Here is a 144,179-nt window from a genome sequence, read left to right on the forward strand (position 1 = left end):
TGGTCTGTACTAGACCAGACATTTCACATGCAGTGCGAATATTGATCCGGTTTATGTCAAAACCAGGGAAGGAGTACTAGACAATAATGAAGCGTGTTTTCAGGTATTTGCGTGGCACTAGTGATTATGGTTTGTGCTACCAAGGAAGACCAGGATTCGACAGAGTGTTGGATATTCATGGCTTTGTTGATGCAGACTGGGCTAGAGATCTAGATCAAATAAGATCTACAAGTGGGTATGTGTTTAACCTATTTGGAGGTGCAGTTAGTTGGATGAGTAAGAAACAATCTGTAGTAGTACTATCAACTACAGAGGTAGAATACATGGCGACCACTCATGTAAGCAAGGAAGCAGTTTGGTTGCAGAGATTGTGTTCAAGTATGGGGTTAGTACAGGGAGCTATAAGGATAGACCGTGACAACCAAAGTGTAATTTTCTTGGTAAAGAGCCCTGCATATCATTCAAAGACAAAGCACATTGATGTTCAGTATCACTTTGTGAGGGATATGATAGAAGAAAAAAATGTGTTGCTGGTAAAGGTGTACACTTTGAAGAATACTGCAAATGCATTGACAAAATATGTGAGCTCTGAGAAGTTCTCTTGGTGTAGAGAAACAATGGCCGTTGCAAGGCTAGATAAATGACTAAGCTCTCTTTTGGCCCCCTGTGGAAAGAAAACAATAAGTGGGAGAATGTTGGGTTGTGTTATATTCTTTACACGACTAGCCCACGTAGTAAATCGGGGGGTTATAAGGGGGGTGGAGCCCCCCCTTCGTTGCGCCGATTGCGTCGGTGAGGGTTTCACAGGGGGTTTGAGGGGTGCAGTTAACCCCACTCTATGGGGTCTGGGGCAACGCCCTGGACAATTTTGTTTTTGGACCCTATATTAGGTTGGTCAGACCCACCTATGGTTTTGTGCATGATTTCACACATGGTTTTGGACGCGATGGTTTTCAGTCCATGGTTTTGGAAGCGATGGTTTTTGGTCCACAGTATTGGATGCTTCGGGATGTATAAATTTTTATTGTAACATTGAAAGTATCATATGAAAAATCAAGTTGGTAGTCCTAGTTTTGGGATCCAGGGGAAAATCTCTGTGTATATGTGTTTTATGTGTTATGCTCTCGCATTGTTTATCTTCTATGTTTTAGAATTCGTATGCAGGTAATTTATGTACGGGGTTAAAACCTACAAAAAAGGAAATTCTCCACTGCAAGGACTCCTTAGCAAAATGGTGTGGTAGAAAGAATGAACATAACAATTCAACAAATGGCTCGAGCTATGCTATATGAATCTGGAACTCCTACAACCTTCTAGGGTGAAGATGCATTCGCTGTCGTGACTATTCTCAACAAAGAAAATGTTCGAGTAAATAGCACTCAAAATCCACATGAACTTTGGTATGGTAAGACTCCTACTATAAAATACTTTAAAGTCTTTGGAAGCAAATATTTTATCAAAAGGATTGATGAAAAACTTGGTAAGTTTGAACCTAAAGCATATGAAGGTATTCTTCTTGGTTATTCTTCCAGAAGTAAAGTATATAAATGTTATAATAAAAGACTTGGGAAAATTGTTGAAAGCATTAATGTTGTAGTTGATGAAGCATGCACAAATCCAAAACAGATAAAAACAGAAGATTATGACAATGAAGAAGATGGGGGTTATTTTCCCACGTGAAATCAAAATGATATTGAAGAAGAAACCAATGAAGCACCAAAAGAAGAGCTAATGGTAGAAGAAAAGACTCCGTCTAGGTATGTTCAGAAAAATCATCCAGAAACTCAAATTTTAGGGGAAAAAGAGGCAGATGTACAGACAAGAAGAACCATTACAGGGACCTCAAGCTATCTAGCATTACTATCCTCCACTAAACCTCAAAATGTAAATGATGCATGCAAAGATGAGTGTTGGGTCATGGCCATGGATGAGGAACTTGAGAAAATTGAAAAGAATGATACTTGGGAATTAGTTCCTAGACCTCGTGATAAAAATATGATAGGAACTAAATGGATATTAAAAAACAAGCTGAATGAAAATGGAGAAGTCATTAGAAACAAGGCCAAACTTGTTTGTAAAGGGTATGCTCAACAAGAAGGTATAGATTTTGAAGAAACTTTTGCACCTGTTGTCAGACTTGAAGCCATAAGGATGTTTCTTGCTCTTTCTAGCTTTCAGAAATTCAAAGTATACCAAATGGATGTAAAATCAGCTTTCCTTAATGGAGATTTAGAAGAAGAAGTTTATATTGAATAGCTAGAAGGATTCATTCTTGGAAATGATGCAAAACTTGTATGCAAACTCAAAAAGGCTCTCTATGGTTTGAAACAAGCTCCAAGGGCCTGGTATTACTGCCTTGACTAATATCTACACCAACAAGGTTTTACAAAAGGTTCAGCAGATAACAATCTATATACAAAGATTGAAGCTGATAAATTTCTAATTATTATTGTTTATGTTGATGATATCATTTTTGTAGCAATGAAGAATCCATGAGTCATAATTTTTCTTTAGTAATGCAGCAAGAATTTGAAATGTCCTTGCTTGGTGAACTTACCTATTTTCTTGGTCTACAAGTTCAACAAAATAAAGATGGTATTTTTATTTCACAAACCAAATATCTCAAACAGATCTTGAAAAGGTACAAAATGGAAGATTCTAAACCTGTATGTACCCCAATGGTAACAGGATGCAGTCTCAGCTCAAATGATGAATTAACAACAATACATCAACCAACTTACAGATCCATGATTAGCAGTTTGCTTTATCTAATAGGTACCCGACCTGACATCATGCATGCAGTAGGAATAGTTGGAAGATTCCAAGCAAATCCAAAGGAATGACACCTTCAGGCAGTCAAAATAATTTTCAAATATCTTCAAGGAACTCAAGACTTTGGTTTATGGTATCCTATAGATGCAGATCTTACTCTTCATGCATATACAAATGTAGATTGGGCAGGAAGTGTTGATGATAGAAAAAGCACTAGTTTTGGTGCATTCTATATGGGTTCCAGGTTAGTGTCTTTGTTCAATAAGAAACAAAGTTCAATTGCTTTATCAACAACTGAAGCAAAATATGTGGATGTTGCATCTTGCTACACACAACTACTTTGGATGATGCAAACTTTGCAAGACATTCAGATCACATGTACTCCACCCATATCCATTCTATGTGATAATACAAGTGTCGTCAGTATTTCAACGAATCCAGTCATGCATTCGAAGACCAAGCACATACCCATCAAGTACCATTTTCTATGAGAATAAGTGCTTGAACAAAAGGTCAAATTGGAGTATGTTCCCTCCAAATAATAGGTTGTTGATATATTCACTAAACCACTTCCCAGAGAAACATTTGAATATCTCAGACAAAAACTGGGAGTAGTTGCTTCATCATCCTGCTGTTAAAATCCAGTTTTTCAGAAAAAGGTTATTATACGCAGGTTTCATGAAGTATAGTCGCATATACACGCGGGTTTCTGTGGGTGAAGGAGCGTATATGTTTTTCAGTCAAGAAAAACAGTGGGGCAGACTTTGATATGGGTGATCTGTCTGTTGTTGATGATTACAGTCTATCGATATGCTTTGTTCATTAATTTTTATCTGACTGAAAAAGATGCCTTGATCATTGAATTTTTAACAATGCACAGGTAGCACAGGTTCAGGGGGAGTATTAGCCTTCACACACATTCTGCATTGTTTGCATTATGGTTGTTGAGTCAAGCTATGGCTTTAGATATTTATACCATTTGTTTCTTAAATCATGTAAAAGTCTAGGGTGTGATATGTCTTCTCATACATTTGAATGAGTCCTATGGAACAAATGATGTAATTTGTATCCCCACTTTGCATCGGATGGATGATGTAATATTTATTGTATTTCTGTCATGTATAAACATTTGGTATATCCCAACTTGGTTGGGAGATGGACGTATGTATGAGTCTTTGGTGATAGTTTGAGTTATAGAGTCATGTTATTCTTTTGGAATTTTTTTTTGCAAACTCAGCATGTGCTCAGGGGGAGCATGGATGGTTTTAGTACATCTCAACATGTACAAAGGGGAGCTCAAACAGAGAATTCAACATGTACTTAGGGGGATCATGGACAACATAATGTATGTCAAAGGGGGATAATATCTTGGTCCTCCCTTTACCCTTGATGTCAAAGGGGGAGAGTGTCTTGGTGTTGTTGTTGCCATCAAGTCCAAAGGGGGAGATTGTTGGCATTATGATACAGGTGTTTTCCTTGATGACAACTCTCTCAGATGACAGTTCAAAGTGTAGCAGGTTAACAACAAAAGATTACAGATCAGACTCCAAAGAATGAAGAAAGAGACGTATACGCTAGTTCACTTTGTCCAAGGAGCGTATACACGCGGGTTAACAAAACAAAAAAAATGTATAATGTATACACACACTTTCACAGGAGGAAAAGCGCCTACATGTTGGAAAACCAAGTATTTGATCCAAGGTATTGGCCCTAAGTGGTTTTGGTCCAAGTTATTGAGAAAGGCCTAAGAGTATATAAGGAGGAGAATATCATTAGGCTAGTTGTGCAAGTAATAAGATTCTAAGGAATACTTCTATCTGAAGTATATTTTATGTTGCAAGGTTATGTTTGGGACTAGATCTGAAATATTCATGTGCACCTTGAGTTTAATATTGGATCAGGAATCATGAGACTTGAAATGACTTATTCTTGAATGTTCTGATATTGGGTGAGACTAAATATGATGTTTTGCACCTATTCTATTCGTTATCTATAATGATATGGGTTTGTCTGAAGTCTGGAATTGCAACAAAGTTCTGAGTCAATATTTGCAGATCTGTACAGAAGTTCGTCTCAACCAAAGAGCGTATACACGTAGGTTCGGTTCTTTCAAGTAGTGTATACAAAAGAAAAGCTTCTTTTCAGATCTGATTGATCTATCTGATAAAATTCTATTATTTTACTACTGTATGTCAATGAAGTCTTCTTAGATCTGAATGTAAAACTGAATGCATAAGGAGGCTGGCATTTGATTGATTGATTGTATAAGTGAGAAGAAGTGATCTCTGTCCCCGCCTGTGTAAAGCTCTGAAAGTTGATAGTAGATATTCAGAATATTGATAGTTGGTACAGATTTGATTCAAAAGTTTATGTTTGCAGTAGTTTTGAAGGTATACGTAGGTTCAATTAACGGAAATAATGTATACATGCAGTTTGGGTACAACCAAGTAGCATATACACTCTAATGCATGATGTTTGAGGTTACAGCTGGTTCTGAATGATGATGCAGGGTTTTGGGTTTATCACAGTGTTCTAGTGTCAGTGAATTGATTGTTCAGATTATCTGAATATTGGTTGATGCAGTTTAAGTTTAAAAGTTACGATGGGTCCAGTGTGAAAATTTGATGAAATGTGGCCTTTAGCTTGTGGTGTTGTGATCTAGGAGTATCAAGTCTGAAAATTCATGAAACGTGGTCCCTGGTGGAAGAGTGGAGTTTTTCTATAGGCTGGACCTACGTACTAGTAAACATATTGGCTAGTACAAGAGCTAGGGGTTTGTAGCTCCCTTCTAGTAGAAGCTGGAGAATGAGAGAAAGTTGTAACCTTCTACAGGTAGAAGCCTACGTACTGGAATGAGTCTACACCAGTACAAGATTGTAAACATATTTTCTTATTATTAAAAGAAGACAGAGATGACAGTAGTAGTTGGTTTTTACCCACATTGGGTTTCCACCTTACATCTTGGTGTTCATGTGTGTTGCTTATATGTGATGCTTTATTCTGCTTTTACTGCACTATCTAATAAATCTTTGATATACTACTTTAAGATCAACACATGATAAATTGTCTAAATCACAAGTTCTCTGGATATGTGCTGGTTTCCTTAATCACAACTGTGTGTACATGCTAGTTCACTTCACTGAAGTAGCGTATATAAATATGTTTTGGAAATAAAATTATTGATCTGATAATACTGATTCACCCTCGTCTTAGTGTTATTTCCAACATTGCAGATGATTTTTCGGCAAGCATCTGTGCATTGTTCACCTTCTACTTGCTAATAATGTTCAAGGTGCGCTATTCACGAGCTGTATTTCTGTGATCACACCATCTAGCAAGGTGTGAAGGGCTTCACTTGGAAGCGCGGGCAAGTTTAACCTAACTTGTTTGATGGCGTTGACAATGGCCCTTTAAACCTCTGCTTCTGAGGTCAATGCTCCATCCAATAGTGCGATAACCCAGGGATCCATTGTAAGGATCATCTTTGTTGCATCTGAGATTCCCGACGCCAAACTGCTTGATGCCGTGTTGCCCTGCCCTATAGTGAAAGATGCTGTTGGGCGGCGTAGGCCTCGACCTGGGAAACCTTGGCGATTTGGGTACCTCTGCACTTGCTACCTCTGGGGAAGATCCTTCAGCTGCCATGGCTTCCCCAACACTTGCAGTCTCAACGGGTGCCAACATAATGCCAGTTAAAAGCTCCTGAGTTTCCTTCGACAATTTCTCAAACACTGAGCTCGCTACCAAAGCCTTAAAATAATCAAGGTTTATGCGTGCCTAATAGCTAAACACCTGAATTCTCAAAATGCGAAGTGTTTTTCGTTGGTCAACCATCTGTAATTTATAGGAAATTTTGAATTTGAATCTGACCGTTCCCCCCAAAATTGGTTCATAAATGACAGACTTTCAAAGATCTTGCTCTTAAATTCTGACTTAATTTCCACCCCCCGCTCCATTTAGTCGTTCTCCCACTGTCAAGTCATGAACAATGACCATACCGATCACTTTCCGAATGCCTTGCAAATATATTTTAACTTGTAAATAATTTATTTTATTAACTAGAATAACATATTAATATATAATTTGTATAAAAAATTTAAATAATAATACAACTTAAACCGAAAATTTAAAAATTATCAATAAAATAGATTGGTTCCCGGTAATGTTTTTGTTATCCATAAATAAATAAAAAAATATCTATACATTTTAAAAAATTTCATAATGTTTAATAAATTTCAAATTTAAATTTAAAATAAGGTGGTTTAAAGGGCAAACTCTCAGACCCATCCAATCAGGCATCCCAACTTCATCAGGCGTTATTAGTGGACTTTCTCGAAGGCTTTTGAAAGTGATGCAACATATATAAGGAATGATTATGAAACTTGGCCCAGTTACCTGAAGCTCACGTGCAAGCAGTAGTTACGAATCATAGTCAAGCCCCTCTCCTTGCCCGGTGCAGGACAAGTAATAAATTCCTCTCCTTCAATATCGCAGCTCCCCTCGCACTTCTGCTGACACTGCGACAATCCTCCATTCTACGCAGTACCCCAATCACGCAGCTCTACAACCTAGGCAATGTAGTTTATAGTCTCGCGCCTCCTTTTAGTTGCCTGGAGCGCTAAGACTGTGCTTCCACCATATAGTCATCTGGCTGGATCCCTGGTGTATGGCTTCAATCGGCTACCATTCACCCTTCTTGGGAATGGATCTCCATTCAACTTTACCAACTAAACTGCTCCACCATCGGTAATCTCCTTGATGACATAGGGCCCCAGCCAATGCATCCGAAATTTTCTTGGAAATTTATCAAACTTGCTATCATATAATAACACTAAATAATTTACCTTGAAGGTGCGTAGCTTGATGTGCCGATTGTGCCATGCCTTTTCGTGTTCCTTTTGAACTTACTGATGGAATCCAGCCAGAAACCTATCCTCTTCCAGTTTTTCCAGCTGCACGAGCCTTTCTTCCATGGCTTCATGATCCACCATTCTTATGAATGCCACTATGCACAGACTGGGAGAATGATCCCCGAGCTTCCACTGTCCACTTTACCTCCCTATCCTTCCTCAAAATCTTTATGATTTCTTTGACTATTTCAATATAACTTGGTATAAGCCTTCTTAAAAAGTTAGTTCTTCCCAAGAAGACCTGTATTTATTTCTTATTTCTTAGTAATGGAATGTTATTGATGGCCTCCACCCTTCTGGGATCAATATTTACTCCCTCCTTTTCCACAATGTGGCCCAATAGTTTTCTTTCACTTAGAGAAAACTGAGATTTTTTGGGGTTTAAAGACAGACCATAACTTCTGTATTTTTCAAAAGTGAGCTACAAGTGTTTAATGTGATCTTCATCTGCTTTTGAGAAAACAATGATGTCATCCAAGTAAATTACTACAAATTTGTCTTATTCTCCATCAAATTCTATATCCATATCTCTTTGAAAAGTGTCTCCTACATTTATGAGGCCAAAGGGAATTCTAGCATACATAAATGTTCCCCAGGGTGTAGTGAAAGCGATTTTCTTCTAATCTTATGGGTGCAAAATGACTTGGTTGTATTGAGAGAAGCCATCCATCATGGACATCCAAGAAAACCCTACCACCTTTTGTAGAATGTAGTCCATATTAGGAAAAGGGTAATTATCTTTTAGTGAGGCTTTGTTTAGATTCCTGAAGTTAACACATAACCTTGTTTCTCCATTCTTCTTCCTGTCAGGGACTAAATTTGCTACCCAATCTGAATACCTCAAAGGTACAATACTTTTTGCATGGAGCAACTTCCTCACCTCTTTCTTAATTGATGGAAGTGACATAGGGTTAATTTGCTTGAGATTTTTCTTATATGGTTTCAACCCACTCTTCAAAGGAATTTTTTGTTGAATGATAATAGTGTCATACATTTTCAAGTCATCATATGAACAAGAAAAAAAATCCATATACTGCTTAAACATATCTAGATACCTTTGATTTTATTATTTAGGAACTCCTTTATCCAACTTTATTACCTTGGGGTCTTGTTCTATACCAATGTTACAATTGTCCACCTGTTCTTCAAGCTTTTGCCCAGTTGGCTTGGCATCCACATAATTTGAGTTAAACATCCTTTCCAATGGGACTAAACCCTTGGGGATGGTGTTACCCTTCAATTGTAAAATATTGTGTCCAACAATAGTTTCTCCCTAGCTGACTTGTTGTTCATCTATTACTTCCTCATCCTCTTGGTCAATCACTGAGTTCGAAAAGTCTCCAATAACCTCCATGAAGCGTTTGAGCATTTGATTTCTTCCTCATCTTCAAACACTTTCCAATACTTAACAGCATTTGGTATTGAAGGTTTTTACCTGACTTCAACTTCATATATGAGCAAGGGGTTTTGAGGAGGCTTGAAGTTACTAACAACTACAACCAAGGAGTCAGCCATCCGATTTCTATCTCTGAGAAAAAAATGGGTATTAAATGCTAAGAAAAAATTCTCAATTAGATCCCATACCTCATTTTGGTAAACCTTTAGTCTTGGATGTTTAGTTCGACATTGATTTATGATTTTATTTACCACCAACTCTAAATCTGCAAACATTGGCAAGCACCCAATGTCGAGATTTCTGGAAGCTTTCAACCCTAACAAGAAAGCTTCATATTCAACAACATTATTAGTGGCTTCAAACTCTAGCTTGAAAGAAAGAGGAATCAGACTACCTTCTGGAGACACCAACAACACACCTGCCCCATTTCCTTCTTTGGAATAAGCACCATCAAATTATAAATTCCATACTTTATTAAACTCTAGTGATTGTTTATTAAGTTGGACATAACATTCCACCTATGTTTCATCCATGATTTGATCATTTTCCCTTAATAACAAATAAGAGAAATATTTCTCTTTACCGTACACCGAAGCATTATTTGAATATTCATCCCTTGTTATTGCCTTTACAAATCTCGATTCTCTATACAGTTGGTGTTCCTCTCCACCAAACACAAGAATGGTGGCATATGTCAAATCCGGTTTAATGGATCCCCCAATTTTCAATCCCCATGACCTAGACAAAAGCATGCCAAACCTTGCAGGGATGTCAACAACCACAATACCTATTACAACGCTTTTTACATGAATGTGGGCCAAATTAACCACCAGGTCTTTAATCATCCCAAATATTTTACTCTCTTAGAATCAAAGGAGTACATGCCTTTATATGATTTTGTTATTTAAAGTCCCAATTGCTCCATTATAGTCAAGGGCATCAGATTATGAGAATATCTTTAGTCAAGCATACAGTTATGTAGTAGAATCTCATGGATTACCAAGGTAACATAGAAAGGGGCAATGGAAGTGTCTTGTTCCTCAATATGAGGTCCAAATACAACCATGGGTATTTCTTCTTGGAGGTTCAGTCTATCTTGCATAGGAGCTATGGTAGGTGGACATATGAACTAAGATACTTGAGCATTATAATTAGGTAGTTTCAACAATTCAGTTAAGGGAACAAATATCTTGACCTTCTATAACTCTTTTTGAAGATTAAAGGTAGAGGGATTCTTATCATCTGTTGCAACTTCAATGGGTTCCTTCACCTTATTGCAAATTGACTTGGTTTGGGGAGACAATTTCTCTACTTTTGGGACTTCAGGCTCATGAGAAACATGATCTAACGACTCCTTCTTTCTTGGTGGGATTGGGTCAAGAGATTTATTTCCTTTCTCTATTTACTTGGGGAGATTTGAGTGGGGAGTTTCTTAATTTTTATCTTGCATTCTAGACATTTTCCTAGAACATTTAAGGTCATATTTTCTGTGTAGCTAAGCTTGCGTGAAGTCAGAAAATTGTCTACAATAGTTTTCAATCTCACCATAATCCAGTGGGGCATCTAATTTATCCCCTTCTTCCTAGTGAGCTTCTATCTCATGTTCTTCATCTGATTCAAGGGATCAGTAAAGTGCTTGAAATCGGTGCCAAAATGTAGAGCTCACCAACCTAAATCCAACACAAATTGAATCACTCAAATTATGCTCCCTATATCATGTTATGATCATTTTCCCAAATAGGTAAATTTTTTGTCGGTTGGATGCAAGACTGGTGACTAGGCAGTCTGTACGCTGAATAGGAAGGGTGATTGGGAAAGTTGACTATACTTCGCAGGCCAATGGCAGGCTACCAGGTGGCCTCACCTAATTGGTTTGAATTGGAAACTTGTGATTGGTTGTGGTTGATTTTTTGTGGCCCAATGATTGGGTGCCACGTGGCCCATTCACAGGCTGCCACATGGTACCTTGGGGTTGATTAAAATTTTGTTATGGCTGAACTGGCCTCCATGGGGTTCGACCTCGGGACCTCAGAGTCGATAGTGCAACACTTTACCGTTGTGCTATGGGTGATTCTTAACACCATATGAAGGCAATTTTTATTTAAGGTTTCGACGTATGATCGTTGGGGACAGGGTTGAGGCTATGCCTTGGCCCCTGGTTACCCCACGCCCATGAGATTGTAGGCAGAAGGGAGTCAAGGGCTCGGGCTTAGCCCCAACCCAAGGTTCTGCAACCCATCATATAACAAACGTGTGAGAGGTATTGGAGATGAAAGGTGAGGTGGTTGGATCAGAGCCCTAGCCCCCAGTTCCATGATAAATCACAAGACTAAGTCTGATGGGATTAGGTGATAAGGGTTTGGTGTGGAGGATAAGGGGGGAAACCCCAGTCCTATGGATACAGGAAGAACCATGGGCACGAACAGATAGAGCTATGCAATAGGTTCAGAGATAAGGGTACCAACCACATGTTTTATGGGGGTAGACAGAACCGTGACAAAGTGGATAAGGTGCTAGCCTGATGGGGACGAGCAGTTAGTCTAGCACCGACCTCATGGATCAATGTGATTGAACCTGCCAGGGGGAGGTGTAGAGTGGCAGAGTGCATTTAAGGTCAGTCCCCGACCACATGCACTCATAGAACTAGGCGTGAAGGTGGAAATTTGGCGGGGAGGGGTTAGTGGAAGAATTAAACGTCTGACAAATTGCACCCAATCCGGTGCGAATCTCACTAGTGCTGGGCGAAAATGGCGCTCGACAGTCTCCTGAACTGCGGAATTCATAGGAAGGTTAGACAAAGGAGCCAGTTTGTAGAGAAATTAGCAATGAAAATTCTCTAAAGCATAACTTCTTCAGTTTTTGGCCAAATTGAGCCCAACAAGAGCGCAACTTGGGGTGTTTGACTATTCTAGAGCGGCAGGAGACATTACTTTTGCATTACGAGAATTTCAAATCCATGTAAACATGAATTTGAGCACTTAAATAAAGAGGCCAAACATTGGAAGTTGGACCAGGAGATGTAGCCCAGAAAGGGTGAACTCCTTTATCATTTTGCTATCTTTTGTTACTGTGTATGGTATATTTGTCTCTATTTTTATGCTGTAAACTAAGTTTTAAAATCATTATTTTATGTGATTTTAAAAAGTGATCCATTTCCTAAAAGACATAAAATTTTACTTGTAAATTTTCCTATCACCTTCAAGTTTATAATTTCAGATCAGTTTGGTATTAGAGCTCAAGATAGTTTTCAAGGTTTGATTTTTTTTGCAAGTGTTTTTTGATGCTTACAAGGTTGAAGCTCAAAAGAGGCGAAGGAGAGCTTGTGGAGACAATATCTAAAATTTATTCAAGGATAATACACATACCTCAAACTTCACTAGTCATGGCACATGAATAAGTTCATGAAGGGATGTCTGAAGATGAGAGAACTTTCAGAAAATCTTTCTTTGAAATGTATGAAATGGTGAAATTTCTTTATGAGGAGAGGAACTCAAGGTTGCAAGGAGAGATCTTAAAACCTCCAAAAGGAAATGGAGGAAATGAAGACAAACCTCCAAAAGGTTATGAAGGGGATGGTGACAAGACACCTTCACCTCCATCGTCACCCTCATCTTCTTCTACCTCAACCCTTGCACAAACACCTCCACATTATCCAAAGTGACATGGAAAAAATCCTTTGTTAAAGCTTGACATAAAATTTGAATGGTCTATGTATGATAGAGAGGTGAATCCTGAGAAATTAGATAATTAGGCCCCGTTAGATTGAAGTGTATTGCATGATACAAATAATCAATAATGATGCAACCAAAATTCAACTTTCTTCTCTTAGGTTGGAATGTGAAACACTCATTTGGTAGGAGGACAAAACTCAAGAGGACATTAATAAAAGTGGTAAGGTTCTTTCCTCTTGGAATGATTTTGTTGTTGTACTAAGAAGACAATTTTATCCATTAACATACATGCAAAAGCTATAATTGATTGGAAAAACTTTAGGCAAGCTAATTGTCAAAGTGTGCAAAGTTATACTAAGGAATTTAGAAAAAAGCTTTGATTTTGGGTATAGATTTATCCTCTCAAGACACTCTACTAAAATACACTGGAGGTTTACATAGTTATTTGAGGCACACAATTTTCATGTTTAACCCTACAAAACTAGATGAAGTTTGTGTACATGCAACTCAATTAGAAGTAAGAGGGAAGAATTTTTATGAAGAGACTAGTGAGAAGTCATTTAAGTCTGGAGACAAACGAAAGGGGATGTTCAAAGGCAAGGATACAAATAATGGTTCAATCAAGGAGGAGGGAGAAAAACTAACATGTAAACACGGTTCAAAAGAAGGCCATGATGAAGACCAATGTTGGAAACTTCATCCTGAGATGAGACCCAAAAATTTGAACAACAAAAGGAAAGAAAATACTGCTACAACTACCAACATGATTTAGGATCCGATTCCAGGGATGAAACAAAGATTGCAACCATGGGATTTAAATGTAAGGGCCCCATTGCAAGTACTAGTTCTTCTAGTAACCTCAATGAAACTCAACATGAAAAAGAAAGAATAGAGATTTCCAACATTAGAGTCATCTCAAAACTTACCAAGATAGATACTTTGTTTGATAATGGATCACAAGCAAACCTTATTTCATAAGACATTGTCAAGAAACTAAATTTAGAAACCATTCCTCATCCTAAACCTTATCCTTTGGGTTGGGTATGTGACAATGCCAAATTGCAAGTGAAAAGAAAATGCATACTTAAGTTTGCTATCACTGCAAATTTTATTGATGAGGTAGAAGTTGATGTAGTACCACTTGACATATGTGGGATTGTTTTGGGAAGCCCATATTTATATGATAGGAAATCCATCTTTCATTGCCATGAGAACATGTATCATTTGTTTAAAAATAAGATTGAGTATATTGTTAGAGAACACCACAAGAAGTTGAATTTTTCTCTTGTGAATGCTGGACAAATGAAGAGGCTTGTAAATGCTAGTCAGAATTTTGCATTGTTAATGATTAAACACAAAGATGTCAAGGAATCCAAAGCTTTCCAAGGATGTGATGTAAAATTAAAACATTATTTAGTTGAGGTTGTTAACACATGTGATAAGATGTTTCAGGAGTCTAACGTGTTGCCTCCTAAAAGAGGAAAACAACATGAAGTTCAATTGTAGTAGGATGCATCACTTTTGAACATTGGTATGAACAAGATGCCAGTGTTAGAGAATGCAGGGATCAAGAAGCAGATGCAATAGCTACTTGAAAATGGGGTCATTATTTCTTGTACAGCTCCTAATGTTTTGGCTTTGAAGAAGGGTGGTGCATGGTGATGGCGATCACATTTGGTGAAGAGTCAAGCCAAGTACAAGGCTAGACATGATAAGCATCATGTTGACCATAGTTTTTAGGTTGGAGATGAATTAAGGCTTTACATCAACAAAGAAAAGCTTAAAAGTGAAGAGAACTTGAATTGGATGAGCCTCCTTTGATTGAAGATCATGGAGAGAATGTTCAAATTCCTTCAATAACAAATTCCTTTCCTGAATTTATTGAAGAATTGTAGCAAGATACTATCCTTGACACAAAAACAAGAACTTCAATAAGAGGGAACATGGAATATTTTTGTGTGGGGCTCAAAGGTACAAATCCAAGCAAATATAAATGCATTGAGATTGGAAGGGTGAGCGAATTGTACCCTCATATGTTTGTTGAATAAAAATAGTCTTTTGCAGGTCCAAAATCTTGTAGTGGGGAGGAGTGATCCAAGGGATCAATAGAGTGATAAAACATTAAAGTGTTCAAAAGTTCTCGAAACTAATGCCAAAATGTAGATCTCGCTAACTTGAATCCAATGCAACTTGAATCGCTTCAAACCGATATCGTATGATCCTGATATCGCATTATGATCGTTTTCCCAAACAGGTAAAATTTTTGTAGGTTGGATGCAGAACTGTTGACTAGGTAGGGTGACTGGGCAAGCTGACTATACTTTGAAGGCCAATGGTAGACTTCCAAGTGGCCTCACTTGATTGGTTTGAATTTACAACTTGTGATTGGTTGTGGTTGATTTTTTGTGGCCCAATGATTGGGTGCCACATGGCCCAATCATAGGCTGCCATGTGGCACCCTAGGTTTGATTAAAATTTTGTTATGACTAAACTGACCTCCATGGATTTTGACCTCATGACCTCAGAGCAGACAATGCAATGCTCTACTATTGCATTGTAGGTGGTTCTTAACACCATATGTAGCTAAATGTTACTTAAGGTTTCAACATATGATCATTGGGGATGATGCTGAGGCTAAGACCTAGCCCTCAGTCATCCCACGCCCACGAGGCCGTAGGCAAAAGAAAGTGAAGGGCTTGGGCTTAGTCCCAACCCAAGGTTCCACAACCCATTATATAACCAACGTGCGAGAGGTATTGACACTGAAAGGTGAGGGGGCTGGATCGAAGCTCTAGCCCCTAGTCCCATGATAAATCACAGGACCGAGACCAGTGGGATCAAGTGATAAGGGTTTGGCACGAAGGATAAGGGGGCCAACCCCAGTCCTATGGATACAAGCGAAACCATGGGTGCGAACAGAGAGAGCTATGAAACAAGTGCGGAGATAAGGGGACCAATCCCAGGTTTTATGGAGGTAGACAAAACCATGGCGAAGTGGATAAGGTGCTAACCTAGTGGGAGCAGGCGATTAGACTAGCCCCTAGACTCATGGATCAATGAGACAAAACCTGCCAGTGGGAGGTGTGGAATGCATTTAAGCCCGACCCCCGACCACATGCACTCATAGAACCATGAACGAAGGTGAAAATTCAACGCGGAGGGGTTAGTGGATGAATGAAATGTCCAACAAATTTCACTCAATATGGTGTGAATATTGTTGACACTGGGAAAAGGTGGCACTCAGTGGCCTCTTGAACTATGGAATTCGTAGGAAGGTTAGAAAAAGGAGCCAGTTTGTAAAGAAGTTAGCAGCAAAACTTCTCTAGAGCACAACTTCTTCAATTTTTGGCCAAATTGAGCCCAACAAGAGCCCAACTTGGGGTTTTTGACTATTCTGGAGCCATTGGAGACATTATTTTTACATTATGAGCATTTTAAAGCCACGTAAACACAAATTTTAGCACTTAATGAAAGAGGCCCAACATTGAGGGTCAATTTGTTGAGGGGCGGGAGCAAGCAGCGAGGGTTCAGAGAGTAGCTGAGATTGTTTCTAATGGAGGGAAGCAGAGGAGGGAGCTCGACTCCCTCCTACAAGGACGTGGTATCCAACAAAGGAAAAACACCGGTGATAAACAACAAAGGCATGGCTGGGGAAAAAAACAAAGATAATGATAAGGGGACAGAGGGGACTAAGACTAAGGTAAATAGTAGCATAAAGGACAAGGAGGAAGAAGACAAAAATCATGGTTCACGGGACCAAAAGAAAAAGGGACCTTGCAAGCCTAAAGCAGAAATCACTCCCAGAGTAATATTAAATGATCTTGCTCTGCAAGCGCATAGAAAACACATGGGGAACTATGCCATTATCTGTAAATTCATGGGACTATGGCCCACTGAAAAAGATTTACAAACGTGGATCAAGTATCACTGGAAAACCAAAGGAAGCATTGACCTACATCTTGGGTCAAATGGATTCTTCACAGTAGTATTCTCAAACATCGAAGACAAAGACATAATATTCAAAGGAGGACCCTACTTTTATGTAGCAGCTGGTCTCTATATGAGGCCTTGGATGATGAACTTTGTCCCAGAGCGGGAGACCTTCACCTCGGTTCCAGTATGGGTAAGGCTATATTCTCTACCTCTTGATTATTGGAAAACTGAATCGCTAGTAGTTATTTTCAATAAACTAGGGCGTTTTGTCAAAGTTTCTGAAGCCACAAGAAGAGGGAAATATACCTCCTTTGCAAGAATATGTGTGGAAATGGATCTATCAGAAGCTCTTCCAGATGAAGTTATTTTGGAAGTTTTTAATGAGAAGTGGGTGCAGATAGTGGATTACAAGCATATCCCATTTAGATGCCGTAGATTCCATGAACATGGACATCTATTCAGAGAGTGCCCTCTCAGCAAAGCAGACAATAAAGGGAACCTCAATACTTTGAAGGATACAGAGAGCTTTCAGAAAGTGGCAAGCAGAGGAAAAGGGGGAAAAAAGGGAATAAAGCAACAATAGAACGAGAGGCAGAAGGTCAGTTAGAACAAGTTTCAAGTGTTGGATGAGAATGAAGAAAACACGAAGGAAAATCAATCTCAGGAGGAATATCCTAAGGAAAAAGAAAAGGAAGAAAACAATAATTAATCTCAAGATATGGGTTATCAAAATGAGACTGTTATGAGTGAAACAGAAATGGAGATGGACGAAGAAATGACCCAAAGCGAAATAGATCTGGAAGATCATGAATTACAGGAAATTCTAGACAAGGAAAACCTAGACCTGGAAGGATTCTTGAGGCAGGGATCCAAGGGAGGAATATAATCAATACCTCCATAAGAATGCTCCAGAATACAATAGTTATTTTATGGAAAACCCAGGAAAGAGGGTTAGATAAAGGTAAAAGTATTCACAAGTAGGAGAACAGAGGTGTGAAAACTATGAAATCAACTCCAGGATTAGCAACTAGAAATCCAAGAAAGAAAAGGGGAAGGAAAAAGAAAAATGAGCTCTTGATGGAGTGTGGAAAGCTAATGATAGATTTGGGTAAGATGAAAGACCTAACCAATTACTCTTTCACAAATATTTAATTATGAAGTTCATATCTTGGAATATCAGAGGTCTAGGTAGTAAAAGAAAACAAAGAATGTTAAGTAACAGAATGAAACTAGCAACACCAGATATAATCTTTATTCAGGAAACAAAATGCTCCATTCAAAAATTAAAGCAAATCCATAGCAAATGGATGGATAGATTTGAGTTTCTCGAAGTGAAAGTAGAGAACATAGCGGGAGGCATCCTCACTCTATGGAACCCCCAAAAAGTCAACATATTAGATGCAGAGGCATCAAGAAATTATTTATCTGTTATTATTCAACCAGTGGGAGTCGTGGATACTTTCCTGGTCACAAATGTTTATGGTCCACAAAGAATAGATGAGAAACTCAGACTCTTAAACTCCTTGGTAGAGCTCAGAAGCAGAAATGAAGAAATACCTTGGGTCTTGGGAGGAGATTTTAACATGATTAAATCACTTTCTGAAAAAAAAAGGAGGCACCAGATTGCTTAATAAAGACTCTGAATTGTTCCAAACCTTCACAGATGATATGAATCTGGTTGACTCGGCAACGCATAATGGCCTTTTTACTTGGAACAAAAAAAGAGGAGGTGAGGCTCAGGTAGCCTCCAAGTTAGATAGATTTTTGATCTTAGAGGAGCTTATGCTAGCAAATAGAGAAATAACAGCTAAATTTCTCCCCTTTGGAGGTTCTGATCACTGGCTGATTCAATTAGAACTCAAGGGGTTTGATTCTCCCAGGAATAGACCCTTCAGGTTTGAGAATATCTAGCTCTCCCACCCAGACTTCATCAGCAACATTGAAAAATGGTGGGTAGAAGATCTGTAGATCCAGGGCACTAATATGTTCATCCTACACAAAAGACTTCAGCATATTAAATTCAGACTCAAAGAATGGAACAAGAAGGTTTTTGGTAACATTTTTGTGGATAAAAAGGCAGTGGAAACCAAACTACATGAACTCAATCAAGCATTGATCACAGAGGGTTTTGATAAAGTCAAAAGTCAGCAAGCTGATAAACACCATCAAGAATGGGAGAAATTATGCAGACAAGAGGAAATCTTTTGGAGACAAAAGTCTTGAATTCAATGGCTCAAATAAGGTGAATGTAATACAAATTTTTCATAGATCCACCATAGCCAATAGAGCTCACAACAAAATCTCTTCAATATTGAATGCCAATGAGGAGCTCCAGACCTCTCATAAGAATATCGAAGATGTGTTGGTTCAACATTTCAGAAGTATCACTAAGGAAAATAATCTAGACAGAGAGCAATGCATCAAAGAAATTACAAAAAATATCCCTAAGCTGGTGTCAAGAGAGGACAATTTTAACCTGAACAAACCAGTCATCGAATAGGAAGTCAATGAGGTTATTAAAGACATGTAGAATGGAAAATCTCCAGGTCCAGATGGTTTCAATGTGGATTTTTTTAAGGCCTACTTGAACATTCTCAAGTAGGACATTCTGAATGTTGTGGAGGATTCCAGAAGAAGCAGGAATATTATGAAAGCCCTCAACACCTCCTTAATCTCTCTGATCCCTAAACATGATTCAGCCCTGACTGCTAATATGTATAGACCCATTGCTTTATGCAATGTGGTATACAAGATTATATCCAAGGTTTTGGCTAGCAGACTCAAACCTCTTCTTCCTTATTTAATCTCAGATGAACAATCTGGTTATGTGGAAGGCAGACAAATCCTTAATAATATTATTCTAGCCCACAAGATAGTTCACTCGCTAACTAGCAAAAGACAGGCTGGTATGATCATGCAATTAGATATAGCCAAAGCCTATTACAAGGTAAACTGGATCTATATCAAGAGGATCCTTTATGCTTTTGGGTTTGATCACAACTGGGTCAGATGGGTTATGGCTCTGGTTACCTCTTCTAGCTTTTCTATTCTGGTGAATGGATCTCCCTCAGATATCTTCACTCCTTCTAGAGGCCTCAGGCAGGGTGACCCACTCTCTCCCTTTCTCTTTATCCTCATGATGGAAGGATTGGCCAGAGCCATTAAGCAGGCTAAAGCCTTGGGAAAAATTAAGGGCCTACAATTAACGAAGAATGGTTAGACAATGACTCACCAACAATTTGTGGATGATACAATGTTGCATTGAATTCCTTCAGTCAAAGAAGCTTCAGCGTACAAACAAATCCTGAATAACTTTGCCTTGGCTATAGGTATGGAAGTCAATCTCTCCAAATCAATTTTTTTTTTCTTAAATACTAACATTGCAATTCAGAGAAATATCTCCAGAATTCTGGGCTTTCAAAGGGATTCCCTCCCTTCAAAGTATTTGGGAATTCCCCTTACAGCCAGGCCCCTGCACAAAATTATTTGGGAATCAGTGCTTAACAAGATGCAAGAAAAAGTTAAAAAATGGACTATCAGATCATTGAACCTGGCTAGTAGGTTGATACTGACAAAAGCCATTCTACAGTCATTCCGGTTTTCTTTTTATCAGCCCTCCCAGCTCCCAAAGGTGTCTTACAACAATTCAGGAATATCTAGAGAGACTTCCTCTGGGGCAAGGAAGAAACAAGGAAGAAATGGGCCCTTGTTTCTTGGGATAAAATCTGCAAACCTAAGAGTCACAGGGGTCTAGGCTTAGATGATCAGGAAATTCTAAGTAATGTACTAGGAGCCAAACTCTGGTGGAGATGGGTTAAAGAACCAGAAGCTCAATGGGCTAAAACTTGGAAAGAAAAATATGCAAGTTCGTGGCAAACAAATGATCTTATTAGAATGTCTGGAAATATAAAGGGCTCTTACATCTCGAATAAAGCATGGGAAAACAAAAGCTTAGTACAAGACTACAGTTTCTGGGAAATCAGAGCAGGAGATCTTGCTCTCTTTTGGGAGGACAAATGGCAACAAGAACCAATGCTGTTAAAAGAGGACTATATGATCCTCAAGCAGGAAACAGATTCCCAGGGATTAACCAAAGTTAAAGATTTCTGGAATCTTCCTCACAACTCCAGAAAATGGAGAAATTGGAGAAGCATAGACTGTAGAGATGACAACCCCCTAAAAATAAAAGCTGAGGCAATTATGAGCATGCTAAGACAAAGGAAAATCTTGGTAACACAGAGGCAGGATCAGTTAATATGGGGCCTTAATAAAGAAGGCTCCTTTAATATTAAGGAAGCTAAGAGAATTATCCTGAATCTAGATTCCAGCAATTCAACGAATTCTTGGCAACAACTTTGGAGCCACCAAGGGTGGATGAAGATCAAGCTATTCATGTGGTTAGTTCACCACAAAAAAATCTTAACTTGGGACAACATTAGGAAAAGAGGGGTTATTGGGCCTTCTAGATGTCAGCTATGTGAAGCTCAAGAGGAAACAATGGAGCATATTCTTAACAGTTGCACCTTTACCACCTGGTTGTGGGATTCTTTTGCCACCATTTTTCAACAGACAGACAAAGATAAAGGAAGCATCACTAATACCCTAAACAAGTGGAGAAGGAACTTTTCGGAGAATGAGATTCGAAATTTGGCCTAGGCCTTTATGCCAAGCTTCATTATTTGGAATGTTTGGAAAGAAGGGAATAAAAGAATTTTCAAGGATGAAAAAACTAGTCCTCTTCGCCTGTTGGATCTGATCTTGAAGCAGATTAAGGAGACAGTTAGTACCACTATTCGCAATTATCCGAAAAACCCTCCCATAGAAAATGGGATGAGAACTCTTAGGCAACTGAGAATGCAAGAGATCATTACCAATGGACTCAGCAGAAGAGAAGGGAATTTGGGAAAGGAAAAGGATTTCTGGCAGCCTCCACCGAAAGGATACTTGAAATGCAATATTGATGGTGCTTCAAAAGGCAACCCTGGAATAGCCAGTTACGGAGGGGTATTAAGAGATGAAGAAGGAATTATAATCTTCATTTTCCACTGTCACTTAGGTAAAGCCACAAACAATATGGCTGAATTAATGGCCTTAGAACAATGCCTAGAACTGCTGAATCTAAATCATAGCTGAAATCTCATCATAGAGGCAGACTCAAAGATCTCCATAAAATCTGTTAAAAGAATTAGTTTTGGTGCAGCGCCGGAGAAGGTCTCAAAACATTGGAGACTAATTCCAGTGTATCAAAGAATTCAAAAACATCTCCTGAGTCTACGAACTGTTAGTTTCAGACATGTTAGATGAGAAGCCAACAAACTAGCGGACACTCTAGCCAACCAAGGGGTGATTAATTCAGAGTGCAGATTTGAAATGAAGTGGCAGGAGATGACTTAGGGCAGAGTAAAATCTCTATGCGAAGAAAAAGCGGCAGAAGATAGAGAAATTTTTAAATATTGGGCCAGAAGGAAAGGTACTTAATGAAGATGTCTAAACAGGTTTGTTCTCAGTTCTCGGGTTGGTACCTGGAAGACAGACATGCTCAAAGCAGTCATATAACCTCCTGGCACAAAGTGTCCAGATCCCTTTCCCTTCAGATTGTACTTTAGGGTTCCATCCGTAGCCAACAGTGGTCTCTGTTGGATGTACTGAGGCGAGCTTGTGCGAAAAAGGGCGGTTCTCATTTTCCGGTGAAGGCGGTTCCCCTACATTCCTCTCACTGCTCGGAAAACCAGGCTTAAGCAGTTTACGGGTGATCGCTCGACATTGGTACGGTAAGTGGTTTTGTTTTTTTGGGAGTGATTCCATTAGGCTTCCGCCACGTGGCTAGGGAGGGGTAATGAAACCACCGTCCATCGCGTGTTAAGTTTCGCACATCTTAAGCAGTGCGATATTTTGCAGTGCCATCCGATTTCGTAGGTTGATTTAACGGTCAAATTTGTAAGTGCTTTTTTGTGGGGCCACGAGTCTTATCAGACTTGTTGCGATAAAGATGTGGGGGGTTAGTGGAGCCTTTGATTAGGCTTTTGATTTTTATTGTTCAACCTAGGTTTGATTTGTGAGATTAATTTGTATGCTGTAAAGGGGTGGGGCTTTACTATGGCAACATGCCCTTGGCTTTCCTGTGTCCATGCGGTGGTCATGGTTTTTGTATATTCTGTAAATTTATTTTTGGTTTAATGAAATAGAAGGAACAACTCTTGCTTAAGAAAAAAAAAAGAAAGAGGCCCAACATTGGAAGCTGGAGCAGGAGATGTAGCCCAGGAGGGGTGAACTCCTTTATCATTTTTCTATCTTATGTTACTGTGTATGGTATATTTTTATCTATTTTTATGCTATAAAATGAGTTTTAAAACCATTATTTTATGTTATTTTTCAAAGTGATCCATTGTCTAAAAGACCTAAAATTTTACTTGCAAATTTTCCTATCACCTTTAAGTTTGTAATTCAGATCATCATCAGAGAGAAAAGAGAAATGGTTTTCTTGAACCTCTATGGTTTCTTCAACATGTTCCTTTGGATCATATCCAAATATAAATGTGGCTAAATATGATCTAGTTATTCCTTTCTCTCCCTTTGCAAGATCTACAGGGTGGTCTTCTATATTGAGGGTTGAAATTTCGGTTTTGAGATGGTTGACTCTATCGAGGAGGGTTTTTGTTTTCCAAAACTAGTTTTACAAGCTTGTTATACAAATTTCTTACCAGCTTATTCATCTCATCAAGCTCCCATTCTTGGGTTTCCTTCACTTTTCTGGAAGAGTTGGCTTCCTCTTTTCCCCTTCTCCTATCCCATACTCAATTTTCCCTTTCCATTTACCGGTGGAGGTGAAATTTGATTTAACTTCTAAAGCATCTATTTGAATCTGGTCCAAGGTACAAGACTTTATTTATCTAAGAGTAAATCCAAATTAAGGTTCAAAATCCCCAGAAAAAACCACTTTGGTAGCAACCTGTGGAGGTTTAATTTTAGTTTGAATACTATTGTATAATTTTTAAAACCTTTTTATGAATTCTAAAACGTCTTCATTATGTTTTTTTCTTCATTGCATTGAATTTAGTGAGGATGTACCCATGGTCCATTTTCTCTCCCTATTTATGCATAAAATAATTCTCCATCTCCTCCCAGGTAGTGATTGAAGAATTCGGGAAGGCTTTGAACCATTTCCTAGCCTCCCCATCTAGGGACTGGACAAAGGGTCTTAACACGACATCCAGGTGTTCTAGATTTAGATTTTCAACAAATGCATAAAAGGTTTCTATGTGTCTTTGAGCTGAGATATCATCCTCTCCAGTGAATCTTGGCAAGAGCTAAATATAATCTTGTGGCATACCATTTAGGGGTTGTGGAAAGTCCAATGGAGCATATTTATTTAAGAGAAAACCAGGGACAACCATATATTGCAAGGCAGGTTGTAGAAGGTTTATAACAGGGCCTTATCGAGGAGCTGTATGAGTTGTAGATAACTAAAGATGAGTTGGAAAACTATTGATGCTATGGGTTGGGCTATTTATGGGAATATCTTTGATTTCTTTAGGTTCTGGGAAGGTATGAAATGTGAAAGGAGGTGAGATGACAAAAGCTTCTTCAATTTGGACTCTTGGGGAAAATGAGTCAAACAATGTACAACGTTCCTCAGGATATTCCAAAACTTTGGAGCAATACTTAGAGTAATTTATCACAACTTTTTGAGAGTTAGAGGATGATACTTTTGGGAAGGTCACAAGGACTGGAGTGACATGAATTATTTCTTTCTAGAATTTCCTAGATATTATCTTTTCAAGGTCAAACACAAGAGGAGTTCTCTACTGTGAAGTATTAGAGCGAGTGTGTGGCCTTTTGAAAGCCATGATGCTCAAAATGAGGTTAAAACAATGGAGTCGCCAAGGTGAGATATCTTCAACCCACACCCCTTTCTGATCACCTTACTAAAGGGTGTAAAAATGTCTCACCTAGGGAATTTTTTTTGATTCGTCCCTGACAATGGCTCTAGAAGATGTTGTAGCTCTTAGACAAAACCTCTGCATTGAGGAGAGACCAGTGCCTAGGAAATCTTGATGAGTGCTTTCAAGATTTGGTGATATTTTCTATTACACTTAGTATTTAACACATTTGAGATGAAATTGATTCATAATTTTCCTTAAGAGGAGAAATGCAAATCTATATGCAAAGTATTAATCATAGAAGCATTAATGTATGACTTTAGTGGCCAACATTACATGAACATGCAATTTTATTAGTCTTTTGTAGTATATTGGAGAGAAGAATCAAGAAGGAAATAAAACCATCACAAAGGGATTAAACTAAGAATCCAATACATCAAAGTTTAGCATGAAGTGGATGGGAAAAACATTTAAATGATGTGCTAAGATACACAGAGCACATTTTTAAGGATAATAATTCATATCAGTCATAGGCATCTTAGATCTACATTAGTCATAGACGAATCCATGAATTCATAAAAACATATCCAACAACCGCTATTACATGTATTATGAGAAGAAGAGTGAGATTATATGGAAAAAACATAAGAAAGAATACATACTACACATATGAGCGAGAATTGCCAAAAACTTTCATTAGTCTTCAACAAGGCATACATTTCATTAACAATTTGCAGAGCTTGTATTTTGGAAACCAAAAATTCTGAACCCTTGGTTTTGTATCATAAACTATTTTTATAGGGCCTTAGGGAGAGAACCCATTACAAAATATTCTTTCTTGATTTGACAATGAATTATCATAAAAAAATATCAGTGTGCTTTAGTGGCAAAAGTGTACTAGCCAGATTCTAACTAACTAGCGTTGAGTCTATGAAAACAAAATATTTACATAAAACATAAAATATCAAAGTGTCATGATCAACACAATCAACAATATCTTTAATTCTGATAGACAGGTTCAGGAGGCAACTTCGTTGGGTCAATGATCTGGAGCACTAGAGGATTGATCAACTGTTCACATCTTTGCTACAATGCTGGAGCTGGTAGAGGAGCGTGAAAGAATCAATCATATTCAATCTTGAGATTTTTGAGCCCTGTATAGTTCAACCTAGGGTGGAACAAGGTATTCATTGATCCTAATAGCTGCAAATTCATTCTTAGATAATTAACCACAGTTTTACCTTTAAGGGTAGCAGTCTTCTCATGAGAAGAATCTGCCTTGCTCTTGGACTCAACTAACATCTACCTGTATTGTTCCCATGGGATCAACACTCCCACAAAATCCCAGCATCTAGGAAACCTTGCTCTGACTCTCTCCTCAAACTCAGAGTTGAAGGCAACCACATCCTTCGGCACTATGTCTAGGCATTCTTCTACTTTGACTCTGGCGTCCTCCTTCTGAACTATGTTTGAGATCTCCATGATAGAAGACACTCTATCCACCACATCTATGGCCCTCAACTCACTGAGTGGACTTTCATTTACAAACTGGATGAATTCAATATGGGAATTCTTTTCACCTTCTTCATTGGAAGCTAGGATGAAGAACTCATAGTCCTTGATCACAATCTTATGCTTGTTCATCAGAGTTATGTGTTCCTAGTGTTTTTTCATCTCTGCTATAATTTCATCATAGACTAACATCTTAGCTTATAGGAGGGACATATTTCCTTTCTTTTTTCCATTGAGCTCAATGATCTCTTGATTGAATTCCTCTAGGTTCTAAATAGTAATTAGATCTGCATTAGTCCTGACTGTCTCAAGCTTCTTTCATTTTTGTGACAGGGCTCATTGGGCCATGTCTAAGTCCTTTTGCACCTTATTGATCTCCCCTTTAGAGAGATGTAGCTCAGTGAGGGTCTTTATAAGTTGTCTTGTGGGATTATGAGGGTTCTCAGGTACCAACACTGCACAAATGTGAGTGTCTATTCTCAGTTGAAGTTCTGATACCTGTTGCTTAAGAGCCACCACCTCATTATTTCTATCTATCAACTCTTTTTGCAGGATCTGTTTCTCTTTCTCCACCTTTGCAAGTTCCTTGGAATGCACATGCTCGCTGGATGACATCTTCAACTTGTGCCTTAACTCTTGAACCTCTGCTTGTGAGCTTTGATGAAGGGCCTCAAATGTATCTTTATCCTCTGAAGTCACCCCTAGTTTCACAATCAACTCCTTGAAGTTTTCATTATGTATGTGCATAGCTCTGGAGTTAGATAGTTCTTTCTTTAATATAGTTGCTACCTTCTCTAATAACTTCTTAGCCTTTCTTATTGTCATTGCATTTCAATTAATCTGAATGTACAACATCTCTGCCACTTTCCAGTGGAAGTTTATCTTATCAGGCATAGGGACACTTGGCAAGTATAAGGAGACATTGAGGGCCTTGAACTAGAACCTGATGGTAACGATTGTGCTAGTGGGTGATGCAGTGAAAATTTCATTTGATTTCTCTCCAAGTCCATAGCAACCAGAAGTTTGGTTTGGTATGGTACTTAATGGGATGCCATTTCCTGCTGCATCTCCTCCCTTATTTTCTTGTTCCTTTCTTCAATGGACTTTTAAGTAGGCCAAATAGGCTCAGCTGTTGTTGTACTTCCCATTAAACATATAATGGCTACCTCTAAGGATGATAAGGAAAAAACTTGTAGTGGGTCTTACAGAGTCACCTGGAAACCTGGCTAGTCTAGTTTTGTCTCTACCATCCTAGTCTCGATTTCTTTTTCTTCTATCTCTTGGGCCTTGGGGATTTTTTCTAGTGTGTACATATTCCATTTCTACATCCCTTTCATCATCAATAATCATTTTCTATGCCATTTCCTTTGTTGCTAGAGTCTCGACCTCCATCTCTGTGTTAATAGGCCATGAATCAAGGTTAGCCTTCCATTTATTCTCAGACCTATATTCGTGCTCATAAGTTGAAGCTTTTATGATTTCACTTTTCTTTGCAATGAACACATGAGGATCATAATGCTAAACATCTCCCATATCAAAATTAATTTTTTTCTGTAATTCCTCAGCTGCCAGGAAGGCCTATCTGGAGTTAACAATAAAAGGCCCTATAGGCTTACCCAACTTGAACATATATCCCTTTTTGGCAGGGACAAAGTGGAATTGGTCCAAATTAATACTTTATGTAATGAACTCAAGGGTGAATATCCTCATAGGTATGAATATAGGCAAGCAGTAAGGAGGAAGCTCACACACATAGACCCTAATCTATGTGTAATCCTGAAATATATAATAATCTCCCACCCTGATGTCCTTTCTCAATTTAAGGATTTCTTTTTGCCGAGGGAGGATTATTGGAGGGGAAACATTATGAATAATTTTATAGGCAATGGCCATGTAGGAGGAAATGAACTTTGAATAGCCATCATTATGTAGCTTCCTCCTAACAACAACGTCCCAATGAAAAACAAACTTCCTCTATTTGTTTGGGGCCACCAAACAGACCCATGCATTCAAAATTCCCCACATGGGTGTACACAAACAGATAGAACAACAAAGAATATATTGATGGTGCTAGACATACCAACATGTCAAGGGATCTCCCGAGTAATAATTCCCAATTAGACCTCACAACATTTGGTGTAAGAGTCCCAGCAGTGGGTCGTACGGTAAAGCCTTGACCACGATTTCACACAGAGGCAAGTAAGATGACTCTGTTGGTAGCAAGGGTGTGACAGTTGCAGCGAGCTAAGGAAGGAAAATGAGAGGTTCTAACACACGGGGGTTGAGATGAGTGTGCCCCTTGGAAACCTGTAATAGTACTCGGCTTGGAAGGGAACACATGAGCAAAGATCCATCACAAGCTAGAAAGAAAGTTAGCAAGCAATCCAAAGTGATAGTTAAACCAAAAACACATTTCAGAAAGATTCATACATACTTATATAGAATAGTCCATACATGCATGCATAAGCAAAAAATACATATATCATTTATAGTAAACTAGATAACATAGAATATAATACAACATATGCATGAAACATGCTGGCTCTATTATATTAAGAAGTGTAAGTTCTAGCCATACAATATATCCATATCCAACCACTAGTTCCAATAGTGGAACGTTACAACCACAATCGTCTGCTCCTCCAAAGAGATGTACTAGATCTGCGCAGTGGAGAAGCCAAGGCTCATTACAATACTGTCCAATCTTTATCTAAGATACGCCTATCGAAGCTTGGTTGACCAAAAACATTTACAATGAGTTATGAGGTTCTATTTATAACAAAGGGTGGGGTGACCCTTGACATTCCCCTTTGTGACAATTCATCTACCATCATGACTCTTCATCTACTCTATGACTGTTACATCCAACTATTGACACTTGAACTTCCACTTGACAAGAGGTTACATTACAATGCACATGTGCTCATGTGAGACAAAATGGCTTGAGCATGCCATGCAAGACATCATTGACACTTGGTCCGTTGTGGTGAGACCAACTCTTTGACATGATTGTAAAGGTGAAGGTGGTGAGATGATGCCAAGCTTGGTCATCCATGATGGTGTGCATGCACCCCATGGTCACATCTCGGTGTATCGAACTCTTGCTTCCGTTGCATCCGGGTGCATTGGTGTGGCTCCTTCATCCAACTCGTCTGCTAGCATGCGCATGGTCTTCTTGGTGTAACCGAACCAGAAACAAGTGATGCATAGTGTCCGTGTTGATCTTCCACTATTTGTTGGTGGTCATGCACATCAACTGTCAACTACATGCTCAGCTCCAGTTGGAATTGCTTCTTGTCTTCGCCTTGGTGAGTGTGATGAATGGGTTGGATTGCATGCGTGCGCACAATGACATGCATGTTGTTGAATCCATTGCATGCAATCAACAACACTGCTCACCACGTCTGCTCTGTGCCAGCTACTGGGATGGATCTATAACTTTTACGGGCGCAGTTTCATCCATGAATGCATGTTGCGTCCCCTGCTATTCCTGTTCCTGTTGCAACTCATTCGCTTGTCTGTGCAACTCAGGTTCTTCCTTGAGTTTCTTCTTCAACACATGCAACTCCTTCTTTGTTCCATTCTCTATCTTCGAACAATCACGCCGTCACCTCATAGCATGAATCTCCAAAGTTTCTTTCATCATCATTGGATCTGCTTGAGCTTGCAACTTTGTTCCGCCTCCGTGTTGTCAGCAACCTTCCTCTTGCATTCATTGCATCCAGTATGCTTCCTTCAACTATTGTTCATGATGCTACTCGCTGTGATGCTGCTTCCGTCATATCTTGATGTCCTTGTCTATGAACAACTTGATGTCTTCACGAATAGGAAAGCTCATAGACACTTGATTGACTGCATCCCTAAGTGTGCTCTTAAAGGTGTCTTCAACTCTGCTCTCCTGGAAACCATTCTACCTGTGCCACTGAGAGGCAGATGAACACTTGTGATACTTGGAGACATGGAAACACTCATGGAGAGCAATCTGTCAGTCAAAAACCAAAATGAACTTGAGAAATGACTTGCAACCTACCTATGTGACTGATCATGAAGGTCGCGCAATTTCCACTGGGAGGTCAGGAGACTGACTGACAAGACTATGCAAGGCATAGTCTGGGTTGCTGGGAGGTTGAGTAATTGCTGGAATTATACAATGCACAGACCAATTTGGTTGTTGACTGCTAGAATTGCATAATGTGCAATCTCAACTGGCAATGGTTGCAGGCTGAGTGACTGCATTGCACAATTTTCTGGGCCAATAGCCATTGTACTTCAGAATTGTGCAATGTAAGACTGGAGGACAGTCACTGGGTAGAAATGTGAATTTCTTGAGAGGAAGACAAAGCCCGCCCTCTCAAGATTGCGTAACGCTGTCTTGGTCAGGCGGAGTCTGGGCCAAGACATCCAAGACTCACCGATAGGCAATTAGAAGTGAAAGTGAATTCAGATGCATTGTGATGCTGAGTGTAAGCATAAGTGAATGATCGTGCATGCAAATGGTGAATGAAAGATTCAGAAAATAGAACAACATGCATGTGTGTAAGGTGAGTTTCCAAATCGATGACCGTTCGTGAAAAAAAATTTCATGTAGGCAACAGTAGTGAGATGTTAATGAAAACTGAAACAGTGCTTGTACAAGCAAGGATGTATCAAAATGACAACAAGTGCTCACTGAAATCAAGTAGACAAAGTTCATACGAAGCGAAACACAAAAAGCGCTAGAAATGCAACACAAGACATGGAAAGCGGGCTTACCCAAAAACAACTGAGTTGAGTTCAGAGCTACAAGGTTGATGTGAGGAATGAGCTTTGTAGTGTCCACTTGATGAGTTTTGATAAAATCAAGGTTGTGACATGCATCCCACAAATCTAGGGAAAGCGACACTTGGTGGGAGGTTTCTGAAATGATCCTTTGTTAGGGTCCAACCCTAACCCCCTTATTTATGTAATACGGCCGAGTCCTAGTTATAGTTAGTTAAAGAGTCAATAAAGCCATATTATTAATTGTAAGTGGTTGACCCGCATTTAAAGAAAGGGACCACAGTTAGTTGCAAACGGGCCATGGTATTAGATAGATGGTATTAAGAGAACCATGGTACTGACCCATGGTATTGCATGTATGAATCCTATATAAAGGATAGAGACTCCCCATTGAGGAGCGTCGTGTCTTATTTTGTAATCGAGCCCTTCTCTATTGGAGGTTTCCCCCTCGAAGAGGCAAGTGAACATTTCTTTCATCTCTGAATAATAAAATACATGCTGTTATTTCTCATTTTGTTCTGTGTTCTAGGTTGTGTTTCTTCATATATTTGGTATTCTGGCATCTTCTCGCAGGTCAAGAGCATAACAAGTGGTATCAGAGCGCTTTCCAGGGCTGGTGGTATCTCCATTTTTAGCATTTTTTTTTTTGGCTAGAGACATGTTCCAACGTCATTAAACCACGAGATTTGTCGTTGAGCGCATAAACCTACAGATTTGGGGAGTCATGCACACAGGAAATACAAGAGGTGGTCATGCTTATTGGACTCCCTTGTAACCCCTGTGGGTACCCCTTCAAGTAGTAGCGCATTATACAGAACCGCGCACAGACTGTATTCCACGTACCCTTTAGGTATATCGGAAGCTCCCTAGTCTCACTTGAAACCTCGTCGTAGATAAACCATTAGCCGTCTTGATGCTATAGTACACTGAGAACAGAACTCAGGGAGATTACTCGCACGTACGATAGGGTAGTCGGGTAGTACAACTAAGGGTATGGTTGACCCTCCTTAGTTAGTGCCCTGAAAGATTTGGCCGAGTACTACTATTGGACCCTTATGTATATTGCGATCTGTAGCACCTGACACTCCTTGAGACCATAGTTCCCTCGTCTCTCTAAAGATCACCCATCATCTTCTTTGTCAGATTAGATCTAGAATTTGGGGTTCTGTCGCCACTGCAACAATCAGATCCACCAGTTCAGGGTCTACCGCCATAGTACCATTCAAATCTAGCCGTTGGGGTTTTGTCGCCGCTGTAGTCTAACTCACATTCAGCAGTTGAGGGTTTCACAAAAATATCTGACCATTTGTGCAGGGAGGCTTGTGGCTCCTATACCTTGGGATGATTCTCGAAGGACATTGGGTAGGATTAACTTTTCTGGAAATTGGCCCTGCTTGTCCAGTATTGACAAGCAGGGAGTAAAACTCCTTTCGGAGTTAAAAAAAAAGGCCCGCCCACGACGCTTATAAGAGACTTAGTCCATAAGAATCAGGACGACGAGCTGAGCGAGGTGGTATCATTCACTTGTCAACTTCAATTTTCAGGTGGTCCCAATTTTTCTCAAAGTGACGACAAGTGACCCAGATCTATGTTTGGTAGAAACCAGAGCTCAAGCCATGGCCAATGAGAAGATCAATACCATTGAAAAATGATTGGAGGTTTTAACGGTGTAGATCCAGACATTAAAAGACACAATCACAAAGGGAAAGTCGACGTTACAATTGTAGGCATATGGTTTTAATGAAGACCATGAAGGAGAATCTAGCCATCATCTTCACTTCCATGGAAATCACCAACATTCCCACCCTCGACCACCCAAGCTAGACATGAACAAATTTGATGGATCTAATTTGGTAATATGGGTAGCAAAAATGGACCAATATTTCACTCTGAATACATTGTAGATGATGATACTAAACTGTGTGTGGGAAGCCTTTACTTGGACTAAGAAAGATGGCAATGGTGGCAGTGGCATAAGAAATGTTATCCAAGGAAAATTACTTGGCAAGTGTTCTCAAAATCCATTTGTGACCGCTTTGATCGAAAATCTAATTTTTTGGGTCATCTTACTAAGCTCAGACAAACAAGCACAATAAATGAATATATTACAGCCTTTGAGACATTGGCCTTCCGCACAGTAGGTCTGGGAGATGAATTCTACTTGGAATGTTTTATAAGTGGTCTCAAAGAAGCCATCCAAGCCCACGTCCGGATGCACCACCCATCCACATGGATGGAAACTTTCATAAAGGATATTTAAGTGGAATGTGCTTTAGTGACCTAGTTGCCTCGTCCAACTTTCATAGCCAAGGTATGCCCCACCCAGGCTCAGGGCACTACCCAAACACTTAAGGTTCAAAAGGTGTCCCCTGCAGAAATGGTTGAAAGAAGAAAGAAAGGATTGTGTTACTACTGTGATGAAAAATACTCCCCGAGGCATAAATGCAATGAACCCAAATTATTTCAAATTGATGCTACTAATCACAGTTCATTTGAGGAAGCCCCACCCTTTGAGGGACCAGAGGAGGAAGTTGAGGACAACCAGTAAGACAATGAGCTCCCAGCGACGCAAGAAGAACGAGTTATCCCGCTCCATGCTTTGGCAGGAATTTCTTCTCCCCAAATTCTCAAAATCAGATGTTTTATTAAACATCGCCCTGCAATAGTATTGATTGATGGTGGCAGCATGCATAACTTTATCCATCAGAGAGTCGTTGAAGTTGTTCATTTTTTTGTTAGAGTAGTCTCTAATTTCCAGGTCCAGATCGCTGATGGGGAGGACAATGAAATGTGAATGCCACTGTGAAAATATCAAACTTCAGATGGGAGATTACCACCTAAAGACCCACATGTTTTCCATCAACATGGGTGGTTGTGAAATTGTCTTGGGTGATGAATGGCTCTACACACTAGGCCCAATCACAATGGATTTCCGGGAGTTATATATGAGCTTTAAGAAGAATGACCACATGCGTACCCTCCGCAAACTCCAGGTAGGTACTCCTTCTATCATTAGCTCGAATCGAATGGAAAAGTTGTTAAAAAAGGGCCATCATGGAGTTATCACCCAATTTAATGCCATCCAGGCCATCAAGCCCACTACTCTTCATATTCATCCTCAGATGCAACAGGTCTTAAACAACCACCCATGGTTCTTTGACAAGCCTAACAAGCTTCCACCCTCTAGAGGGGAACATGATCATAACATCACTTTGGTCCTAGGGGAACAACCACTGAATGTGAACCCATATAGATACCCTTTCACCCAAAAGAATGAAATTGAAAAAATCATCAAGGAACTCCTGGAAGCCGGTGTCATTTGTCCTAGCATCAGTCCTTATTCATCACCTGTGGTCATGGTGCTCAAGAAATATGGGGAATGGTGCATGTGTCTAGACTTCAGGGCCCTCAACAAGCTCACGGTCAAAGATAAATTCCCTATCCTGGTTGTTGATGATTTGCTGGATGAACTAAATGGTGCTCAATTCTTTACTAAGCTAGATCTTCGCTCGGGCTATCACCAAATACGCATGAAAGAAGTAGACATTCCTAAGACTGCTTTCTGAACTCATGAAGGCCATTATGAATTCCTGGTCATGCCATTTGGTCTCTGTAATGGCCCATCCACTTTTCAGAGCCTAATGAATCACCTGCTCAAACCATATCTCAGAAAATTTGTCCTCATTTTCTTTGATGACATTCTCATCTATAGCCTCACTTAGGAAAAACATCATCAGCATGTAGACATGCTCTTGCAATTGTTCCGGAAGCATAAATTATTTGTCAAATTGTCCAAGTTCTCTTTTGGCGTGGAAGCAGTCAAATATTTGGGCCACATTGTGGGGCATGAAGGTGTCAGGGTGGATCCTAAAAAGATCCATGAAATGTAGGATTGGCCCCAACCAAAGACCTTGAGGAGTTTGAGAGGATTCTTGGGTCTCACTGGCTACTATCACAAATTTGTCTGCAATTATGGTAGCGTTGCTAGACCTCTCACTCACCTTCTCAAGAAAAATTCATTCCTATGGACCAATGAAGCACAACAGGAGTTTATGGCTCTCAAACAAGCCATGTGTTCCACTCCCATATTGGCACTCCCTGACTTCACCAAATATTTTGTGATTGAATATGATGCTTCAGGTATGGGTATTGGAGCTATATTAATGTAGGAAGGTCGACCCTTGGCTTTCACCAGCCAACAAATAAGTGGGAAAAATCTGGGACAATCTACCTATGAGAAGGAGATGATGGCCATCTTACATGTAGTGGATACCTGGCGACCATACTTATTGGGGCGGTGTTTCCAAATCCGTACAGACCATCAAAGCCTCAAATATTTCTTGGAGCAACGACTATCCTCACCACAACAAAATAAATGGCTAGCCAAAATGCTGGGATATAATTATGAGATAATTTACAAGAAAGGGCGCAAAAATGTAGTAGCGGATGCTTTATCACGCCAATTTGAGGAGGATAAAACCCTGCTAGCAATCTCTCTTCCCATTCTAGATTAGATTGAAGAAGCCTGCAAGGAATGTTTTTCACATCCTTTGCTCTCCCAAATCATTAATAACTTGCGAGCAAATCCTAATTCCACAGTGGGCTACTCTTGGAAGGATGAGATTCTTCGCTACAAGGATATAGTAGTGATATCACTGACATCCACCCTAAAAATGTGCATTTTGGCAGAGTTGCACTCATTTCTCACTATAGGCCATGTAGGGTTTCTGAAGACTTATGCTCGCACTCATCGTTCCTTCTTTTGAATAGGCATGAAAAATAACATTCTTACTTTTGTAGCTGAATGTGATGTGTGTCAATGCCACAAAGGAGAAACAGTCAAGTCTCTAGGCACTTTACAACCATTTCCCATCCCTGCCTCAATCCGGACAGAGGTTTCTATGGATTTCATTACTGGTCTTTGAAACGTAGGCAACAAGTCAGTCATCATGGTGGTTGCGGATAGACTTTCTAAGTATACTCACTTTTGCGCCCTACCCCACCCATTTACCCCCACTTTGGTGGCTCAATCTTTCATGGACCAGATCTTCAAACTGCATGGCATGCCTACTTCCATTGTGTCTGATCGTGACCTGATCTTCACTAGTAACTTTTGGCAAGAAATTTTCAAGCTACAAGGAACCCAACTCCAACCAAGTACTTCCTATCATCCCCAAACTGATGATCAAACTGAAGTAGTCAACAAGTTTCTGGAGACCTACCTCAGGTGCTTCACTTCAGAAAAGAAACATCAATGGGTACATTGGTTATCTCTAGCTAAATGGTGGGATAATACTAACTATCATGCCGCCACCAAGATGACTCCATATGAAGCAGTTTATGGTAAAATCGCCCCTTCACCTACTTCTTATATCCATGGATGCTTGAAGGTGCAAGTAGTGGATCAAATCCTACATAACTATGCAACCATGCTAGCCCGTCTCAAATATAATCTCCATCAAGCTCAAAATCACATGAAGCAACAGGAAGACCAACATCATTCAGAGCGCACATTTCAAGAAGGGGATAAGGTATTCTTGAGGTTGCAAGCATACAAGAAAACATCACTCAAAGACAAGGGCCATCAGAAATTATCTCCAAAATTCTACGGACATTATCAAATACTTCAGCGCATTGGAGAAGTAGCCTACAAGCTAGCCTTGCCACCCACTGCAAAAATCCATCCTGTCTTCCATGTATCATGTCTACCTGAATTGGATGAAGAAGGTTCAATTTGGCTCCAACCTAAATAGGTCCTCGACACATGAGAATGACATCTGTGCAGTCGCACGATTAAGGAAGTCCTCATCAAGTGGAAAGACACCTCTCTAGAAAATGCAACCTGGGAACCAGCTACTATTCTTCAGCAGTTTCCGTAGCTTCAGCCTTGAGGACAAGGCTATTTTTATGGTGGAGGGCATGTTAGGTTCCAACCCTAACCCCCTTATTTATGTAATAGGGTCGAGTCATAGTTATAATTAGTTAAAGAGTCAATAAAGACCATATTAATAATTGTAAGTGGTTGACCTGCATTTAAAGAAAGGGACCACAGTTAGTTGCAAATGGGCTATGCTATTAGATAGATGGTATTAAGAGAACCATGGTATTGATCCATGGTATTTCATATATGAATCCTATATAAAGGATAGAGACTCCCCATTAAGGAGTCTCATGTCTTATTTTGTAATCAAGCCCTGCTCTATTGGAGGTTGTCCGCTTGAAGAGGCAAGTGAACATTGCTCTCATCTCTAAATAATAAAATACATGCTATTATTTCTCATTTTGTTATGTGTTCTGGGCTGTGTTTCTTCGTATATTTGGTATTCTGGCATCTTCTCGCATGTCAAGAGCATAACATCCTTGCATGTAACCTCCAACTGCCAAAAATAGATCCCTGAAATAAGGGATGCCTTTGCATGCTGCCTTGGGAGAAGCAACCCATGCATGCAAGTCTGTTTTCCCAGGTGTCGGAGGGAACTGATCAACTCATCTGCACATGCAAGGGGCTGCTCAACTGCTGGGATAAAATGCGCATTTCTGGTTGGGAGTTGGGCTGGCTACTCAGAATATTTGTGCAATTTTTAGGTAGAGCAGCTAACTGCTGCCTAGATTTTCACAAATTCTAGGCTGAGCAGCCCATCTGGGAAGGATTGTGCACTTTTCTGGGTGAAGCTTGCTCAACAGAATTGTACAGCTCTGGGGCCCAACAGGTTTCCAGCCAGGATTGTGAAATTTCTGGAGGGAAGGCTGGTTGCCCTCCATATTTGCCCAAATTCTTGAAGGAGCTGCTCAGCCTACTACTGGACCAAGTTCGGATGAACAGCGTGTGACGGGAGTGCATCAAGGTTTGATTGACATGTTGCATTTCTGCAAGAAAATCCCTGGAACTTGTGTACTTGACCATGAAATACATGTTGTTGTGAAGGTTGGTAGGGAGGCTCCAAAACAAAGGTAAGGAAAAATTTTGGAGGGTGGTTGTAGCCGCTACAATACTTGGCGACACACTGGTAGAACTCCAGATCTCTGAATGGACTTTATTCATGAAAAGCAAGTCTAACACCTCTAGAAGTATTGTTTAGTTCTTAGCTTGTCTTGGTTTCACACCAGCTTGATTATAATATGTACCATGCGCCAGGCTCTTAGTCGATTGACACAAATTCCAGGCCAAGTCAATGCAGTTGTTTCGATTGGGGTTGAGGGATATATTGATGCACAAGCATTATAGTAGTCATAATCTTAGTTTCATCTCTGGTGTTGCTCCATTGCCAGCAAGCCTAGACAGTACTCTCACGGAGTCACATAGGAACACAAGCATGGCTCCGCTTCCAGTGAGCCTGGTCACTACCCTGGTGGAGTTACTTGCATCACCTCTCTACACAGGAAGCCTTTCTCTTCTTTATCCTTATTCATTTCCATTTTTTCATTTTTTTTTTACTTTTCCATTTTTTTCATTTTCGTAATTGTGCATAACACTTATTCATTTCAAGAGGCAGAAGAGGGATCCCAACTTATTGGGCGCAGAAGAGGCTGTTCCAGCAGAGAAGTAGTTTATTATGCCTCTGACATGCTTATTAAGGTTTTCCCCTCACCTTACTCTACTTGACTGAGCTGACAAGGATTAACCCAAAAACAACCGATGAGAGTAGGTGATACTAGTTAGCACGCAAGCATTGTGTTTTCACCAAGGTTCACTTCGAACAATACGTATTTTCCATCAATGTATCATGGAATAAAAGTAACAAGTTATTCATACAAATGCAGGATGATAGATAACCAAGTAGTGATAGCTGCACAAGGCCTCTTGTACTTTACCCATCTTGTTTCAAGAGTCATACATGGTTTCATGCGAAACTAACCTACAAACAAAACAAGCAAACTAACAAACAACAAAGCAAAGCAAGAGAAGAAGCAAAAAGCGAAAGAAAAGCGAGTAAGAAAACAAGCAAGCAGACAAACAAACAAAGAAAGCAAGTAACCAAACAAGCATGCAAGAAAATTGACAGAAAGAAAACACTACTCCTACTCCTAAACTAATGGTACATGGGCCTGATCATGTGAAGTGATATTTTCAATGCAGCCACCGGTGCATTGGTTAACCCATGTTGGTGAAGGCTTGGTCCACAAGCAACCCAGTTGTGCAAACCGGAAAGCAAGAAATATATATCAATGAAGGCAACCACACTTCATGTTTCGAAGTGCCCACATGACATAAGTAAGTGCAAGTGCATGACGAGCAGTCCGTGGAATTCACATGGTGTTGTGTGATATTGCATGTAGATTTGAGGCATATGCACACTCTTAACTGTGACATGCAAGAAAATGAAAGAAACAAAGATAACTCGCGTCGTGCACACATTATTGCAATGTAAGACTCCTCTAATGCATGAGTGATGGGATCATGTAGTTCGAGTGGAGGAAGCGTGATCTATGTGTGATATTGAACTTCAATGCATACAAATGGGTGATGAGGAGCCTTGGATGATTGAGCAATTTCCTGATCGAAAGTGAGGCTAACCTGAAGAGAGTGAGGACCTAACATAACCATCAACTTGGGCTGAAGTGCCTCGAGAGTCTTGGGTGTTTCAACTTCATCGTCAGATAGATCGTCATAGACCAGTGGCTTCGAAAAATCAGTTGCGATAGGATCATGATCATGATCAAATATGGAAGTAAATGGATCACGATAGCCATGATCAGAAAAATCAATGAATTCATTGACATCCTCATGATCTGATGAATCAAACAGAGGGGTAAATGAAAAGTGAACAAATTCATCCTTTGTGTTTCTGGAAGAGGCAGATGAAATATCAAGTGGATTTTCAGTGAATAACTTGTCCTCTCCGCTGTCAAATGATGGACCAACATGCGGTGTGTCCTGTGAGTTATAAAAAATGGGTGCATCCATGGGTGAAGATACACATGCGAAATCATGGATGGTAGGTTCACCAAAGATGTCAAGAAAGAACGGAGGAGTCTCGGACAGAAGGGAGTCATCCTTGGCCGAGTGTTGATGCTCAAGCTCCCACTCATACTCTTCATGAATGACAACACATGTTGGTTGTGCAACACCAACTATGTCAATGGATTGTTCCTCGTTCACAACAAGTGTAGAGTTTGGAATGGAAGAACACAAGATAGTATCATCTGGAGGAACAGTCGAGTGTGAAGATGGAGATTGCGGAACATGATGCATATGACAACTCGATGGACTCACAACCAAATCTGCGTGAAAATTGAGCGAAGTGATGCTGGGAGGATGTGAAAGTTGAACAAGTGTTTGAGCATGATCCTCAACATCACTCAGCAGTGGTGAAGTTGTTTGATGAGGGGATGGTGGACAGTCACCCATGATAGTGGCTGCATCCAGATGAGATTGCACAACTCCCTCATTGAATAATTTCGAGCGAGGATTGATTTAAAACTTCTTCTTGGGACGAGCAAATTTCTTAATGAAATAATAGAATTGATCCCAAAGATAGAGAAATTTCATCTGTCTCCTCGGATCTTGAAACTGCAAGTCATAGAAGCACTGCCAAAAATCCATGGTCGATTCATGCAGAGCCTTCCATTGCTGTAGCAGTTTTTGGTCAAGATGGTATGGATCAAAATGATAGAAAGTGTCTTCAATGAGATCGTAGAAGTGCTCACAAGAGTGCATGTTGTCAGTCGGTAGGCTACACAACCATTGAAGTGTAGATTCGCAAAGTGTGTATGCAAGCAACAAGGTGGCCCATTCGTTAGAACACCCATCTTCCTCATGAAGCATAGAAAGAAAGTCATGTAAGTACTTAGGCCAGGCCACTTCGCCTTCACCATCATACGTGTAAGTGGACAAGAGATCGAAAAACTCCCTCGTGATGGTGACATCTTCATGGTTTGAAAAACATCGTGGAGGGAGAAGAGTGCAAGAATCCATGAGAGATATGAAAAGGTTCAAAACAGGATGAGAGGACACAGCTTGTCACCTGGCCCTCCTTATAGTGCCAAAAATGTTGACGGTGCTAGACCCGCCAACATGTCAAGGGATCTCCCCGGTAAGAATTCCTAATTAGACCTCAGACCGTTTGGTGTACGAGTCCCAACAGTGGGTCTTACGGTAATGCCTTGACCGCAATTTTGCATAGAGACAAGTAAGATAACTCTGTTGGTAGCAAGGGTCTGATAGCTACAACGATCCAAGGAAGGAGCATGAGAGGTTCTAACACACAGGGGTTGAGATGAGTGCGCCCCTTGGAAACTTGTAATAGTACTTGGCTTGGAAGGGAACACATGAGTGAAGATACATCACAAGATGGAAAGAAAGTTAGTGAGCAATCCAAAGTGATGGTTAAACCAATAACCCATTTAAGAAAGATTCATACATACGTATATAGAATAGTCCATACATGCGTGTGTAAGCAAACGATACATATATCATTTAGAGTAAACTAGATAGCATAGAATGCAATACAACATATGCTTGAAACATGTTGGCTCTGTTATATTAAGAAGTGTAAGTTCTAGTCATACAATACATGGTCCAATCACTAGTTCCAATAGTGGAACGTTACAGCCACAAGTGCTTGCTCCTCCAAAGAGATGTACTAGCTCTGCGCAGTAGAGAAGCCAAGGCTCATTACAATACTGTCCAAGATTTCTCTAAGATACACCTATCGAAGCTTGGTTGACCAAAAAAATTTACAATGAGTTATGAGGTTCTATTTATAGCAAAGGGTGGGGTGACCCTTGACATTCCCCTTTGTGACACTCTATGACTGTTACATCCAACTATTGATACTTGACAAGATGTTACATTACAATGCACATGTGCTCATGTGAGACAAAATGGCTTGAACAAGCCATGCAAGACATCATTGACACTCGGTCCATTGTGGTGAGATCAACTCTTTGACATGCTTGTGAAGGTGAAGGTGGTGAGCTGATGCCAAGCTTGGTTGTCCATTGTAGGTTTTAACCCTGTACAAAAATTACCTGCATATGAATTCTAAAACACAGAAAATAAATAATGTGAGAGCAGAACACATAAAACATATATACACAAAGTTTTTCCGCTGGATCCCAAAACTGGGACTACCAGCTTGATTTTTCATTATGTTCCTTTCAATGTTACAATACATATTTATACATGTTGAAGAATCCAATACCATGAACCAAAAAACCATCGCGTCCAAGAAACATGTGCGAAAATAATGCACAAAACCATAGGTGGGTCCGCCCAACCTAACATAGGGTCCAAAACCAAAATTTTCTGGGGCGCTGCTCTGGACCCCATAAAGTGGGGTTACGGGTGCCCCTCAAACCCCCTGTTAACTACGTGGAAAGAATATAACACAACCCTACATTCTCCCACTTGTTGTTTTCTTTCCACAGGGGGCCACAAGAGAGCTTAGTCATTTATCCACCCCTGCAACGCCCATTGTTTCTCTACACCAAGAGAACTTCTCAGAGCTCACAGATTTTTTCAATGCATCTGCAGTATTCTTCAAAGTGTCCACCTTTACCAGCAACACCTTTTTGTCTTCTATCATATCCCTCACAAAGTGATACTGAACATCAATGTGCTTTGTCTTTGAATGATATGTTGGGTTCTTTGCCAAGAAAATTGCACTTTGGTTGTCACAGTCTATCCTTATAGCTTCCTGTACTAACCCCATACTTGAACACAATCCCTACAACCAAACTGCTTCCTTGCTTGCATGAGTGGCTACCATGTATTCTGCCTCTATAGTTGACAGTGCCACTACATATTGTTTCTTACTCATCCAACTGACTGAACCTCCAAATAGGTTAAACACATACCCACTCGTAGATCTTCTCTAATCCAGATCTCCAACCCAGTTTGCATCAACAAAGCCACAAATATCCAACACTCTGTCGAATCCTGGTCTACCTTGGTAGCACAAACCATAATCACTAGTGCCACACAAATACCTGAAAACCTGCTTCACTGCTGTCCAATGCTCCTTCCCTGGTTTTGACATAAACCTGCTCAATACTCCCACTGCTTGTGCAATGTCTGGTCTAGTACAGAACATTGCATACATCAGGCTACCGACTGCACTTGCATATGGAACACGGGACATGCCCTCTTCCTCTTCTTGTGTCATGGGACACTGTTCAACAGATAACCTCACACCTACAGGAATAGGAACCTTCACTAGTTTACTATCCCGCATATTAAATCTTTGCAATACTGTCTTGACATACTTCCTCTGGTTTAACCAGAGCTTCCTCTTTGCTCGATCTCTTTTAATTTCCATGCCCAAGATCTTTCATGTCGAATTTGGAGGAAAATTGGGTCTTCAAATCCTGGATAACTTCTTTGTCATTTCCAACCAACAACATATCATCCACATACAAGACCAGATAAATAACACGGTCACCAATTAATTTAAAATACACATAGTGATATGCTTTGCTTCTAGTGAAGCCAAGTCCCTGTATAGATGTATCAAATTTCTGATACCACATCCTTGGTGACTGTTTTAACCCATACAAAGACTTCTTTAACTTGCATATTAGTTCTTTCTTACCCTTCACCGCAAAGCCTTCAGGTTGCTTCATGTAGATCTCCTCTTCCAAATCCCCTTGAAGAAATGTTGTCTTCACATCCATCTGTTCTACCTCAAAATAAAAAGTAGCAGAAACAAATAAAAGTAATCTAAGAAAAGTTACCCTGGCAACAGGAGAAAAAAATATCACCAAAATCAATTCCCGACACCTGGGAATAACCTTTTGCTACCAACCGAGCTTTGTATTTCTCCACTTTTCCTTCTGCATTTGTCTTCTTTTTGAACACCCATTTGCTGCCAATGGGTTTCCTTCCAGCCGACAACTCCACTAGATCCCAAGCCTCATTTTTGTGCAAAGATGCCATTTCATCAACCATGGCCTCTTTCCAGAGTTTTCCATCCTCTGAATCCACTGCTTCCTTCACAGTTCTGGGATCATCATCAGTAATAGAGAAAGAAAAATTTGAACAGAAAGCAGATGGACTATACCTTTCTGGCTACCTTCTTTCTCGAACTGATCTTCTCATAGCCGGAGTTTGTGGCTCTTCATCTTTTGATTCCTCCTCTGCTGTAGAGTCTGATTCTTCCTCCTTTAGCTCAAAATCTATCTTCTCAGGTTCCTTTCATTGGAATTCATGTTTAATAACATCTTTCACCCCTCTGAACACCACATCTCGGTTGTACACAACCTTCCGTGTGACTGGGTTCCAAAGCTTATAACCCTTTAAACCATCCTTATACCCAATAAAGATGCACTTTTCAGATTTACTATCCAACTTGGTTCGTTTCTCCTTTGGAACATCTACATATGCATCACATCCAAATACCCTTAGATGTGAAAGATAGGGTTTCTTACCAGTCCATACCTCTTTTGGAGTCTTATCCTCCAACGCTGATGAAGTTGACCCGTTGACCAGGTAACATGCAGTATCCACCGCCTCTGCCCAGACTTCCTATCCTAACCCGACACCACTGAGCATGCTTCTTGCCCTTTCCATCAATGTCTTATTCATTCTTTCCGCAACTCCATTTTGCTGAGGTGTATATGGAGTAGTCTTCTGTCATGCTATACCACACTTCTTATAGAATTTTTCAAATTCCTTACTGCAAAACTCTCCACCGTTATCTGTCCTCAGCACCTTTATCTTCTTCTCTGTCTGGTTTTCCACCAAAGACTTAAATTCTTTAAACCTGTCAAAGACTTCAGATTTCTTCTTAAGGAAATATATCCATGTATTCCTTGAGAAGTCATCTATAAATGATACATAGTACACAGACTTGCCCAGTGATGGAACCTTCACAGGTCCAAACACATCACTGTGCACAAGTTCTAATATCTTTTTCGCCCTCTTACTACTAGAGGGGAAACTCAACTGATTCTGCTTCCCATATACACAATTTTCACAGAAATCAAAATCCAGAGAGCTATTACTCATACCTTCTACCATACCTTTACCATGAAGTATTCGAAGGCCTTTCTGTCCAATATGTCCAAGTCTTTGATGCCACAACATGGCCTTCTCTCCAGAGACCACTAGATTTTCTGCTCCACTTTCAGGAACCACAGAACTGTTGCACCCATCAACAACCGTGCTACCTTGCAGCTTGTACAAAGTTCCAATCCAAACTCCCCGCATCAATACCAGTGCTCCCCGAACCATCTTGCAGGTATCCTTCTCAAACACTACTTTTACACCTGCATCATCCAGCTTGCTTACATAAATTAGATTTTTGGCCAATGCAGGAATATGTGGAACACCCAGAAGTGTTCTAACTCTTCCACCTTGCAACTTCAACTTTACCTTTCCGCGACCAACGATTTTAGCCTTCCTATCATCCGCCAAGAAGACATCACCTCCATCATATTTCTCGTACTCATAGAACCACTCTCTATGGGGAGTGAAGTGAAAGGATGCACCTGAGTTAGTCAACCATGCCTCATGATCTACATGTGTACTTGAAGAAGCCAAGTACACATCCCCACCTTCATCTAAGGTGGTTTTCGCCTCTGCAGAAGGAGCCTCATCAGATCCCTTTCCTCTGTCAGGAGCTTTAGATTTACAGTCCCTTTTGAAGTGGCCTTCCTTTCCACATTTCCAGCACACCACCTTTATAGGTTTTCCTGAATATTTAGATCTCCCTCTAGATTTAGATCTCCCACTCGATGATTTTTTTTTTTTTTTTTTTCTGTTCTGGGACCGTCCTCGTACAGACAAGCCATCACCATTTTGGCTCTCCATATTCTTCCGTCTCATCTCCTCCATCAGCAAGGCTAACACTATTTCATCAAACTGCAAGGCAGTTGCATTCCTACCTATTGAAATAGCCAGACTATCCCACAAATCTGGTAGAGAACACAACAAACTGATGCACTTATCTTCATATGAAATTTTAATATCAACAGATGTTAACTGACTTACCATAGTATTAAATGCATTCATATGCTCTGTCACCGAGTCTCCATCTTTCATCCTTAGGTTATACAACGTTTTTCGCAGGAACAATTTATTCACGAGAGACTTAGATTGATACAAAGTCCCTAACTTGTCCCACAAAGCCTTTGTTGTAGCTTCCCCAGATACATTCAGCAATACTGAATCTGAGACACACAATCGTATTGTACTCTTTTCCTTTCGATCCAACTTCTTCCATTCTTCATCGGACACTCTCGTTGGTTTAGTACCCAGATCTGCCGTGATCCACTGATCTTTATCCACCAACAGATCCTCCATCTTGAGTTTCCACAACTCAAAACTCTGACCATTAAATTTCTTAATCTCTATCTTTCCACTGCTCGCCATCTTCTTTCACCACCAGAATCGATCTCGCAGATCTCCCACTAAACAGGGTCTACCACAGGCCCGAGCGGAACCCCTCAGCAACAAAAGCATCTCATTGAAGCCAAATTTTCTCTGATACCAAATGTAGGTTTCAACCCTGTACAAAAATTATCTGCATACGAATTATAAAACACAAAAAATAAATAATGCGAGAGTAGAACACATAAAACACATAAACATAGAGATTTTCTCCTAGATCCCAAAACCGGGACTACCAGCTTGATTTTTCATTATGTTCCTTTTGATGTTACAATACATATTTATACATGCTAAAGCATCCAATACCATGGACCGAAAACCATCGCGTCCAATACCATGGACCGAAAAACCATCGTGTCCAAAAAACATATATGAAAATCATGCACAAAACCATAGGTGCGTTCGCCCAACCTAACATAGGGTCCAAAACCAAAATTTTCCGGGGCGCTGCGCCGGACCCTATAAAGTGGGGTTACGGGTGCCCCTCAAACCCCCTATTAACTATGTGGAAAGAATATAACACAACCCAACATCCGTGATGGTGTGCATGCACCCCATGGTGACATCTTGCTGAGTGAACTCTTGCCTCCGTTGCATTTGTGTGCATTGGTGTGGCTCCTTCATCCAAATCGTTTGCTAGCATACGCATGGTATTCTTGTTGCAACCGAACCAACAACACACTTATGCATAGTATTAGTGCTGATATTCCAGTGTGTGTTGGTGGTCATGCACATCAACTATCAACTGCATGCTCAGCTCCAGTCGGAATTTCTTCTTGTCTTCGCCTTGGTGAGTGTGCTGAAAGGGTTGGATCACATGCGTGCACACAATGACATGCATGTTGTTGAATCCCTTGCATGCGAACAACAACACTACTCACCATGTCTGCTCCGTGCCAGCTGCTGGGATGGATCTATAACTTGTACAGGCGCAGTTTCATCCGTGAGTGCATGTTGCGCCCCCTGCTATTCTTGTTCCTGTTGTTACTCATTTTCTTATCTGTGTAGCTCATGTTCTTCCTTGATTTGCTGCTTCAACACATGCAACTCCTTCTTTGTTCCATTCTCTATATTCACGCGATTGCGTCGTCGCCTCATAGCCTGAATCTCCAAAGTTGCTTTCATCATCATTGGATATGCTTGAGCTTGCAACTTTTTTCCACCTCCGTGTTGTCAAAAACATTCCTCTTCCATTCATTGCATCTGGTATGCTGTCTTCAGCTGTTGTTTATGATGCTACTCATTTTGATGTTGCTTCCGTCATATCTTAATATCCTTGTCTACGAACAACTTGATGTCTTCGTGAGTAGGCAAGCTCATACACACTTGATTGACTGCATCCCCAAGTGTGCTCTGAACGGTGTCTTTGACTATGCTCTCCTGGAAACCATTGTACATGTGTTACTGAGAGGTAGATGAACACTTGCGATACCTAGAGACATGGAAACAATCATGGCAAGCAATTTGTCAGTCGAAAATCAAAATGAACTTGAGAACTGACTTGCAACATACTTATGTGACTGATCATGAAGGTTGCGTAATTTCCGTCGGGATGTCAGGAGACTGACTGCCAAGACTGCACAAGGCACAGTTTGGGTTACTAGGAGGCTGACTGATTGCTAGAACTATGCTATGCATAGTCTAGCCTGGCTACTGACTGTTGGAATTGCACAATGCGTAATTTTAGTTGGCAATGGTTGCAGGCTCAGTGACTACATTGCATAATTTTCTTGGCCAGAAGTCACTGTCGCTTAGAATTATGCAATGAAATATTGGAGGACAGTCAATAGGAATAAATGCACATTTCCTGAGAGGAAGACAGAGCCTTCCCTCTCAGGATTGCGTAATGTTGTCTTGGTGAGTTGGAGTTCGGGCCAGGGTTGCCCAGACTCGTCGACGGGCAACTGGAAGTGAAAGTGAATGCAGATGCATGGCAGTGTTGAGTGTAAGAATAAGTGAATGATCGTGCATGGAAACAATGAATGATAGATTCAGAGAATGGAACAACATGCATGTGTGTGAAGCGAGTCATTGAATCGACGACCATTCGTGAAAAACAGTTTCATGCATGCGACAACAGTGAGATGTTAATGAAAACTGAAATTGTGCTTGTAAAAGCTATTATGTATCAAAATGACAACAAGTGCTCACTGAAATCAAGCAGACAATGTTCATACAAAGCGAAACACAAAAAGTGCTAGAAATTCAACATAAGACATGGAAAGCAGGCTTACCCAAAAACAGCTTAGCTAAATGTGTTGATAGCTCCTAGATACGATGTGGGATGTCAGAGTTGTAAGGTTGATGTGAGGAATGAGCTCTACAGTGTTTGGTTTATGAGTTTTGATAAAATCGAGATTGTGATGCACATGCCACAAATCTAGAGAAAATGACGCTTAATGGGAGGCTTCTGAAATGATCCTTGCATGTAACCTCCAATTTCCAAAAATTGATCCTTGGTACAAGGGATGCCTTTGCATGCTGCCTTGGGAGAAGTAGCCCATACATGCAAGTATATTTTCCTCAGTCTCGAAGGGAACCGATCAACTCAGCTACACATGCAAGAGGCTTCTCAACTCCTAGGAGAAAATGCGCATTTCTAGCTAGGAGCTGGGCTGGATGCTCAAAATATTTGTACAATTTCTGGGTAGAGAAACTAACTGCTGCCCAGATTTGCACAAATTTCAGGCTGAGTAGCCCAACTGAGAAGGATTGCACAATTTTCTTGGTGAAGCCTGCTCAATAGAATTGCGCAATCCTGGGGCCCAGCAGGCGGCCAGTCAAGATTTCACAATTTCTGGAGGGAAGGTTGGTTTCCCTCTAGATTTGCAGAAAATTCTTGAAGGAGTTGCTTAGCCTATTGCTGGACCAAGTTCGGATGAACAACCTGTGAGGGGAATGCATCAAGGTTTGATTTACATGCTGTCTTTTTGCAAGAAAATCACTGGAACTTGTGTACTTGAAAAAGCAAGACATGTTGCTGTGAAGGTTGGTAGGGAGGCTCCAAAACAAAACTAAGGAAAAATTTTGGAGGGTGGTTGTAGCCGTTACAATATAATAATACCTGAAGTATGAGGTGGTGGAAAAATGGAACAATTGGAATTTTATGGACTTAACCAAGTAAGCAGGTATGTCAAATAGATGACTTGGATGCATCATCTCCCTGAGAAACCATGGATATGCTTTTTTTGCGATATTGGCATTGTCATCTCCAAAAATGCGAGCAATCATGGACATGATAGGCTGCAAAAACTCAGAAAAGATAGTTATTTGGAAATTATTAGTAATGTTCAAGGATTGTAAGCCAAGGGCTAGGACCATTTGTAGAAATGAATGATGTTAAACAGCTGGAAGGGTAGTATAATTATAAACTAGAGTGGTTTCTGTGAATTTCTAGGGTTCAGGGGAGCTTGGGTAAATCAAAGCCTTTTGTATCAACTTGGGGGTCACATCTAGGATTTTAGCTCTAGTGGGGGAAACAAAACAGTTCTTCTCTTCTATGTAAGTTGTAGTTAACCAAGAAACGAAATCAGGGAAATGATGTATGGAAGGGGTGATCTGATAATATAGCCCTGAATTGACTACATGGAGTGGGTCCTCTCCTTTGACATGGTGGCCATACATGTTGAATCAGAGGTCTAACAGGTGGTAAGAACAAAGGGGTTCTGAAATTTGTGCCTCAGTGTCCATGAGAGGTTCGACGTTAGAGGAGGGTTTGGCTTTCTAAGATTTGGGGGTCTTGGGGGCCAATTTCTTCATTTTAAACAACTTATCGAAAAAATTAGTAGGTGGAGGGGACCGACGGGTTACCTGATTAGCTTGGTAAAATCTAAAAATGACATTAGAGGGGAGTTCTGGACCAACTTGGGGTCAAACCACATTGCCTAATGGACAAATGATGGGAGGAGGTTGTACCGGGAAAGAAAAACAAAATTGAAAATTTGGAGGGGGAAGTTTTTTTATAGGTGGAGAGGGGCAATAGCCGTTTATCGTCAGATGATGTCACTGGGGAGGACGTGTGGTGGAGGATGATTGGGTGATGAAGGTGGCAGGTGGACGAGAGTGGGGGTGAGAAAGTTACCATTTTACCTCTTTCACTGCTCGCTTGAAAAATGGAGTAGACAGAACTGTGATGTGGCAGGTGATCCCCACCTTCCTCCAACAGGTGGAAGAATGGGAGGTAGGATCCTACGGTTACCCCCCATAATTAATCTAGGTCGTCGGATTGACGGGTCCACTCCTTTGACTATTTTTCTCCCAAGGGTAGCGTCGGTCTATCACCCATGCAAGTTAACCCCCCAAAATATTTCTAGGGGCTGGTTGGGCAGAGATGGATGACGATCCACCGTGCGATCTACTAGACCTTTAACCAAAAATTCACAACAATGGAATTTTTTATGATTACCCCAATGTGCTTACTTTAAGGAGTATCCCATGGGTGAGGGATCTAGTATTAGAGCTTTTTATAATGGCACTGGGGCCAAAAGTTGCCCTCATCGTCATTTTTATTATTCTTTAAGACAGTCTTGAATGCAATCCTTTAGTACCCTTACAACAATAAATAATGAAGGGAAACAAAAACACCCACATGGATATCCTAACCAAACTCTCGAAAACACTTGGAATTGGTGTATTAGATTCCGACCTGTTCATGGCGTGGGTCTTCTAGTTCAATTTACAAGTATAATCCATGCATTTGGGCTCAAATTTAACAATAATAAAGGTATACAATCATCACATTCAGGACAATTCTAACCTCAAGCACAAACCACACAACTGGTCATCAAATACACATTATTACATGCCCAAAGAGAACATAGCTTAGCATATAATGATCATACCACATACCATAACATTACTCAGTGCATACAACACTTGCACATATGGTTATCTATGTTTGTTTCCTGCATAAATAACATTAATACAACACTATGGTAATAAGGCAAACATTCATCAAAATTTCACTATTCTAATCCCAGTGAACCATGAACCATTCATATAGTGAATACAACACCAATTTAATAGTTCATCATGGAATTAATAACCAATAATTCATTTACAAAAAATTGTCTGGAATTAACACTGTTGTTGGAAATTGAGATGCAGACTACAACTCTCCACCCAACTGTAGAGAGTTGCAACCAAGCCTTACTTGCAACTATCACCCTTGATCTAGATTCCAAAGCTTGAGGTGGGGTGATTCTAAGTGCTCTTAACCAACCAACACAGGTGAAACATGTTGTGACAAGGCCATGCTTTCTTCATCCAACAACTAAACTCATTATAAATCACACTGTCCATGCACATTCTCAGCTATATTAGCATTTCATAATATAGAGCACTCCAGCTCAATTGCATGAGAAGGGAGTCCACTACAAGGAAAGTTATTTAGTGGTTAAGTTGTTTATGGGTAAATAAATCACTACTCCAGGCGGTTCCTTAGTGAGTCAAGTACTAAAGCTTCAAACCCAAGGGAAATTTTGGTGGCTCATAAGCCCTCACAATCACCTGAGTGATTCCTTCTGGTCTAACAGGTTCATCATACTAGAAGCTTCCAATGGTTTCTTCAGCCTTACAGGCAAACCACACTCTCTAAAAAAACTCACTTGACAAGCCTCCCTCATTGGGTTCCTTAGCGGGTGCCCCTTTTCCAAGGCTCAATTCACTATTAAAGATTACTTGCCTCCATTTCATCTCTCTTTGTGATTTTACACAAAAATTTGAATGTTTTGTTCTCTATAATGTCTTCCTTCCCATGTGTGAGTGAGTGATAGGAAGCATGTATGAAATTAATTAATTCCTTTCCTCATTCCTTCCCTTGCAAAAAAAACTATCTGCCTTCGCTTCACATGATTGCATAATATTTCACTTCCAAACAACGCAATCCATGTTGCTCTTAAATTTTGTCCTTTCTTTGATTTTTGTTTGAGCTAAAGGACACTTGGACTAGTGCTTCCTCTTTCAGTTAAATTCAATGCATAGTCAGCACATTTAATTCTTTTCATCCAACCAAGACTAATATTTAAAAACAACAATTTCCTGAATCCACCTCCTACCTCAAGAAATGGAATTTGTGTCCCTTTCTCTATCATTTAAATTAATTACAATTATTTACAAGAGAGAAAATGTTAACTAGGGGATGTCACATTGACATTCTTAAAAAAAATTCCTTACAATATTCATAATGAAAATTACAACGCCCAAGAAAAATAGTATGTAGAAATTTCTTTAGAGGTTTTATATAAGGAAGCATCCAAAGAAGATGAAACACTTGTGAATGAATCTTTCTCAAGCTTCTTCCAAATCTACAATCATCCCATTCTGAAACAAATTGAAGTTCTAGGTGCATTCTCAAGTGTTTTTAATAAAAAAAATTAGGGATATGGATAAAGGCGTTACAACTTATGATAAATATTTTTGAAATATTCTGTAAATGGATCTTCCAATGACATATCTCGAAAATATGTAGCAAAATATGTGCTCCATGCTAATTCACCATTTACTGATTAACTCTCTTGTGAAATAATATGCATTATGCATGCATACAAGAACACAATCATTACAAATGATTTGGGAAGAGGTAAAATATTAATATATATCATAAATCAACAAATAAAAATATTGCAAAAATTTGTTGAATCTCACATTTTTCTAAATTGTCTTAGAGTTTCTTTTAAAATGCATGCATATCTCAAATTTTGCAGATCAATCTTTAACCCTTATTAGAAAAAAATGAAAATCTAAATCATTCTTCAAAATTTTGAGGTACAAGAAAAATTGTATTAATTTGGATGGTTGTATATGTAAAAATAATATTTTCACCACCTTTTCACATTCTTATCATTATGACACATCTCAAAATTTTCCACATAATGTCGATTTTTTCATTTATGACAATCATAATCAAATTCAATAATACTTGGGATCTCAAAATGACACATTATAAAAAATGTTTATGTTTTATGATACATATTAGTTATAAATTGAAATATATGTGAGATATAACATAAAAGTATTTGTTAGCATATAATCTCCAGAACTCCTACTTTTACTATTGTAAATTTCCAATCCTTTTGTAGCTCAATAAAAGTTGTGATGAAAAGATAACTGATGCATTTTTCTTGCATCTTGTGGATGATTCTATTACAAATTTATCTCCATGTTATTGTATGCAAGAATGTCAAAATGATATGAATTGTATAGGACTAACATTTTTTCAATTTCAGATAGACATGAGAAGGGAATCTATGAAAGGTGCTCTTGAAATTGTTGTAGATAAATTTATGTCAAAAAGGTATTAGCAATTGAAAATTCACACAAAGTATTATGAATCTATGGAGGATTAGATAAATATTTTAAAATATTAAAAGCATATTATCACCCAAACATCAAATTATTTATGGGAAGCTTGTTAAACAAGGCATTTTCCTCTTTTTCATAGTAGCTTTACATATCATTATTCTCGACATGCATGACACATTAATGTAAGAGGTATGGATTTGGTAATATTATAACCTGGTTTCATTGGTTGTTCAATTTATTCGATTGAGTTTTCTATTGAAATCTATCTATCTATCTATCTATCTATCTATCTATCTATCTATCTATATATATATATATATATATATATATATATATATATATATATATATATATATCAATGTGTGTGTGTGTGTTGGAAATATGCCCACTACCAAGAGGAGGGGTGAATCAATAGTGGCGGTGATTGTTAACTTTCAATTATTTTTAAGTTAATGAATCACACAAATTTATTAACCCATTATTAGATCATATCACATAATAAAAATACATGAGAGCCATACAAACAACCATGTAAAACACGAACAAGAGGACACAAATGATTCTGGTGGAAAACCCTCTCTAGGGAAATAAACCACCCGTTGTTGCTACTCCGTTGCTCAATAATTTTATTATTTGTCAAGCAATTCAATACATAGAAAATACATATGGCTAGTATTAGTAAGAACTATGATCCTCATCTCACGACTCTACAAAAATCCATCCAATGGAAGCCACCATGACTAATGAGCCTCGCCCAACTTCGATTGGACTCATGAAGAAATTTGATCCTCATCTCATGACTCTATGGATCTTATCTACTGGAAGCCACCACGACCAATGAGCCTCACCCAACTCCGATTGGACTCATGAAGAAATATGTTCTTTGCAATGAATTTTCCGGAGCCCCCGCTCCACTCTTCTATGTGACCCTCGTTTCATAAATATTTCACACTAGAGGCAATCTAAACTGCTCAACTAGAACAACACAACAACCTCTAACAATATAGGATCAAAATCAAACATAAAAATCACACTGAAAAATTTTGCATCAACTCACTCAATCACTGCAAAACCCCATCAATAATACATGATGCATACACAAAGATAATCTGATGAAAATATAATGAGAAAGCATATAAGAAATGATCTACAATCATTCCTCACTCCATCACCATACTACTGCATAAAATTCTGGTTGAATCATGCTTCTGCTGCCATTTAATACTGCTGTAGATTTTCTGCAAAATTCCCTGCACAACTTGCACATAATATTCTTCTCTCATACATACTCTTCCTTACTCATTCAACCATCACAAAAAAAACAACTCCATATTGTTTCACAAGTATATGCTAAATTATCCTCAATTATCTCCAAACCAATACCATGGGAAAATACCATGGTTATACCATGGTAATCTCCAAAAAAAACACAGTAAAATACCATGGTTATGTCAATACCTAGGACACCTGTACCATGGAAATCTCAATACCACTACCGCAGGAAAATACCATGGTTATGCCAATACCTAGGACACATGTACCATGGTAATCTCCAAACCAATACCATGTGCCAACCTACTCCACACACATACCAATACCATGGTAATGCCAATACCAAGGACACATGTACCATGGTAATACCAATACTTAGGGCACCTGTAGCATGGTAATACCAATACCAAGTGCTAACTTACTCCACACAAACATACTAATACCATGCCCTTACTAACACCTACAACCAATCATCAAACATCTATCATCTGCAATAGAAACCATACATAAGAAAAACATATACACATAAGGGAATCAATCACACACTCAATCCACCTGTAACAAAATCATATGCAATACATACCCAGGTTGATATCAATGCCAACCATCAATCGTTGCAACACAACATCAATGTTAACAATCTCCCCCTTTGGCATTGATGGAAACCCCAGCTAAACTATTCAACTAATGCTAACTCTAAAATTGATCTCCTCGTGCACTCCCCCTTTGACATCAATGTCAAAGGGAAAATTTCATCAAACACTCTACTGCAAACACAATAATTCCCCCTTGAAGACTAGCTGGATATGATCACAATGCAATAATAAACAACAACACTCCTCATGGCAGCATGAAAACAAACAATGGCAACAATATCTCTCTCTCTCTCCTGACGTAGTAGCAACAAAATCTCCATGATCACCACTTTCAATGAGAACAAAAACAAAATGTTAGAAACAACATTCTCTCTGTTAATCAAGGTTGTCATTAATGTCAATATGGCAGTGCTTGTGATGGAAAATTCTTGTGATCATAATGTTCCCCATGGAGGACCCAAGGAATGAATACAACATATGGATTAAATATATATATCTATATATATCTATATATCTATATATCTATCTATCTATCTATATATATATATAGATATATATATATATATACATATACAGACATAATAGAAACAGTATACCCAGGGAGGAAAGCCAAGGAGAAGCAAATCTGTGAAGTAATAGGAGCAAGAAGCCAAGGAGGAAAGCCATCAAAGAGTAGCCATCAGAAATCACAGAGAAGCCACAGGAAAGCCAAGCCAAGAGTAAGAGTTTGTTACATTTTGTTTTTATTGAAATATCGCATATGATCAATAATAAGAGCCATATTGGATATATCACATGAAATATCGAGAAATATTGGAGGAGTTAACATATCGAAGGAGCTAACATATCAGAGGAGTATTGTGGAATATTAGAGGAGTTAAGATATCGAAATATCTAAGGAACATCCAAGTAATAAGTTGTGGAAACTCTTTAAAGTCCACAATTCATCAAATAAAACATATCGGCGACTTTATCAACAGTTCTATTATATGCCACTACTCAAAACCCCTAATTGCGATATGTAACATGGACTTGATAACCCCATTACAATACGTCTTAATATGACATTGCATCCGCCACATCGCAAGTCTCTTTAAAGCCTTGCCACATTGAAATCTGCCGATTGTGATATGTACTACGGACCCGATCATTTTATGGCAACAACTCTATTGAAATATTGCATCCACTACATTGCAAGATTTAAAGCCTTATCACGTTGAAACCTCTATTTCGATAGTATTGCAGAACCGTTGCACCATTATAATACGTCATAAGGAAATATCACATCCATCACATATCGCAAGTCTTGAAGAGATGTCATGATGGAAAACTGCCAATTGCGATAGAATTATGGACTTGATAGATGTATTAACAACTGTTTAATATCACATCGCATCTGCTCCATCGGGAATAGGGGCATCGACAATGTTATATCATGAAGCCAAAGGGTTGCGATTGTGGGATTTTTATGAAGTTGCGATTGCAATTTAAGCAGTGATGTGGCATGTGGGACCACTAGACATCTATTATAATATGAATGTTCATAAATAAACAGGTTTATGATATATTTGTAATGTGTGGCCCCATACACAAGTTGGCCTCTCCTCCAATGAACATGTCTTTTGGGTATTGATGAGATTCAAATATATATAAGTTGAATGCTCCACTTCGAGAAGTGAATTGAGCTCAAGCATCTATCACTGAGACGAAGGACAATTCACAACTCGTGAACATGAAGGAACAGAAGAAAGAAAAGCTGAAGGTTGAGTGAGCGAAAGAGGAAGATGAAGATCGAGCGAGCATAGAAGGAAGATGAAGGTCCAGTGGAAGAAGAAGGAAGCCAAAGGTCGAGCATTTTGTTCACTAGATTATTCATTGAAAGGATTGAACCTAGAATGAATCTGTAGAAGTGCAACCTGCTATCTGTTAAAAAAACAACATAGACAAGGTTATTTTAATTGAATACACAACCTCTAACCACAACATTCACTCCTTTGAAGCAGTTACTCTTGAAGCCTCACTCCTGAAGTAGTTACTACAAAAATTAGGATAGAGGGTTGAAAAAGAGAGTTGTATTTGTGCAGAGCTTAGTGTAGTTCATTGTAGACACATTGAAGTTGTGTGGAGACTATTGAAGGCCATGATGTATTAGTCATCATGATGTGCTTGGAGATTTTTCTTGGGTATAATGAAGAGTAATGGTGATATCTTCTATGAGACAAGGTTTTCATTAATGATGTAGCATGGAGACTATAGTGAAGTTGTCTATTGACATAACTCAATGAAGAATATTTTGGGAGACGTGAATTACTATAAAACATATCTAGACAAAGTATAGCAATGGGTTGGAGCCTAGAGGGTTGGTTCCCTAAAGGTTGGAGCCTCGAACAAAAAAGGTAGGTGCCTTGAAGGATAGGGTTGGATCCCTAGAGGATCGATGTCCTCAAGAAACTAGGTCGGAGCCTGTACAAGAGAAGGGTTGGTGCCCTAGGGCTTGGAGCCTCTAAACGCAAGGCCAGTACCTTGAAAAGATAGGGTTGGTTCCCTAGAGTTTGGAGCCTCACAAAAGATCAAGTTGGTGCTTGGCAATAGGTTGGAGCCTGGGAATTGAAGACCGGTGTCTTCATCAAGGGTTGGAGCCCTATATATTGTACTTGATTAATCATAAAGAGTATATTAATAAAAAAAATATTCCTATTGCTCATTTTGTGTTCTAAATATAATTGATTTAACTGGTAAAAGTAACAATTGAAAGGAACACTGATTCACCCCCCTCTCAGTATTTCCAGCAATTGGTATCAGAGCCAGTACCTTCACTCAAATCCTAACAGCTTGAAGGTTGATCATTTAGAACACAAATGGTGAAGCCAAGGAAGAAATTCTCCAATCCTCCTAAAGATGTGTCTCCCTCAACCACCGAATATGAAATCAATCAATTTGTGAAGGCTCTGTTATTCAATGGAAACTTTGATATATAGGAAGAAATAATGAGTATTTTTTAAAGACTCAAGGCATTGAAGTCTGGAAATTAGTGATTGTTGATAGCATGATGGATGGAGAATCCAAGGAGTACAATGAAAAACCGATGAAGGTAATATTGAATGAGCTACCAGATTCTATAAAGGACAATTTAGAAAAGTGTTCGTTGGCAAAGGGTATATGGGACAAACTTCATCACATTCACTCAAAAGGAGCATTGACCATGACCACTAGTCAAGAAGACGATGGAAAGAAAGAAGGAAATCTAGAATCCATCAAGGAAGTTGAAAATAAGAATGATGACATCAAGGCTAAAGAAGACCTAGAATATGAAGAGAATGAAAAATATTTTGAAGAAGATCTCCTCACTAAACTTATGGCTTCCAGGGAGGAGATTATCAATTTGAAAAAGGAAAATGAGGAACTTAAGAAGAAGTCACTAGCTGGTGACCAAGACCAAACAAGGCAGGAAGTTGACCTTGTAAAGCTTCAAGTAAAAGAAAGAAAGCATCATGAATAAGTCATATCCATGACAAATCAATTGGATAAGGCAAAGAAACGAGAAGATACCTTGTCAAGCCACCTTGAACAAAGGCAAAAAATATTGAACAAACTTGAAGCAGAGATTGGTTAATACAAGGAAGAGGTCGCTCACTCATCCATCTTTCAAAGAATTTGTCAAAACAACTTGGACAACCTTCACTCCGCCTGAAGGCTCCAAGATGTTCCAGTTCCAACAGAAACTCAAATATTTAAAAAACCATCTAAAGCGGTGGAACAGTGAGACCTTTGGAGACATCTTCAAGGCGCAACATAACTTAAATAAGGAAATGGCGGAACTCCAACAAAAAATAAGCACAGAGGGTCACACTGAGGGGACCCTGGAGCAGGAGCAGTGCATCCACAACCAGCTGGAGGAGAGGAGAAAGCAGGAGGAGATATATTGGAAGCAAAAGTCCAGGATCAGATGGCTGAAAGAGGGCGAACGAAACACCAAATTCTTCCACCGAACCACGGTTCAACGAAGAATGCACAATAACATCCCTTTCATTCAAAAACAAGGAGGGGCAAAAGCAGAACAGCATGAGGAAATTGAGGAGGAGTTCCTTCATCACTTCAAGCAAGTTCATCTAGAGCCCGATGCAGACAGGCGACCTGCTATAGATAGAATTACACATAATGTGCCAAAGTTAATCACGGAGGAACATAATGAACTTCTCCTCCACCCTATTCTTACTCAGGAGGTGGATACAGCCATGTCACAGCTCAAGGAAGGAAAAGCCCCTGGCCCGGACGGCTTCACCACAACTTTCTTTCACGCTTTCTGGGAGCTGATAAAAGTGGAGGTATGGCAAGTTGTAGAGGAATCGAGAGCTCTGCATTGGCTACTTCCCTCACTCAATTCAACTTTCATTGCGCTTATACCAAAAGAGGCGGATTCAATCACCTCGGACAAATTCAGGCCGATTGCTCTTTGCAATGTCATATACAAAGTCATCAGGCTGATTGCTCTTTGCAATGTCATATACAAAGTCATCTCCAAAGTAATCGCCAACAGGTTAAAGCCCCTCTTGCCACTGCTCATCTCTCCGGAACAATCTGGATATGTGGAAGGGAGACAGATAATGGATGGCATTATCCTCTCGCATGAGATCATACACTCCCTCAAGCAGTCCAAACAGGCAGGTATGATTCTAAAACTTGATCTTTCTAAGGCTTTTGATAAGCTCAGTTGGACCTACATACAACAAATGCTAATTGCCTTTGGATTCTGCCCCATGTGGATCCGTTGGATCATGAGTCTCATTTCCTCCTCTTTCTTCTCCATTCTCGTGAACGGGATCCCTTCTCGCCCCTTCAAACCATCCCGTGGAATCAGGCAAGGTGATCCCCTCTCCCCCTTCCTCTTTGTTTTAATGGCTGAAGGCTTAGGTCGTCACATTAAACAAGCCCTCCTCTCTCAACAGCTCAAAGGTATCTCCATTCACCACTCCCCAGCTATATCCCATCAGCAGTTTGTTGATGACACCATGCTCTTTGGCTACCCTTCTGTCCAGGAAGCCTCCCACTTTAAAGCCCTGCTCAATGACTTCTCTGAAGCCTCCGGAACTAGCATCAATAGCTCCAAATCGCATATCTTTTTCTTTCACACCCCTTCTGTCGTTAAGACTGTTGTTGCTCGAATCTTGGGATTCCCCATTGCATCTCTCCCCTCTCATTACCTTGGAGCCCCCCTTTCTGCCTCAACCATCAAGCACTCCTCCTGGCATTCTCTCATTGAGAAGCTCGAATCCCGTCTCAACCTCTGGACGCACAGAGCTCTGAACTTGGCCAGTCGTGTAGTGCTCATAAAGTCAGTTCTTCAGGCAATGCCGCTATACTTATTCTCAATCCTAGCGGCACCAAAATGGGTTCTAAAAAGAATTAGGGCTCTTCAGCGAGGTTTCCTATGGGGAAACACGGCAACAAATCGCAAATGGGCCCTGGTAAAATGGACCACTGTTTGCACGCCCAAAGAAAAAGGGGGCATTGGCCTCAGAGACCCCGCGCATAGCAACACCATCATGAGCGCAAAAATCTGGTGGCAATGGCTCTCTAACCCAGAAAAACCTTGGGCCACAATCTGGATGGCCAAATACGCCAATCACAGACCCCAGGAGGAGCTCATCAGGTTCACTCCCAATGACAAAGGCTCGCTAATTTGGAATGCGGCCAAACAACACTTCCAGTTGATACAGCAGCATAGTTTCTGGGAAGTAAGAAATGGCAGAACTGCACGATTCTGGACAGATGCTTGGAACCAAATGCCACAACTTAGTCTTATTCTTAATCCACCTTCGAAATTCATTGGGGAGGAGTAGCAACAAGATAAGATTCGGCATTATTGGACTCAGGAGACAGAGCAAGGCTTCAGGAAATGGAAACAGGGTAACCAGTTAATCACAATTGAAAATCACCAAATCGTTGAGGAGCTGGAAAGGGAGCTGCGCAAAAGAAGCATCAGACTTGACGAAGGCAGAGACATTCTACGATGGGGGTACTGGCCTAAAGGAGCCTTCACCACATCTGAGGCCTACAAAATCATATGCAATAACCCTGCTCCCCCTGACCCAATTTGGAGCAAAATCTGGGGGTTAGGATCTTGGCCCAAAGTCTCCTACTTCCTTTGGTTGGTGGGACATCAGAGAATCCTCACATGGGATAAACTCAGGCGCAGAAATTTTCATGGCCCCTCCATCTGTTTTAATTGCAATTCCCATGAGGAAACTCTCCAACACCTCCTGGACTCCTGCCCCTTAGCCAATCAACTATGGGAAAAGGCTAGCTTCAGATGTCAAAGAAGATGCAGACTTGAGGGCGACATCACCAACTCTTTACGTCATTGGCAACAGAATCCTTACAAAAGTGAAATTCTCAACCATTTATGGAACATAATCCCTGGGTTCCTCCTATGGAGCATATGGAAGGAAAGGAACAAACACATATTCAAAGATCAGTGATCTTCGATAGATAGTATCTGGAGTACGCTTTGTGGGAATCTCAAAGAGACGTTGTTGCTCCGCTCATGGACTGAGAAGGACTTTCCGACTCTAGACAATGAGAAAGCCATTTTAGAAAACTGGCAAATGCATCTTCCTCAGGGATTTCACAATAACAGCCCTTCTAATGGCAACAACCTTAAAAAAGTCTCCTGGACTGCCCCCCCAAAGCATACCTTCAAGCTCAACTTTGATGGTGCCTCAAAAGGAAATCCTGGAATTGCAGGCTTTGGCGGAATTTTAAGGAATCACGAAGGCATACCCCTGCTGCTCTACTTTGGGAACATTGGGTGGGATACCAATAACTCGGCTGAGTTAGAGGGACTCTGGCAAGGACTCCTTCTCGCATGGAAACACAACTTCCAACCCCTGGAAGTGGAAGGAGACTCCCAGATCCTTATAAATATGGCCAAGCATCTCCTAAATGGATCTCATGCAAGGAAAATAGCTACCAGTTGGAGGCTCGAAGCGAGATTGGAAGCCATAGAACAAGCGCTCCACAGCAACAGGGCCATCACCTTTAATCACATAAAAAGGGAAGGCAACAAGGTCGCTGACCTCCTGGCCAATATAGGGGTGGAAAATGAGAATACTCTACTCACAGGAAAACTGGATATCATATCAAATCATGATCAGGCACAGGAATGCACTCGTCTGGTCCAAAGAGATGCGGCTCCCCCGGATGCGGGTGATAGCTCGGATGGGACGCGCGTTTAAATGTGGCCACATGCCAGCCATGCACCGTCGCAAGGGAAACACATGGGCGCAGGCCTGTCTTTGGCCGCGCGGGAATGAAATGTTTGATATTTTCCAGAAGTGCTTAAATGCTCTGTCCGACACTTCAGCTCGCATGGAGGTCGCAGTAATGGCGGACGGGTTTTGAGGTGGAGGCAGCTATGTCAAAAGCAATGGTGGGTTGGATCTCACTGCGTCGGTTCATGGTATGTTCATGGTTCTTCCCCAGGGTATGTTTATGCAACCCCTGGAGCTGCAAGCAGCTCCAAGAGGCTATCTTTCCGTTTGGGCCAATTCACAGTTGGTTTGTGGTATCCTCGGGTCTGGTTTGATCCTCAATTTCGCACTGTGAATTTTCCATTTGGACCCTGCAATTATGGTTAGGCCTCGACAACGAATACTCAGCCATCGCGGCACCTCTCGTGGGGGATCTTCGTGCCCTCTTGCAGATGCTTCCTATCCCCATTTCTGCCATTGCAATTGTCATCGTTCCCTTGATGCCAACCCCCTTCAGTTCAGTCAATTCTTGGACTCAAGCGCTCCTGATTCTGCTTCCTCGCCCGCCTTCAGCTCTACCATTTTCAATTTCAATATTTCTTTGAACTGCCCCCGGATCAGTGCCCATGTCTCGGTTTTCTTCATCAAAGCCTCCTAGGATGGCAACGACTCTCAAGACGATTGGGGGAAGCAGCCAGCTGACGGCTCAGAGACAGTCGTGAAAACGCCTGCGGCTACACCAGAGGATGTCTCAAATCGCCCTCTGGCTCAGAAGGAGATGATCAGCAAAGGCGAAGACGTCAACATGAAAACTGCTCCCACTGCAGTGGAGGTGGAGGAATACGGGTGGTGCCGGGTGGTTGAGGAGGAACCGGACGAATAGCGGTGCCATCGTTCCAGGTCTCTGCGACACTTCTGTTAAGCCTTTCGGCCTCTCCTGCTGCTTTGATTATATTTTGGTCTTAAGTTTTTGTTATGTCGGCAAACTGTCTTTGTGAGGGTCTTGGGTACCAGGATCTTGTTCTATGGTTGGGATGTGTCTGTTTTCCCCTGCGCGGGATTATTTTGATGTTCTGCTGGTGCCCCTGTGAGGGCTGGTTTATTTTTGGTCTGGTTAAGTCCTCGGACACTGCAGTCTCAGTTGTTCCAAGCTGCCATTACAAGAAACTGGTTCTTTCTGTCTTGAAATGATGTAACTGATTTCTGTTTATGTATATAATAGATTAGTTTTAACGAGAAAAAAAAATACAAGGAAGAGGTCTCCTCTCTTAAAACTCAACTAGAAGAAGCAAGAAATCTAGTACAAGGAGCTGAGAAGACAATGGAAGCACTGGAAATCATAGAAGGACAAGTTGATGAAGCAGAAAAGGAGAAAAACACCATGATATGTCAACTAAAATCAAAAGATGAAGACATATTTAAACTAAAATCTAACCTCAACCTTCTCAAGGCCGAAACATGTAAAGCTAAAATAATCATGGAAGAAATGGAGAGAAGTCTAGCTAAGGAAAATGAAGAAATTTTCATAATGAAATCAGATATCATCTTCCTTAAAAAAGAAGCAAATGAAGCAACTTATATCAAGGAAGAGATTGAGAAACACCTTGCTAAGAAAAATAATGATTGCGAAAGATTGGAAGAAGAAATTTTCTCCCTTAGGAAAAAGGTTGAAGGAATGGACAAAATCTTGAAAAGCTCTTAAGCCTTGGATGACATGCTCAGCCATCAAAGATCCCCATTTGATAAATCAGGTCTTGGCTATGAAGGAGAAGCCTCAAGCAAGAATGATAATTCTTCAAACAACAAGTATGTGAGGAAGCTAGAAAGAAATGTTGATTCTCCTAGTTCTAGCAAAGGAAAGTATAAGAGTCAAGTCAACAGTGAAGGAAGCTCCGTTCCAAGAAGAAATGCAGATGGTGTCAAGGATGCAAGAAGCAATGGCTATAATAAAAGGATATCAAGGAAGAAAGACTTCATAAGTACATCAATGAAATCTCCATCTCCCAGGTACCAAAGTTTATTTCCTGGTTATTGTTATTCTTGTTCAAACTTTGGACACATGGCAAAAGATTGTAGGGCATATCATAAAGATAGATATTTTGGTCCTCGACAATCTCCAAGAAGTAATTTTGCAAGAAATCATGAATCTTATTCATTAACAACATAGAATGCTTCAAGTGTCATAACATTGGTCATATGGCATGTGATTGTAACTTGATTTGGGCTCCTACACAAGCTAGATCCATTCCAGAGAAGAAAGTTATACAAGTATGGAGAAAGAAGCAAACTGGATCCGAAAATCTCTTGAATGCTCTCGCCGACAACACATGTTGTTGACTTGATGAATATAACCTTGATATTTTGAGTGTTTGATAATGGGATTATACCAAAAAGAGACCACGTATACAGTTAGGGGGAGCTTGTGATTCTTATTGATTATTGTAGAAGCTATTCATGAAAGGGTCCCTATGAAATCCTTTATGAGCTATATTGACAATCATTCATTGATAGATCATTTCTCAGGAACTCTTCTTAGAAAGAACGTGATCTCTTATCTATCCATTGGACTGTTGTTGAATATGTTTTCCACTTAATCACTAAGCATAAATTGGAGCAATAGAGAAGGCCATCGAATGCTTAAGAAATGGGGCAAAGAACTATGTTGTTATTACAGAAGTTGAATTTCTTGATTCAGGGATATGATGTAAGAACAGGTAAATTATGGACCAACAGAGGTAACCTTCAAACAAACAGCATCTGGGAATGGATCTTGAAGCAAGAGCAGTTGGCAACATCTAATATAATTGAAGCATTGCAAAAAGTTGTCAATCAGTAGAAAGAATTTAAAAGATAGTCATAGATTGGATATAAAAATCTTCTAGTGGAGATAACTTGCAGAAAATTTTACTAGAACACAAGGAAAAATGGCTCATCAAAAGAACTATAGAAAGGAGAATGTTGTGTAGTCGAATATAGCTCAGGTTGATACTGGTCACTTAGAAAAATAGCAATAGTGAGGCACAACCTCTCACCTTTTCATCCAAATGAAATGATGTTGAAATGTTGAATGGAAATGACTTAAGAAGAAGCATAGAGATACAAAGGAACTCTAATTTAAAGAAAGATAACAAGAAAGACAATTTCAGTGGCATCTTCTCTTGATTTAGACTATGAAAACCTCTTAATTCTGACTATGGAGACAACAAAATACAAATTGTAGAAGCATAAAAACTTGGACTTGAACATTTGGTGTGTGGCTATTTGGAATCTGTTTGGGAGCATTGAAGAGGAGCATATTTAAGCATTGTTGAAGCCATGATAAAGTAGTTTTTGAGACATGAAGAAGGGATAATGTGTCAGCTGATGATAGGGCATAAATCCTTCTATCTTGAGTAAAAATAAGAGCACTATGATAGGGGGAGTAACATACCCATGAAGATCTACTATTGATGAATAAGAGAAGCAACCTGACAGGGGGAGTACTTAGGCACCCCATTTGCCATTGATGTCAAAGGGGGAGAGAATGTTGAAAGGGAAAGAATATTTCCATCAATGACAAAGGGGGAGATTGTTAATCAAGGTTGTCATTAATGTCAATATGGAAGTGTTTGTGATGGAAAATTCTTGTGATCATAATGTTCCCCATGGAGGACCCAAGGATTGAATACAACATATATATATATATATATATATATATATATATATATATATATATATATATATATATATATATATATATATATATATAGACAGAATAGAAGCAGTAGACCCAAGGAGGAAAGCCAAGGAGAAGTAGATCCGTGAAGTAACAGGAGCAAGAACCCAAGGAGGAAAGCCATCAAAGAGTAGCCATCGGAAATCACAATGAAGCCACAGGAAAGCCAAGACAAGAGTAAGAGTCTGTTACAATCTATTTTTATTGAAATATTGCATATGATCAAGAGTAAGAGCCATATCATAGATATCACATGAAATATCAGAGGAGTTAACATATCAGAGGAATTAACATATCGAAGGATCTAACATATTAGAGGAGTATTGTGGAGTGTCAGAGGAGTTAACATATCGGAGGAGTTAAGATATCAAAAGAGCTAAGGAACTTCTGAGTAATAAGCCGTGGAAACTCTTTAAAGTCCACAACGCATTGGACAAAACATACTGGAAACTTTATCAGCGGTTCTATTATATTCCACTACTCAAAATCCCCAGTTGTGATATGTAACACGGACCTAATAGCCCCATTACAATACGTCTTAATATGACATCACATATGCCACATCGCAAGTCTCTTTAAAGCCTTGCCACATTGAAATCCGTTGATTACGATAAGTACTATGGACCCAATCATTTTATGGTAACAACTCTATTGAAATATCACATCTAGTGCATTGCAAGATTTAAATCCTTATCACGTCAAAACTCCGATTGCGATAGTATTGCAGAATCGATGCACCATTATAATATGTCCTAAGGAAATATCGCATTCATTGCATATCGCAAGCCTTGAAGAGATGTCATGATGGAAAACCGCTGATTGCTATAGAGTTTTGGAGTCGACGGATTTATTAACAAATGTTTAACATCACATCACATCCGGTCCGTCAGAAATAGGGGCATCGACAATGTCATATCGTGAAGCCAAAGGGTTGCGATTTTAGGACTTTTATGAAGTTGCGATTGAGATTTAAGCAGTGACATGGCATGTGGGACCACTAGACATCTATTATAATATGAATGTTCATAAATAAACAAGTTTATGATATATTTGTAATTGGAAACCCCATACACAAGTCGGCCTCTCCTCCAATGAACATGTCTTTTGGGTATTGATGAGATTCATATATATATATAAGTTAAATGCTCCACCTCGAGAAGTGAATTGAGATCGAGCATCTATCACTGAGATGAAGGACAATTCACAACTCGTGAATGTTAAGGAACAGAAGAAAGAAAATCTGAAGGTTGAGCAAGTGAAAGAGGAAGCCAAAGATCAAGCAAGCATAGAAGGAAGCCGAAGGTCCAGCGGAAGAAGAAGGAAGCCAAAGGCCGAGCATTATGTTGACTAGGTTATTCATTGAAAGGATCAGACCTAGAATTCATATGTAGAAGCACAACCCGCGATCTGTTAAAAGGGTTGCATAGACAAGGTCATTTTAATTGAATGCACAACCTGTAGCCACAACAGTCACTCCTTTGAAAAGCTACTCCTGAAGCTTCACGCCCAAAACAGCTACTGTGATAATTATGATAGAGGGTTGAAACATAGAATTGTCTTTGTGCAGAGCTTAGTGCAGTTCATTGTAGACACATTGAAGTTGTCTAGAGACTATTGAAGACCATGATGTATTAGTCATCGTGATGTGACTTGGAGATTTTTCTTGGGTATAATGAAGAGCAGTGGTGATACCTTCTATGAGACAAGGTTGTCATTGATGATGTAGCATGGAGACTACAGAGAAGTTGTAGATTGATAGAACTCAGTGAAGAATATTTTGGGAGCTGTGAATTACTATAAAACATATCTAGACAAAGTATAGCAATGGGTTGGAGCCTAGAGGGTTGGTGCCCTAAAGGTTGGAGTCTCCAATAAACAAGGTAGGTGCCTTGAAGGTTAGCATTGAAGCCCTAGAGGATTGGTGTCCTCAATAAACCAGTTCAGAGCTTGTACCAGAGAAGGGTTGGTTCCATAGGGGTTGGAGCCTCTAAACACAAGGTTGGTGCCTTAAGAAGATAGGGTCGGTGCCTTAAGAAGATAGGGTCAGTGCCCTAGAGGTTGGAGCCTCATAAAAGACCAATTTGGTGCTTGGCAACAGGTTGGAGCCTGGGGAATTGAATATCAATGTATTCATCAAGGGTTGGAGCAGTATATATTGTACTTGATTCATTATAAATATTATATTAATAAAAGAATTTATTCCTATTGCTCATTTTGTGTTCTAAATATAATTAATTTAATCAGTAAAAGTAACAATTGAAAAGGAATACTGATTCACCCCCCTCTCAGTATTTCCAACACTATCCAAAATCATTGAGCAAAAAAAAACGTCCTCTAATATAATATAAACAAATAATGATGACGAATCAACAACATGATCATCCATCCTCTCTCAAACATCAACACAATATCCATAACTGATCAAAAACCACACTCTAGACTTGCTCCCTCTGAGCATCATCATCATCAACCTGCAACCAATACATTCTATCTGAAGGCTACACCTCATGGACCAAGGGAATAACTTAACACATTATGACTGTCATAAAATATAATACATGACTAAGAAAACATCCCACATGAATGGCTTGTTCATCTCTCATCAATGGATACTAGACACCAATACTCTCTCTCCAACATAACCATGACTAATGATAATCAATATAATGTAAGTACATGGATGTATAATTTGATACAAGGCTAAAAAATGACTATAACATGATATACAATAACCCAAAGATGGCTGCAAAAACTCATAACAACACAAACTTGACATGACTCATAACTCTTCCTATCACCAACTCATGACAACATGAACCCAAAGACTTGAACACTTGATTACAGGGCCTCATGAACATGATACATGACTACAAATGATGAAGTACAATATGAAACTTTTGGTTGTTACATGATGCTCAAAACTTTCCAATACATAGCCAAAAACTCATGCCTCTCTCTAAGGCATACTCAATCAATCTCCTTGACCAACATTACAATCATTTAGACCAAAAATATATAAATCTCATGTGCACAAGATGATGAATGACCAACAACCTACAATATATAAATCTCATCATGCATATAACCATCCATGTGCACAAGATAGATCCATCTATATCAAGGCACCATATTCTAGTATCAAATGAAGTGATAGAAATAGTAACCAATCAACATGAAATTTGTAATAATGAGTAGTAGCATATAATTATGAAATCAACTGAGTAACATAAAACTCCAATCTATTGCAACAACCTCTAACACATAAAGATAACTCATTAACTTGCAACAACAAAATATGACCATCATATCACATCATCCATTATGCACCAACCAACAAATCTATATGATAGTAACATTAAACATGTAAAAAATATGTGCACTATTTGCAACAGGAAGCAATCATCCTCTCAAGGTAGCAGAAATCAAGTCAACACATCTCACATAATAAGAGAACCCAAATTAGATAAGCCTCAAACTATTATGGAAACAAACCATGGATTCATGAAACAACAAATCTGACCAGAAAATCATCCAATTGGTACCAACATATCATATCACTAGTAACCACCAAGCCACATATGTATAATGCTAACAATTAAGCAACAACAAGTAATCTTCAACTTGGAGCAGCACTAATCTTGTAGCACAATATTTATCAATAGCAAGGTTAACACCAATGAACCATAAAGAGATCTACTAGAAGCATCATAAGAACAGTGCCAACAACTAACCTTCTCGATGGTTCCAATCAACATAACATAGGTGAATGACCATGCAATAATGTGACCAATGAGAAATACCTAGAAAATATGATAGCAAGAACATAACATCACAAATACCAACAAAAACAAAAATCATACTCCTCCCATGCGTAAGAAACAATCAAGTTTACCACACAAACCCTAGGGAGGCCATCTTTAATGCACATTCTTCATTTTGTGTTCCATTGAGGCGATATAAACAAAAAAGTACCAACTAGCTACAATATGAAGGTGTTGTGGCCAGCAACAACCCCCCTTCTTATTTAGTTTTATTTCTAATAATAAATAAGTGGGGACCCTTATCCATAAAATTCAAAAAAATAAATTAGGACTTGTATTTCCTTTTTGAATAAATCTTACTATCATAAAACCTAGGAGAATACCCGAAAATCCCAAAAATACTTGATTTTTATGATGAGTTCGAACAAAGCCATTCCCTTAATAAAAAGCGTCGCATCGCAAAAAGGTAAAGGATTCCATCCTACAAGCAGAATTATAAGATTGTGAAATCACTATGTGAGATCACCCATCAAAAGATCCTTATCGCATCGCATGCCTAAAATATCACTTAAGCTGAAATGCCTCAAACCGCCAATATGCAATGGCATGTCTCACAAATCGCATCTCGCAGAAAACACATTGTAACGGATGTTTGCCACACAAAACGAATTTACGATATTGCAAAGCAAATCGCAAAATCGCCTTATCGCAGATCTACAAGGCTCGTTGTTCAAAAAAGTTTTTTTTTCCATAAACCGATGCCCAGTTATGCGCGTTAATGTTAATTTAATGAGTTAGTTGGAAATCATTAATGAAATATGGTTTTGATCTGATCGAGGAGCCATTTCACGTAAGGTGATATATTTTATATGTTTTTAGCATTTAAATATTTCCCATCACCTTTTTCTTTCATTATTCTTGCCTCATTTGTAAACTATAGGAGAAAAAGCAGAGAAGTGTACATAACAGTGTTCAGAATATTATGGGAAAGAAGGGTAAAGCTCCAAGTTCTGAAGATAAAGAGATGACACCCTTATACACAGACACCACCTGTAACAAAGATGCCGATATTACTAGTTGGGAAGGCATGTACAATCTACTCGAGGAAGAAAATCCCAAGGTAATGGAGGTTACAGCTACTGCTGGTTCACACGGGTCATCTGAAGCTTCTATTACAGAACTAGCATGTTCTTTCTTGCACCAGATAGTGGTGAGCCCTAAAATTCTTCCATATATGGACATGGTCAAATGGGTATTGGATAGTGCTGATATCATGAATAGACAATTTAAGACTTAGAGCCAAGAACGTACGAAGTCTTTCTTTCCACAAAATTTAAGGTTTATATTAAAAGGCGTACAAGAGGCAAAAAAAGTTAACATCAGGGAAGCTCGGATCAAGAAACCAAGGTAGTTTCCGATGCGCGATTAGCGCCTAGTGCTAATCATGCATCGCTAGGCAAAACCTCTTAAAATTGAAAACCTCTAATTGCTCAGTCACCTGTAAGCTCAGAAATTTGTAGGAAAAAAGTGCTAAAGGAGGAAGGTAAAACTTGAACTCAAAACCAGCGGTATTTATCTTCAAATAGTATGTAAATTGTAGAAATTTTAAATAATATAACACTTATTCACAGAGATTATCTTGATTAAACACTATTTGTGGAATGCATGCATAATACATAACCTCCTCTACCCTTGATCATCAATTTTTCGGAGTTAAAAACAATCGCATGCGCACATTGAAACATCAATCACACATATCAACACAGTATGTACTGGGGAAAGCATATAGCTGAAAACCCCCAACTATTTGTATATTATAATGATAGAGAACATGTAACAATACATAGTACAATACTCCTCACAAGTACTCAGTACTATCTCCACCCGCTACACACAAACTAGCTCAGATCTGAACAAGTCATAGGTTCAAATCTCCTCCACTGTTTGCTTGCCTCTACTGTGCAATCCAAGTTGAGAATAGATCTGATCCAAGTTCGAATTCCCTTGGCATGTACTACGCAATCGTTATTGGCAATCTCAATCAATGATTGTGCAAATCTCATGCACATTTATAGTCACAACTGATAGTAGTCTCACCCTTTCACCCACCTCTAACACTTGTCTCCACTAAACTGTGCATGCAATGAGTTAACTGATGTATTCTTTAGTTGATTTATGAGTTAATAATTAGTGAATTAATTAATAATTAATTCACATCACTCATCACTAGTGTATTTGGCAGTTAGACTAAATACAACTAGTTCAACTAAGTCAAACTGAACACAACTCCATCAACTCCACCAAACTCAATCACTTGAGTTCTAACTGAAGTCCATCATGCAATAGCTCAACTAACCCATAGGAAAAGCGTATTTCCTTCTGGCAGTTGCATGTGCCACATCCGTAGCTCGAACTGAAGTGATGCAAGAGGATAAGATAATGTTTATAGTACAAATATTATTAAGAGCTAATAATATTCGACTGTCCTATTTTTAGACTAGCAGTCTAAAAATAAACTCTGCCCATATGTCTAAAAATAGAAGTCCATCTATTTTTACCAACATGACCAATCATCCATAAATAGTATCCCGCAACTCATAGACCATGATCCATATGTCTAAAAATAGACATAGTCTAAAAATAGACTTTGCGCCAAAAATAGCCTATGGGCCCACTTAGTGAAGGCGACTTCTTTTCACTAAGCTCCATCATCTTGTTGCATTTTCAACATAAATATCTTCCAAATGTACAGCATCTATAGACAAGCTGGAGACAGAAGGCTCAAGAAAAAGTAGAGTCCATCAAAAGTTTAACCAAGTTGAATTGGGATTCTTACTGGACGTACTTGGTAAAACCACACAGCCAGTGCATGACTCTCAAATGTATCATTAATTTTGCCAAGAAGATGGCACTAGCTCTTGTCGATTCCGTTTTCGCAAGATAGCTAAAGTCGAAAGTTGGCCAGCCAACTCTCCTCAAGCACATGCTCAACGCTTGCAACTACAAGGAACAGATACATAGATAGTTAGTTATTAGTTTTAGTTTTAGATTCAGTTTTAGTTTTAGTTTTGCTTCATTTTTGCCTAAAATGAGGACGGTCATTTAAACCGTATCCTACATTTTTGTAATAAATTATTTTTAGATTTAGCTAGTAGTATTTAAACCCTTCTCATGCATTTAGAGAAGGGTCCTAAAATTTATCAAAAACTTGTCCTCAGAACATGCACTTTTGCACCCTCCGAGGAGGTTTTGATAAATGAATGGAATAATATTTATTGATATCTGCGTTTAATATCTACTACTGATGTTGCACTTTTGTACTCTAAGTGGATGTTGGATTAAGAAGAGATAAATCTTTATTGCTGGAACTCATGAGTAGGACTCATTATAAATGGTACTTTTATCTCTTAACAAATTCTGCTTATGTGTTATGGTGATATTCATGTTTAGTTATTTATGTATGAATGCTTAAATGCTTGAGTTATCAATTGGCACTTTTGTACGGTGATAGCTATTTGTTTATGCTTAATATATGAGTGACTTATTATGCGATATGTTTTTCACAACTGTTCGACTAACTTTTTATACGAAACAATTCATATTTATTGAATTCTTTTCTTATAGCAATTGAATGATCTTTATTACCAATTACTGTAGAAACTATTTTAGATCGCATAATTGAAAGATCAAATCCCAGGGTAGTTTTAGAATTAGATATTTATGTTCATTAGAATACAATTGCATGTTGTTAAATTAGATTTAGAATAAAATCATTTTACTTAGAAGTTATTAGAAAGGAAATATCAATTCTCAACACACACACACACATAAATTGGGAAACTAGTCCCATATCCCCAGTCAGACCCACTACACCAAACAGAAAAGGAGTTGCTAACCAAGGTCCGGACCGAGTGGGTATCCCCCTTGTTGTAGACTTGATTTTCGGGCCTTCAACATATTTGGCGCTAGAAGGAGGGCCTAAACTATTAATGGCAAGTAAATCTAAATCTAAATACCATTACGATAGTAAATTTCCCTCACCATCTCCCCCAACTTCTCCATCACATTTAGAATCTTTAAATCTTGAGCGAGAAGTCGATAGAACAACAACCGCTGCCACAAACCCTAATACTTCAGAAAAATATACTATTGAACCTCCTGAAGTTGAATCTATGATCCATAAACTTTAGAAATTTTCAATATCTCCTCAAAAATCTGAAAAATCTCAAGGTATTTTGACTTCGCAATATAATCCTTCTCATCCCCTTACCAGAATGCAGAGTGAAAAGTTTGGTATCGAACCGACTGAATTACCTCTACCTACAAGGAAGAGAGAAAGGAAATCACCTAAAGGGTCTGATAGTGAGACTCTTTCGTCATCATCATCCATCTCAACCTCTCCACCGTGAAGTCAACATCCACTCCTCCACTTCAAATCATCGTCCACCAGATCACTGGAACTTCGACATCTCCTTCTCAATCATCTGGAACTGTAATATCCTTATCTTCCCAACCACACGGATCATCTTCCATGCTTTCCTCTGTTATTAGTTCAACGATGGCCCAAATGCCATGGAATAACCCAGGGGCAGTCTTAATTCCTACGCCCTTGAGTCAATTATCGGCCCATCCCGAAAAATGGCTGCCTAAGTTTAATCTTGAAGCAGGCATGCTAGCAGAAGAACACATAAACAAATTTATGTTATCCATAAATCTCAATCGGGTTACTAATGAAGACGTTGTCGTTCGGCTCTTTCCTTACAATTTGCAAGGAGCAGCCAGATCATGGTATTTCTCATTACCATCCGGATCTATCACTAGTTGGGATATTTTCCAAGAATAATTCTTGACTAAGTTCGGTGATTACAGGTCCACTACGACACTAATCAATGACCTGTCTAACCATAGGGTTGAATCAAGGGAATCTGTCAAAGATTTTAACTCGCGTTTTAATAAACTTTTAAACAAAATTCCTACCGCCTCCAAACCTAGCGAAGAAGTTCGAAGTGAATGGTACATATCTTCTCTACCATCAAACATAGCAATCTTCGTTGATAGAGCTAAAAAAACAACTTTAGCTGACAATATGAAGGAAGTAATAACGGTAGAGAAACGTATGATAGCTTTAGAAAAGAAAAATGTCGTTGATGAACGTAAATCTAAGAAGGTTACTTTTAAAGAAGATCCAAAGAAAAAACAACCCAAAGACCCATTTGATTTAGAGGGATTATAGAAAGTTTTGAAAACCATGTCTAACGAAATGGTTGACATAAAGAAATAAGTAGCAAAGACTTCTTCTAAAAAGCCTTGCAAGCCTTATAGAAGAAATCCCTCAACTGATTCGAAGCCTCCCAATGCTATTACTAATGCTGAATCAGAGGAAGAAGAAGAGGAAATTTCCAACAAAGAGCCTACTGATGAAGAGGAAATTGTAGAAGTACAGGGAATGTGGGATTTTATCCTCCCAGACGAAGAGGATCAAGAGGCATCACCAATCAGTACTAGAAGTAGAAATCAACTCGATCCTCCTCAACCTACTCCTAAGCCAAAGAGCGCAAGCTCAATGACTAAGGATAAAGTCGCAACTAAGAAAACGTCACCCAAAGCGACTCAAACAAGCCCAGTCCAAACAGATTCACCAACCCCATCTAAAACATTGATTGTTTCTGATGAGATGGAGTATAATATCATAGAAGACATGAAGAAGACTAGGGCTAACATTACTTTTTATGAATTGAGCAAGTTAAAACATCAACAAAAGCTCCTTTTGAAAGAATTGCACGCAATACCAGTTGCACCTCTGCCTGCCGTTGTAATCTCACAAGCTTCCCACGAGATGGGAAGACCTCCAAATACTGTCACTAGTAAAGTTGATCCTAACGACATCGCTTTAACTAGAGGAAGGTCAATATCTCATACTCCACCATTTCTTCTTACTTATGAAATTTTCAATAAAAAATTGCATAATTGTTTAGTTGATTCAGGAGCTTCATCCAATATCTTACCTAAATCAATATGTGCAAAGCTGAACGTTCAACCCCAAAAATCTGCAGTGCGTATAGTTCAACTGGACCGGTCGCAGGTTGAAGTAATCGGAGAACTAAATCAGGTTACCATAAGGCTATCATCTAATCCAAAGGTATGTCAAGTTATCGATATTTTAGTTGCAGACATTCCAGAATTCTATGGCTTAATTCTTAACAGGGATTGGTCTGAAAAGCTTCATGGATATTTTGCAACCTATTGGTCGCATATGTGGCTCCCTTACAATGGCAAACCAAATCGAATAAAGGTTGAGCGAGAAAGACATCAGGAATACATAGTAACAGAATTGGAAGGAGAAAATGAACCTGTATCATATAGCAACAATATAATTGGCAACTATTCTGTTGATTCTTTCTTAGGAAATTTTAATGCTCATACTTCACCTTACTTAGAACATTCTGTTTTATCTCAAGTGGAAATTTTTTCTCAAACAGATAGTTCTAAATGTGTTAATTTTATAGATAGTCCTGTAAATAAATATTTATTTTGGAAGTTATTTTTTGACGGTTCTAAGTCTAACGAAGGAGAAGGAGCAGGATGTGTATTAGTTAGTCCAGAGGGAAACAAAATTATGTTAACTTGTAGACTCGAGTTCCATTTTACCAATAATATTACAAAATATGAGGCTTTAATCCAAGGATTATACAAAGCAATCAGACTAGATATCAAGTATCTACAAGTTTTTGGAGATTTCGAGATTGTAATTAGACAGGTACGAAATACTATACATTGTCTATAAGGTCATTTAGAGCATTATCAATCTTTAGTACAAGATCTGACTGAACATTTTATAGCATTCAATATTTCATCAATTCCCAGACTCCAAAATGCTAGTGCTGACCTCTTGGAAAATGTAGCTTCCAAGCTCATTCCCTCAAAAGAATTTAGCTCGGATAGATTCTCAATTGAATTAATTTTTAGACCCTCGATTCCTGATAACATTACAAATTGGAGAATTTTCAACGATGATCCTGATAGTGTAAGCTTCCTCACATCAGAGGCATGTTACAATAATCAGATTATAGATGAAGACCAGCATGACAAACAATTGCAACAAGATAGCACTAATAATGCTATGCCAAAATCAGTAGTCAAATTGGAAGACTTATATGATTTGAAAGACCGATTCGAAAGATCTACCAATTCAAAACTTCAAAGTTCAACTCTAAACTATGAATTAGTAAATTTAGGAACTGATACCAAGCCGCAAAATATCAATCTAGGTCTTGGCCTAGCTCCTGAAGAAAGATTAGCATACATTCTTCTCTTGAAACAATACAAAAGTGTCTTTTCCTGGAACTATGATGAACTTAAGACTTACGACACTTCTATCATTCAGCATACGATCCCAATGATAGATGATGAAAAACCTGTCCAGCAATAGCTAAGAAAGATCCATCATAACCTAGAAAACTAGATTAAATCTGAGCTCAATAAGTTATTGAAAGCTAAAATCATTTTCCCCGTTCGACATTCTAAATGGGTTTCCAATATGGTTACCTTTAGAAAGAAAAACGGAGATATTAGAATTTGCATTGACTTTCGAAATCTTAACAAAGCCTGCCAAAAGGATAATTTTCCTTTGCCTCTCATGGAGCAAATATTACAAGCAGTTGCAGGATAAGAATTAATGTCCTTTTTGGATGGTTTCTCTGGCTACAACCAAGTTTTGGTCCACCCTAATGATCAATTAAAGACTACATTTAGAACCAAATGGGGCACTTATGCATATCAAAGGATGCCTTTCGGTCTGATCAACGCTGGCACCACATTTCAAAGAGCCATGGACATTGCATTTACGAGATTAGTAAACAAATTAGTAGTAATCTACTTGGATGATATAACTATATATTCCAAAAAATGAGGTAATCATCTCAGAGATTTGAAACAGATCTTCCAACGTTGCCAAAGGTACGGAATTTCACTTAACTCGAAAAATTCCTTTTTTGCATTAAGTGAAGGAAAACTTCTTGGATTTATAGTGTCAAAATTTGGAATCCATATTGATCCCGAAAGAATCAAGGAGATTTCCGAAATACCCTTACCTCACAATAAGAAAGCTATGCAATCTTTCCTTGGCCAGATTAATTTTGTAAAGAGATTTGTTCCCGAATTTTCAAGAATCGTATCTCCCTTACAAGCAATGATTAAAAATAATTCAATCTTCAAATGGGGCCAAGACGAATATGAAGCATTCAATCTGATTAAACAAGCGATTTTTAACGCCCCATCTTTAGCCACTCCAAATTTCTCTGATCCTTTCATTTTATATACATTTTCCTCTGATAGATCATATGCTGCGATACTCACTCAAGCAAATCAAGACAAGGTGGAAGCCCCAATTGCCTTTTTCAGTTCAAATCTACAAGGGGCTGAATTAAATTATTCTGATGTCGAGAAGCAAGCTTACGCTGTTTTCAAAGCGATCAAACATTTCAGACCCTTCTTACTTAAAACCCATACAAAAATCATTGTGTTGTTTCCAGCGGTAAGAAATATTTTAGTACAGAAAGATGTAGGTGAAAAGAGAGAAAATTGGGTTACTGTATTACAAGAATATGACGTCGATATTAAACCAGCAAATATTATAAAAGGTCAAGGTTTTTGTAAAATGCTGGCTGGAGCATCACTTATTTCTGAAATATTGCCTTTAGAAGTACAAATGTATGAGGTAAGCCTAAACGATATTGAATCATTGTACGTTGATATCATATTTTATCTAAAGAACGGATATGCTCCTTCAAACTTAGATTATACAAAGAAAAGAGCCCTAAGGTTGAAGGCTAAGCAATATCAACTCGTAAACGATGTACTTTTTAGGATAAATTATGATTATGTTCTCCTTCGATGTCTTGAGAAAGCTGAAGCTGAAAAAGTGTTGCAGGAACTCCATGATGGACCAACAGGTGGACATTATGCTGGAGATACTACAACACATAAAATCTTGCACGCAGGATACTATTGGCCTACACTATTTAAAGATGCGCATAGCTACGTGAGGAAATGTCGAGTTTGTCAAACTGCTGCTGGAAGACAAAAGAAACCATCATTGCCTTTGCAACCAGTCAATATTGATCAACCTTTTGATCAATGGGGATTGGATATAATAGGTGAGATCATTCCTCACTCTTCTAAACAACATAGATATATCCTTACAACTACAGATTATTTTACTAAATGGGTAGAAGCAGTTCCTCTCAAGACAGCCAATGCCAAACACATCATTGATTTCATATATCAGTTCATAATCACTAGGTTTGGTTTACCCTCTACATTAATGTTTGATAATGCATCGTATTTTTCTGGCAATGCTATGACTAAATTTGCGCTCAAAAGAGGTTTTAAGCTTAAATACTCTTCCAATTATTATCTGCAAGGCAACAGGTTAGCTGAATCAACAAATAAAAACTTAATCAGAATCATTAAGTGAACCATTGATCAGAATCATAAGAATTGGCACAAATCCTTAATATATGCTCTATGGGCAGACCGAATAATGCAGAAAGCCTCCATTGGCACTTCTCCCTTTAATTTGGTTTATGGGAAAGAAGTGGTCCTTCCAACTCATTTAGTGATTCCCTCTATCGCCTTAGTGCAATATATTGATGAAACACCAACCTCTCCCTTACAACTAAGGCAACTGCAAATACTTAAGCTAGAAGAGCAAAGAGAACAGGCTAAAATAACTCATGCGCATCACCAAGCATTAGTAAAAGCTTCTTTTGACTCAAACATGATGTCCAGAAAAGACTTTCAGATAGGGGATCTAGTTTTAAAATGGGATAAGGCTCATGAGGAAAAGGGCAAACATACAAATTTTCAACGAATGTGGCTTGGCCCTTTCCAAATCGCAGAAATCGTAGGTCCATCTACCTTTATGTTACAGGATTTAATAAGAAAAAGAGAATCTTTACCTGTTAACGGACAGATCCTCAAAAAATACTTTCCATAGGAGATCATTCTTCTATTTTTGTAGATTAGTTTTTCCTTTATTTTAATAATAAAACCAGTTGTAAATGGTTACATTTGGAATTCACGAAAAAGACAAGCATTTCTTTTAAAATTTTATTTTTTTCGCTTGTATAAGTAGAACTAATTTAGAAAATTGATCATTATTATTATAAGATACAGTCAAAGGCTATAAACCTGAAAATGATACTACTTTCAACTTTGTAAATCTTGATAAAAAAAATGACCTTTAGTTGGAATTTGTTTTATATCAGTCAAATGAAAGGTATCAATAACAAAACGAAGATTCTCTGTAGAAAGGCTCTTTCCAAAAAATCTACCATTGTCGTCTAGAGCTATATTTAAGGAAACAATGACTTCCTTCCCACCTAGGGAATTACGAGCTTCAAGGAATAATCTAGCGATACACTTTAACTTAAAGAATAAGAGGTATCATCACGAGCCGACTTATCATGATCATAGATATTATAGCTTGCTGACTTTGCCAAAACTGCATACCATAACAGGGCAATGACTCGAGATTGTTGCAATCAAAAGACAAGGGGTCTCATCACGAGCCAGCTTGTTCAGCAAAGTTATAAATCAAGTGAGTGGCACTGTCATAATTTGGCTACCAAACCAAGGCATTGTTCTTTGAGGATTAAAAGAAAATAAAAATCAATAAGTGTGAATATGGATTTCCCTTTGAAAATCGTATATTTCTCTAAGTAGGATATAGGATCATTGTTGGGTAACAGGTAACCCTGTCGAGGCTATAAATGCCTGCTGGCAGCAAAGGCTCTACCTACGACAAATGAGCATATTTAAAACTGATTTACAGAGAAGCCTTTGTTTTTATCTTTATAAACTAAGTAGTGACTTATGTAGATACAATGACTATCTCTAGGAAGTAAATAAACAAAGTTGACATAGAATAAAAAAACCATCATTGGCAGTTGAAAGCATGGTGTACTTTATCTTTCTATAATAAAGTTTGATTTTTTGGAAAATTTTCTGTTTTGGAAGTTTATAAAATTCAAAAGAAAAGCAGAGATAACTGGTTCTTCCAAGTGAATCGCCAATTGTTGTGGCCAGCAACAACCCCCCTTCTTATTTAGTTTTATTTCTAATACTAAATAAGTGGGGACCCTTATCCATAAAATTCAAAAAAATAAATTAGGACTTGTATTTCCTTTTTGAATAAATCTTACTATCATAAAACCTAGGAGAATACCTGAAAATCCCAAAAAGACTTGAGTTTTATGATAAGTTCGAACAAAGCCATTCCCTTAATAAAAAGCATCGCATCACAAAAAGGTAAAGGATGCCATCCTACAAGCGGAATCCTAAGATTGCGAAATCGCGATGCGAGATCACCCATCAAAAGATCCTTATCGCATCGCATGCCTCAAATATCACTTAAGCTGAAATGCCTCAAACCACCGATATGTGATGGCGCGTCTCGCAAATCACATCTTGTAGAAAACACATTGTAATGGATGTTTGCCACACAAAATGAATTTGCGATATTGCGATTTGCGATCTGCGATATTGCGAAGCAAATTGCAAAAACGCCTTATCGCATATCTGCAGGGCTCGTTGTTCGAAAAAGGTTTTTTTCCATAAACCGATGCCCAATTATGCGCGTTAATGTTAATTTAATGAGTTAGTTGGAAATCATTAATGAAATATGGTTTTGATCTGATCGAGGAGCCATTTCACGTAAGGTGATATATTTGATATGTTTTTGGCATTTAAAGCTTTCCTGTCACCTTTTTCTTATCATTATTCTTGCCTCATTTGTAAACTGCAGGAGTGAAAAGCAAAGAAGTGTACATAGTAGCGTTCAGAATATTATGGGAAAGAAGGGTAAAGCTCCAAGTTCTAAAGATAAAGAGATGACGCCCTTATACACAGACACCACCTCTAACAAAGATGTTGGTATTACTACTTGGGAAGGCATGTACAGTCTGCTCGAGGAAGAAAATCCTAGGGTAATGGAGGTTACAGCTACTGCTGGCTCACACGAGTCATCTAAAGCGTCTATTATAGAACTAGCATGTTCTTTCTTGCACCAGATAGCGGCGAGGCCCAAAATTCTTCCATATACGGACATGGTCAAATGGATACTAGATAGTGCTGATATCACGAATAGAGAATTTAAGACAGAGCCAAGAACGTACGAAATCGTTCTTTCCACAAAATTTAAGTTTTATATTAAAAGGCACACAAGAGACAAAAAAATAGCATCAGGGAATCCTGGATCAAGAAACCAAGGCAGTTTCCGATGCGCGATTAGAGCCGATTAGCGCTTAGCGCTAATCGTGCATCGCCAAGCAAAACCTCTTAAAATCGAAAGCCTCTAATTTCTCAATCACCTGTAAGCTTGGAAATTTGTAGGAAAAAAGTGCTAAAGGCGGAAGGTAAAACATGAACTCAAAACCAGTGGTATTTATCTTCAAATAGTATGTAAATATCTACCAAATGTACAGCATCTACAGACAAGCTAGAGACAGAAGGCTCAAGAAAAAGCAGAGTCCATCAAAAGGTTAACCAAGATTGGGATTCTTACTGGACGTACTTGGTAAAACCACACAGCCAGTGCATGACTCTCAAATGCATCATTAATTCTGTCGAGAAGTGGCGCTAGCTCTTGCCAATTCCATTTTCTCAGGGCAGCTAAAGTCGGAAGTCGGCCAACCAACTCTCCTCAAGCAAATGTTGAACGCTTGCGACTACAAGGAACAGATACATAGATAGTTAGTTATTAATTTTAGTTTTAGATTTAGTTTTGCTTAATTTTTGCCTAAAATGAGTAGGGTCATTTAAACCATATCCTATATTTTTGTAATAATTTATTTTTAGATTTAGCTAGTAGTATTTAAACCCTTCTCATGCATTTAGAGAAGGGTCCTGAAATTTATCAAAAACTTGTCCTCAGAACATGCACTTTTGCACCCTCCGAGGAGGTTTTGATGAATGAATGGAACAAGATTTATTGATATCTACGTTTAATATCTACTATTGATGTTGCACTTTTGTACTCTTAGTGGATGTTGGATTAAGAAGAGATAAATCATTATTGTTGGAACTCATGAGTAGGACTCGTTATAAATGGTACTTTTATCTCTTAACAAATTCTGCTTATGTGTTATGGTGATATTCATGTTCAATTATTTATGTATGAATGCTTAAATGCTTGAGTTATCATTTGGCACTTTTGTACGGTGATAGCTATTTATTTATGCTTAATATATGAGTGACTTATTTTGGGATATGTTTTTCACAACTGTTTGGCTAACTTTTTATACGAAACAGTTCATCTTTATTGAATTCTTTTCTTATAGCAATTGAATGATATTTATTACCAATTGTTGTAGAAACTATTTTAGATCGCATAATTGAAAGATCAAATCCCTTGGTAGTTTTAGAATTAGATATTTATGTTCATTAGAATACAGTTGCATGTCGTTAAATTAGATTTAGAATAAAAAGCATTTTACTTAGAAGTTATTAGAAAGGAAATCAATTCTCAACACACACACACATAAGTTGGGAAACTGGTCCCATATCCCCAGTCGGACCCACTACACCAAATGGAAAAGGAGCTGCTAACCAAGGTCTGGACTGGGTGGTATCCCCCTTTTTGTAGACCCGATTTTTGGGGCTTAACAGAAGGTCAGAATATGCATGAAAAAATAACAACAAATCCTTATGGTAGAAACAACACATGCATGCCAATAACTCTTACTAGCAACATACACAACTCGCTCATAAAAATAATAATTTTACATGAATGCTCAAAGAAACCACCAATCTAAAAATAAGCATGTGCATGTTAATTGATACAAAGTGATGGAGAATCATGTAATTCATGCAAACTCAAAACACATACTCCTCAAAGTCTAATAGCTCCTACAATAACCAAAGTCAGATAAGTACATGGAATAACAAACTTCTTCAAACAACCTCCTTATCTCTTTTGGTAGCATGGAACCATCATGCCATCATAAATCACTAAAATACTCAAAGTACATGAGATGCTCCCCCTACATGTGTGCCATCTCTAAATAATATCATGCAACAAAAATTGTCAGTACTACAAATCTAATACAATCACCTACAACAAAGTGTTCATGCAACATTTCAGATATGGAAGCATTTCTAATAAATTGCATGCAACCCCAAAATGTGGCCATATGATCCCCCGAAGACCATGCATGCCTTAGATTTGAGTGGAAGTGTTTTTCTACTCCTTTCTCCAAACCTTGTGAGGCTACTCTCTAGCATGTGGATCAATTTATGTCCTCTTGCCTTTTTGCAAAACATGATGTACTTTCTTGAATACATTTGGAGGACTAGTTATTTGTACCTCATCTTTTCTCCTCCAAAAATTCTCTCTTTAATGAATGGGCTGCACTTTCTATAGGCTTTGATCTACTAGATCTGCAAGCTAATGCCTTGTGGCTAAGGTTACCGCACTTGAAACATTCAACATTAGTAAAAACTCTACCTTGGTTTGCATTCGTCAACATCAATCTTTTTTTTCTTGCAAAGTATTTGCATTCCATTGCTTTATGTCCAAAATTATTGCAAGAAAATAAATAACTATAAAATGAACTTTGATACCTTTTATTGCAGATTTTGTTGATAAATATTTTTCTTTATTGACTTCCTTTGTTGATGTTGCTACCTAGGGCTTTGATTGACTACATTGGTGATAAGCTTATGATTTTCAACTACATGGTTATCCTCTACTTTCTCATTTTCCTTCATTAGGCATGATTCTCCTTCAAAACCCAATCCGATTTTGATAAGAGGAGATATCTGACTGATAAGGATATCATCCAAAATTCGGGTGCTTTTCTCCAATTTTCGATATTGAGATAGCTGATTATTTTCTTTTTCAATCTCACATATCAAAGAGGATAGTTCATCTTCTAATATTGCACAATAGGCTTCCTGGTCTTGCAACCGATTTGTCAATATCTCATTTTCCTTGATGACATCTTCATGTTGTATCTTTTGATTAATGATTTGCATGTCAATACTCTCATGGCTTCTCTCACTATCTCCTTGAGAGGAGATTGGATCTACTACTAATATGAATATGGAGTGTTCTGTAACATTCTTCTTCTCTTCAAGAATGTAATGGGTTTCTTTAACAATTTTTTAACCTTGAAATCCTTTTCTTCCATACATACTATGCAACTTGTCCATGAATTATTTGCAGTCTGGCAGTGTCTCACTTTAGCAACATCATGATCTAATAGGGTCTTCAAAATGATTTTTTTAGCTTTCTCATTGGATTCATCATACACATTATATTCTAATCAGAGAAAAACATTATTATCAAGATCAATGAAGTATCCTTCCAATCTCACCTTCAATAGTGCATAATTTGATCCATGGAGAACAAAAACTCTATCTGGAACAAAATCTTCTTGATTTCCCATGATCTACCTTCTAGTGGTGAAGATGCAACAAAGGCACCAAATTTGATACCAATTTTTGGAAATATGCTCACTACTTTGTGGGGCGGGGGGGTGGGGTGAATCAATAGTGATGATTATTGTTAACTTTTAAATCCTTTTTAATTATTTAATCAAACACATATGCTAACCCATTAGTAGATCATATCACATAATAAAAATACATGATAGCCATACAAAAAACTAAGTAAAACATGCACAAGAGGACACAAATGATTCTGTTGGAAAACCCTCTCTAGTGAAAAAACCACCGGCTATTGTTGCTGCGCTGCTCAATAATTTTATTATTCATCAAGAAATTCAATACATAAAAATGCATATGGCTACTATCAATAAGAAATATTATCCACATCTCACAACTCTACAAACATCCATCTGCTGGAAGATACTTCCCAACTCTAATTGGACTCATGAAGAAATTTGATCCTCATCTCATGACTCTAGAGATCTTATCTGCTAGAAGCCACCACAACCAATGATCCTCTCCCAACTACAATTGGACTCATGAAGAAATATGTTCTTTGAATTGAATTTTCCAAAGCCCTTGTTCCACTCTTCTACATGAACCTTGTTTCATAAATATTTCATACCTGAGCCAGTCTAAACTGCTCAAATATAATAACACAACAACCTCTAACAATATAGGATCAAAATCAAACACAACAATCACACTGAAAATTTTTGCATCAAATCACTCAATCACTGCAAAATCCCATCAATAATACATGTTGCATACACAAAAGATAATCTTATGAAAATAGAATGAGAAAGCATATAGGAAATGATTTACAATCATTTCCTACTCCATCACCATACCGCTGCATAAAATTTTGGTTGAATCACGCTTCTACTGCCATTTACTACTGCTATAGATTTTAGGAAAAATTCCTTGCACAACCTGCACACAATAGTATTCTCTCACACACACTATTACTTACTCACTCAGCCATCACAAAAAAAAAAACCAACTCCATATTCTTTCACAAGTATATGCTAAATTATCCTCAATTATGTCCAAACCAATACCATGGGAAAATACCATGGTTATGCAAATACCTAGGACACTTGTACCATGGTAATCTCCAAACCAATACCACAAGAAAATACCACGGTTATTTCAATACTTAGGACACATGTACCATGTTAATCTGCAAACCAATACCACGGGAAAATACCATGGTTATGCCAATACATAGGACACTTGTACCATGGTAATCTCCAAACAAATATCATGTGCCAACTTCCTCTACACACATACAATTACCATGGTAATGCTAATATCAAGAACACCTATACCATGGTAATACCAATACCAAGTGCCAACCTACTCCACTCACACATACCAATACCATGCCTTTACTAACACCTGCAACCAATCATAAAACATATGTCATTTGCAATAACAACCATACATAAGAACAACATCTACACAAGCGAATCAGTCACACACTCAAGCCACCTGTAACACAATCATCCGCAATACATGCCCAGGTTGACATCAATGCCAACCATCAATCATTGCAACACAACATCAATGCCAACAACATATATATATATAAATATATATGCTACATAAATAAAAATTTTCGCAATTTTGATCACATATATTTTAGGGCTTTAGAAGTGAGAATGAAAAAATATGGAACCGTTGTTTCTTAGACACCTTAACTGATCCTAGCAAGAATAATCTATTGATTGATGACCCATACTTAGTATGCATCATCTTAATGAGTTTGGGGAAATGCCACTAAATATATGTTGTTCATGTCGTAGGTTGACATGGGATTTACTTTTAGTAATCATATTCTAAAAGAGGCTTAAATACCCGATTCTGATTGACCACTTTCAATTGAATAAAAGTTTTATATCCATCTACAACATTAAATTATACAAGATTGTGTGTGGGTGGAGTCAAACTATGGGATATTGACATACTTAATTAGAAATTTTGATTACATGAGTACACCATCATTCCTTCAATTATTAGACATCATCCCTCTAGGCTATAATAAAGAAGATAATCACATATATAATTTGGAGATACAAAAACCTTTGTTGAGGTTATAAATGATCAGTGGTAATGGATCAATGTCTATGGTACTAGGGTAAGACCTAGTGTGTAAACATCCCAATTTAACACAAATATATACTATCGTCTCTACACATTATTCTAGACAGGAAAATAGGTATCTCCAAGGGGATATGGATGCTCGCTGACAGTGGAGAAATTCATATGGTGTCAGAGTGACTACACCATGGGTTATGGATGCTCTTTGACAACACAGTGACACCAAAAAGGCAAATATGATTATTATATGAATCTTTACTTTACTCTCTCAATCATTAGATGTGTGCCAAAAAATTAACTCTACCTTGCATATTAAACTTGTTATAGATAAATGAACATCCACCATAAACCAATTGGAGCCATGATCATAAACAACTAGAATTGAACTACAAAACCTAATCATTATCATTGATTAGCCTAAGTGATGACCTAGTAGAATGAAAGGTAGGAATACATGTCATATATTTTACTAGAAAATGGGCTCATCAAGATTATATACTTGGATATTATGTGAACAATCACTTCATCTCTTGCTATTGATCAGATAGGACCTTAAGACTTGTAGAATTTTGTTCATTTTCTTGGATAAGTTATGGTTTGTTTCTTTATGCATTAGAATTTTCCATTCTTCTTATTTGTTAAGAAATGAATATTTTGAACCATATGAAGGTTTTCTTTCTCTTGTAGCAATGAAAATGGTATGTTTTATAGTATTTCATCAATTAACATGTGTCACTGATCTTGGGTTCTTGCAAAAATATCTTTCCAGCATAATTATGAAAATTTACAACTAACAAATTATGAACAAGATAGATTTGCGACACATTGACCTATTTTTTCATGGATATTCTTTATATTCACATTAGTTATATGGTAGAGATATCATCAGTTACTAGTTGTAATCCACTATCAATAAAAATGATAGGGTATTAATGCATTTTAAAAAGAGTTATTGTTTAGATTGATGGTTAGAGACTTGATTTTCAAATAAAAATAAATTCCATGCTCGATGTTTGAAGGCACGAGGTTTTCAATTATTCCTACCTCACAAGGAGGCACAATCCCTAGTAAGAGCCAAATTTTATAGTCCAATTTTAACCTCTTAAAGATTGGCCATATTTGCAAATTCCATTCCACGTATGCCATTACCCCGTGATCACTAATCTTGTTCAGACACTTGAAACCTATCATTTCCATTTTAATTTTCTCCTTTACCATTAATCTATACCTTAATTAGTTGGGTCATAAACCATAATCACACTCTCTTCAAAAGCATTGAACATAACGATAATGTAAAAATTGACTATATTTAAGTTACATGATCTAATTTAAAATTTAATCATATAATTAATTCAAAATTTCCAAAACAATAGACAATATTAATACTATAAACAATCTCTTATATTTATATCTATATATAATTTGATAATATTATTAGATAATATTCCATATATAATAATATTATTAATCAATCATATATATACAAAATAAGTTTGAAAGGCATTTAAAGTTATATCTTTTATTTCACATTTTCGTTTAATTAGCATTAATATGTTATTATGCCATTTTGTACGCATTATTATCATGTCAATTAATATGATACTTATTGGTTGTAATTATTGAATATAATTTGAAACAATAATTACAACCAATAAATATCATATACATACAAATTGGCATTATAATACAATAATTCCCATTAAAAGAAAATGCGAAATAAAACACATAACTTTTTATGGTATTTCAAACTTTCTTTTAAAATTAAATCGCTCTATCTAATTCATTAAAATCCAATTATTAGTAAAAATGTGCACATTTTCAAGTGTAATATTAATATTAATATTAGTGGTTGATTTTTGGGAATTGTTTTTTGTGATTTTTTTGGAGTTTTTAGTGTCAGAATCTCGCAGAAAAAAATTGTGTTGAAATCTTGATTTATGTTATTTAAATTAATTTTTTGATTATATATAAATTCAACATTGTGAAAACGCCTAGGGCACTTATATTATGCAAGGATTACCCATCATACTTGTGATTTTAGTGAATTTTTGCTACATTTTAGAGAAATTAGATCTAAAAAATCCACCTAAAAAACTTCCAAAAAATCTCACTAAAAACAACTAAGATTTTTTTTAATCACAACAATTTGATCCAATCAAACTCCAAATATAAATTAAAATGCACACGTCTTCGTTGATCTATTTTAATCACAATTGTTTGATCCCATTAGACTCTAATTTTGAATCACAACTATTTGATCCCATTAGACTCTAATTTTGAGTTAAAGTGCGCACATCTCCAAATATGATATTAATACTATTGGTGGATCTATTTCACTTACAACCATTTGATCCCAACATACTCCAATTATGAGTTAAAGTGCACACATCTCCAAAGTATGATATTAATATTAGTCGTTAATCAAAACAAATTGAAAACCTTGGATTATTTCATATTAATTCTTACAATCTTTGCAATCTTTTACTTCTCAGGATTTTTTTTCAGTTCAATCCAATCAACTCATTAAAATCTATGATATTTTTCATGAGATGCATGTATAAAATATATATTTTATACATTCTTTTTACATCTACGACTGAAATCCATAATAAACAAGATGGATAGCAGCGTGGCTGCTAGTCCCTGCCACGGTAAGAGTAAGACCGGAAACTTCTATAAGACCAGCAGCACCGGTTACGTGCAGCGGTAATTCCCAAAAAGCAAGCGCTGATATGGCAAGAGCGTCTGATTGAAGAGCGGAAAGGCAAACTACGGATATTCTAAGAACACCAGGTAAGCATTCCGTTAGCTTGAAACTATTTGTCCACTAATAGTTACTTCGGGCAATGATGTGACCGCCTGTTATCAGGTGTTGACCGCCGGAGGCTCAGGTTTTTATTTCAGTCGGGGCATATAGCTCAGCGGTTAGAGCCTTTATCGGGTCGCAGGGTTCGAGTCCCGCTATGCCCATAGCCGTCGCAACATAGTCGGGCTATACAAATATTATTATTATAAAAACCATGACACAATTATATACCCCTAGACTCCGCACTCATTAGATTGGTGTTGCGCTCGCTGTCGCGCTCGTGCTTCCCATTTGGCAAACAGGTCTGGGCAGTCCTCCGCAGCATGGCCGGTATTTCGGCACATAGTTATATAGTAATAACTGCCATGGCGTGGCGAAGGCGGAAAATAAGAGCTGCCTATCCAGCGGGCGCCAGATGGTTGGCCGATTATCCAGTTGTACTTCAGCAGGATCGAGTATAGGTCCCGAGATAGAGAATAGAATTATTCCCTGTCGCCTTACCCTGCCAGTAAGATGGTTGGACACCTGGAGGGGCAGTTTGCCTTTGCGCTATTTGACAGATGCACGAAAATGAAAATTGTGTTTGCAGTTATTCATGCAGTTATTGCATGCCACCCACTTGTCCTGTACCTTTTGCCATTTTAAGCATTTCTACACAGCCCTTCTCTGGTTTGGAATGGACGGAATGGACACTCCCGATCTGATCCGACGACAAAAGTCTTGACTGCATGAAGACGGTTCGAGAGTATGCCTTCCACGGCCTTCCCAGATATGTTTGGACGGAACCCAAGACAGGTTGCAGGTCGGGCGCTGCAGATACAACAGAGTTGTGAATTGAGATTCTGGTGTTTTGGTTGGGGTCTGCTCTTCCCCCAGCTGTAATTGTGTTCATCTGCCTAAGGAAAATTCTATCTTTAAATTATGTTCCGTATGTATCTTTTGGCACTGACTTGTCTTTCAAATTTTTCTTCCATTACCAAGTGGGGAGAGAAGATTATTAAACTTTTAGTGGTGAATTTTTTCTGTAGATTGTACATTTCCGGCGCCTGGATAAGCCGAAGGAAGATGATTTTTGTTTGGAACTATAAGTGATTCGAACCTTGGTCTCTATAATTGATGCAGGGAGGGAATTATGTTGATTTATATCTTTGAAGTTAAAATGACAACGATGCCGCGTTGCCGAAGATGAAGTCGGCGGTGCAAATTTTTTTGGTGTGCAGGGATTGAATCTCCTTTTTTTCTAGCAAACGTCATCTAAACACCAAAGATCCTAATTTTCTGAACCCTTTGAAATCCCTTTGCATACAGCGAAGACCAGAGGTAAATTCATGCTCTGAAACCGTGCTTATCATCATTTGTTTTCCCCAGTTAGATGAATATCACAATATTTGTGTTACTTCCAAAGTTTTGTTGAGAGCTGAATTCTGCAAACAGGTGGAGGTCGAAGTGATGATTGTAGGAGTTAAGGACAAAGGTCCAACAATACTTCAGCAAGCCAAGAAGCATTCGGTTTCTCTTCTGGTTTTAGGGCAGCCCAAACCACCCTTACTGTGCAAGTAATGAAACAGAAATTCATGCTGCTAAATGCAGAAAACTCAGTACCATTATTATATTTGCAGTAAGGCAATATAGTATGATTAATACAATATATGATTGACTGATCATGTAATTGGTGATAAATTTGAGACTGTGTGCAGACTGATAAAAGCCGAAGAATGGGAGGTTATCTGATCAGTACCAAGAGACACAAGTCTAGTTTCCTGTGTGTTGCGCTGCAACATAATGTTTCTCTAGCTCCAAGATCGCATCCCTAAGCATATATGAAATATTTCAGGTTTCTGAATTAACACTGGTTTCATATTTTTCTTTTTAAGAATTTAAATATCTCAGTTTTTCAATGAAATTTGTATAGATTTAATATCTGTTTTTTCAGGGTACCGAATCCATACTATCAAATATCTCAAATATTTTCAAAGCACTGATTTCATAGAAATTCAAATTCAAACTTAAATGCCTCGGGATTTTGATTTGTTTATTTTTGTATTTAAGATTTTACATATAGCAAGTAAAGGTAGGGGAGGCATCAACGAAAGAGATAGTTTGCTACCTTGTTTGAGTTTCAGTTTGAATACAGTTCCAGGAGAAAATTGACCGAGCTAAAGAGCCAATTCAAGCTCCAACGTCCCATGACCAGAGTCCCTGATTCAATTGCCTTGTCGCTGAAGCCTATCCACCTGAATAACACTGAATGATAGGAAGACTGAAGAACAAGAAAAGTGAAGCACGAAAATTCTATGATCTTCTTCTGTTCTTCTTTTGTTCTCTCCAGGAAGGAAAATTCTATGATCTTCTTATGTTCTTCTTCTGTTCTCTCCAGGAAGGAAAATTGTATGATCTTCTTCTGTTCTTCTTCTTTTCTCTCCAGCTTCAAAAAGAGAATCAAACTGGAAAAATTTGCACCTTTCAACACTTTTGAAGCAGAGTAAGATTTCTAACCAGATAGAGATTCTTCAGCTGTTATACCACTATAACAACAATGGCTTCGGATAGAATTTCAATGGTTGCACTATATTCCACAGTGACATGCAGCAACGCCACAGTAGACACAGTAGCAACAGGTGGAAACTTCAAAGAATAAGCAGCAACAGGTGTCACAACAGGAAGGATGTACTGGAATAAGGGTGTACCCGGGAAGGATGTACGAATAAGGATGTACTCGGGAGCTAGTTAGCATTTTATACTGCTAGACTAATGTTAGCATTAGTCTAGCGATTCCAAAAAAATGAACAAATGAATAACACAAAACCAACATAATATATGCTTTCTTGCCTTTGGCCTCGGGAAGAGGCCAAATAAGATAGTAAAGGACTATTTATCCAAAAAGTTTCATTATACTCGCTCAAATGGCAGTCGCAAACAGCTCGCAAATAGCTCAATTAATGTTAAGTTCATCCGATCCGATTACTATAGTCCCTGGCCATTGCCAGATGGCAGGGACTAAAAAACATGAATGCTGCCTATTAAAAGTTACATGAAAATGTTTTCTTCCCTTGGGAAAAAAATGTAATTTTATTATCAAGAGAGAATAAATTACATCTTGTTGATACATGCTATACATGTATTCATGAGATGGTGAAAATTATTGTTTCTGTTTAAATATAAGTATGCTTTCAAAAATAATCAGTAGAGTTCAACTGTGGAAGGTATTGAAATATAGTCTTCAAAGAAAATGCATACGACATTAAATACAGAAATATGAGCTAGGCTATGGGACAACTTATTTTCACAATTTTATAAATATAGAGTAATTTATAAAAGAATACAAACAAAAATGTATTTTACCGAGCCTTCTAATACAAGATGTCATTCTCAATGAAAGGGCGATGATAGAACTCATATGCCTTGCTCTCACGATACTCTGTGATCAACCATGTCCCACAAGCCATCATAATATTGTATTTAGAGAAAGTGTATGTTGTGATGTTGTGCTCCTTGTAGATGTGAGAAGTAGAGAAAAAAGTGAAAACATATTTTATATGTTTAATATCATTCACTAGCGAAAGAAGTATAAGGTTGTGACATTTGTTTGTGCCATTTGTCCAATTTATAATCAGCTGTGAGTCCCAAAAATCTGGAGAGAGAGGATGTTCTATTCACGAGAAAATATCAATAGAAGCTTTAGGGCCATAAGTTCAGCATAGTTGTTTGTGCCCTCTCACAGTCATATTTTAATATGGAAATAGTGATTATCTTCAATGTGGAGAACAAAACCACCCCCACAATTTTTCGGATTACACCGTGCTTCCCTGTCAGAAAAACCCTAAGATTTAGATTTGTTAGTTTGTGGATGAGAGTGATTTTGGTACATTGTACATGCTTAGGATTCAGTAAGAGATCCATGATGGCTAGGGAATGAGTAGCAGTGGATTTAGGAGGGATCAAACAATTGTTGAAAATAACCTTGTTCTTGGCTAGTCACATATCCTAGAAAGAGAGGAGAGGGAGAACAATGAAATATTTGGTTCCTCTATTATTGCACCACACTTTCCAAGCTTCCATAAGATCTGGTCCCATCCAGATACAAACTCAACCTAAATTGATAGTGAAGATATTCTAGATGGCTCAGGAGAAAGGGAAATCAATCAATAGGTGGAAAATAGTTTCCTTTGCTGATTTTCAGAGTTGAACCAGTTGGGTCCCTCTTTTTTATGTCTCTTGCACTGGGAGTCCCAAGTGGGGATTTTTTTTCTAGAGTGTACCTCATAAACAATCTAGATTTTGATATGCACTTTAGTTTCTAAAGATGTTGCCTTTAGTCCTCCTTAGGATCCAGTAGTTGATCATAAAAAGGGTGAGATAAGCTTCTTTGGGGGTGTAGGACCTCAAGGTGGAGAGAGTCCAAATCAATTCATCTGGTTCATCTGTGATGCAAATATTGGCCTCTTAAAGCATGAATGTATTCTTACCAATTCCTTCTAAAAACCCATGACAGGTTTAATTTACCTGTTGTTAGCCATTGTTGATCTCTGAGCAGATTATGTTGGGGAGCCACAACCTAACTGAGAGCGTAGAGCCCCTTTTCATGAAGAAGGGCAGTCATATCCTCAAGGAGATGATGGGAATTGTTGTTATCAACCCATGGGTATGTTCCCAGCTAGAGATGAGAACCCTCCCCCACTTTCCATGCTAGTCCATTTTCAATGAGGGGAATAATTTATAACAACCAACCATATAATGGAAGAATTTTACTTATTTTTGTTGGTACTTCAAATCCAATCCTCAATAAATAGGAGAGAGATATGTTTTTTGTAAACCACCATAGTCCACAAACTATGGGAGAGAGGATCCTCCAACCCACTTATGCTACTAGATCTTGGGAGAAATATGGTATATGTTTTAAGCCCCATCCTCCCCATGCCTTAGGTGTAGCGATTCTAGCCCATTTTACTAAGGGAAAAGAAAACTACTCTAAGGTTCCAACTCCTAATAAATTGTAACATAATTTTCTAATCTTGTTGAGGGTGTCTTTTGGGATCCATAATAAGGACATCAAATAGATTGGAATGGATTCCAAAATAGATATGAACAAAACCAATCGACCCGCTCTATATAGCCAACACAAACTCCAGGATTTGAGCCTTTTTCAATTTTGACTAGTAGCCATCTCAAGTCAACAATTGCGTAGGAGTTCAGTTTGAGGAGGAAGCCAAAGTATTTGAAACCATTTTCTAGGTTGGCCAAGATGAAAGGAAAACAATTCTGGTAGAGTCTCAGTTCATCCTCGCAGAGGAAAAATAAGTGAGGGAGGATTTATGGAGATTTATAACAATACCCGTGACAACTTAAAAGAACGATATAAATTCTTGGATTTCTCTTGCATCCCTTCGTGAGGCATTGCTAAAGATAAGGATGTTGTCTACAAAAAGGAGGTGAGTAATATGAAGGGTGGGAGTGACCTTGATACCTTGAAGGCCATTCCTTCTCTGTGCTTCCTATAGGGATCTACTAAGACCTTCTGCCACCAAGAGAAAGACGAGGGGAGAGAGGGGGAATCCTTGCCTTATTCCTTGTTCAAATTTGAAAACTGGGGAGGAAGATGAGAACAACAAAAGAGGCTAAAGAAATACAACTCATGATCTATTTTACAAATTCAAGTTTGAAGCCCAGGTGGGTGAGGAGGATCTGAATGTAGATTCAGATGACTCAATATAAGTCCTTGGATAGGTTTATTTTGAGTATGGATCCCTTTAGAGAATGTTGCTTTAGACTATGTAGGATGTCCTATGCAACCCCTATGGCTTTGTGGATTTTCCTATAGTTGGATAAGACAGGTTTTAGCCTTTGGGAAATGATTTTGGCTATGAATTTGTAGATGAAATTGTAAAGATAGATAGGGTGGAAGTCATTAAAAGAGGAGGGATATTTGGACTTGGGAATTAAAGCAAAAAAGTTGGAACTGAAAGAGGCATGACTGTGGCCATTAGATCTAGATTCTTCTATGAATTTGTGAAGTTCATCACCTATGATATCAAAAAGCCCCAAAAATAACTCAATTGACCACCCAACTAGCCCTAGGATTTTGTCCTTTTGGAAGCTGATCAGGACCTTCTTGAGCTCGTCCAATGAAACAACTTCCATCAAGTATCAAAATAACTTGGGAAGAAGAGGTCCAGACACACCACCTATGCTATGGAAGCTCAGGGGGGTTCTTTGAAGAGGATTTTGAATAGGTTTATCCCTATCTCTACGAGGTCCTCGAAGGATGAGGCCATGTTCCCCTTTGAGTTTCTCAACTTCCATATCATGTTGCTCTTTTTTCTCCCTTTGGTTTAGTGCTTAAATAAATTTATGTTACCATCACCTTCCTCCAACCATATAGCTTGAATTTTTAGTCTCTAGCTGGCTTCAATATCTGCGAAAAGGCTCTTCCTCCTCCCCTCTAGTCATATAATCCTTTCCCTGGATTCCTATGAATCATAAACCTTAGTTTTTTCCTTATAATTTTCCTTTAGATGATCTTCCACTTCTTTGAGTTCCTGTGTATCCCTTAGCCTTTTGTTGATCGACCATATGATGGTGGCCTTTTTCACTAATTTTATGTTATATGTGTATTTTCCACCTACAAATATAGTCGACTTGGGATCAAAAGGCCTCCAAGTTGTTTTCACGAGCTCGACAAAGCTCTCATCATTAAGCTAGGATGGATTGAATTTGAAGGGAGTATGGGGTTTTTGTTCCATTGCTTTAAACTCCATCATGATTGGGGAGAGGTTTGAGACACCACCTTCCCCAATCCATTGTCTGATAAATGGAATTCATTCCACCAATTTTTCAACAAGTAAGAATCAGTTAACGTTATTAATAATTCGATTCTCTCGAGTTCTCTTGTTCCTCCAAGTGGGTCTGCGCTTGACAGGTTCAATATTAATGAGATTGTGGTCACTCAGAATTCTGGAAAAATAGGCCAAGGTTGGATCAACTTGGGTGTGGGGGCCCCAACTTTCTGCAACACCCATAAATAAATTGAAGTCCCCCCCAATAATAAGATTGTCCTAAGAGGAAATATTTCTTAGAAAGGGAATCCAAAAAGGGGATTTTGTCCTGGGGTGGACCATCAATTTTGAGAATTAGGAAATCAAAGTTGAGTTCCACTAATCGAAAGTTGAGACCAATAACCAATTCCATCCCCCAGACATTAAGGGATTTAATGGAACACGGGGTTCCATCCTTTTACTTGGCTTCCCACTCAACCTCTAGGATCAATGCATGTAAAGTACCATCCTAGCGGGATTCTTTCCAATGTGCTTGAAATTAAGTCCCTTGCTCCCAGAGTCTCTTACAGAAGGAGGATAATTGCTCCTTCTCTGTCAACCAAATAACAGAGAGTGTGTTGTTTTGGAGGGCTAGCTAGGAACCTGTAGTTGAAATAAACAATGATCATGGGTTAACCCCTGTAGGGGCATTCACTGCTCTATGCACCCCATCAATGGATAGTTTCTACCCTGATGCCATATTGGCCAAGGCTTTGTTCTGGTCTAAAATGAGTTTTGAATGGTGGCCTCTACCTTTTCTAGTAGCTATATTTGGGGGGTTATGAACTAGGCTGCTAAGGGGGAAGGAGGAATTGGGATGGAGAGGGTGAAATAAATATCATGGTTCAGAGAAACTCGAGAGGGAGGAGGATTCATCTTGCAAGGGGATGGGTGAAGGAGGAAGGAAGCATATAAAAAGTGGGAGGGGGCAGTCAACGTAGCTTAAAGGTGTGTCATGTGAGAGAGGTCCAATATATTTCATAACCATAGATTATACACCATCTAAATAAAAAAAACAAGTGTAGACAAAAGAATTGACCAAAAAAGAAGAGAGTGAAGGAAAAGGTAGAGTACTAGAGAGGAGATGGTCACAGTGGAGGAGGGGTTATGACTTTCCCTGGAGATGTGAACTCAGAGATGGATTGTTGAGGTTGGTGCAATATTTTTGAAGATGAACCTAGAGGAGAGGTCGAGCGAGAGATCATCATTGCATTTCCTATTCCTTTTTCGAGTGGAGAGAAGTGTGAAATCGAATCTCCAACCATGAGGGTAGGATCTCTAGGAGAGAAGTGTACTTTTTCAACTCTTTACATGGCTTTGAATGACAATTTGCATTGGAGGATGTTATGATCATGGATGTGGCAGTGTTTTCACTTGAATGGTATACCTTTGTAGTCCAAATATTGAGTATGCTAGACCCCCTTATGAATAATATTTGTCTCACACCATAATCCTCCTCGTATATCCAAAAGAATTAAGATTGTAAAAAAAATTAATTCTTTAGTTTCTAGAAAAGACATATCAACATCCAATAGCTCACCCAAATTTGAGCCAATTGTAGAGAGAGTACCATTTATCTAGAATTTCATGGGGAGCGTAGGCATGCGAATCCATATAGGGATTTTTTCCATCCTCTCCTTCTTGGGATCGAAGAGTGGATTCCATCATTTAAGAAGAAGGGGAGTTGAGTCAATGTGCCAGATTTCTAGAATGCCCAAGAGGCCTCTTCCTTGTCTAAGAAAATTAGTGACAACCACCCTTTGACTAGAGTATGGAATTTAGGTAGGTTTTGGAGGTGATTTCCCCATTCCAATTTGACCCATTCTTTAAGGGTTTTTTGACTAAACCGCAGGCTCCTAGAACAACCGACTAGAGAATGTTCCACCATGTGCATGACTTGGTGGATATAAACATCTTCCGCTAAAACCATAGTTTCCCTCCCTTTGTTTCTTTGATGAATGGATGAGGCTTCCTCTTTGCTCCTCCTTCTAGCTAATTGCGTAGAGGGTTGGAGGAGAGGGGATATGAAGGGAGCTAGTTTTAAGATCGATTCCCGAAGGGGTTGTAGAGGAGGAGAAGAAGAGATCTTGGGAAGGTGAGGGATAAAAGAATGGGGAAAAGTGTGGTAGAAGAGGGGGTTCCAAGAGGTTGAATGTGTTTAAATAAATAGGTGGGTAAAGAGGGCCACTTTTCCAAAAAAGAAGAGAGAAATGGGGAAAAATCCTGTGAGATCTGGCGGAACCCTAAAATAAAAGACGACGAGAAAAGGAGGGGGGAAGATCAAAAAAATAAGTAGGGGCGAAGTGGGGTTTTTAGGGGAGAAATCAAATAGTGAGGGGGGGATATGGGGATACTAACGAAGAGGGAAGGATGATAAAGTTGGGGGGTTTAGAAAAACCTAAAGGGTGTGGTTCTTTCAGGTGAGACCAAGCTATGGAGAAGAAAACAAAGTTTAGGAAGCATTTGTCACTGAAGGAAAGGCCAACAAAGATCTAAGCGAAATTCAGAGGGAAATTTTTAAACAAGGAAGAGGGGTCAACCAAAGAGGACAGTGGGGGAACTAAATTCTTATGAGGAGAGGATCCCAAATGCAGATCTACAATAGGTATGGAAATAGGGGTGGAGGTTCCAACAGTAAAGCCCGAGCTAACACTAGCATCTAGCACATTCTCTGACCCTGGCTTCCTCTTTTTATGGTTGTCTAGAGAACTGTTGATCTTGTGGCTGAGAACCTTGTCTCGGTCCATATATTCCAAGGCACGGTGGTTGAGCTTCCTATTCCAAGGACTGACAGGCAGTGAGGTGAAAATGGATAAACCGTCATGGGGGTCCTAAGTAAAAGTGACCAATTCCTCCATAGCATGTAAGCTATAATCGTAACATTTCCATATAGATTCCCTATGTGTTGGCATGGCCGTAACGAGGGTAAGAGGTCGTTGTTACTAAAAATTCTTTGTGAATCCGTTTACATGAAATGTACTCTTTGCTGGGAAACTATGTCGGTTGAGGGAGGAAACCTTTCACCCAAGACCATTTACAATGTGGTAACCCTCATGGTCTACGATAAAAATAAAAATGCATGTGTGAAATAACAGAGGGCTACGTGAGCGATAGGGGCTCGTGAGGTGTATGGTCCATTAGAGTGTTGTCATAAGAGCGTCAGTGAACTAGATGAGGGAATATCTGTAACTTGTGACTGCAAACCCTCCTCGGTTTCCTGCTCCATCGAGCCCTCCATCATCACTCAAATTACACGAAAATGTTAATTTCAAAATTATTCCATCATCACTCAAGTTACACAAAAATGTTAGTTTCAAAATTATTTAACATATACAAGTTATTCAAAGAAAATCAATGATTTAATAATATTCTCAAATTCTTATGACAAATAAAAAGAGAAAATTATAAATTCCTTTAGCTTGCAAAGCGAATGTTGGAAATAATCTTTCTTATTGAGTGAAAGTCTTAAAGGCATAAAACTAAATTACCTTAAATAAGTTTACCTTAAGTCTATTTTAGTTAAGAAAAACAATTATGTAACAAGGTAAAAAATAACTTTACACAAAGCTAAAATGAACTTCACTCTATTATAACTTCTAAATAAAAGGAACTAATTTTCATTATTTTTAATTAATAATAATAACTTTATGTGATCCATCAAAGTTGATTGGATATGGCTTATATTTTCTTGCTGAGTGGAAATTATTTATACATATTCATTTTTATTGATAGAGTAAAATAAAGTTACAGAATCATGACACATGGCAGGTGAATAAAAAGGGAGATAGAAATTAATATTCTATAAATTGATAAACGAAATTATGAACGTCTAATGTTTGCAAAAGGATTTAAACTCCAAGGATTATTTAATAAAGGAAGTTATATAACCTAGGAAATAAAAACTAACTTGGGAAATTTACAAAAGGAAACCACGATGTCATTGAAGGGCGTTTTTATGCAAGGAGAGATACCATGCATGCCAAATTTTAACCACAGATTGAATATTAGATAATAGATTTGTCTTGCATAATGCAAATTCAATCTAACGTTTTATATTGTGTAAAGATCCTTCGCATGTGAATACAAAACATTTTATTTGTTTTCATGCAAATATACAATTATGTAAAGGATCACAATTAGTTGTTTAAATAATTATTTATATATGATAATTATTATTTTATTTTTCTTTGAAAACATTAATTTATTAAAAAAAGATATATAATAATTTTTGAATAGATTTTAATGTTTGTGTTAGGGTTCGATTAATGTCTTTTTGTAGGTTTTAACCTTGTACAAAAATTACCTGCATACGAATTCTAAAAACAGAAAATAAACATAGAATATATATACACAGATATTTTCCCCTGGATCTCAAAACCGGGACTACCATATTGATTTGTCATTATGTTCCTTTCAATGTTACGATACATATATATACATGCTGAAGCATTCATAAACCCAAATCCATTAACCCTGGATTAGAACATAACTGTAGTTTCCCTTGACCGGATCTACAAAATACCATGGGTAGAAAACCATCATACCCAAAACTATGTGCAAAACCCATACACAAAACCATAGGTAGGTTCGCCCACCTAATATAGGGTCCAAAAAAAATTTCTGAGGGTGCTGCCCCAGACCTCATACAAGGGGGCTACCGCCCCCCTGAAACCCCCCTTCTATGCCTGCCGCAATGAACAAGGGGTTCTATCGCCCCCTCCTCCCGCCCCCCACGCGTGTGATTAGTTGTGGAAATAATATAACACACACCCAACAATATTCATAAAAATTCTATATTGGATCGATATTTATTATCACTTATTTATCATGTAACAACCCTAGTGAAAAATCCATGTAATAAAAGTTAATAAAGGAAAAATAATAACCATGACTAATGGGACACTCATTCCAAACTGAATGGTGTGAAAAACATCCTAGTGGGTGATCACTCGGTTTATTATGGCTAAGGAAATTAGCAAAGGATTTGGAAAGTGTTGATTTATGGTAGCATCGGATGTGCTCTAGCCTTGAAATTTGGGGGAGAGGCTAAGGCACATGAGATCTCCAAGAACCAGAAATCGTTTTGAGAAATTCCATTCGGATGAGGAGTTATTAAAATAATTAATATTTTTATTGGGTTCCTAATTAAGTCTAAGCTTAGAAAAATAAAAATATTAATGGGTATTAATAAAGATAAGGATGAGAAGCTTCTAAGAGACTAGGATCAAGTTTGTTTTAATCTTAGCCATTTATTAGGGACTTAATCTCGGTCATTGATTAATCAATAGGAAAAGTATAAGAGAAGACTTGAGGGTCATTTGGAGACACACTGACAGATGCTTAGTGTCTCAAGGAAATTCGATTCTCAAGGGAGAGGAGATCGATTTCAGAGGGAGTTGCAAGGTGGAGGAAGAGGTGGGATTCAAAAACAAGCATATATTGAGGAGGAGGTGACGCAGGGGTAGTGGAAGACAACACATAAAGAGAGACGCAGTCCAAAGAAGAGATGCAGGGCCTACGCAGGCTGACGCAGAGGGACGTAGAGCCACTAAGAGCCACTATGGGTCAATCAGAGTGACGCAGGGATGACGTAGAAGTGGGAGAAGGGTCTCCAAAGTGTCATATACTCTCAAAGGGAAATTCTCAAGTGTTTTCTTTCATTTCTCTATAAAAATCATTCCTTGTAAAAGAAATTGCTGTTGAAGATTAATAAAGACCTCATATACTGCTCTGGTTTTCCCTCATTGGGTTTTTCTACATTGTCCAAAAATAATTGTGTCGATGTGATTGATTCTTTTGCATGTATTTTTCTCTGGATAATTGTGTGATAATTGCAGTCCAATTTATTTTAATATTTGCTAAAGGAATTTCGTAAATAACTTATTGAGAATAATAAGTAGGTAAAATAAATCAGTTGATGCAGTGATAGAATTTTAGTTTATAATTTTTCACATGGTATCAGAGCAGAGATCCGACAACAGGAAAGTAAAATTGGTTATGGGTCAAGAGAATGATGCAAGGGCATCCACTCAAAGGGACTCACGCAGATTTTTAGGAGGATGCACAAGGGACGAATATTCAATGTTAGCTTCCAGATTGGAAGAAGAAACAACTTGCCTTGCAAGCTTTGCCTCCTCGGAGGTTTGGTACATAGACAATGGAGCTTCGTGGCATATGAAAAGAGTCCAAGAATGTTTTTCATATTATTAGGAAGAAATAATGAATTTTCATATCACCATGGGGAATAAGGCGAAGCATACTCTAGTAGGAAGAGGTACCATAGTTTTTCAAACCGAAGCAAGAGAATGAATTCGGGAAACCAATGTGTTGCATGTGTCGGGATTTGGGATGAACTTATTTTCTGTATCTTAACTTCAAAAAAAGGGCTATGACATTTTCTTCATTAAGGAGAAAGTGTATGTCAAACATCCAAGTTGGAAAAAGAAGGCTCAAACTGAAATCAAAAGTAACAAGTTGTACATGTTAGAGCTAGAGTCACCAATGGCACTGATAGGCAGTAATGGAGACAAAGACTTGAATGAGCTATGGCACAGGAGGATGGGACACTTGAACCATGGGGCTCTGAAAATTCTCAGGAAAATGGTATCAGGAGTTAAAGAACTAAGAACTGAATGATATGATGTATGTAGAGGGTGCGCTCTGGGAAAGTATGTCAAAGCTACGTTTTCCAGAAGTAACAATATGGTGAAGAGTGTGCTAGGATTCATATACTCAGACATCTGTAGACCAATGTCCACAAAATCTCTTAGCGGTGCCAAGTACTTCGTCACCTTCATCGATGACCATTCTAGGAAGACTTGGATCTACTTTCTGAAAAACAAGGATGAGGTTTTCAGTCGATTCAAAGAGTTCAAGGGTCTAGTGGAGAATTTGACAAGAAAGAAGATAAAAGTGTTGCGCTCGGAAAATGGTGGACAGTATGTTAACCAGAAGTTCAACGATTTTTGCACTAAGGAAGGCATCATAAGAGAGTGGAAAAGTCCCTACAATCTGAAGCATAATGGAGTAGCAGAAAGGAAAAGGAGGACTATTGTGGAAGAAACTAAGACAATGTTGTATGATTAGGATATGCCTAAATTCATGTGGGCAGAAGCATGCAACATGACAGTTTATGTCCAAAATAGGAATCCTCATAGGGCATTGGGAAAAATCTCTCCGGATGATCAGGTGCTCATGCCCTAAGCATCGTAAAATGCTCAAAATTTAAAATGCTCAAAACTGGTTCAAAGTGGAACGACTGGAAAGTTCTCGTCCTCCTGATTTTGGCGCTGTGAACGGTTCGAAAAACGGTCGTCGTATGAGAAAGTTATGGCAAAAAGAAGAATTTCTCAGTAACATTGGAAATTTGAATTTTTCAAAAAAAAATTAAAAAAAGAATATTCCACAGAATATTCTTTGGAATATTTTAGGGAATATTCCTTTTCGGCAACCAATCACAGGCCACCACGTGGCAGGCCCAGAGGCCACCACGTGGCCCAAGGTGACGTCATCAAGGGTATGGGCGCATATTAAAATTTGTTGGTGAAATTGTGGTTTGAACCCGCAACCAACTCTACACAAATGCCAAGCCTTACCAACACGCCACAGGGATGAGATTTGTCATATGGGCGGCATAAACTTAATTTGAACTTTGATTTGCGTTGGGCGGGGCCCAAATGGGGCCAGCCCCTAAGGACCAGCCCCCCCATGCCATACGACCAGCGCCCAAAACCATGGGCCTAAACCCCCACCGCCCGGCGCGAAATCCAATGTTAACCGCCAACCGGATTTTGTGGTCACATGCGCATTTATTGTAACTGCAGTCAAGTTGGCAGGAATAATGGCAGAGTTCCAAATTTGGCGGCCGCTCCAAAATTGGCGGGCTTATCTAGCCTCCAACTACAGTTAGCTAGAGTTTTTCTAGGGGCAGATTGGAGAAACTTTAATTGGCCATAACTTTGGCTAGGAAAGGCGGTTTTAGACAAAAAAAAAAATTGATTTTGGGTATTTTCGACCTTCTGAACCCATTGGTGTAGGTCTTACAGCCATCTGAGGTCATTTTCAGAGGTTTTAGAGCCGTGAAAGTTCTAGGAGCCACTAGGGCCCAGTATTGTGAAGACTGTATAAGGTTGCAGGTATCCATTGGAGGTGAACCAGTAGTCAATCCTGAAGGACTCAAGTGTTCTGAATCCATTTTTACCATCTATTCCACCTGTAGATGCTTCTATTCATCTGTATATTCAATTTTAGCATTTAATTAAAACAAGGACAAGGCCATTTGGGAGCTTTGGACCCAGCAGACGAAGCCCAGGAGGGGTGAACTGCTTTATCAACTTCTTTTGCATCTGTGGTTGATTTATTTTGCAGAAAAAATTCGTTTTAGTGTGTTAAATAGTAAAAGGAAATAAATCTGCTATGCTTAAATGGGTCATGAACAACTGAAAATTTCATTTGTTTTCTTTCTGCAAGACATGGACATCTTTTAAACATGTATATTTCTGAATTGAATACCTTGCAAAAAATTTACAAGTAGTTTCAAATTCAGATCAATTTGGTATCAGAGCAGGGTTTTGTGCAAAGATCTTCTAACTGTCTTGCAAGTATGATGCTTACCAGGTTGAAACTTAAAAGAGGGGAAGGAGAGTTGACTAGAGAACGAGAGAATCCTCAGTCAAGGAAGGCTAGAGAGCCATCACCTTCACCTTCAATTTCATCCTCAAGAGTCTCAGCAGAAGCTTCAAGAATGTCTTCACATGAAGGAGAAATTCCTACAGACATGGATCCAAAAGAATAAGAAAGAGTCTTCAGAAAGGCCTTCTTGGACCTCACTGAAATGGTGAGGATATTGTACCAAGAAAGAAATGAGAAATTGGGTGGAGAAGGGTCCAAACATCCACATGAAGGAGAGGGCTCTTTAGGAGGTAAGAAGGATGATGATCATTCCAAGAAAGGACATGGAGATAATGGTGATCCACCACCCCCATCGTCACCTTCTTCCTCTTCATCCTCGTCTTCTTCTTATGTGCATAAGCATAGATCCTCTGGAAAAAGTCCTTTTTTGAAGCTTGATGTAAAATTCGAATTACCTATGTTTAATGGTGAAGTGAATGCAGAAAAGCTTGACAACTGGATTAGGCAGTTGGAAGTTTACTTGAGGATCCAGAATATGCATGATGATGCCACAAAGATTCAGTTGGCTTCGTTGAGAATGGATGGAGCAGCATTGGTTTGGTGGGAGGCCAAGACTAAAGAGGAGATCAAGAAATTTGGTAAGATTACCTTAACATGGCCTGAATTTCTGTTAGCCATTAAAAAACAGTTTTATCCTCTTGCTCACATGCAGAAAGCCATTATGAATTGGAAAAATTTCAGACAACTTAAGGGTCAGAGTGTCCAAGACTACACCCAAGAATTCAGGAGAAGAGCTCTCTTGTTAGGGGTAGATTTACAAACCCAGGAAACCTTGCTGAAATACGTTGGTGGCTTGCATAGCTACCTCAGACACACCATCTTGATGTTTAACCCTACTAGCCTGGACGAGGTTTGTGTCCAAGCTACCCATTTAGAGGCAAGGGGAAAAAACACATTTGAAGAGGGTAGAAACAAGCCCCCCAAGGGGAAAAACAAAGACAAAACCTCCAAGGAAAAGGGAAAAAAGAATGCATCTGTCAAACAGGAGAGTGAGAAAGTGATCTGTAAACACTATTCTAAACCAGGCCATGAGGAGAAAAACTGTTGGAAATTACATCCTGAAAAAAGACCTCAATCTAACAAATCCAAAGGGAAACAGAAAATTGATGCTACTACATCTACACCACAAGATTTAGGGGATGATTCAGGTGATGAAACCAAAATTGCAACCATGGGTTTGAAAAACTTGAAGGGAAAAGAAATTGAAACTCAAGCCATCACTAGTACCTCAAACTGCCATGTACAAGCTCCTAATGAGGAAGAAAGAATTGAACTGTTTCATGTGAGGGTGATTTCAAAACATACTAAAATTGACACACTTTTTGATAGTGGGTCACAAGCAAACCTTATATCAGAGGACTTGGTCAAGCAGCTTAAACTTGAGACTGTTCCACATCCGAAGCCATATCCACTTGGATGGATTTGCAAGGATGCAAATTTACAAGTTTCAAGAAAGTGCACATTGCGCTTTGCAATTACTGCACGGTGGTACCTTTTGATATAGCAGGAATTGTTTTGGGAAGTCCTTACTTTTTTGACAGGAAAGCTATCTTTCATCGCCATGAAAACAAATATCATCTTTTCAAAGATGGCAAGGAGTTCATTGTTAGAGCTCATCGCAAGAAGACAAATATAGCGATGGTGAATGCAGGATAGGTAAAAAGGCTGGTCAATTCAAGTAAGAATTTTGTTCTTCTTATGATTAAGCCCAAGGTTGATGTGAATCATGAGTCATTTGACAATTGTGATCCAAAACTTAAGTCATAACTGTATGATGTAGTTGATGCATATCATGAGATGTTTCAGGAGCCAACAGGTTTGCCTCCTAAGAGGGAGATTCAGCATGAAATCCATTTGCATCCAGATTGTCCTCTTCCAAACATAGGCATGTACCCAGGGAAAATTTTAAGAACCCCCCCAAATTTACATGTATAATAAATGGGCGAATCTCCATGGTATATAGGAAAAATGGAAGGCGATTTTATCAATAATATGATATGTATATATAATTTTTTGGCGAATCTCTCACCAGGCATGGCGAATATTTTACTCAATTATAAAACCTTGTGTTTATTGAATACACAAATGAAATCATTGCATTTCTTTAAAATATCTTTTGAAATCAAAATTACTGAAATTACATATCGATAACCTAGTGGGTGTAGGATAAAATTCACCCGTGCCATTCACAGAAAGCATGAGAAAACACCTAATACTATATATAAAACCAAGAAAAATTCAAATTCATCACTTCTAGGGACCTCATAACCACCCTGCCAATACACAATTATGTTCCTGTTTGCAATTAGAAAAATTACCCAAATTGCAATCTGTTTACTCCACTTCTAGGGACCTCGTAACCACCCTACCAATACACAAGTATGTTCCCGTTTTCAATTAGAAAAATTACCCAAATTACAATCTGTTTACTCCAGCATATGTTGGAAAGTTATAAAAGGATGACTAGTGCCATCAATCCATTCCTTTTAGCCCTGGATTTGTTTCAGTTTAAAACAGAAGTACACAAATATACTTGTCTAATGTCTATGCTTTAACCATTTACTTAATATGTTTTTACAATATAATTTCCTCAGTCTATTTAATATCTTCATTATCATAAAAACCAACCTATATCCATCTTAACTCCACATCTACCACTCTTAGGGGGATGAAATCTTTTTATCCCTCTGAGCACTTGGTAGACAGAATTAAGATGGATCTAAGATAGAATTTCCCCTTTAAATAGTCTATGCTCACATGAATACCATGGGTCAATACCATGGGTTATCATAAACCTAGAGCTTAAAAATTACTATTAGTAATTTATAAAAATTAATAAAACTAATAGTTGATTTTTATTTTATTTTTTACTTTAACCAAGCTATGTTTAACATACATTAAATTACAACATCCATTTTTACTCTTGATCGGATCAAATATTTTTTCACTCTATGCTAGTTTGCATATCACGATATTTGATACCTCTCGGGGGTTAGTAGATCCAGAGTAAAGATGGATCTATGCTGGTTTAATTCCCCCATTAAATAGGCTACATTCCAAGTGAATACCATGGGTCAATACCATGTGCCATTTTGGTGAATACCATGGGTCAATACCATGTGCCATTTTTATTTTTATTAATACTAATATTAGGGTTAATAATGTTTTTTTTCATGGTATTAATAACAATCTAGTCCATGGTATTTGTCCCATAGTATAAATATAAGGTGACTTATGGAGTAAATATAAAAAAATGTTTTATTTGTTTACCATACCTCTCGTTTATTTATATTTTTATTAATTTACCATACCATTCATAAATACAAGGTGACTTATGGAGTAAATATAAAAAAATGTTTTATTTGTTTACCATACCTCTCTCTTATTTATATTTTTATTAATTTACCATATCTCTTTACAAATATGGTATTTGGCCCATAGGATTCACTTAAATAAAACCTCTTTCTTGAGCCTTCATAAATAGAATGAGGGTTATGAACTAAATATAAAAAGAGGTTTTATTTATTTACCATGCGTCTAGTTTATTTATATTTTTATTTATTTACCATACCTTTTGAGTAAGTATAAAAAGACGTTTTATTTATTTACCATACCTCCACTTTACTTATATTTTTATTTGTTTACACTCTTGCATGTATATAAGGTGACTTATGGAGTAAATATAAAAAATGATTTATTTATTTACCATACCTCTCATTTATTTATATTTTTATTAATTTACCATACCTCTTTTATAAATATGGTATTTGGGACTTTGGCCCATAGGATTCACTTAAATAAAACCTATTCTTGAAAATGGGCGAATGGATTCACTTAAATAAAACCTATTCTTGAAAATGGGCGAATGGAAGGTTGTAACTCCTAATTTCAAGGGCTAAATTTACCTTTTTTACCCTCTCCCTTAAAATAATGTGGGCTATTTGAGGTGATTTGTAAAAATGTACTATGATACAAAATATTCGCCCACTAAAAATTTAAAACCCCTTAATTTTGCCAAAGGGCGAACATTCGCCCCTAAAATCACCCCTACATGTACCGCATTTCTATTATGGAGAATGCTGAAATAAAGAAGCAAATCAAGGACTTGTTGGACAAGGGTTTCATAAGGCCAAGTACTTCGCCATGTGGGTCACCGATTGTATTGATTCCAAAGAAAGATGGCACTTGGCGTATGTGTGTTGATTTCAGGGCCTTGAACAAGATAACGGTAAAAAATCGTTACCCACTCCCAAGGATAGATGATTTGATAGACCAACTGAAAGATGCTCGATATTTCACTAAGTTAGACTTGCGCAGTGGATATCATCAAGTAAGAATTGAAGAAAGTGACATTTGGAAGACAGCCTTTGAAACCAAACAAGGACTCTTTGAGTGGCTTGTGATGTCGTTTGGTTTGTGCAATGCACCTGCAACTTTCATGCGGGTAATGGATGATGTCTTGCGTCCTTTTCTTGATGATTTCGTTATTGTCTACTTAGATGACATCTTAATTTTCAGCAAGTCTAGAGAAGATCATGTCATGCATGTTAGGAAAGTACTTGATGTTTTGAAGAAGAATCAGTTATTTCTTAAAATGTCAAAGTGTGAATTTGGAAAGACTTCTTTGGTTTATTTGGGACACATAGTAGGAGGAGGTGCTTTGAGAATAGATCCTGCTAAAATAGAGGCTATTGTGAATTGGCCTACTCCCAAATCCATAATAGAGGTAAGAATTTTTTTGGGTGCAGCTCAATATTGGAGGAAGTTTATCTCTAACTTCTCTTCTATAGCAGCTCCTATGCATGCAGTGACAAGTGTGAAGCATGCTTTCCAATGGGGAGGCAAGCAGTAAAAAGCTTTCGAATCTTTGAAAGAGAAGATTAGTTCAGCTCCAGTCCTTGCATTACCGGATTTGAGACAGCCATTTGAGATACAAACCGATGCTAGTGATTATGCCATGGGTGCAGTTCTACAGCATGGTAAGCCTATTGCGTTTCATTCTAAAACTTTTAATGGTGCTGTTGTAAATTATCCTACATATGATAAGGAGTTGTATGCATTGGTGCAAAGCATCAAAAAGTGGAAACACTATTTGATGGGCAAAGAAACTGTTATACATACCGACCATCAGCCCTTACAGTACTTGCAATCACAAAGCAAGTTACAACAGTCACGAAACTTCAGATGGATGGGCTTCTTGCAACAGTTCCATTTGGTAATAAGGTACAAGAAAGGTACTCTGAATAAAGTTGTTGATATGCTTTCAAGGCCTATTATTGGTGCTTCTACTTTACTTAAGAATGATTCCATTGTACATGATAGTTACATAGAACAATATGCATCTGATGATGACTTTAAAGATGTGTATGCTAACTTGAGTAAAGGGAATCATGTAGAGGAAAATGACTATCACATGCATAACAATTTGTTGTTTCATTTGGGAAAGTTGTGTATACCACAAGGGGAGAGAATAAATGTCATAAGAGAAGCTCATTCTTCTCTTATTGCTGGCCATTTTGGGGTAAGCAAAACAGTTGCACATCTACAGAGGTATTGCTATTGGCCTCGCATGGTAGATTCTGTTTCAAGGTTCATAAGAGGATGTTCATTATGTGCTACAAGAAAGCCTAGCAATAGGAAGCTTGGCTTGTATACTCCTTTGCCGGTACCTTCTAGACCGTGGGAAAGCATCTCTATGGATTTTGTAGGAGTTTTGCCAAAATCTAGAAAGCAGCATGATTATTTATATGTAGTAGTTGATAGTTTCAGCAAAATGTGTATACTTATGCCTTGTAAGAAAACTATAACTGCTGAACAAACTGCTGAATTATTTTTTCATCATGTATGGATTCACTTTGGTTTGCCTACTTCCATTATTAGTGACAGGGATTCCAAATTTGTGGGGAATTTTTGGTCCAACCTATGGGAGATGATGGACACAAAGTTGAAGAAAAGTACTGCTTTCCATCCGCAAACAGATGGACAAACAGAAGTTGTGAACAGAACCATTGTGCACCTCTTGAGAGGATATTGCAGCAAGCATCCCAAGCTGTGGGATGAACATTTGCACTACATACAGCATGCTTACAATCGTGCCAAGCACTCTTCCACAAACACCTCACCATTTGAAGCTTGTTTTGGTTACTTGCCAAAATCACCTCTTGATTTCATTCTTGAGAAAGATTTTTCCATTGAGGGACATAGTGATATTGACAAAGCTCGTTCATTCATTGAAAGAATTCAGAAAATACATCAGCAAATTCAAGAACAGCTTGAAAAGAGTCAAGGCAAGTACAAGGAAAGACACGAAAAGCATAGAGTCGATCACAAGTTTCAAGAAGGGGATGAGGTATGGTTGTACATTAGTAAGGAAAGGATGCAAGGAGAAGGTAAAAATCTGAAGCCTATTCGTTATGGTCCATTCAAAATCCTCAAGAAGGTTGGAAATAATGCTTTTCAATTAGATTTGCCTTCCTACATGCAAATGTATTCTGTTGTCAATGTGGAGAACTTACGTTTGTATGAACCTCCTTTGATTGCTGATCATGAAAGTGTTGTTCAGCTGCCATATATAGAAGATTTCTCGCCAGAATTCTTAGATGAGTTGAAGGAAGATACAATCCTTGACAGAAGGACATGCACTTCAAGGAGGGGCAGTGTAGATTATGTTCGGGTTGGTTTCAAAGGCAGCAAACCGAACAAGGCAAAGTGGATGGAGGTGGACAGAGTGAGGGAGCTGTACCCTCACCTCTTTAACAGGTAGTTGAAGGCTTTTGGGGTCCAAAAGCTTCCCAATGGGGAGGCGTGATCAGGTGCTCATGTCCTAAGTGTCGTAAAATGCTCAAAATTTAAAATGCTTAGAACTGGTTCAAAGTGGAACAACTAAAAAGTGCTCATCCTCCTGATTCCGGCACCGTGAACGGTTCGAAAAACGGTTGCCGTATGAGAAAGTTATGGCAAAAAGAAGAATTTCTCAGTAACATTGGAAATTTGAATTTTTCAAAAAAAAAAAAAAAAAAGAATATTCCACAAAATATTCCTTGGAATATTCCAGGGAATATTCCTTTTTGGCAACCAATCACAGGCCGCCACGTGGCAGGCCCAGAGGCCGCCACGTGGCCCAAGGTGACGTCATCAAGGGTATGGGCGCATATTAAAATTTGTTGGTGAAATTGTGGTTTGAACCCGTGACCAACTCTACACAAATGCCAAGCCTTACCAACACGCCACAGGGATGAGATTTGTCATATGGGCGGCATAAACTTAACTTGAACTTTGATTTGTGTTGGGTGGGGCCCAAATGGGGCCAGCCCCCCCATGTCATACGACCAGCGCCCAAAACCATGGGCCTAAACCCCCACCACCCGGCGCGAAATCCAATGTTAACCGCCAACCGGATTTTGTGGTCACATGCGCATTTATTGTAACTGTAGTCAATTTGACGGGAATAATGGCGGAGCGCCAAATTTGGTGGCTGCTCCAAAATTGGCGGGCTTATCTGGCCTCCAACTACAGTTAGCTAGAGTTTTTCTAGGGGCAGACTGGAGAAACTTTAATTGGCCATAACTTTGGCTAGAAAAGGCAGTTTTGGACGATTTTTTATTTTTTATTTTGGGTATTTTCGACCTTCTGAAGCCATTGGTGCAGGTCTTACAACCATATGAGGTCATTTGTAGAGGTTTTGGAGCCGTGAAAGTTCTAGGAGCCATTAGGGCCCAGTATTGTGAAGACTGTATAAGGTTGCAGGTATCCATTGGAGGTGAACCAGTAGTCAATCCTGAAGGATTCAAGTGTTCTGAATCCATTTTTACCATCTATTCCACCTGTAAATGCTTCTATTCAGCTGTATATTCAATTTGAGCAATTAATTTAAAACAAGGACAAGCCCATTTGGGAGCTTTGGACCCAGCAGACGAAGCCCAGGAGGGGTGAACTGCTTTATCAACTTCTTTTGCATCTGTGGTTGATTTATTTTGCAGAAAAAATTTGTTTTAGTGTGTTAAACAGTAAAAGGAAATAAATCTGCTATGCTTAAATGGGTCATGAACAACTGAAAATTTCATTTGTTTTCTTTCTACAAGACATGGACATCTTTTAAACATGTATATTTCTGAATTGAATACCTTGCAAACAATTTACAAGTAGTTTCAAATTCAGGTCACCGGAGAAGGTCTTCACTAGGAAGACACTTGAGGTCAATCATTTCAGGGTATTTGGGAGTTTAGAATATTGTCATATACTAGAAGAGAAGAGAAATAAATTAGATCAAACTGCTGAGAAAGGATATCTTGTGGGATATAGAGAGAATGCTAAGGCATACATAGTCTATCTTCTAGGGAGTAGGAAGGTAGTAGTTTGGTGGGATGTAAAGTTCATGGAGGATAGATCTTTTAGAAAATCCTGAGAAATGCCTTCCAAGGAGCAGTCGAAAGACAAGCTGTTGGTCAAACCACTTTAACTAGTGAAAACTGGTACCAGAAATCCTCTTGAAGACAAGGCTTTAGAATAGGAGGAATCTCAGGAAGAAGAGAAGTTGATAGATGTACCTACTACCAGTGGAAGAATGAGTTGTTAAATCCGATAGATTCTATGGGATGCAAAAGAATTCATTAGTGCACCTAGGAATAGTAAAAGGGAGCGAAGATAGCCAGACATATACTATGCCTTAGTAGCTCAGGCTGGGGAACCTTCTAGTTTTTAGAAGGTCATTCAACATCAAGTATGGATAGATGTTATGGTGGAAGCATACAACTCTATAATGGTCAATGATGTCCAGGAAGTGGTACTTAGGCCTCAAGACATATCAGTGGTAGGTTCGAGATGGATCTATAAGGTCAAATATGTTGCAGACGGTAGTGTGGAGAAATACAAAGCTAGGTTCATGGCAAAAGGGTATGCTCATAAGGGATAGACTACGAAGAAACCTTCACCCTAGTAGCCAAGTATACTTCTATTAGGACGTGATATCTCTTGCAGCACAGATGGGGTGGGAGATCCATAAGATGGATGTCAAGATGACATTCTTGAACAGGGTAATAGAAGAGGAAGTATACATCGAACAACCAAAAGGTTTTGAGACACATGAGAAGAAATATCATGTATGAAGATTAAAGAAAGCCCTGTATGGGCTGAAATATGCACCCAGGGCATGGTATGGTCAAATTGATGGCTACTTGCAGAAGATGGGGTTCGTCAAGAGTGACGCAAACTCTAATCTATACTATCTATTTGTAGAGAATAAGCCTCTAATCCTAGTGTTATATGTGGATGATCTCTTCTTGACAGGATCATCTAGCCTCATCAAAGACTGCAAGAAGAACCTAGCCACAGAATTCGACATGAAAGATTTGGGACAGATGCATTATTTTATGGGTTGGAAGTTTTGTAGCAGAAGGGTGAGATATTCCTGGGACAAGGGATATATTCTACAGAAATCTTGAACCGATTCACGATGCAAGACTATAGACCTATGGTACTTCGATGATCACCAACTGGAAGAAAATTGATGCATTAGAAGATAAAGATGTTGATCCCACCTTGTCTAGGTAGCTCATAGGATCCCTTATGTATCTGGTCAATACTAGGCTAGACATTGTTACGCTGTCAACATCCTCAGTCAGTTCATGGTAGAACCTAAGAGGGCGCACTTGGAAACAAAAAGACACATTCTTAGGTATATATAAGGAACAATTGAGCATGGACTATTGTACACCAGAGGCAATGATATTAGGCTAAGTGGGTTCATTGACACAGATTGGGCTGGAAGTTCAGTAGATTGGAAAAGTACAACTGGGAACTGTTTCAACATTGGATCAAGAATGACCTCCTGGTGCAATAGGAAACAAAAATCCATGACTTTGAGCTCAGCTAAAGCATAATATATGGAAACTAGCACAAATTCGTGTGAAGCGATATGGCTTAGGAAATTGCTTGTGAATCTATTTAGGAGAAGGATGGAAGCATCTAGGATCATGTGTGATAATCAGAGTTGCATTAAGCTCTCCGAGAATCCAATATTTCATGATCGGTCAAAGCACATTGATATTAGGTGTCACTTTGTTAGAGACTGTGTCCAACGAGGGGCAATACAGTTGAGGTACACTCCTACAAGAGAACAGGTGGTAGAAATACTCACCAAGGCTCTAGGAAGAACAAAGTTTGTTCATTTAAGGGAGAATATGGGGATGGTAAAGAATCCATTTCAATAATGGATAAGTATTAGAAGTTGTAGTGCAACAATTAGCAGTGGCAGTGCTATGGGCAGCATGTATAAGTAGTAACAGTGCAGATGATGTAAGGCAGCAAGCCAAGCATCAACACAGGTACCGGTGCAGAGGATCAGTGTAATGTTTCAGTGATGGAGGATTACTAGAGCACATTCCTCGCTAAGAGGGAGCATTGATTTTTGGTAGCATTGGATGTGCTCTAGCCTTGAAATTTGGAGGAGAGGCTAAGGCACATGAGATCTCCAAGACCCAAAAATCATTTTGAGAAATTCCATTCGGATGAGGAGTTATTAAAATAATTAATATTTTTAATGGGTTCCTAAGTCTAAACTTAGGAAAATAAAAATATTAATGGGTATTAATAAAGATAAGGATGAGAAGCTTCTAAGAGATGAGGATCAAGTCTATTTTAATCCTAGTCGTTGATTAGGGACTTAATCTTGACCATTGTTTCATCAACAGGAAAAGTATAAGAGAATACTTGATGGTCATTTGGAGACTCACTGATAGATACTCATTATCTCAAGGAAATTTGATTCTCAAGGGAGAGGAGATCAGGGAAAATTTTAAGAACCCCCCCTAAATTTACATGTATAATAAATGGGTGAATCTCCATGGTATATAGGAAAAATGGAAGGCGATTTTATCAATAATATGATATGTATATATAATTTTTTGGCGAATCTCTCACCAGGCATGGCGAATATTTTACTCAATTATAAAATCTTGTGTTTATTGAATACACAAATGAAATCATTGCATTTCTTTAAAATATCTTTTGAAATCAAAATTACCGAAATTACATATCGATAACCTAGTGGGTGTAGAATAAAGCATGAGAAAAAACCTAATACTATATATAAAACCAAGAAAAATTCAAATTCATCACTTCTAGGGACCTCGTAACCACCCTGCCAATACACAAGTATGTTCCTATTTGCAATTAGAAAAATTACGCAAATTACAATCTGTTTACTCCAGCATATGTTGGAAAGTTATAGAAGTATGACTAGTGCAATCAATCCATTCCTTTTAGCCCTGGATTTGTTTTAGTTTAAAACAGAAGTATACAAATATACTTTCCAATGTCTATCCTTTAACCATTCACCTTAAGATGTTTTTACAATATAATTTCCTAAGTCTATTTAATATCTTCATTATCATAAAAACCAACCTATATCCATCTTAACTCCACATCTACCACTCTTAGGGGGATGAAATCTATTTATCCCTCCGAGCACTTGGTAGACCGAGAATTAAGATGGATCTAAGATGATAGAATTTCCCCTTTAAATAGTCTATGCTCACATGAATACCATGGTATTACCATGGGTAAATACCATGGGTTATCATAAACCTGGAGCTTAAAAATTACTATTAGTAATTTATAAAAATTAATAAAATTAATATTTGATTTTTATTTTAACCAAGCTAAAATGTTTAACATACATTAAATTACAACATCCATTTTTACTCTTGATCGATTCAAATATTTTTTCACTCTATGCTAGTTTGCATATCATGATATTTGATACCTCTCGAGGATTAGTAGATCCAGAGTAAAGATGGACCTATGTTGGTTTAATTCCCCCATTTAAATAGGCTACATTCCAGGTGAATACCATGTGCCATTTTGGTGAATACCATGGGTCAATACCATGTGCCATTTTTATTTTTACTAATACTAATATTAGGGTTAATAATGTTTTTTTGCATGGTATTAATAACAATCTAGTCCATGGTATTTGTCCCATAGTATTTTGCCCATAGGTTTCACCTAAATATAACGTATTTTTTGAGCGTTCGTAAATATAAGGTGACTTATGGAGTAAATATAAAAAAATGTTTTATTTGTTTACCATACCTCTTGTTTATTTATATTTTTATTAATTTACCATACCTCTTTTGAAAATATGGTATTTGGCCCATAGGATTCACTTAAATAAAACCTCTTTCTTGAGCCTTCATAAATAGAACGAGGGTTATGGACTAAATATAAAAAGAGGTTTTATTTATTTACCATGCGTCTAGTTTATTTATATTTTTATTTATTTACCATACCTTTTGAGTAAGTATAAAAAGACATTTTATTTATTTACCATACCTCCACTTTACTTATATTTTTATTTGTTTACACCCTTGCATGTTTATAAGGTGACTTATGGAGTAAATATAAAAAATGTTTTGTTTATTTACCATACCTCTCATTTATTTATATTTTTATTAATTTACCATATCTCTTTTATAAATATGGTATTTGGGCCTTTGGCCCATAGGATTCACTTAAATAAAACCTATTCTTGAAAGTGGGCGAATGGAAGGTTGTAACTCCTAATTTCAAGGGCTATATTTACCTTTTTTACCCTCTCCCTTAAAATAAGGTGGGCTATTTGAGGTGATTTGTAAAAATGTACTATGATACAAAATATTCGCCCACTAAAAATTTAAAACCCCTTAATTTCGCCAAAGGGCGAACATTCACCCCTAAAATTTTCTATGGAGGAGATCAATTTCAGAGGGAGTTGTAGGGTGGAGGAAGAGGAGGGCTTCAACAACAAGTAGAGATCAAGGAGGAGGTGACATAGGGGCAGTGGAAGACAAGGCAGAAAGAGAGACGCAGTCCAGAGAAGAGACGTAGGGCCTACACAGTCTGATGTAGAGGGACGCAGAGCCACTCAGAGCCACATTGGGTCAATCAAAGTGACACAGGGGTGACGCAAAAGTGGGAGAAGGGTCTCGAAAGTGTCAGATAGTCTTAGAGGGAAAGTCTCAAGTGTTTTCATTCAGTTCTTTGTAAAAATCATTCCTTGTAAAAGAAATTGTTGCTGAATATTAATAAAGCCCTCATCTACTGCACCAATTTTCCCGCATTGGGTTTTTCAATGGACAATTGTCCAAAAATAATTGTGTCGGTGTGATTGATTCTTGTGCATGTATTTTTCTCTGGGTAATAGTGTAATAACTGCTGTAGAATTTATTTTAATATTTGCTAAAGGAATTTCGTAAATAACGTATTGAGAATAATAAGTAGGTGAAATAAATCAGTTGCTGCAGTGATAGAATTTTAGTTTAGAAATTTTCACAGAAAGGCATGAGGCATTTATTTGCATTTATTTATGAAAATAAAGGAAATTAGGAGAAAGGAAGGTGAAAGGTCACAATTTGCATGTGAGGAGGAAATTGAAGGAAAATAATGGAAAATGAAGAAAATAGAGACCTCATTGATAAAAATACTTGTGAGGATCAGTTTGTAACATTTTATCGGTTCAATTTTGGAGCTCTCTTATTACTCTCTCTCTCTCTCTCTCTCTCTCTCTCTCTCTCACTCTTGGACACTTAGATTTTTATTGGAGCACTTTGGAATTCGATCAAGAAAGGAAAATTAGGCAAGAGGAAGCAAGGAAAAATCAAGGAAGAGGAGGATCAAGCAGATACAACAATATTATTTATAGATATCGATTTTCATGTGTATTTTCCTTGTTGGATTTGGCATGCATGGTATTGCATGTGGTTATTTTGCTGTTATGGCATGGTTTTTTCTAGGTGTGATAGTGTTTTCAGCATAGCCTTTCCATTTCTGGATAGCCATGGTGTGATGGGTTTCTCATGTTTTTGTTGAGCCGGATTTCCGGATGGATTGGAAGCTGAGTGAGGCGGATCTCCAAATGATAGAGCACATGGCCTAGTGATCCCTGAACAAGACTATGGATCATGGTAAATCCACTGGCCTAGTAACCCCTGAGCCAAACTGTGGGTTGCGGTAAAGCCAGGATTGTGTTTCCTCGGTGGGCCTAGGAATCATTTCCGGTGAATGGAAGGATATACGGTAAAGACAAGTGGTGGATTCCTCTCTATTGGCCTAGTAATACTAGGTTGGGATATGCAGTAAAGCCTGGAAAGTGGGTCTCATTTTAGGGCCTAGTGAACCAGTGTGGATTGCGGTAGAGCTTGAGAGACTAGGAGACATGAAAATTGCTCACGGTGTAGATAGAGAGATCCAGTGGCATCCATGCTTGTTTGACCTAGTGATTGGGTGGAGATTTTGGTAAAGCATGTTATTACATGTTTATGGTGTTGGCCTAGTGATTCGGGATGGATTATGGTAAAGCCTGGTTTCTATTGATGAGGGTGAGGTGGTTTAGCCTTAGGATGCCTTGGTTGGTTATTTTGGTTTGAGTCCCACATTCATGCTTGGAATATGGCACATGGGTGAATGGATGAAGAGATATTTGGCTCAACCATTCTATGGTTGGGTGGAACATGGTAGTCCCATCTCGGGTTTGGATTTTGCATCATCAATATGAGGTTATTTATCCTTGTATTTCTATGAGTATTATACTGGTTTATATGTGGATTATATGGTTGTGATTTCCTTGGTATTTTTGTTGCTATTATGCTAGTTATGTATATGTTTTATGATAGTGGCTATGTATGGATCTCATCATGTTTTTACTTGTAAATGAATGAACAATGTATCTATGACCTAATAAATGATAATGCAACAAATGATATAAGGGAACAATGCTTCATAGTGATTCTCAAATAAGTATGAGACCCCTACGCTTAAATATGTTGTTTACACCTGTAGATTAGATATTGGTGATATGTTTGACGAAAATCCTGTCATGGATAGTAGAGGTTTAGTTAAGGGCTTGTTCAAGCATTTACATTTGCATTAATGTTTCCCTGTTATCTTTCTGTTATGAAGGTGTCATTCAATTCTGGGCAGTGACTTGAGCTCTGGGCCTGAAAAAGTGGCTCAAATCCCGGGGAAACTGGTACAACACTTGGAAAAACACCCTGGACATTAGCATTCCTTGGCATGAGAGCGTCTAGAGTCTCTTGGGCGTTGTTAGGTTCATATCATGGGAGTTTTCGGGGGTCAAGTGGTCTAAAAGGTTAGTGGGACCCAGGGGCTCGCTACCTGAGTGGTTGGGATGGTTCTTGGGAGTTATGTAGCTAATGTGGAAGGTATGTACACTATGTTTCCATCGATTCCACTCCCTTAAGGTCACATAAGAGGTTGAATCCACTCATAGTAGCCTCTTGTCACATGTTTACCCCGGTTGGATGGTTACTTGGGTAGATGTGGGAGGAAGGTGTTATAGAGTGGTATCAGAGCATGGTTCTCGCCTTTAATTGGATGGGTGGTGTGTTGGTCATGCATTCATGTAGTTTTCACATGTGTTAATCATCATGGTGGTCTATGTGCTTGTTGCATATGCATGGTGTCAGTCATGGTTGTAGTGATGTTACCATGTGAAAGAGGATGTTGTTGTTATGAAGTATGTCGTCATGAGTGTATGATTGGTTATATGTTGTTTATGATTGCATAGTGTCAGTGTACATTGGTATGGTTGTTGTTGTAATGCATGAGGTCATGGTATGTGTAGTTTATATGGTCATGCATTGATAACTAGACTCTAGCTATAATGATGGTCACATGGTTATATGATTATATGCTATATGTATATATGTTGTCATGATTATGTTATACATGTACAACGCTGATTGGTTGATCTTGAAGATGAGATATCCTCCTCGAATTTCGCTAAGGTACATTGGTTTTTTGTGATTTGGTTTAGCTGACATAGTATGCTTTGCAGGAAAGAGATCAAAATGACTAGCAAGATGATAAACTACAAAGACTCTCCCTATGAATCATATGAGCAGCGTAGTTTTGGGCACTCTTCTGATTCGAAAGACACATTGAGAATCTTGATGGAAGAAATAAGGAGTTGTAAGGTAGAAATGAAAAAATCATACATGCACAATAGAAACAAACAAAGGTTAATGCTATACTCCTTCAAATTTTGTCACAATTGCAGCGACAAGGGCCACTTCGGATCATCCATAGACAGGAGGAAAAAACTAATGGAGCATATGGAAGTAGGTCTCATGGTGGTTACAGGCCAGATAAATATGACAAGGTTAGAGATGTAGATTGTTGGATACTCTGGAGAGGAGAGGTGATGGATACATGTGTTATTCTAGTTTTGGTTCTAACAGGCATCATGATTGTCATCGTTATCATCCTTACAGGAGGAGTGGTAGGGGATACTTTCCAGATGAGTTTAAGAAATCAAAGCCACCTACTTTTGATGGAGATGTGAAGAAGTTGGAAGATGCAGAGGCTTGGATACTTGGGATGAAGAATTTCTTTGAGTTGGATGAGTACACAGATAATATGAAGGCCATAATATCTACCTTCAGCTTTAGGGGTAAAGCATACATCTGGTGGGAAGATGTGAAGCAAGTTAGAGACATCAGGACAGATGACTTGACTTGGCATGAGTTCTAGAGGCTTTTCAGGAAGAAGTACTTGTCAGAAAGGTACTACAATAGTAAGGCCAAAAATTCTATGAGATAAAGATGGGATCAATGATATATGAAGAGTACACGACTAAGTTCCGAGAGCTATTGAGGTATGTACCATATCTTAAATATGAGAAGGCTAAAACAATTTTTTAGTGGATTTCCATTAGCATTTAAATACGGGATTGAGTATGATGAACCTCACTTGAGGAAGTTATTGGGAAATTGAAGCATTTCTATGAACAGTCAAAGCATAAGAATCAATCTCAGCAAGTATGGAAAGGGAAAGAAAAAATTAAAGGTAAATGGAAGCTGAAAAGAGAAAGGCCTATGAATGCAGATGAGAAATAAAATGTGGCACCACAAAAGAGGTTCAATGCATCTAGACAAGGACATGGGTCACAACAACAAAATAGAGGTGAGGGTACTAGTTGGTTGGAGTGTTGGACATGCGGTAAGGAACACCTTAAGAGAGATTATCCACAGAATTAGGGTGGTAGGCCTCATATATATAGTACGCAGGAGGCACAAACTATTGGGGATGTTGGTTACAGAGTTCCTCTTATCTATGCAACATTGGATAACAAACAGGAAGACCATCAGGCATCTATCATTGAGATGGACGGTAAGATTTGTGATCAAGTTATTTCTATTTTGATTGACCCTGGATCTAATTATAGTTATGTTAGTCCTGAATTGGTGGATAAGTGTGGTATGAATAAGGAATTGCATGAAAATCTTGGTTAGTGTAGTTGGTTACAGGTACAAAGAAGCGAGTTCAGCATTAGGTAAGAGCTTATGCATTTGATTTCAATGGTATGCCTACAACAACACATTTGAATGTATTACCATTGGGATCATACAATATGTTGTTGGGCATGGATTGGTTGTATATTCATAGAACCAAGGTGGATTTTTATGACAAAGCCATTGAGTGTGTGGATGACAATTGGGAACAAAGAGTCTTATAGGGAAAGAAGAAAGCCACATCAGTTAGGATGGTGACAGGTATGCAGGAAAAATGCAGTCGCAGGAAAATGTGTGTTATTTTCCGTACATATTTCTAGAAACAAAGGTAAGGAAGTTGAGGATGTAGATGTTTTGAGTAGGTACCCAGTTCTATAGCAATTTCAAGATGTATTCCCTGAGAATATTTTAGAGTTTCCACCTCACAGGGAGGTATACATTTATATTGAGTTAGTTCTTGGGGTAGCTCCAACATCAAAAGCACCTTACAGGATGAGCACACATGAATTGGTAGAGTTTAAGTTGTAGTTGAAGGAAATGTTGGAAAAGGGATACATTAGGCCAAGTGTATCACCATTGGGTGCACTAATGTTGTTTGTAAAGAAGAAAGATGGTACTCTTAGATTATGCATTGACTATAGGCAGTTGAAAAAAGTGACTGTCAAGAACAGGTATCTGTTGTCGAGGATTGATGACTTGTTTGATCAGTTGAAGGGAGCAACAATGTTGTCAAAGATTGATTTGAGATTAGGATACCACTAGGTATGCATCAAAGAGGAGGAAATTTACAAGACAAATTTCCAAACGAGGTATGGGCATTATGAGTTTGTTGTAGTTCCATTCAGTTTAACTAATGCTCCAACTACATTTATGTGCTTGATGAATAGTGTGTTGCATCCATATTTGGATAAGTTTGTTATTGTGTTCATTGATGACATATTTTTATATTCTAAAAATGAGGAAGAGCATGTCGAGCATTTAGCAGCAATGTTGAGGTTGTTGAGAGAGCATGAGTTTTTTAAGCTCAGCAAGTGCAGTTTCTTTTAGGCTAAGGTACACTACTTGGGAAATGTTGTTTCCAAGGAGGGTATAATAGTGGATCTAGAAAAGATAAGGTCCATCATGGAGTTGGTAGCTCTTAGAAATGTAGATGAGGTGATCCTTCATGGGGTTGGAAGGTTATTACCAAAGGTTCTTCAAGAACTTCTCACATATTTCTTATCTTATTACATCATTGCAGAGGAAAGGTAAGAATTTTGACTGGACAGAGGATGTGAAGCTAATTTTGAGTAACTTAAGTAGTTGTTGACACATGCTCCAATGTTAAAGAATGCAGATCCAGACAAGGAGTTTGTGGTATGCACAGATTCTTGCAAGACAGGACTTGCTGGAGTCCTTATGCAGGATGGACAGGTGGTATGCTATGAGTCATGAAAACTAAACGAGCATGAGCAGAACTACCCGACACATGATCTTGAGTTAGCAGCGATCATACATGCATTGAAGATGTGGAAGCACTATCTTCTTGGCAGGAGGTTTGTGCTGATCAGTGATCAAATTGGGTTGAGGTATTTGTTTGACCAACCGAATCTGAACGCCAGAAAATCTAGATGGTTGGACACAATAAGTGAGTATGACTTTGAGATCAGGTACATCAAAGGAAAGGAGAATAGGTTGGCAGATGCTCTTAGCATGTGGGTACATGTAAATCACTTAGCAACTATGAGCTCTTATGGGACAGACTTACAGGATATGGTCTTGCAGGTGCGTCAGCAAGATGTCAAGTATATGGAGATTGTGCATAGGTTGCAACAGAGTACAGGTAAAAGTATAGGTACACAAAGTAGTACATGTAAAGGTACATGTAATGGTATAGGCATAGGTACAGGTGCAGTGCACAAGATGTGGACTATTGTCTTACAACAGATGGATTGGTTAGATTTAGGGACATGATGTATGTGCTAGATAGTAGTGAGCTCAAGAAGGTGATCTTCAGGGAGTTTGATGCGAAACTATGTTCATGTCACCTAGGCTACCAGAAGACATTGACCACAATGAAGATATTTTATTATTAACGGAATCTGAATAACGATGTAGTAGAGTTTGTGGCTAGGTGTTTTGATTAATAGCTTTTGAAGGAAGAGTGTAAGAATCCAGGTTGACTACTACAACCAATTGTGATTCCAGAATGGAAATGAGAGGTCATTTCCATGAATTTTATCACGGGGTTTCCAAGGACAATGAAACAACATGATTCCATCATGGTTGTTGTAGACAGGTTGACAAAGGTAGCACATTTCATTCTATTGAAGTATACATTCTCAGCTAGAGATGTAGCACAAGTATTCATCAGAGATGTGTTCAGATTGCATGGTGTTCCAAAGAAGATTGTGTCAATCAGGGATGAAAAGTTCACTTCCAATTTTTGGAAGGAATTGTTTGTAGGTTTGGGCATAAAGTTAGCCTTCAGTACAACTTATCATCCACAGACAGATGGACAGACTGAGAGGTTAAACAAGATATTTTAGGACATGTTGAGGATGTACGTGATGCATCAATAGTGAAAGTGGGAATAGTATCTTCCATTGGTAGAGTTCACTTATAACAATCCGTATTAGGAATATTTGAAGATGAGTATGTTTGAGGCATTGTATGGGAGGAGTTGCAATACTCCCATCAGTTGGAGTGATCTAGTTAACAAGCTGTTGATTGGACTAGACATGTTGGTGGACATGGAACATGAAATGCAGGTTATAAAGAAGAATCTAAAGGAAACACAAGATAGGTAGAAGAGATATGCAGATGAGAACATGTTGTTCAATGAGTTCCAGGTTGGGGAACTGGTGTACTTGTGCATCAAACCAAAGAAGAGCTCCTTAAAGATTGGATCATGTGCCAAGATGGCACCTTTTTTTGTGGACCCTTCAGTATTGTTGAGAGGATTGAGCTAGTAGCCTATCGACTTGCATTGCCTTTGATAGTGAAATTCCATGATGTTTTTCATGTGTCATTTCTCAAGAAGTATGTTAAAGATGTTGATCATGTGATTGACTGATCTGTATTTCAAGTGGAACCATATGTAGAATTCTAGTCGCAGCCTCAGTGTATATTGCATAAAAGTGTTCATGCTCTGGCGTCAAGCAATCGAGCAAGTTAAAGTGCAATTGAAGCACTTTGGGCCCAATGAAGCTACATGGGAGATGGCGGATCAGATGTAGGCTACGTATCCTTCATTGTTTGTTGGTTGAGGCAAAGCAATTTTGGTATGGTGTTTTGGTATATGTTTTGGTACATGTTTGATGATGTTTTCATATATGTACATATGTATATGGATGTAAATACCACCATGAGCTATGTTATATAGCTCCAATAAGCGGTATTGGTGTCATGTCATTATAGTTTTCATGGTGTTATGTTGTTATGTTGGTTTACTTTTCAGCAAGGTGATCATTGTAAATACTGCATCGAGCTATGTTATAAAGTTCCATGGGTAGTATGCATGTTTTTCAATGGTTTTTCTAAGGTATAGGTGTGGTTGAACACCGAGGATGGTGTCCCCCAGGGGAGAGGGTTCTGTAACAACCCTGGTAATAATTCCATGTAATAAAAATTAATAAAGGAAAAATAATAACCACGGTTGATGGGACACTTATTCCACACTGAATGGTGGGAAAAACATCCCAGTGGATGTTCACTCACTTATTATGGCTAAGGAAATTTGAAAAGGCAATGGCAAAGGCTTTGGAAATCCATGAGGCATTTATTGACATTTATTTATGAAAATAAAGGGAATTAGGAGAAAAGGAAGGTGAAAGGTCATATGCTGCATGTGAGGAGGAAATTGAAGGAAAATAATGGAAAATGAAGAAAATAGAGACCTCATTGATAAAATGGATTTTGAGGATCAATTTGTAACTTTTTGTTAGTTCATTTTTGGATCTCTCTCATTATTCTCTCACTCTCTTTCAATCTTGGACACTTAGAATTTTCTTGGAGCACATTGGCATTGGATCAAGAAAGGAAAAGAAGGCAAGGGGAAGGAAGGAGAAAGCAAGGAAGAACAAGATCAAGCAGCTGCAACAATATTATTTGCAGGTATCAATTTGCATGTATATTTTCATTGCTAGATTTGACATGCATGGTATTGCATGTGGTTCTTTTACTATTATGGCATGGGTTTTTCCAGGTGTGACAATGTTTTCAGCCTAGCCTTGCCATTTTCGGATAGCCATGGTGATGGGTTTCTCATGTTTTGGTTGAGCCGGATTTTTGAATGGATTCGAAGTTGAGTGAGGTGGATCTCCAAATGATAGAGCACATGGCCTAGTGATCCCTGAACCAGAATGTTGATCACGGTAAAGCCACTGGCCTAGTAACCCCTGAGCCAAATTATGGGTTGTGGTAAAGCCAGGATTGTGTTGCCTCGGTGGGCATAGGAATCCTTGCCGATGAATGACAGGATATACAGTAAAGTTAAGAGGTGGATTTCTCTTCATTGGGCCTAGTAATATCAGGTTAGGATATATGGTAAATCTTGGAGAGTGGGTCTTGGTTTAGGGCCTAGTGATCTAGTGTGGATTGCAGTAAATCTTGAGAGATTAAGAGACATGAAAATTCCTCACGATGTAGGTGGAGAGATCCGGTGGCATCCATGCTTGTTTGGCCTAGTTGGCCTAGTGATCCAGGATGGATTATGGTAAAACCTGGTTTCTATTGATGAGGGTGAGTCAGTTTAGCCTCGGGATGCCCTGGTTGGTTCTTGTGGTTTGAGTCCCACATTCATGCTTGGAATATGGCACAAGGTGAATGGATGAAGAGAGATTTGGCTCAACCATTCTATAGTCGAGTAGAATGTGGTATTCCCATCCCGGGTTTGGATTTTGCATCATCAATATGAGGTTATTTCTCCTTGTATTTATATGAGTATTATATTGGTTTATATGTGGATCATATGGCTATGATTTCCATGGTATTTTTGTTGCTATTATGCTGGTTATGTATATGTTTTATGACAATGGCTAGGTATGGATCTCATCATGTTTTTACTTATAAATGAATTAACAATGTATATATGACCTAATAGATGATAATGCAACAAATTATATAAGGGAACAATGCTTCATAATGATTCTCAGATAAGTATGAGACCCCTATTCTTAAATCTGTTGTTTACACTTGTAGATTACATATTTGTGATATCTTTGAGGAAATGACTGTCATGGCTAGTAGGTGTTCAGTTAAGGGCTTGTTCAAGTATTTACATTTGCATCATTGTTTCCCTATTATCTTTTTGTTATGAAGGTGTAATTCAATTCTGGGCAATGACCTGAGCTCTGGGCCTGAAAAAGTGGCTCAAATCCTGGAAAAGTTGTCACAAAACTGGAAAAAATAGTCCATGGATACTGGCATCCTTGGCATGAGAGCGTCTAGAGCCTCCTAGACGTTGTCAGGTCCATATCATGTGATTGTTCAAGGGTCAAGTGATCTAAAACCTCAGTGGGTGTTATGAAACCAGCTCACAAAAAGATAGATCAACGCCTTAGAAATAAGCCTCTTCGAGGGGGCAACCTCCTTTACATTACACAAATGAACAATTCTTAGATGATACAAATGATAAGACCTCCTTTCTATATATAGGAGTCTAAGGGGTCATAATATAATAAGAGCTGACATAACAATATTAATGTAAGGGCACAATAACAACAATAGTGGGCTTCTATGGGGCACAATAATAACAATATGGGGACTACATGGGCACAACATTATAATAAGAGGATTGTACTAATAACAATAAGGGGTTACACTAGTAGTGTAGGGACCTAACATGCCCCTCTCCTTCAAAAAGTGTTGTCCTCAACGCTTGAGTAGTTTTCGATGCTTCTGTATAAGTTATTGTCCTCCCATGTGGAATATTCAGTGGGTAAGTTCTTCCACTAGATGAGATACTCTGAAATTGGTCTACTTCGTAGCTGTCAATTTCTCAGTTATGTGACTGCTTTAGGTTCCAATATGATTTTTCCTTCCTGTTGTGCTCTACAACAACCCCCCATTTCTTATCATTTTATTCACAAAATTATCATATGAAATGGGTCCCTTTAGAGTTTGATTGGTATCAATATTGTATTATTTAAAAAGGTCCGAAAACCAAAGGAAAATATTTTATAAAACCTTTTTGAAAAACCCATTTTGATCAAATAAATCAATTCTTAATCATTGCGATAAAGCGATCGCATATCGCAATGACATAAGGAGCATATGTAAATAACACATTGGTTTCTGCCAATGCGATATCACTATCGGCGATCGGCAATACTCTATGCACATTTTAAAGAGCGCCCCCAGGTCATACCCCCGATGCGGTGCGATATAGCAATCGGCAATCGGCGATACACTATCTACGCACATTGTAATGCCCATTCACCCCGATGCGATGTGATTTCGCTATCAGCGATCGGTGGTATGCTATCCATATGTTTATATAATCCCAATTCTCCCGATGCGATGCGATGCGATATCGCTATCGGCGATCGGGGTTTCAAAATTGTCAACATAAGGTTTAAGTGTTCCCGACGCCCGATTATGATATAACGCAGATTTCAAAAAAAAGCCATTAAAGTGGAGGGATATATTGATCAATTCATATTTAAAGCTTGATCTGTCGAACAATGATTCACCTGCACACAACCGAAAAAACATCTCTAAGCACGCTTAAAGGAATCATTCGGCCAGTTAATGGTATAATGGGCATTTAAGGATTGGCAGGTTTTAAACGGCCATTTAATATAATTGTAAGATCTTCCCATGGATCGTATCCGCGGCCATTTTTTAGAGTTAATCTCTTAGCACGCTTTGATCGATATATCTTTCCCATATTGGATTTTCATTGTCATCTCTCTGTGTTACGTGTATTTTCGCCTCTGTGCAGAATTCATCCAAAGGAGAAAGCTCAGGCAAAATGGGGAAGAAATCCAAGAAGACCACAGGCACTTCCGCTGCGCCAGCTGCAGGACAAGCTGCCACTGACAAAAAGAAGGGATTGATATCTGATACTACATGTTTGGGTCTCGTCAGAACTACTTGGCAAGGCACCTACAACCTGATTGAAGCCGAAGAACTAGAAGCAACAACAGTACAAGCCACTGTGGATTTAACTCGGAAATCCGAGGGTACTCTTAAGGACTTAGCTGACTCCTTCCTTCACCGGATAGCAGCTAGGGAACAAATTCTCCCATACACAGACGTAGTGCGGTGGGCAATTGAAGAAATCCCAATCTTGGATAGAACCTTCAGCACCAGAGACGGGAGAATTTTCGGGTCATTCAGGGCGGATGATCTAAGGCAAATGTATCATTTGCCTGAGCCAGAGAAGATATATAATAAGGCGTTCCTGGAGAAATTCGCAAATGAAAATGAAGTTGAATCCGAACCCATCCGGGATTGGAGACAAAATCCGGCAAAGCACAAACATGAGTCGTCTGGTAAGTACTCAGTTGATTCCCTGGCTTCTCCTTATTGCTATGCTGGAATAATGATGTGTAGATTGTGGGGATTGCATGACTCTGCTAATTTTACCATAGAAATGGTTCCCCTAATGGAAGCAGCATGCAACAGTGTAATTATGGATTGGGCCACTATTCTCTCAGATAAACTAGCCTCAGCTCTTCTTGAATTTAGGAGTAAGACTCGCATTTCTGAAAGGATAATTCCCCCATTCTATTACAGTGCCTATATCTTAGATACCTTGTGTTTTAATTCTGAATTTCCTGTGCTCGGCTGGAGGTGGAAGCCACAAGACCCCATGCCTATTCACATATACCATCAGAAATTATGGAAGTCCTCCTATAAGCACCATTTGTACCAAGTCTGCAATGGTTTTATGTTACCTATTCATTATTCTATTTTTGATAAACCTGCTCCCAAGATTTCTTATCAAGCCGGAATTGACTTAACCTCAATAGGAAGATGGTTCGGGGAGGAGAACTTCACTTATGTAAGAGTTTTCGGTAGCCAATCCGATCCTCATGTTCTCCCTTTATACATACCAGATAAACTGTTGGCAAGAGAAATCTCTTACCAGATTATGGCTGAGAGTGTTACACAGACTCTCAAGAAGAATAAGAAGCAGGGTTGGCCCTCTTTTCCCTTGAGATGTGGTGTCTATACTCTGCATGATCTCAAACATGCAGAAAAGGAAGCCACGAAGATTAAATCATTGACTCTGGCGACTCTCCCAAATAGGCAGTTTGATCCAAACAAAGTTGCCTATACTGCACTAGAACAGGCCAAATTGAAAAAATTTGATCATAAAGAAGATATGTTTGACGACCTGTTCTCTTCAGCTGAGACAATAAATCAGGTTAAAGCATTCGCCAAAGTGAAATATAATGATGAAGGGTTGACTGAATTTAATAAACTTAGAGAACAGAGGTTGCAAACTCTGCCTCTAGATTTACTAGCGACAACCCCAGCGACATCGTCAAGCGAGCCTGATCGGCAACAGTCAAAAGAACCTCCAGTTATAACAAAGGATCAGAAAAAGGAACAGGAGGAAAAGCAGAAGAGAGAGCAGGAAGAAAAGCAAAGAAAAGAAAAAGAAGAGAAGCAGAAGAGAGCGCAGGAGGAAAAACAGAGAAGAGAGAAAGAGGAAAAGCAAAAGAAAGAGCAGGAGGAAAGGCAAAAGAAAGAGCAAGAGGAGAAGCAGAAGAAAGAGCAAGAAAAAGTGCGGAAGGAGTCCCAAGCTGAAAAGCAAAAACAAACCACCATTGATGTCAATATAGATACTCATATTGACCCTAAATTGCTCCAGGAATGGAAGCAATTTGATTCCATCATCAGTGGGTTGGAATGTTCAAAGGACACAGACACTTCCAAGACAACGGATACACAAGACATCACTTCACCACATGTTCTAAGTGGAACCAGCGGCCCACCCATTTCTAAAGAGGTTGAGATAATACCAAAGGACCCCTCCGACCAAATCATTTTGCAGGTAGAAGATATTCCTCCCCTGGATGTCTTCTACAGCCCAAGGCATAAAGCAGTGGTTAAACGACAAAGGAAAAGAAGAAGGACTGATCAACCTTCCCTTTTCCCAGAGCAAACTGTTACGGGAAATGTGGTTTGGAAGGAGGAATTTGACCCCTCTGATGACCTGACAAAACTGTCACAGTATGCGGGAGCCTATTCGGCAGCGATAATTGATAAGGAATCGGAGGTAAGTCTTCTCCTGAAAACCAAGGATCAAGAGATTTTCTCATTACAGACGCAGTTAGTTGAGACAAAGGAGAAGGCAGAGCAGGCAGAGCAGCAATTGTTGACGCAACAGCAATTAAACAGTCAACTAACTCAACAATTGCAGGCAGAAAAGCAAAGGATCGACCAAAGCGCGATCTAGAAACAAAAAGAATTATCAGAGGCATTGGCACAATTAAAGGCAGCAAATGAGCAAATGATGAAAACGAAAGATGAGCAAATTGCTCAATTGTCATCACAGCTCGAAAAAATAAAGGGCATTCCACAAGTGGCTGAATTTAGAGTAGAAGCATTGCAAATAAACACTGCATTAATATCCCAAATTAAGCTTCTATGTCAACAAATCGCCCAGGCAGAGCCACTGTGTGAATTAACGGCATCCATAAATAAGCAAGTAGAGAAGGCCAGAACTGAATTGGATCAAGCCGAAGAAACCATAGCTGCATTTCTTGACTGGCAAGATTCTGATCAAGGACAAGCGGCGAATTTGCCTAGGATCCTAGAACCACATAAAGATATACTCTTCACAGAATGGCAGTCCCAGTTAATGAAAGCAGAGAGGGCGGCTTCAAGATGTAAATCAACTTCCAGCAATCTAGTTGAACTAGTTAATAATACTCTCTACTTATCAAATATGATTTCCCAATGTACACCAGGAAAGTTGACAACTTTGAAAACATTGGAGCAATCATGTTATCCAGATCTAGAAGAAAAAGGGAGATTAATCGTTGGGATTAACAGTTTAACCTTGGATACATATTGGTTCTTCCTGGTAAAGCCGCATTCACAAAGAGCCGCCCTTAAGTGCCTAACAGATGCAATCGGATATATTATTCCCGATATTCAAGATGCCACCTATGCCGCCCAGCTCAGCTCACGCCTCAACAAACCACCTGAAGTAGAGCCAATGCTTGCAATAAGTCAGCTCAGATATAAAGGCAAGCAGCCTACTTGATGAATCATGCCGCCGACTGCTAGATCGCTGAAAAAAATCAGATCAAGATTGATTGATACCAATTAAATAGGATTTTTGTTTTATAGATAGGTAGATTAATTAAGTATTTATAGACCCTTTCATTGTTTTGGAAAGGGTCGTAAAGTTTTGTACCAGACTTAAAGACTGAAGTTTGCACTATTGTGCTTCAGTCAATATTCTTTTATGAAACTGGACCAGTTGTTCTTAATTCGACAAGGAAGATTTTTATGCAATTGTGCACTATTGTCTTTGTTGAGAATGTTTCTGCGTTGAAGGAAGAATTACAAGTAGCGATTGATATTGGGAGTGTCAAGCAGCTCATATGGTATTTCTATCTATGTCTGAATTCATTCCTTTCATATGAATTGTTATGTGATTATCCTTGCTATTATTGATTATATGCATGCGCTGTAACAGCAGATCTACATTCCTTCCACTATTGGATGTTTTATGATGTGCATTTCTTTTAATCATGTATATGTCAATGATATAAATGATAAGTGTGGTAATATCGCTTTAATCGCTTTGCTTAACTATTTAAGCATAGTAATCATGAATGAAATAATGTCCATGTCTGTTAAATGGAGTCATCTATATGCCTGTTTATAGACACAGACCATCAAGCGCTGCACTTTAAAGTTCAATAAGTTCCCGGGATAGGTCATAGTTATTGTATTCTTGTTAATAGATTTAGTTATTCGCCCATCACTAGCTTAGTTAATAAATCATCCATTCATCCCGTTTATCCACTTTTGGGAAACTGGTCCCATTATCCCCAGTCGGAGCCACTATTCCAAACGGAAAAGGAGCTGTACTAAGGTCCGGACCGGGTGGTTATCCCCAATGTTGTTGCAGCGATTTTCGAGGCCTCAACATTTTTGGCGCTAGAAGGAGGGCCTGACTGTGAATGGCACATAAACCAAAATCTATAAGCCATTCTAAGATTAATTCTCCCTCTGAATCCCCTCGAACTTCTCATTCGCATGCTGGTTCTCCAGTATCCAAACAAGAAGAAGAGGAATCAACTACCACTGCTCAAACCCATCATACTCTAGAACAATTAAGTCTTGAATCACCTGAAGTCCAGTCTCTTATCCACAAACTTCAGAGCTTTTCGATTTCACCACAGAAATCTGAGGTATCACAAAGCAGTGCGACTTCGCAGTTCAATTTACCTCACCCTCTCAGCAGACTTCAGAGCGAAAAACTCGGTATTGAACCCACTGAGTTCCCTTTACCCAAAAGGAAAAAGGCGAAGAAAAATACTGAAGGATCTGAGAGTGAAGAGCCTTCATCCACATCCTCCATTGCATCTTCTTCTCTGCAAAGTCAACCATCCACTCCCCCATTACATATTGTTGTTCACCAGGGATTAGGAGCTTCAGCATCCCAACCTGCTCACTCCTCAACATTGTTTCCTTCCCAGACATCTGGAATTTCAACAGTAGTACCAACCACTACTGCTATTATAATGGCAGATCCATGGACCAGACCTGGTGCAGTCAATATGCCTGCACCATTGCATCCATTACCAGATGCTCCTGAAAAATGGCTACCCAAGTTTAATCCAGATGATGGGACCCAGGCTGAGGAACACATTAATAATTTCATGTTGGCAGTCAACTTGAAAGGGGTAACAGAACAAGATGTTGTTGTCAGACTTTTTCCTTACACCTTGCAAGGATCAGCAAGATCTTGGTATTTTTCTTTACCCTCTGGTTCCATTACCAGTTGGAACACTTTCCAAGAGCAGTTTCTTACCAAATATGGAGATGATAGGTCTTTGGCTACCCTAATAAACGATCTCTCCAATCTGAGAATAGAGCATAGGGAACCAATTAAGGAATTTAATGCCCGCTTCAATAAACTCCTGAATAAAATCCCTACAGCCTCCAAACCAAGTGAACAAATTCGAAGCGAATGGTATATCACCGCCCTACCTGCCAATATAGCCATTTTTGTAGATAGGGCTGGGAAACCTACCTTGGCCGAAAATATGAAAGAAGCACTTGCTGTGGAAAAGCGCATTAATGCTCTAGAGAAGAAGGCTGCTCTGGAAGACAGAAAAGCCAAAAAAGTCTCTTTCAAAGAGGACTCAAGAAAGAAAACCCCAAAAGACCCATACGACATGGAGGGTTTACAAAAAGTCCTAAAAACTTTATCAAATGAAATGGTTGAAATAAAGAAACAGGTAGCTGAAACCTCAACCAAAAGACCCTTTAGGACTTATAAGAGAAATGAATCAAAGCCACCAAATGTCATATCTAATGTTGATTCAGAGCAAGAAGAAGAAGAGGAAGAAGAAACAATCTCACCAACTGATGATGAAGAAGAAGTAGTAGAATGTCATGGAATGTGGGATTTTATACTCCCAAACTCCGATATCGATAATGAAGAAGAAGCATTCCCCGTCACTACTAGAAGCAAAAGTACTTCTGAACCTGTTCAGGTAACGTCAAAGAAAAGGAGTGCAGGTGCCACTACAACCAAAGAAAAAATACCTGCAAAGAAATCACCTGTAGCAGTTCCCCAAAACCAGCCTTCAACTTCTAATACTCCTTCAACATCTAAAACATTAGTGGTATCCGATTCAATGGAGTACAACATTGTTGATGACATGAAGAAAACTAAAGCAAACATTACTATGTTTGAACTTAGTAAATTAAAGCATCAGCAGAAATTACTTCTTAAAGAATTGAATGTTGTTCCTTCTACACCTCTTCCCAGTGCTAAAGCTGCTAATGATTCAGGCCAACCTCCCCCCGGTATGGTTGAAGCTACCGATTCAGTTCTGATTGGAGATAGATCAAATTCTCATACTCCACCCTTCCTTCTAACCTATGAGATCTATAACAGAAACCTACACAACTGTTTGATTGACTCTAGGGCATCTTCTAACATAATGCCAGCTTCAGTTTGTTCTAAACTGAACATTGAACCCCAGAAGTCTACTATCCATATTGTACATTTGGACAGGACCAAAGTGCAGGTTGTGGGAGAAATTAATTCCGTAACTATCAGGTTGTCTGTTGATCCCAGAGTAGTACAAAGGATTGACATCCTAATAGCCGATATACCTGAATTTTACGGTTTAATTTTGAGTAGGGATTGGTCTGAGAAATTGCATGGGTATATTTCCACTGATTGGTCACATATGTGGCTTCCCTACAGGGGTAAGCCAAATCAAATAAGGATCGATCGGGAAAAACATATGACCCATACAGTTACAGAATTCGAACAAGAAAACCAGCCGGTAGCATTCAACAACAATATTTTGGGGAATTATTCATCTGAGTCATTCTTTGGTAACTTTACTGCCCAGTCATCCCCTTTCTCAGTCAATCATTTTTCATCTCAGATTGAGAATTTTTCACAAACTGATAGGTCTAGATGTTTCAATGATGCTGAGAAAACTGTAAATACATTTGTTAATACCTCTTTATTTTGGTCTTTATATTTCGATGGGTCCAAGTCTAGTGAGGGTTCATGAGCAGGATGCATTTTGATTAGTCCACAAGGAGAAAAGACAATGTTGTCCTGTAGGCTAGAATTTGAATGCACTAACAATACAGCTGAATATGAAGCCTTAGTCCAGGGACTATATAAAGCAATCGGCCTTAAAGTGCAATATTTAAAAGTATTCGGCGATTCTGAAATTATTGTTAAACAGGTGAGGAATGCAATCCATTGTCTTTCAAATCACCTCAAGCATTATCAATCGCTAGTACAAGAACTTACTTCGCACTTTTCCGCATTCAACATTTCCTCCATCCCTAGGTCTCAAAACTCGGCAGCCGATCTCCTAGCCAATGTAGCTTCCAAGCTCCTACCTTCTAAAGACTACAGCCCAGATAGATTTTCCGTAGAATTGCTTTTTAGGCCCTCAATTCCTGACAATGTCACTAATTGGAGAGTATTCAACCATGATGAGGATATTTTACAATTTTTAACTTCTTAAAAGTCCTATGATAATCAAATTATTGAGGAAAATGAGCATGACTCTCAAATGACAAAAACACCTCAGGAAAATTCAATTCCTAAGCCTGTGGTAAAGCTGGAGGATCTTTATGATATTAAAGACAGGTTTAAACCTGTAACTAATGCAAAGCTCCAAAGCTCTACCCTAAGGTTTGAATTGATAAATCTAGGTACTGAGCAAGCTCCTCAAAATATTAATTTAGGATTAGGACTTTCCTTGGAAGAGAAAGAAGAATTCATTAAACTGTTAAGGAAAAATAAATAGTTTTTTGCTTGGAAATATGATGATTTGAAGACTTATGATACATCCATTATCCAGCATACCATTCCGGTGCTTCCCAATCAGAAACCAATTCAACAGAAGTTAAGGAAAATACATCCAAATTTAGAGAGCCAGATAAAATCAGAACTTAACAAACTCTTAAAAGCCAAGATTATCTTTCCTGTCCGACACTCAAACTGGGTCTCTAATATGGTGCCAGTCAGAAAGAAAAATGGCGACATTCGGATTTGTATTGATTTCAGAAATTTGAACAAAGCGAGCTTGAAAGATAATTTCCCATTACCTACTATGGAGCAAATACTTCAATCAGTAGCAGGCTCTGAATTGATGTCCTTTCTAGATGGTTTCTCAGGATATAACCAAGTCCTGGTTCATCCTGATGACCAGCTTAAAACCACATTCAGAACAAAATGGGGAACATATGCATATCAGAAAATGCCTTTCGGACTTATAAATGTAGGAGCGACATTCCAAAGAGCTATGGATATAGCTTTTAAAGGGTTCATTAATAGAACAGTGGTCGTCTATCTAGACGATATTACTGTATTCTCTAAAAAGAGGTCTAATCATTTGCATGACCTAAATCAAATTTTTCAACGTTGCAAAAGATATGGTATTTCTCTTAACCCTAAAAAGTCTTTCTTTGCTCTTGATCAAGGGAAGCTCTTAGGTTTTATTGTGTCCAAATATGGCATTTGTATTGATCCTGATCGGATCAAAGAAATCTCTGAAATACCTTTCCCACACAATAAAAAATCGATGCAGTCATTTTTAGGCCAGATCAATTTTGTTAAAAGATTTGTTCCAGATTTTTCTCAAATTATTTTGCCACTTCAAACAATGATTAAGAAAAATTCAGTCTTTAAGTGGGGATCAGCGGAAAAAGAAGCGTTTGATCTAATCAAGCAATCAATAATCAATGCCCCAGCCTTAAATACTCCAAATTTTTCTAATCATTTTACATTGTATACCATCGCATCCAACTTCTCTTATGCCGCAGTACTCACGCAACTAAATGATCACAATCTGGAAGCACCCATTTCATTTTTTAGCTCAAATCTTCAGGGTGCTGAATTGAATTACTCCGAAGTAGAAAAACAAGCCTTTGCTGTATTTAAAGCAGTCAAACATTATAGACCCTTCCTTTTGAAAACCCACACAAAAGTTATAGTTCCTTTCCCTGCAGTTAGGCAACTATTAATCCAAAAATAACTGGGTGAAAAAAGGGCAAATTGGGTCACAGCGCTTCAAGAATACGACTTAGAAATTAAGCCAGCAAAGATTGTTAGGGGCCAAGGTTTTTGCAGGATATTGGCAGGAGCATCCAACATTCCAGAATCAAGCGATATAGATCAAACAAAAGAAATCAACCAGATAAGTGTTACTGATTCTGAATCTCAATATGCAGATTTAATCTTTTATTTAAAGATGGTTATGCACCTCCAAACCTGTCTTACAAAAACAAAAGGGCCATTAGGTTAAAAGCAAGGAATTTCACAATTATTGATGATGTGCTTTTTAAGCAGAATTATGATTCTATTTTATTAAGATGCCTTGAGAAACCTGAAGCACAAAAGGTTTTGCAGGAGTTACATGATGGACCAGCAGGAGGACATTTTGGAGCTGACATAACATCTCACAAAATTATTCATGTTGGATATTATTGGCCCACTCAGTTTAGAGATGCCCATGAGTATGTAAGGAAATGCCTCAATTGTCAAACTTCTAGTGGAAGACAACGCAAATCAGCTTTCCCTCTGCAACCAGTCAACATTGAACAACCATTTGAGCAATGGGGATTGGACATCATTGGGGAGATTACTCCACCTTCTTCCAAACAGCATAAGTATATCCTTACTGCTACCGATTATTTTACTAAATGGGTTGAGGCAATTCCTTTGAAGACAGCAAATTCTGAAGCAATCATTGAATTCATAGATCAATTCATCATTACCAGGTTTGGTGTCCCAAATGCTCTTGTTTTTGATAATGCATCTTATTTCTCAGGCAATGCTATGTTTGATTTCGCTATTAAAAGAGGATTTAAATTGAAATATTCTGCTAATTACTATCCCCAGGGTAATGGTTTAGCAGAGTCTACTAATAAGAATCTGATCAAGATCATTAAGCGAACTATCGAACAGAATCATAAAAATTGGCACAAATCCTTAATGTTTGCATTATGGGCTGATAGGATAACACAGAAATCTTCTATAGGATCTTCTCTGTTTAATCTTGTGTATGGAAAAGAAGCAGTACTACCCACAAATCTTGTTCTTCCTTCTTTAGCCCTAGTACAGTTCATTGAGGAAACTCCTTCTTCTGCTATTCAGCTTAGACATGATCAAATTCTAAAATTAGAAGAGGAAAGAGAAAAAGCCAAGGTTACTCATGCCAAACATCAGCAAATCATCAAAGCAGCTTTTGATTCAGTCTCATCCGGTTCAAAACAATTCCAAGTCGGTGATTTAGTTCTGAAATGGGACAAAGCCCATGAAGACAAGGGAAAACACACCAAGTTCCAGAAGATGTGGCTTGGACCATTTCAGATCTGTGAGAAGATAGGCCATTCAACCTTCATATTGCAAGACTTATCAGGTTTGAGAGATTCTCTCCCTGTTAATGGCCTTATCTTGAAGAAATTATTTAATTGAGGAGGTAACCCCTTCTCCTTTCAGTTTGATAGAGTTTTGCAGTTTGTAGGATTTGTAGAAAATAATGTGGTAAAGTATCTTCCATTGACCTTTGCTGTGATTAAAAACTTGATCCACAGAAGTAGTGTGATATTTGCTTTTAAATAATAGAGCTCACAACCAAAAGAGATAATTTCTAGGAAATTAGGTATCATTGTATTCTGAAACCACATTTCAAGTTTTGTTAACACCTCTCAAAGTTTAGAAGTATTGTAAATCATTTTCTGTTTTCAAATTGGTCTCAAAAGGTTATCAATATCAAGATAGAAGCTAATCCAATTTCAGCATCTTCAACTCTTACCCTGTCATCCATTTACTCTTAAGGAGAACATTGTTCATCCCATTCACTAAAGTTTATGATTACTCAGAGTGTAATTCTAAAATATTTGATATAAAAGATAAGAGGTCTTATTATAAGCCTGCTTACCATGATCATCGGGAAATAGTTTAACCGACATTACCAATACTGCATACCATAACAGGGTAATGGCTTCAAATTATAAGACAAGGGGTCTCATCACGAACCAGCTTGTTCGGTTGGATTACTACCAGTGAATGGCATTGATAGCTGGCCACCAAACCAGGACAATGGCTTTTTATCTTATCAATAACAGAAAAAGGAAATGAAATACAAAATATGAAAACATGTTTTGAATTCATTCTGTTAATCACACTCTTAATTGGATGGGACAATGGACAATAACATGGTTAAAAGGTATCCCTGTCGAAACTATGAATGTTTGCTGGCAGCAGAGGCTCTACCTATGACAGATGAGTTCACTATAAAAGCTGATTTGGAAAGGTTTTCTGTTTTATCATTATAAACCAATAAAGGCCTATTTAAAACTTAGAATATATCTATTTTCTTACAAAAGAAAGGAAGTTAGCAAAATAGTTTCATTTCATTCGGAATGCATATATACCTAGTTATATTAGAATTTTCCCTTTTGATTAGAACTCTATTTTGAAAAAGTTTAAGTATTACTATACTTTTCAGAGATAACTGTTTCTTCCAGCAAATCGCCAATTGTTGTGCTCTACAACAACCCCCCATTTCTTATCATTTTATTCACAAAATTATCATATGAAATGGGTCCCTTTAGAGTTTGATTGGTATCAATATTGTATTATTTAAAAAGGTCCGAAAACCAAAGGAAAATATTATATAAAACCTTTTTGAAAAACCCATTTTGATCAAATAAATCAATTCTTAATCATTGCGATAAAGCGATCGCAAGATTGCATATCGCAATGACATAAGGAGCATATGTAAATAACACATTGGTTTCCGCCGATGTGATATCGCTATTGGCGATCGGCAATACTCTATGCACATTTTAAAGAGCGCCCCCAGGTCATACCCCCGATGCGATGTGATATCGCAATCGGCAATCGGCGATACACTATCTACGCACATTGTAATGCCCATTCACCCCGATGCGATGCGATTTCGCTATCGGCGATCGGTGGTATGCTATCCATATGTTTATATAATCCCAATTCTCCCGATGCAATGCGATATCGCTATCGGCGATCGGGGTTTCAAAATTGTCAACATAAGGTTTAAGTGTTCCCGACGCCCGATTATGATATAACGCGGATTTCAAAAAAAAGCCATTAAAGTGGAGGGATATATTGATCAATTCATATTTAAAGCTTGATCTGTCAAACAATGATTCACCTGCACACAACCGCCAAAACATCTCTAAGCACGCTTAAAGGAATCATTCGGCCAGTTAATGGTATAATGGGCATTTAAGGATTGGCAGGTTTTAAACGGCCATTTAATATAATTGTAAGATCTTCCCATGGATCGTATCCGCGGCCATTTTTTAGAGTTAATCTCTTAGCACGCTTTGATCGATATATCTTTCCCATATTGGATTTTCATTGTCATCTCTCTGTGTTACGTGTATTTTCGCCTCTGTGCAGAATTCATCCAAAGGAGAGAGCTCAGGCAAAATGGGGAAGAAATCCAAGAAGACCACAGGCACTTCCACTGCGCCAGCTGCAGGACAAGCTGCCACTGACAAAAAGAAGGGATTGATATCTGATACTACATGTTTAGGTCTCGTTAGAACTACTTGGCAAGGCACCTACAACCTGATTGAAGCCGAAGAACCAGAAGCAACAACAGTACAAGCCACTGTGGATTTAACTCGGAAATCCGAGGGTACTCTTAAGGACTTAGCTGACTCCTTCCTTCACCGGATAGCAGCTAGGGAACAAATTCTCCCATACACAGACGTAGTGCGGTGGGCAATTGAAGAAATCCCAATCCTGGATAGAACCTTCAGCACCAGAGACGGGAGAATTTTCGGGTCATTCAGGGCGGATGATCTAAGGCAAATGTATCATTTGCCTGAGCCAGAGAAGATATATAATAAGGCGTTCCTGGAGAAATTCACAAATGAAAATGAAGTTGAATCCGAACCCATCCGGTATTGGAGACAAAATCTGGCAAAGCACAAACATGAGTCGTCTGGTAAGTACTCAGTTGATTCCCTGGCTTCTCCTTATTGTTATGCTGGAATAATGATGTGTAGATTGTGGGGATTGCATGACTCTGCTAATTTTACCATAGAAATGGTTCCCCTAATGGAAGCAGCATGCAACAGTGTAATTATGGATTGGGCCACTATTCTCTCAGATAAACTAGCCTCAGCTCTTCTTGAATTTAGGAGTAAGACCCGCATTTCTGAAAGGATAATTCCCCCATTCTATTACAGTGCCTATATCTTATATACCTTGTGTTTTAATTCTGAATTTCATGTGCTCGGCTGGAGGTGGAAGCCACAAGACCCCATGCCTATTCACATATACCATCAGAAATTATGGAAGTCCTCCTATAAGCACCATTTGTACCAAGTCTGCAATGGTTTTATGTTACCTGTTCATTATTCTATTTTTGATAAACCTGCTCCCAAGATTTCTTATCAAGCCAGAATTGACTTAACCTCAATAGGAAGATGGTTCGGGGAGGAGAACTTCACTTATGTAAGAGTTTTCGGTAGCCAAGCTGATCCTCATGTTCTCCCTTTATACATACCAGATAAACTGTTGGCAAGAGAAATCTCTTACCAGATTATGGCTGAGAGTGTTACACAGACTCTCAAGAAGAATAAGAAGCAGGGCTGGCCCTCTTTTCCCTTGAGATGTGGTGTCTATACTCTGCATGATCTCAAACATGCAGAAAAGGAAGCCACGAAGATTAAATCATTGACTCTGGCGACTCTCCCAAATAGGCAGTTTGATCCAAACAAAGTTGCCTATACTGCACTAGAACAGGCCAAATTGACAAAATTTGATCATAAAGAAGATATGTTTGACGACCTATTCTCTTCAGCTGAGACAATAAATCAGGTTAAAGCATTCGCCAAAGTGAAATATAATGATGAAGGGTTGACTGAATTTAATAAACTTAGAGAACAGAGGTTGCAAACTCTGCCTCTAGATTTACTAGCGACAACCCTAGAGACATCGTCAAGCGAGCCTGATTGGCAACAGTCAAAAGAACCTCCGGTTATAACAAAGGATCAGAAGAAGGAACAAGAGGAAAAGCAGAAGAGAGAGCAGGAAGAAAAGCAGAGAAAAGAAAAAGAAGAGAAGCAGAAGAGAGCGCAGGAGGAAAAACAGAGAAGAGAGAAAGAGGAAAAGCAAAAGAAAGAGCAGGAGGAAAGGCAAAAGAAAGAGCAAGAGGAGAAGCAGAAGAAAGAGCAAGAAAAAGTGCGGAAGGAGTCCCAAGCTGAAAAGAAAAAACAAACCACCATTGATGTCAATATAGATAC

At 38.5% G+C, this 144,179-nt stretch overlaps 1 protein-coding gene across 1 annotated transcript; it reads left to right on the forward strand.

Annotated features, from left to right (window-relative positions):
• The first annotated feature begins 59,142 nt into the window (after positions 1–59,142).
• Positions 59,143–61,173, forward strand: LOC149163927 (uncharacterized). The gene is made up of 2 exons (XM_089429307.1): positions 59,143–59,844; positions 60,370–61,173. The coding sequence occupies exons 1-2, from the start codon at positions 59,143–59,145 to the stop codon at positions 61,171–61,173; spliced, it is 1,506 nt and encodes a 501-aa protein (XP_089285433.1).
• Positions 61,174–144,179: the final 83,006 nt, after the last annotated feature.

Source organism: Pinus tabuliformis, chromosome 5_1, assembly GCF_031772625.1.
Source record: "Pinus tabuliformis cultivar Carrire ecotype Pingquan chromosome 5_1, CPIR1, whole genome shotgun sequence".
In the NCBI taxonomy this organism is placed as follows: domain Eukaryota; kingdom Viridiplantae; phylum Streptophyta; class Pinopsida; order Pinales; family Pinaceae; genus Pinus; species Pinus tabuliformis.

Excerpts from the sequence above, each read along its gene's own strand:
- LOC149163927 (XM_089429307.1), top strand. The coding sequence starts at position 59,143 with ATGGCGGAACTCCAACAAAAAATAAGCACAGAGGGTCACACTGAGGGG. Across the intron at positions 59,845-60,369 it reads TTTGCAATGTCATATACAAA|GAAGCCTCCCACTTTAAAGC; the intron begins GTCATCTCCAAA and ends CCTTCTGTCCAG.